Here is a 144,179-nt window from a genome sequence, read left to right as displayed (position 1 = left end):
CGCAGAAGCGCTGCGAATAGCCTCGAAGCCTGCGAATAGCCTTGAAGTGCCGAGAAGCGAAGCCAGTTTCCTTCTGGCACCCATGTTAACCGATTGTGTCATCCACACCGGCCTTGCAGCGATCATTTCGGCGTCTGGTCTATTTTCTGCGCGAGCCGCGAGCAAATGTGTCAAGCCGGGCAGGAAGTCAAACAAAGGAACAACAGCATCCAGTCAATTTTCAGAATAAAACAAATTTCAAAATAAAAAAACCCCGTTTGACAAATGCGATGTATATGTGTGTGTGTTTATATACATATACTCATTACTAAGAAGTTAAGAAGTGGACATACATGTACAGTTGTTAGGAAAACATGGCGTATAATTTTATGAGGTTACTTAACCAAATGTGACGCTGACAACAGCTGGGATCAGAAGCACTTGTCGATCGGCGTGGAGAAATGCGCATCTGATGTGAACGGAAATGCTCCAGCTCACGCGAGAATTTCGGTGCACTGCGCTTCACAGCACTTCGTTGGCAGTGTGGCCCTGGCGTAAGTGGAAACGCACACGGAATATAACGTTAATGTTTCACAGGCTACACTACAGTAGGCTAACGTTAGCCATTAGCAACTGGATGCTGTGTTGTTATATAACGTTACATGTTATATTAGAAGCAACTAACCATAACGTCCCTGGGGTGGGATACGTGTTGTGCGAGTGCGGCCAGGAGTGGGGATTTCAGCACCATGGACAGTGCGCGTAAAAAGACCTGACAAGCATCTCCTTTTAAATGTGTTTGCTGCTAGCGAAATTATACATAATAAATGAAGACAGTGACATATTTTCAATAAAAAAACAATGAGTTGAACGTTCATTTCAAGCTTTTGTAGTACAACGAATTTCAGAATTGTGCAAGTGCGGCCGGAGAGGGGGTGGCAGTGTTTGATGCAGGAAACTCAATATGGACTTGAAAATCAGTTTCGGAGTGGGGGTGGTTCAGAACGGCGGTGTTTCGGAATGGAGGGCTGTCCCCGGCTGGGCAGCGTGTCTGTGTTCATCTAGAGCATCATACCTTGATGAAGTGAAAGGAATAAAAATAAAGATAAAATGATAATCCTTTTACTTTTATTATTATTATTTTATTTTGCCAACTGACAGAAACTTGTTTATTTGGGTGTTTTGCTGTTTTCTCTAGAGCGGAAACTGACACAAATGATCTCATTAATCAATGAGGGGGGAAACAACATGATTCGACGATTAGTTGGCTAAAGGAACAATCTGTCAAATCAGATTCGACTATGAAAATTCTTAGTCGGGGACACCCCTAGTATTTACATTGAATCATTCAGCATAACGCTTGCCAACCTTTGTTATGTCTGCGATTACAGATAAGTTAATGAAACTAAGCTCTAGAAGTTAACGTTAGCTTAACTAGAGCCCTTTGGACAACAGCTAACAGTTATGTACAATCACCACAGTTACGTTAGGCTAACCTTTGCTAACGTTAGCTAGAGATGTTAAAGATAACTTTATACAGTACAGGCCAAAAGTTTGTACACACCTTCTCATTCAATGCGTTTTCTTTATTTTCATGACTATTTACATTGTAGATTCTCACTGAAGGCATCAAAACTATGAATGAACACATGTGGAGTTATGTACTTAACAAAAAAAGGTGAAATAACTGAAAACATGTTTTATATTCTAGTTTCTTCAAAATAGCCACCCTTTGCTCTGATTACTGCTTTGCACACTCTTGGCATTCTCTCCATGAGCTTCAAGAGGTAGTCACCTGAAATGGTTTCCACTTCACAGGTGTGCCTTATCAGGGTTAATTAGTGGAATTTCTTGCTTTATCAATGGGGTTGGGACCATCAGTTGTGTTGTGCAGAAGTCAGGTTTATACACAGCCGACAGCCCTATTGGACAACTGTTAAAATTCATATTATGGCAAGAACCAATCAGCTAACTAATGAAAAACCAGTGGCCATCATTACTTTAAGAAATGAAGGTCAGTCAGTCCGGAAAATTGCAAAACTTTAAATGTGTCCCCAAGTGGAGTCGCAAAAACCATCAAGCGCTAGAACGAAACTGGCACACATGAGGACCGACCCAGGAAAGGAAGACCAAGAGTCACCTCTGCTTCTGAGGATAAGTTCATCCGAGTCACCAGCCTCAGAAATCGCAAGTTAACAGCAGCTCAGATCAGAGACCAGATGAATGCCACACAGAGTTCTAGCAGCAGACCCATCTCTAGAACAACTGTTAAGAGGAGACTGCGCCAATCAGGCCTTCATGGTCAAATAGCTGCTAGGAAACCACTGCCAAGGAGAGGCAACAAGCAGAAGAGATTTGTTTGGGCCAAGAAACACAAGGAATGGACATTAGACCAGTGGAAATCTGTGCTTTGGTCTGATGAGTCCAAATTTGAGATCTTTGGTTCCAACCGCCGTGTCTTTGTGAGACGCAGAAAAGGTGAACGGATGGATTCCACATGCCTGGTTCCCACTGTGAAGCATGGAGGAGGAGGTGTGATGGTGTGGGGGTGTTTTGCTGGTGACACTGTTGGGGATTTATTCAAAACTGAAGGCACACTGAACCAGCATGGCTACCACAGCATCCTGCAGCGACATGCCATCCCATCCGGTTTGCGTTTAGTTGGACGATCATTTATTTTTCAACAGGACAATGACCCCAAACACACCTCCAGGCTGTGTAAGGGCTATTTGACCAAGAAGGAGAGTGATGGAGTGCTGCGGCAGATGACCTGGCCTCCACAGTCACCGGAGCTGAACCCAATCGAGATGGTTTGGGGTGAGCTGGACCACAGAGTGAAGGCAAAGGGGCCAACAAGTGCTAAACACCTCTGGGAACTCCTTCAAGACTGTTGGAAAACCATTTCAGGTGACTACCTCTTGAAGCTCATGGAGAGAATGCCAAGAGTGTGCAAAGCAGTAATCAGAGCAAAGGGTGGCTATTTTGAAGAAACTAGAATATAAAACATGTTTTCAGTTATTTCACCTTTTTTTGTTAAGTACATAACTCCACATGTGTTCATTCATAGTTTTGATGCCTTCAGTGAGAATCTACAATGTAAATAGTCATGAAAATAAAGAAAACGCATTGAATGAGAAGGTGTGTCCAAACTTTTGGCCTGTACTGTATTTCTTTCCAGCAAAGTGACAATATGTTGCCTCAAACACAATGTTGACTTACCTTAAAACAGATGTAGACATCATTGTTAATCTTATTCACGTTGAGTTGATGTTGTGGTCTACCGCACAACTTTATCCAAAGGAGACCCTTTTCTCGGTTGAGATGTGGTTTAGGAAAGGGTATAAAATACACCCCGTTGCCCAGCCTCTCAGGATACCTTGTGTCGGAGTTGCATGTACCCCATGCACACCGTTTGACCATTTTTAAACTTCACATCTCAGAAAAAGCTCATAAAACCAAACAAAACTGACTTTCATGTAATGCATTTCAATGGACGTCCAGGCAGAGAATGTCCGAGTATATGGGAATCAGTGTTGCCAGATCTCGCGAGACAAATAAGCAACCAGGCCTGTGAAAACAAGCCCAAAACAAGCGACTTTTTCTACAGAGCCCCCCTAGGTTCCGGTGAGAGAAAATTAAATAAACTGTGTGCACGGTTTTACAATCCGTGGGGACGGATTTTAAACTGTGGGTACAGATTGTCAATTTACATACATGTGGACAGATAAGTAAACTGTGCGCAGTTTTGCAAAACTGTACCCACAGTTTATTTATTTTTCTCCCCCCTGAGCTTCAGGACAATGACTACAAGAGGGAGTTAAACCACCTTTTAACATTATTTAACATTAGAAAACAGATGGGATATCAAATATAGACTGATGTACCAAGTACATTATATACACAGTATATAATGTATATAATTAAAATTTGCACACACAAATAAATATCATCCTGAATTCACAAAAACACATTACCCTGCTCTGCCTCTGATTGGCTAGTACTCATTGCCATCAGGGTCAGAACCAATTAGAAGCAGGATGCGGGTGGGAAAAAACTTTGCTGTCTTCTGTGTGTATGGGGAAAGGGGAGGGACAGAGGGAACAGGCAAGACAAACTATCCTACATTTAAATAACATATCGAAAATATCTGCTTGACAACTTATTATGGAGCTGGGAACAAGCCCAAATAAGCAACTACGCTTTAGAGACAAGCCCAAAAAAAACACGACCCGCGACTACCAGTATTTGTAAGCGACTTTACAGAAAAACAAGCCCAAAGTCGCTTATAATAAGCGGACTTGGCAACACTGATGGGAATGGCTATATGCACTGTGATTGGCTCACTGCGTCTGAGGGCAGGATTTAGCCATAGGTCAACTGAACAAAATCCTCATGAGCTGCTGCAGAGTTAGCAAGTTAGTGTGCTAAGTAGGCTGTGAAAATGTGTTATAGCAGGTATTTGCAACTCAAAAATAATATTATCCTTAATCTTTGTTAGTGAACAATAATCTAGCCCATTGGCAAGTTTACTCATTAGCATAGAATACCTTGTAAGCAAGCTAACTTGTTAACCCTGCAGTAGCTTATAAGGCTTTTGTTCAGTGTAACTGAAGGTTTTCTTAAATTGTACCAACTTCAATTTGGAAAACTGAGCTCAGAAGAGGCTCAAAGGAATTTTTAAAAAGCATTCATGATGTCAGATGGCTGGGACTGGTTGATCACGATGTTGGTCCAGAAACGCAACAGGGATGTTGATTTAAGAGCATGTACCACTTGGCAAAATCACGTCGTGGAAAACACTTAGTTATGGAAAGGTAATGGTTTTTGAGAATCTGCAATTACTAGACACAGCCTTTATACTTTCACCAGTGAGTTTTAGATTAATATGAACAGTTCATAAAAACAATCTGAGGGAATTTAATAGGTAGGAAAATAAGTCAGGAGACTGAGTCAGTATGAAGCACTGTATGCTTGTTTTTGTTTGGTAGTTTTTGCAAATGTAAGTGTTTGTAGGTGTAGTACCCCCCCCCCCCCCCCCCCCCATAATAACATCTCCAGGCGTCTGTGACCAAAAATCGTTTGACCTCGAAATCGTAATCGCGATCACCAGACGATTAATTGCACAGTCTGCTATTTTGCCTCTTCAGTGCGCTAGTCCAGCTGCTGCAGCGGCTTCCTGCATCAGTAGTGATGAAGATGACAACACCAGTGTGGATGAATGGCTCAGTTCGCTTTAAAAAAATCAGTTAAGAAGTCAAAAGTAATATGTGCCATGTGTCAATTAAGATATCACTGAAGTACTGTGAGTTGGAGCTACCACCTACCTGAATCAAAGAAGTTAGCTACAGCACTTGCTAAATTGGTGGCAACTGACTGCAGACTAGTGAACATTGTGGAAGACTCAGGTCTGAGGGACGTCCTCAAGTTGGCATGCTGTGACCAGTCATAAGTCTCACTTTCACATTACCTCACATTCCTTTTCAACTGAATGTAAAGTTAATGGAGCTATGGAGTATTTTTGTTTGTTATGCACCTTATTGAAATGTGCTGCACATTTTGTTGACGTAGTCCTGCATATTTCTTTTTGTGGAACAGAGTAATGTTTAAAAATAAAAACAAAAAAATGTATTTCACAGAATAAACACTTTGAAGTTGTCTCCTGCCTCTAAGTCATGGTTTCAAGACCACACTGTTGTAGCAGTGCAGCACTGATTTGAAATGAATAAATCCAAAAGATCAGTCAAGATCATAAAGTAAATTTCTTTGCATTGATATGATTCCCAATCAAGACACTCTGGTAAGAATTGCTTTCCCTTTTTAGGATGGACTTCAAATCTGTTTTGCACCATCATGGAATTTTAAACATGATTAAAAATGTGATTCATTGCAATCAACGATTGAAATCCAGCGATTAATCATGGTTAAAAAAATAATTGACAGCCCTAAGAATAACAATAAAATGTTGAATATGTATTAAAGTTAATAATAATGATACAAAAATACATGAAAATCTTTAAATAAATCCAGACAGACATAAGAAAAAAGCAATTAATTTGACTTCAAAGGGTTTTATCAACTATGTTCCTGTAATATTTTAAATCTGTGGCTTTTCTCTTGTTTGTTAGAGCAAGAGAGTTAAGAATTGAATTAAATTCAATTTAAAAAAGAGGCTTGTGAACCTCAAGATTTTTGAGAGTTTTGTTTTTGGCAGCGTGAAAGCACTAGATTAATGTTTTTCTTTAAATGTGTGTGAATAATCCCATCGGGGGTGGGCCGCGATGAAACAGCCAGACATGAAAAATAAACCATTCATTCATTCATTCATTCATTCATTCATGTTCCATCATAAATACACATACTTGGTGTTTACAGTAATGTTAAGATGTTATGGTATCAGGTATCTCCACCAGTCGGTGCTGTTCAGGCAGCTGGGAGTCCTTGTGTTTGGGTAAAAAGGAAAAACAGCAGGAGAGAGAGTAGAGCTTGCAGGGGATCAAGCAGGTGTAATGGCTGACTGACCTGTGTTCAGACTTCACTAAAGTTACGAGGAAATCCCAGAGCATGTTGGACTATTTCATTCCTTCTCGCACAACCAAGTCACTTACATTACTTTGAAATGGAAAAAAGTTTAAAAAGTTGGGTATAAGCATAAATGTCCTTAAAGAGCAAAATGTCTCAATATTTGAGTTTCTGTAACTGAAAGTATGCAGAGGCAGTAGTTGATCTAAAAAATGTACAGGAGACCTATCATCACTTTGTGGCCTGTTTAAAAATTCATCTCATGTTGCTCAGAGTCTGAATGTATCAGACAGCAAAAGCACAAACACCCAAGCTGTGGTGAGGTGAGCTTACGCAGACACGCCGACTGGACAAATGACAGCTTAGAGGCAAAACATATCACCTCAGTGCACTTTATCTTTTTTGTACAATGAGGAATATACAGGCTCTTTTGGGGGTTATTTCTAGGCTATTTTAATGCAAAAATGGTGAATGCTTAAAAAAAACATTACTTCATCATATGCTGTTGTAGCCAGTAAAGTAAATGCAAAAAAATAAAAATAAAATAAATACATAAAATAAAAATGGAAATTTCATACTGCTAACTGGGTCTGGAGAACGAGACTGCAGACAAGAAAAAAACGAGGGTATTTTCTAAGAGTGTGTAAAGGCTAACCAAAAATACTTGAGTGGAGGAGAAGTTTAAATTGTGAAACTGATCAGAGGAGAAATACATATAGTCTTAATAATATATCTTTTTTTATTCATATTGTATTTCAAAGACAAAGGCGCTAGAGGGCGGTAATAAGGCGCAGTCAGTGCCGTTTTAGTTAAACACAAAGAAAAAAAAAAGACAGAAGAAGAAGCGGAACGTCACACAGCCGGAACCTTTGAACAGAAGCTTCACTGCTAAACTCGGATTTGTTTATTGGTTACGCCTTGCGAACAGCTGCTTTGAGCGGCTAGTAGCTAGCTACAGACTAGCTAACTTAACTGTAGTCAAATTATATTACTCCTTTCCACCTTTTACATTTCACGGGTAAGTGCGCCATTAACTGAAATAAAAATGTAATTGCTGATTGGGCTGATGCTTTTAAAAAAAGTCGCCTAAACGACGACAAGCTAACACGAGCTAACCGGGCAAAAAGCTAATGTTATGCGAGTTTCTTAACTAGCTTACGTTTAACCTAGTGTTACCTTAGCTTTAATGTACAGCAAATAGCCTCCAGTCAACCGAATAAAAGATGTAAGCTGCATGTGGCCAATGTACAACAAGATAGAAGACGTCTACTGAACTGTTACGATCCGCTCCTGTATTCAAAACATATTAACTACACTCAGTACTGCTCATTTTAACTAATTGTTTAATTCACAAGTAGCAATTTATGTCAGCCCATGTTAGGGTCTGGAGGATGACTTGTATGTCGGGTTTACAAGAAACAATCTCTTGTCTTATTTGGGGTTGTTTGTATTTTCACAGATAACGTTTTAACTGTACAGTAAGTGAAAGATGTCACGTATATTCTTACCTTAAACCTCCCAGGGTGACAGTTGCCATGGAGCCTGCCTGCCGTAAAGACAAGCCAAAACTGAACTCTACCCCGACCAGAGGAGACAGAGCCAAGCAGAAGTCTGCACAGCAAGAGCTCAAACAACGACAGAGAGCTGAGGTGACTAACGGCACCATTTTTAAACATGGCACACATACTGTACACCGGAGATACTCAACTTGCTTTGCCACTTTTACGAAATGAAAGGAGTATATAGTGTAGTATATAAAATAAATGAATTGTCTTTTTCCAACTTCAAACTCAGTCATAGCAGCCCCGCACAGGTCAGATGTACATAGGGGCGTTCTTAGGATTTGAGTACATTGCCCCTAATGACTGTGATATGAGCTTGAAAGTAAAGGCAGTAAAAATACCCCAAAAAGGCCTAGGGCCCATGGGGTTAAAAAGTACCGAAATAAGGTACCATTTGGTACCGGTACCGAATTCCAGATACCGGTACCGGTACCATATCGGTTCAATTATGAACGGTACCCAACCCTACCCTGGACGTGCGTCCCAGGGGGGTTAACCAGCTCTATTTTGATACACTGTGAATCACCCTACAGTATTTAGCCCACAGGCCCTAAGTTTAGTATCACTGCTGTATATAATCCTACTCCCCAAGAGATTTTATTATGGTAGTGTGGCAAATGTTTTATATGTCACGTTACTTCTCACTTAATGTCTGTTTTCTTCTCTTCATTAACAGATTTATGCTTTGAACAAGGTGATGACAGAGTTGGAACAGCAGCAGTTTGAGGCCTTTTGCAAACAGATGCAGTCACAAGGAGAATAATGAGTTCAGCCCAGCCTCTTTCATCTGGACCAGGACCTGTCACCCTGCAGAAACACGATGTACGCACACTACTACCGACACAAAGTCACGCTTAAACCTACACTGATGTTCAATAATATGATCTTTGCTCTAATGTGTTACTGATTCAAATTTGTGACACTTTCACCTGAATATGCCAGAGAGTAGTTTTGTTAACTGAAAGCATTGAAGGTGAAAGAGTCCAAACAAGAACAACTGGAAGCAGAGTTCCATATTTCATCAGGTCTTTGCTTAAATATCATATATATATATATATATATATATATATATGTATATATAATATTTGTTACATTTCTGTAATGGTTAAACTGAGCTTGCCTTCTCATTTTTTCAATACTGTCCAAACTGAAATTTACATGTGTTGAGTTTCTGTGGTTGACCAGGTCAAACTCAGATGATCTGTAAGTTTACTCACCCAAGTGGCAGCAGTGTTAATCACTCTGGAAGGGCAATGGTGATCAATTTTCTCAGGTGGTCAGATCCCTTCCAGTTAAAAGCACTTTTGAAAACGGGCTTCGGAGCTTATCACCTCTCACTAGTAGTTTTCTCAAGTCAGAAGTGTAATGTAAGCATCTTTGAGGAACAGTTTTTCTCAGAGAACCATCCAATGTGTTTTGCACTCCCATGTACAAAACATCCATTCATGTGAAGACAATGAAGTTTTTAATTGATGAATGATGACTGAAAAGTTTTTATTCTGTTTTCTTTGTAACTCAGGCTGCAATTTGCGATTTGCTTGCTAACAGCACTACAGCTGGATATCACATTGTTTTTGGCTCTATGATCTAATGAAATGCTGCACTGTCTCACATTTGCCATGATGAAGGAAAATATTGACTGAACCGAAAAAGTACTAGTAATTTTAGCGACTGTTGAAAGACTGCAATTCATAGAAACAATGTCAGAACATCAGTGACTCATAAACATATATTAATGTAGCTTTAAAACAGGCGGTGCCCTTAAAGCTGGGGTAGGCAGTTTTATTATGGCGTCAATGGGCAAAAATGCAATAATTACTTTCCAGCATATTTTAATTCAAGTGGATAATCAAAATTAGACTTCTGCACCTTATCCTGGCTCTGTTTTTTAGGCTTTGGAAAATCTAGCCTGGAACCATATCACTGTGCAGAAGGAAGTGTGCATCTACAGCAGTAGATGCACACTTCCTTCTGCGCAGCGATACAGTTGGCAGGTGTAGTTCAGTAGAAAGAAAATAGTTCCTACATGAAACTGCTCACAACAAGGTCTGTGGATTATCTTGAGTAACCAGGTTATGGTTTCTGGAAAGAGACATTGCTGTTGAGTTTTTTTAAATGTAGTTTTTGGCGCTTTGAGCACCACACGCCGAGTGCCACCTAGTTCCATTAATTGCAGGGAAGGCAGACAGCTCTACCGCTGATGTCTCCAACACTCTGCAACTCACAACAGAACAATCTAGATTGATAAATAGTAAAGTACAGGAAAAATATGTACTTTTTGATTTTGGGGTTACTGTATGTTGTGGCTGCACATGTCTGTGCTTGTCTGATGGGAAGGGTTTAGGACAGAGAGGGGAAAGCTGCATGAGGAGGGTCTATTTCCAAATTCTGCTTTGTGTTTGTTTTGCTTTCTCCAGAAAACTGCCTGCCCCAGCTTTAATATGCCAGTGTTAATGGTGCTCACCTTGAACACTGTCTTGTGAATGACATTGTATGCAGTGCCAATAGTGTCGCATTCACAAGTTTTGCAATCTAAACAACTTCTATTTATGGCGTTGACTGCAAAATATTTTTATTGTTAAGAACAGTATGTCAACTTTCACTTGAGTTATATAAGTTTGGTTTAATGAAAATAAAAATTAGTTGTTTTTTAAAATGTGTGTGTTTATCAATAGTTCTTTGCATGTTATCCGTATACTAAAGTAAAACAGAGGACAACGGTTATGGCTACATGTCTAATCTTATCTTCCTTGTATTTCCTGGCCCTTGTTCTTTAAATGTGGCTTAAAGAGCAACCTGCAGGTTTAATTTTTTTTTTTTTACTAAATTCATACTTAGCCTTTACTGAAAATTACCATTTAAAAGTTGATACAGGATATTATAGCCCTTTTAAATAGGAATTTTGTAATCTCACAGATTCTGCCTTCTCCTTTGCCCAGCAGCCAAGAAACAAGACACAGGAACTTATTGGGTCTTTGAGGGGCTGCATTGTTTATTCATGGGCACATTGTAACCTGCACTCTACATTTACTGCCACAGGTGACAGTCGCTGCAGTGTTGCATGAATGTTGTCATCACATACTGCTGACGTGATGTTTGTGGTCTAGACCCAGTAGTATGCCCATACAGTTGACACTAGACAGTTGATACTGTTGAATTCAGCAATGGCCACATTTTTTTTAATCATCTATCTGAGTTATTAAGTGTTGATTACTTGACCCTGGATGAGTCCCCATTTGTTATGACCTGGCTCAAGTGGTCACAACAAAAGGGAGACACACCATTAACAAGTTTTAACAAGTGATTTTTATTTACACAGATTAAACCAAATTAAAAGGTTAACTTAAATAATTAAAGTATGGAGTGTGAACATCAGTAAGGTCAGTAGTGCATAATGTGCATTAGTGGAAGAAGGTGCAAAAAAGCAACAAAAAGGACTGTTGACAAAAAGGAACATAACCAAACCAGACGGGAGAGGAGCAGAGATGCAGCAGGAAAGTGGAGAACCAGCCAAAGAGAAAGACTGCAGACTACTGCCATCGACAAGTGCCATTGCCATAAGGGGGTTTACTTGGTCTGCAACAGTGTTTGGGTGGGTGGAGCACATCAGGTAGCATTTACATGAATGCCAGGACCCAAGGCTTCCCAATGGATTTTTGCACTATAACAAGATGATCAATGTTATTCACTTCACCCACCAGTGGTTTTAATGTAGCACAGACAGGTGAATTACACAGCCACAAGATAATAACATAGGGGTCATCACAATTTACTCATGCACTGTACTTCAGTACAGTTTTGAGGTACTTGAACAGTCTTTCCTCTGAAATGTAGTAAAGTGAAATATTAAGTAGCATAAAATGAGAATACTTAAAGGAGCTATATGTAAGAAATCTAAAGCAAATAGTCGTAAAATCCTCCTAATATGTCACAGAGACTAAGGAATAATGTTCATATAACATACTGATCTCACCGACAACAATAGTACAGCCAGAATATTATAACATTTTTACAGTCTGCAAATCATGTTTATGTTTTGAATTTGTGTTTTGGCCTGCTGCGCCACCCACTGCTGTCTACCAGTCACGCAGTCAGTAGAGTCTCAACATGAGTTACAGTTACGACTGAGCTACAGCAGCACGGCAAGCAGCATTAGCAGTGTCCCGGTACATAGTATTAGCAGCCGGCTCCTCCTCAGCTGTATCCCAGCAGCAGCGTTAGCAGCAGAGAAGCCGGACTTGCTCGAATGGTTCGCTGGAAAACCGAAGATCAAGGACGCGGCGACGCGGCCCTGCCACGGCAGCCGCCCGTGTGTAAACAAATCAGTCTCCAGCGCGCCGCTGTCCAGCAACCTCGAATCTGTAGGGGAGGGGGGGGCGGCAGTATTTTTGAATTTGAGTGCAGTAACCGTTTTGGCCACATTCTTACATACAGCGCCTTTAAGTAAACTACAAGTACCTTGAAATTCTACCTAAGTGCAGTACTTGACTAAATGCACTTCGTAACGTTCCAGCACTGCTCACAAGAAAAAAACATTTCCAACAACCTACAGTCTGTTTCTTGTAAATAAGGACAAACCACAGGCACACACCTTTGAATTCTACATTGACGGTAACAATTGAAGGATAAAGGATGACCACATTCAGCTGATTAGATCTTGAAAGGAAAGTTCAACTCCACAAAACAGGCAATTATGTAGTTCACCATGTAGTTCATCATTTTAATTCCAATTTCAATGTTAAACCACTTGACTGCTTACAACAACTCCATCCACCAAACACAGTCCAGAGACAGTAACACATCATATCACTGACTGTATTGAAAGCAGTAATTTTAGTATTTAAAGTTAGTAAAGCTGCTGTGGTACCATGACGGTGGTTTTTTTTGCAGATTTGTAAGTTCAGCCTTCGTAACAGCAGTGTCTTTTCACAGCATGAACAGCACTATGCGTAATATACAGAGGGGTAAGCTAGGTGCATAAGGCAAAGATGGTCCTCTTAAAACCTGGAAACCTACACTCCAAGCTGGAGTCCTTACATTACTCTAGTTCTCTGTCCTCATCTTCCTCCTTTATCTCTCAGTGTGTCCCTAACTACTTGGCTCCCTTCTCCTTTCTTTCTTTTTCCTCTTGTTCAGACCTCAACAGTAACAGAGCTCCCAGTGACCCGGACTCCAAACCAACCGTCCCAGAACTTGGTGTCTTGTCCTCCATGTTCAAAGGAGATGAAACGCATTCCAGGTCCGTAGTCAGAAAATGTATGGGTGATCTGGAGTTTAAGCAGAGAGAAAAAAAACACTGTGACTGTCGATTCAGTAAGTGTCCCAAAACAACAAGTTTATGTTAAAGTGAAGGTGCCCTGTCATGGCCATGGTAATTAGGACAAGAGCAAAGGAGCAGGTAAGGTGACGTTTTTATAGCATGACAAAGTCTAAAATAGGTATAAGGTTGACGCAACATTACAGTTAACACATAAAGTGCTGTTTGGTTCTTCTTTCCAACCAGTAGTCAACACTGCAAAAACAATGAAGGCAACAAATGTTCCCTAACCTCAATACAGTCATCATTTTAATTCCAAACCACAGTGTTTCTCTAACATTAAGCTGCATTATGACCAATTTTAGTCTTCTCTCTAAATTCAATAGAGCCAGTCCGGCAACATGCCAATGCAGGGTCGTCTGCCAAAATAATTGAACCTGGTTCAATTATTGCCGCCATGCAAAGCGACATCACCTGAAATTGACTGATTCTAAGTCCCGCCCCTTAGTTACTGTTGCTAGGTCAGAAAAGCTAAGAGACACGTGGCGATGCCAGTTTCGTTTAGCCGAATGCTGCAGTTTTTCTTAGATAGTTTCTGGGCATCAGGCAATATAGTTTAAAGAGGCAGACAGTGACAAATGATGCACTTCAAAGGAAGGATATATTTACAATGTAATCTTTTATAAACAAGGCAAACAGCGTGAATTGAGGCTTCTGGTCTCAACGATAAAGGGTGAAGTAAAGACCAAAGATGAGAAGACTATCAGTCAACATCACTCCTGCACTGCTGGGTATGTATCCCCTGTAAAGTACTCTATGTATTAACTGTATTACTGACTACAGACCATGGTGCTGCACATCTCTCTTAAAGAAAATTACCTTAGTTACTTTTGGGGGATAGAGAGAGATAATATAAACAAAGGAGCATTAGCTTTGAACTTTTCTGGCTGATGATAATTTGTGTCAGCAACCAATTTATCTGTCCTTTCCCACATCTCTGACATTACCACAGAAATAAGGAGGAAGCAAACCTGGCCAATGTTGGTGGTCTGACATTGGGCTTTGATGTAGCTATGTGCTAGCCAGCCAGTTAGCTAGCGTTCTGCTAACATTATTTTAGTTAGGATGTGACCATACAGTATCTACAGTTGTGCAGTATTTTAAGATCTAGTAAGCCTCTTAACACATGAATCTGTAGACTTCCTAGATTGCATTTTGTTGTCTCATCAGTACCTTAAAAAACACATCAACACCAACGCAGCCCCCTTCAGTCTTTATACCTGAGAGCATAGGTGTGACCACAAGTGGAGTCACAGAATTAAGACGGACATTACCACTGATAGTGTTTTCCTATCATGACTTTAGTCTGTTTGATATAGAATCACTGTGCTCTTCATGCATGTCCCTGTATTCCAGCCACTGAATGTACAGAGCGTTCCCCTCTCTGCGCACCTGCTTCCACGAACAGTCGTCACACTCTGGGACGAGAGTCACTGGCTCAGGTTTGAACTCCTGTATGACCTCTTGATTCTCATCCAGCAGACACACGTTCATTTGGTAGGTGCAGCCACAATCCGACCTCCCGCAGTACCTGCAGGATGAGCCATCCGTTAATCAGAGACAACAGCTACTGACACAAGGTGAATGCATGCATGTTTGCCCACCACTGACTTACCAGTCCTCCACTGTGACTGGTGGCTGAGCGTCCAACTGTTCACTGGAGAAATCCTCCGCTATCAAGTCGATCACCTGCCTCTTCAGACACAGCCTAGGACGCACGTTTTTTTTAGAGAGCAGGAGGATTTTTCATGGGATGGATGACAAATAATTGAATTCATATTCATATAGCAAATCATATATATATATATATATATATATATATATATATATATATATATATATATATATATATATATATATATATATATACACATATACATATACATATATGGTTACAGAAATCATGTATTTCCATGTATTTGATGGGTACTCTCTCTGGAAATTGGAGCTGTGTTGAGCGGCGTGTTGATTTCTTAGTACCTCAACATGAGGACTGCAACAAACACTCACTCAAAGGAGGTTGCAAAGTATTTTGTCACTCCATCGTTGCAGAACTCGTAGCCACAGTCTCCTGGCATGTCCTCCACCTTCCACTGACTCCCTCCATTCTCCGTCAGCTCCCAGAATTCCAGCTGCTCTGGGAGGGAAATTAGCAGTTTTAGGCTACTATAGCAGTATTGTGTATTTTCTAGCATGTCCACGATCAAGTTCAAATCCAAAAGCAGGTTTAAATAAATGACTTGATTAAACAAAATGACATTACAGCAAACACTTAAAAAAAAATCAAGTCTCTGTGAGCGTCAGATCTCAGTGACTGTTCAAAGCCATACCAACCACATCCCCATTGTATAGAAACACAAACTCTTGCTAGTGGCAAGTCATTGTCATTCCAAGAGAAATGGTTTCACAATTTCCCATGGCTATACAGTCCATCATTAAAAGGAGTCTCGTTTCAAGCCAGTCCTCTTTTGGACAGAAGGCAGATGCTGCTCTCATTAGTTCTAGCTTCAGAAACTGGAAAAAAGCCATTTAGAAATTCACAGCGCACCAAAACTCACAAGTCCGCTGTCACTATGTGACTGTGAGTGCACATCACCTGAATCCAGTCAGTGTCCAGTGCTCCAGCACATGGGGTAAACAGCAGGAGGTAGCAAGACACTGCTTACAGAAAATTGTTTGTTCTGTATGACGTGGCAAAACAGGGACAAGCCTTGAGAGGCCACACTGATGAAAGTGGTAATCTGTATCAACTTCTGACACGCAGAAGAGGATGATCCCATTTTACTAAAGTGGTTAACAGAGCACACTATAATGTGCACAAGCCCCAAAGCACAGAATGAAATTCTGAACATCATAGCCAATAAAATAATTCGAGGCATTGCAAATGAAATTAGGTCTTGTCCCATTGTTCAGTTTTCAGTCCTTGTGGATGGTACTCAGGATGATTCTGGTGCTCAACAAGAAAGTGTCTGTCTGCGTTGTGTGGACCATGACCTTGTCCCACATGAGGAGTTTGGTGGGCTTTACAGAGTGTCTGAAACAACAGGGCAAGCCATTGCAATGATGGTAGCTGATGTTTTGTTGAGGCTCAATCTGCCCATGTCTGGCTTTCGTGGGCAGACTTATGATGGTGCATCAAACATTGCAGGAAAATACACAGGTGCACAGGCAATACTGAGGAAGCAGCAGCCACTAGCCCTCTGTGTGCACTGTGGTGCACACTGTGTTAATCTTATTACACAGGCTGGCTGCTCGGCCTCCCCACTGATTTGGGACTACCTTTCTTGGGTCAAACAGTTAGGCATCCAGTTCAGCCAGTCAAGAAAATTTCAGAGCATGCTTGAAAACCTTGCTCAGTTGTTGTTGGAGAGCTTGAATGCCTTAACATTTCTCTGCAGAAGAAAACTCAGACTGTGTCTGGTATGCAGGCTGCAGCATTGGTTGACTATAGATTGCATTGACTCTATTGAAATGACACATGGAAGAGGCCTTGCTGGCAAAGCAGTGGATCAGTACAGGGCAGAGTTCTTTAAAGTACTGGACACTGTGCAGGTTCAGTTTGGTGACCATTTTAAGAGCCTAAAGATGGTGCACTCCTTACTAGGGAGTTAGACAATTCTCTAAATCAGTACCCTGAGCTGAACAGCAATTCTCTTTCTATGCAGTTACCCCTCTAGCAAAAAATACCCCTGTAGCAGCATTGAAGAGGCAGCAGAGATTTTAAGAGGACTGCCAGTTGAGGTGCATGGGCTGTTTGAGGTTCTCATCAGACTTCTGTTGGTGGTGTCAATAGTTGTGTTTCCATTACAGTTTTGCGCAAAACAAATGCGATATTTCTAAAGTTTAGTTACTTGCAGGTGTTTCCATTAAAAGGTGTTTTGCATATGAGCCGTAATTCTCGTAAAATCTTGTCCAGCGAGACTCCACTTTGTTTGCGGAAGTAAGATGGACATTCCAAATCTCTTGCGAGCTGGAACAATCATCTCGGTTGCCACTGCTGCTGTTGCAGTAGTCTACAACCGAAGACGAAGAGAGTGAGTGGTATTCCAAAGGCAAAGTCCTTATGTGTGGTAGCAACCACGGATAAAGGATTTCTGGGAGAGGATCGCGAACGAGGAATTAGAGGACTTGAATGTCCGGTGACGTATATTTGTGAAAAAAGTGTTTCCATTAAACTTTTGCGATATACTTCTATATCGACACGTCTGAAAAACCACCTCATGAGAGCGTAAAAACTTTTTCTCGATATATGAGAGTTTTTTCGAAATGTTTTATTGCGATATTTAGGTTTTGCACATTTCTAGGGTTAATGGAAACGCACTTAGTGTCTTCATGTGAGGATGAGAGGAGTTTTAGTGCACTGCGCAGATTAAAGACTTGGCTAAAGGCTAGCATGGTCCAAGTCATACTGAACAATATTACGGTCTGTAATGTACAGTACATAAAGAGATACTGGACAAGCTGGACATGAAAAACATCTGCCAGGATTTTGTCAGATCCAGCGAAAGCCAAGGAAATATTTTTGGTTCATTTGTTTAGGCCTGTTAGCTGAATAATGCAGGTCTTCTTCTATGATACAAAGAAAAGTTGTAGTGTGCTAGACGTTGTGCTTTAGTTTAAGTGGAGTACATAGCTATAACAAAAGTTATATTGCACAATACAGTATAGTTTATATTTATTTAATCTTTTGTATACACTTACAACTTACCATTTCAATGTACATAGTGCTGTGCATATTTAAGTTGTCCTACATTCAGAGGCATAATTTCTCAACTTGTTTTGCAAGAAGCCACAATAAACACGTTTTGTGTAAAGTATTTTTATTTGATTTTGTGGGGTTGTTCATTGAAGGATTTATTCTGCCTATAAACGTGCATTTATTTAGAGATTTATATTCTTGTGAAGCATTGTAGCAGAGACAAAATGAGAGACACTTATCAAATGACCACAGAAATACATGATGACAAGATGAATTCAAACTGAAACTATCTTCATCATGATTTTCAGTCTTTGTAATAGGAAAAACGACACCCATATTTGATGTACATTGCCACTTACTAGTTATTCTTGGTAATGGAGGTTGAACATATTAAAAACCTTTATATAGGGGTGACTGTATTGATAAGGGATGCTATTCTTAACATTGATATTACTTTCAATGCATTTTACCATACATGTTCCATTTATATGTGCTACAACAGTAAATTTGACTGCAACTTTGTTGGTCCCCCCCAAAAATTGCTCTTGAGAAATATTTCTGTTTATCGTCCCACCAACAATGAAATGGAATTTCCGCCCTTGGTCTGACCAGGAACAAAACAGGCTCAGGATCAGAACTAATGCAGTCCCATTTTTCTCCAAATGTAAAAGTTAGACTTGAGGACATTCAGGGCTCAACTGTTTTGATGCTTTTAAATGTACTCTGGCAACTTATTATCATTACATTTACAAAAACAGATGTACAAAAAAAAACAGAGTGAATCAATTTATTTTTATTGTGAATTTCGCAATGATCAGGAGGCAACCTGGCACCCTATTCATTTGTGTAACAGGTGCTGGTGGGCAGATATTGTTACCTTTGGACTGTTTCCCGTTTTTGCACTAAGCTAAGCTAACTGCCTCCTAGCCATAGCCTCGTATTTACCACACATATTTACCACATGGTATTAATCTGCTGTACTAAGTCTTGGCAAGAAAAAAAAAATAAGCACAGTTCACAAAATGTTGAACTATTCCCCTAAAAATGAGCACACATTTAGCTCCATATGCAGCAGTGTGGTTAATACAGTAAAGTACAATCAATCAAAACAGTAAACAGTGAGTGATATTTAGACGGTGGCTAAGCTATTTCCAGTCTGACAGTCTTGGATGCAGTTTGTTTGTTTGTAGCCGACTCATGTGCTCAGATTAGCAGATGAATGTTAGGTCACTTTTAAATATATTTATTTGCTAAGCAAATAAAAATAGTTACCCTTTTGGCACAGACGCTGCAGTTTTAAAGCTACTGACCCTCAGATCTTTTCAATCAAATTCAGGCTGTGTTCAAAATCTACTAAGACAGTATTCATACTAAGTATGACCTAAAGATGAGTATGTAGTGTGGATTTTGAGTGCACAAAAAATGCCCAGATGTATACTAGATTAGCAAGAATTTATAAGTATAAGATGTGAGCTTATCAGTTTTAATAAACGCATTGCTCTACTTCAGACAGTCCAATGGTGGACTGCATGATGGATGGTTTAGCTAATGAACTGATAAAATAATTAAGAATGATGGCTAGTGATGTTACCGTACAGTCAAGTGGGAAAACATGGGATCTCATATACACTACAGTATATACTGTAAAAAAAATATTCAACTAAAATATTTAAAAATTTAATTTGTCTCAAAATGATACTGAAAATATGAAATTGAGTGGAAAAGCTAATGTTGATTTACATTTGTAATAAACAACTTTCATTCAGTGAAAGCACAGACTAGTCTTCAATACAGTCAGGTGATGCAGAGAAGGTGATTGCTTGAGTCAACTTCAGTGTGAACAGTCTGCTGGTAATGCCATACTTAATCATCAATTTAGTACGCAGTACATTAGAATTCGATTTTGAACACAACCTGACCAATTGTCAAGTAGCCTACCAGTGGGTGTCTTCTGGCCTCATTAGGTCCATGTCATTGGTCCAACATCCCATTAGTCCGATGGTCCGCAGTGCTGAACGGCTCCCAGTGGCCGTATTTCTACCTTGATGGTGCGCCGCAACCGGCTCTGGGTCAGCTGGGAAAGGCTTGAGGCGAAGCAGGTTCACAGCTTATGTGTTTGTCACTTTCTTTTTCATTTTATCCCACATCATGATCTTTTCCTAACCCTAACCAAGTGGTTTTTGTGCCTAAACCTAACCAGACCTTAACCACAGGGCATCATGATGATTTGGAACAATGGGTTTAATATGGTCGGAACAATGGGATGTCGGACCAATGGACAGTTACCGGCCTCACTGGGCACCATGATGAGGTAAAGAAGGCAGACACCTCACTAGAAAATTTACATGGATATGGAAAACATCAGGGACTGTCTCCCATAGGACTAGGTATTGGGTAATTTTAAGGTATTGACTTTAATAATACCAGTACCAAGTAGTATCGAAATGTCTCCAGTCAGATGATACCTGCATTCCATCTGTGAATTGTCCTGGGAATTTTATCCTTTTATTGGTTTCAAAACACCTTGCCAAGGGACTGCAGTTGAAAATTAGCCAGCTGGCTAACACTGCCACATTTACAGACATGTTGATTAATGTGAATTGTCCATATAAATAAAATACATGAAATGAAATCATCCTTTTTGCATCCGGGGTCTGATCGCAGACCCGAATCCTTGCCAAACAAGCAAAATGTCTGTTGCCATTCTCCTTCCAGGTAACGGTCAGCATAACGTTTTCCAGTTAGCACAAGCTAACACAGCAGCAATGGCTAGCATCAATCACTGAGCCCTTAAACAGTCCCAAGACATTCCCACTGACACAAAATGGCTTGACACCCATTGATAACTGTAAGGTAATGTTAGCAGTGTGGTGCTAACAGTTAGCCCTGTCACTGTGTGTGCAGCCAGGCTGTCACAACTGTCCCTGGAGTGAAGCTCACACTTCCACAACAGCAGTACAAGCCATACATCCCATCTGTGGTGTGGTGAAGTTGAGTGCGATGTATTTGACAGAGTTGGCAGTTCAGCGTACCAAGATGCCACCAAAACATTCAGAAGTATGGCTTAACTACACGCAACTTTATTTACATCATGGGTATCAAATGAAGTACTCTATTGGTATCGGTATCACTTTAAGGGTACTGGTATTATAATTTTTTAAATGATACCCAGGCCTAGTCTTCCATGCAGCTGATGAGACAATCTCACCTGGGGTGGTAAGCCCCAGAGTAGATCTAGTTACATGGTTGCAGATCCTCTATGAAGAAAATGACCTCTTACCTTCCCCATTGGGATTCTTCAGCAGGTTTTTGGCCATGATTACAGCTTATACAGAGAAGGCAGGGCCTGCGCAGGAGAAACAGGAAACAGCAACATAGATCAATAATTGCCTCTGCTGCAGTTTCTATCACGCTGCCGGATCCCATCTACCCGCTCGAATCAGCTATTGGTTTGTTCCAAACTGCATCCTCTTCATGCTGCTATATCCTCATATTTATATCTCAAACACACACACACATACAAGGATCGTCTTACAATAAAGGCCACTGACAGCTTAGACTGACTGAAAAGATCTGAAGTTGAATTTAAAATAAACAGCGGTGGACACAAGCTCATGGACAGGGTTAGCCCGATTGAAAGGGTTAAAATTAAAAGCAGCCCATATGAAAGTGGACCTGGAGTCCCAAACAGGGCCGGGTCATCTCCACAGATTCCAAACCCAAACACTAATACCCTGTCTGCTGACTCACAGCACAACAGATGAAGCAAAAGCCACCCTCTTTACATGCTGAATAGGAGGTATCATAGAGGATCAACCAGTCATCAAACAGACATCAGTCAGCAGGAAAACGACCTGGGAGAGCATGTTGGTGTGGAAACCAGTGGCTAAAGGGTCTGTTTTGGGCCAGTTTCATGGGTGTCCTGAGACTTAATGTAATTTACCTGAAGTTATTCTACCTAAGAAGTATAGAAATGACTTTAGCACTTGACAAATATATTCTCTCTATATATATATATATTTCTTTTTCTAACCACTATTACCTCATGTTTAGTGGTACATACTCAGTCAGAAACACCTAACTATTCATTTTTCGGGGTTTTCATCAATTTTGTGTTCTTGTGCCTGATGCTTGTGGGCTTTAGAGTTTGTGACATTGAAATAAGTCATTACACAAACTATAACTATTTTACAAAGAAGTAGTTTTGGTTCTTTGTTTAATAAATGTCCATGGAGGTCTTCATCTGAGGTGCAGAGAATAGACAAGGCTTTGGTCTACCAGATTTGCATGCATTAAACACTACTTAGTTGCACATTTGTCCTGCATTTCACGGCTCACCGAGGCACCAAACACAAACAGCTGAGTCATCTGCTCCTGCAGACTTAAAGTCACAGGCATAAAAGATACAGTACATGTGCTAATGCTATGCTCTTCTGTAACTGTCTATATAAGAAATCAAATGTTACTCACAGCCAGGGGAAAGCAAATGCAGTCTTCTGTTTCGTTTGTCTCTTTCTCTGACTTACACTTGAGCTCCTCTGCAGGACAGCACCTTCGTGACTGTGTGGCTTTTATAGACATGGAGCACATACACGCACATGCAGTGAGAGAGATGGGGAGGGAGGGACAGGAGGAGGAGGAGAGACACAAAACACCCCGTCTGCAGGTCGGGGCAAGCATCCATCCAGCAGAACTCAGCAGAACCACACATGCACTCAGCACAAATGTCAGTGCAAACACATCAGCACCATCAGTGGCAGAATTTAGTGCTCTTCTTTAAAGATGCAGAGTGTCTGTTGCACAAGTTAACAAAAGGAACGCCAATACAGAAAAAACATGTAAAATGCACAGAGAAAATCAAGAAGGTCTCAGGAGGCAAGTTGAGGCCTGTACCTATAAAATAAATGCATAAAACAATATCAGACAGGTACATTAGTCCAACCTTCCCAGGTCATGCAGGAGGACCATAGCTCTGGCAGGGTTACCAGGCTTTTGGACAGAGACACCTTAGCTGGCAGAGGCCTCTCCAAAATCCCCAAACACATTTCATGTATGCTGAGGTTAGCCTTTCACTTACAAGTCTATGGTTATTACATAATATAATGTCCATGAAAAAGCCGTTAACACAGAGACTGTAATGGGGAAGATTGGGTCATGTGCTCTGGTTTCATATCTAAGGTTTTTGCAAAACAAGAACAAAAACTAATCCTTACAGCCAGTTTGTTTCCCCACAACTATTTGTATGAGACAATCTTTCCTTTGACTTTATTCCTGTTTCCATCATAAAGGATCCACATACGCGTGAACTTAAGAGGGGAGCTTTGTGTACATTAACAGTAATTTCATTAATTATTTTATAATCTCCCCACATAGACATGGGATCAGTCATAATCTAATGCTTTTTGACCTTAAGTGCTTTTCTGCACATCAGACATATAGGTGAAGTTGTTCCACGCAGAATCCAAGTTTATCCTGTCAGATCTTATACAGTTAAGTGGCCGTCCTCGGGATGAGTCCCATCAGAGCTCTAATAAAAATTTTATGCAACTGTTTGCATCAATCTTTTTGAGTTATGAGTTACTTCTAATGAAATAATGTTCAACCACGTAAGTAAGTTAGATTAAGTTAGATTTTCTTCCACAATCAAAGGTCTCGTTATTCAACACTTACTCAACAATTGGTAGCATAAGAATATATTTTTAAGTTGATTATGTATGCTCTGATGAAGGTCAAGTAGACTGAAAGCTTAACAAATAAAGTGAAACACTGCATAGATGTGCGGAAATCTCTTTTTACCAGTTGATTGCTCTTAAAAATTGTTACATCTAGCTTTTTCACCTCATTTAAAAGGAATTTTTAGATGTTGTGTTTTCATAATTATGAGCACAAGTGTTTAAGTCATCAGCTGTTAAAAAAAACTGAGTTGCTCCAATTATATTTTCTTCAGTTTTAGCTTTTTTCATTTTTTGCCAACTACACTGAAGGGTAAGATGGCCAAATTACACAAATATGGCTACCGTTAACTACAAGTAGTGGTACAACATATTCCGTCAACTGCATTAGCAGGTGTAGCCCAACCTCGTACACGAGTCCACTGTTTCTCATATCAAAATTAAGAATATGCCCAAATTCATTGCTTTTGAAGAATTTATTTGTTAATTAAATGATACTCAACTTGAAAATGTCCTTTATCGTATTTGTTCAGCCTACAGGTTCTCTAACACACAGTCTCAACTGTCTGACTTTGACCACAGGAGGGACTTGAAATCCTGAACTCAAACTGAAGGAAAAAAAATGAAGTCAGTTTCATTAAAGCTATAGTGCGTAACTTCTACAGGTCCGTAAATGTCCGTTTCACCCAAGCCACTACTAGAGGAGATGACACAATGCTGATTAAGCCGATTGGCTCCTCTAACATCTTGCAGTATTTTTCTATATATCATTTTTAGTTTGCATGTCGACCGGCGACATTCCCGCGCTGGCGCACAGGAACCTCATGTACGGCCATCTCCTTACCACACATCGTCTCTTTTTTCTGTGGAAGAGTGAGCAGCCAACTGGACAGGAGGACCTTCAGACAGCTGGCCAGAGGTCAACCTCTTCAAGTCGATGTGATGGAGTGCGATGAACTTTGTGAACAGGTCAAAAACTTAATGACCTGTTGGATAAACAGAGAAAAGTCTTCGTCTGTGTGCAAAACCAACTTAGCCAAAAGCTGGAGAAGACCAAAAAACACATGGCTAAGCAGAAAACCCTGAAAGAAATGTAAATTAACAGGAAAAAAGAAACCAGAAGAGAGCTAGAGAGGGTGAGGAAATGTGCAGATCCAGAAACTCAGCACTTACAACATGGCTGTTCAGGTGAGGGACACCATCAGACAGAAAAAGAAGAAAGACCTTCACAAAGATTATGAGATGCTGCAAGTGGCACATTAGATCAGCCAGGACAAGTTTACAGCTGAACTCCAGGTAGAGGCAGAGGAACAAGCTTCTCGAAAAGAACTCGAAAGGACCAAGGTTTCACAACATCACCTCACTGTAAAATATGAAACCAAACTCCTCACTCTCAGACAGCAGAATGAATGTCTTAAGCGTGAGCTTGACGATGAAATCAAGTCTCACACAGAAAGGGTTTCAACAGACCAGCACCTGTTCCAAAATCTAAAGGTTGAGCAGGATGCCCTTCAGGAAAAAATGGCGGCGGAAATTAAAATCCTTCAGCAAAATGCTTTGGCCAATGAAACATCTCTACGGAGAGAGCAGGAAAAGCTGAAGACCTGGCTCAACATTAAGCGTGAGCTGAACGAGGAGCTGAAAATTCAGCTCAATCTTCGGTTTGAGGTTAACGATAAAATCAAATCTCACGCAGAAAGGTTGTCAGCAGATCTGCGTCTTACAGAAAATTTGAGGGCTGAGCAGGATGCCCTCTGTGAAAACATGGCAGAAGAGAATAACATCCTGAAGCAACACACCTTGACAAATCAGGAATCTTTTGAGAAAGGGAGGGAGGAGCTGATAACTCAGTTAACATTCAGATCTGACCCAACCATCAGCTGTCAACGGAGCTCAAGGCTGAGAGAATAGACAATCCTCATCCCCCTAGGAGAAGCCTCAGGATGAGCCATACCAACAGGAGTCTCTTCCTTATGGACCTACTTTTGAACACCTGTAGATGGTTGAAGCCTCTATGGAGGTGCTCCCAGCTGAGGATGACTCATGCAAATAGGAGTCTCTCCCTAATGGACCACTGAAACCCCTTGAGACGGCTGAAGTCTCTGAAGAAAACCCCTCAAAGACATCAAAGAAATCTTCGGTCTGGAAAACAACCTCCCACTTTCTTGGGTTGAGAAAACCTGAGAAGTGGATATTCTCAGATTATTCACATGCCAAAAAATTGTACAACTGAATAGATTATATTTTCATATCAGGTGTCAAGACTTGTCAGAGATAAGGTCCTTTTTTCTCTGTGTTTTTGTTGCACTTCCTGTTTTATTTTGTAGTAACTCTCCTCTCGTTTCAGGTGTCTTGACTTCCTGCCCTTGTGTTCTTCTGTGTGCTGAGTCAACCAGTATGTCTTGTCAGTGTTTTGATCCTCGGTTTTTGATCTTGTTAGTGTTTTTTTGGACCCGCCTTAGCCTTTCCCTTTTGCACCTCTGCCTGATTTTGCCTATCTAGATTTTTGACCTTGATTCTGCCTGACCACAATTTTGCCCATTGTTTAATAAACTGGACTTTGACATTTTTCTGAGTTGTGCAATTGAGCCCTTAGACATTCTTAAATATCTAAAAAAAAATCATACTAAGATATTTAGAAGTACAAATATTAGAAATACAACTCCTGGTGATAGACCATCGATAGATATTATATGGGACACATTTGAGGCCTATAGGCCTATAAGAGGAATAATGATAACATTTTCAGTAAAAAAAAAAAAATGGCAACACTTTCTATGAGGCCCACATCTATAAAGCGTTATGAGGGCATTTATAGTTAATTATAATGAATTTATAATGCTGTATGACCGCACTCATAAACACACATAATGCTTCCTGATGCACTATATCAACAGTCATAAAACATTATAGATGTGACTTTTTTTATAAGTGTCTTATGGATGTTCTTGACTAGTCATAAACTGTACTACCTGTACTCACCCATACATACTTAAACAATCAACTGTACAGTAGTAAGGACTCATAGAGTAGTCCATGCAGTATCATAAAAGTATCATTGTATGTGTTAAGTGACGTACAGTACATTATGCTTCATCATAATGTTTCATTGTTGGTGCTGACTAAAGTGTGTTGAATTTTCATGTATCCTGTTTCTTAAGTGATTAATGTCTATCGTACACTTGAATACTTTGAAAATACTTTGAAAAGACTTAAGTCTGACACCCTCTCACATCTTAAGACAATGTGTCATGAGTCAGAGAGTTTTTAGTCACTAAATAAGATTTTGCAAAGGCTGGGCATCTTATCCACCTTATGTTCAAACACGGAAGTAAATAGTGATCAACTTCCGTGTTTTTGTGTGTGACTTCCAGTCAGCTGCTTTCCCTTACAGGAGTTAACGGTGAAAGCTAATTTTTTTCAATTTTCAATTGTTTATGTTAGTCAATCTGTTAGTTAGTTAGTTAGTCTGTGTATTTTATATAGATAACTGTGCCCATATTTCCGTTATCCGGTAAAAATAATTCCCTCTAAACGCGAATAAATCGCACGTCAATCAGAAACGATGTACCAGAAAAGCACAATCTATCCTGAGTGAGACAAACTGCTTGATCCCCGTCTCCAGTGTACCAGCAGAGAACCTGCAGAACCGAATCAGCGACACAGCCTGTCTACCTGAGCAGCTGAAGCTGCGGCTCGCACCCTCGACATACAGACACACAGACGGTGCTTCTGCATGCCAGCCAAACATGTGCGCAACTGTGAGAAATAAATATGTGAGGTGTATGCTGCTTTTCTATCTTTTTTTCTCCTTTTCTTTCTTTCTTTCTTTCTGTCAGTGACATACACTCCTAACACAGGATGGGTTGTTTTTATTGACTGAGTTGATCAATAAGCCATAGTGATGTGCGGATCTACTCTGATAGCACCCGAATCAGCATGTACGCATTAACCATCCAGCCGTTACAACATAATTGAGCTAGCAAAGCAGTTTTGTGTTGCTATGTGTGGTATTTATTCAGTTTTGGGAAATCACGATGTCTAGAAAGGCTGCAGCTGACAGGGACAGCTAACACTAGCAGCAAAGCTAACATCAGGACATCATCTGTTAAAAGCCTCCCGTTGTCGGATACGACATGAAACTACTCCAGTTAGCTCAATCATGTTGTAACTAAGACATCCGCTGGAAAAAATATTTTTTCACGGACCGTTTATTGAGTTATTGAGTTATTACAGACACTGCTAACGGCTAACAGCTAACGGTTAGCCCAGCTAATCTACGATAACCATGTTATTAATTACACATACAGAAATAGTAATGTTTGTTCAGTCATCGTGTTTATAGATTTTACAAACATCAGATTAGTCTAAACGGTGATATAGTGACGTGAAAAATGTGATATATATATATACAGTACAGGCCAAAAGTTTGGACACACCTTCTCATTCAATGCGTTTTCTTTATTTTCATGACTTTTTACATTGTAGATTCTCACTGAAGGCATCAAAACAATGAATGAACACATGTGGAGTTATGTACTTAACAAAAAAAGGTGAAATAACTGAAAACATGTTTTATATTCTACTTTCTTCAAAATAGCCACCCTTTGCTCTGATTACTGCTTTGCACAATCTTGGCATTCTCTCCATGAGCTTCAAGAGGTAGTCACCTGAAATGGTTTTCCAACAGTCTTGAAGGAGTTCCCAGAGGTGTTTAGCACTTGTTGGCCCCTTTGCCTTCACTCTGCGGTCCAGCTCACCCCAAACCATCTCGATTGGGTTCAGGTCCGGTGACTGTGGAGGCCAGGTCATCTGCCGTAGCACTCCATCACTCTCCTTCTTGGTCAAATAGCCCTTACACAGCCTGGAGGTGTGTTTGGGGTCATTGTCCTGTTGAAAAATAAATGATCGTCCAACTAAACGCAAACCGGATGGGATGGCATGTCGCTGCAGGATGCTGTGGTAGCCATGCTGGTTCAGTGTGCCTTCAATTTTGAATAAATCCCCAACAGTGTCACCAGCAAAACACCCCCACACCATCACACCTCCTCCTCCATGCTTCACAGTGGGAACCAGGCATGTGGAATCCATCCGTTCACCTTTTCTGCGTCTCACAAAGACACGGCGGTTGGAACCAAAGATCTCAAATTTGGACTCATCAGACCAAAGCACAGATTTCCACTGGTCTAATGTCCATTCCTTGTGTTTCTTGGCCCAAACAAATCTCTTCTGCTTGTTGCCTCTCCTTAGCAGTGGTTTCCTAGCAGCTATTTGACCATGAAGGCCTGATTGGCGCAGTCTCCTCTTAACAGTTGTTCTAGAGATGGGTCTGCTGCTAGAACTCTGTGTGGCATTCATCTGGTCTCTGATCTGAGCTGCTGTTAACTTGCGATTTCTGTGGCTGGTGACTTGGATGAACTTATCCTCAGAAGCAGAGGTGACTCTTGGTCTTCCTTTCCTGGGTCGGTCCTCATGTGTGCCAGTTTCGTTGTAGCGCTTGATGGTTTTTGCGACTCCACTTGGGGACACATTTCAAGTTTTTGCAATTTTCCGGACTGACTGACCTTCATTTCTTGAAGTAATGATGGCCACTGGTTTTTCTTTAGTTAGCTGATTGGTTCTTGCCATAATATGAATTTTAACAGTTGTCCAATAGGGCTGTTGGCTGTGTATTAACCTGACTTCTGCACAACACAACTGATGGTCCCAACCCCATTGATAAAGCAAGAAATTCCACTAATTAACCCTGATAAGGCACACCTGTGAAGTGGAAACCATTTCAGGTGACTACCTCTTGAAGCTCATGGAGAGAATGCCAAGAGTGTGCAAAGCAGTAATCAGAGCAAAGGGTGGCTATTTTGAAGAAACTAGAATATAAAACATGTTTTCAGTTATTTCACCTTTTTCTGTTAAGTACATAACTCCACATGTGTTCATTCATAGTTTTGATGCCTTCAGTGAGAATCTACAATGTAAATAGTCATGAAAATAAAGAAAACGCATTGAATGAGAAGGTGTGTCCAGACTTTTGGCCTGTACTGTATATATATATATATATATATATATACACATATATATAGCTAAACTCAACAAGGTAAACAACAAGGCGATTTCCATTTACACAGTGGTCAAGAGTGCTGGGCCGAAGCTGTCTGCGTTCTGTTTTGCCTCCGTGTTTCCGTGAAAAATAAGGCAAATAGAGTCACTATTTGATTGTTAGTTTCAAAAAGAAAAAAGGTGGACAGAAATTACTGCAGCCCCCAGTGAGTATGCTATATAACTAGCTAGCTAACCACTTTCCCCATTTCAAACAAGGTTGCTTGTAAGCTAACGGTAGATAGCAGAATGTTTACAATAGCCTGCCACAAGCTAACCTTGCATTTCAGCTGAACATTTCTTGCTTCAGTAAATGGTTACACAATGTCAGCTAGCAGGCTTCAGTTGAAACATACAGTTAGCTCACAGACTTGTAGAAAACATTCCAGTAGCTAACAGAAATTTGCAAGTAGCCACTACACTGGATAGCTTGCTAGCTTTAGCATATAGCATACTTAATGGGGATTTCATAGGCTGCAGCAATTTTTGTTCCACTTCTTTAATTCTCCACTCTATCAAATGTCATGTCATCACAAATGTGGGGACATGTCAAACTCCTGTTCACTCCACTTTCTCTGAGAAACATCCCCCTGCAGAGCTGGAGAGCCATCGTTTTAGACATGCGCTTGTGCGAGTTTCAGAGCCACTGTTTTAGACGTGCACATGCGCGAGTACCAGACTTGCAGTTGAATGCTGTATGGATGGAGATTGCAAATAGATCGTTGTTGTAAAAATAATGTTAGCCTTGCATTCACAATTGCTTGTTTAAAGCAGAAATAGATTTTTTTTTCCATTACCTAGCGCACTAGCTCGCTAGCTAATGCTGTCTGCTTATCATAGGCTGACCAAATGTCCTCTTTTGCCCGGACATGTCCACTTTTCACGTCCCGTCCGGGGCGTCCGGGGGGTTTTTATAAACTGATGATAATGTCCGGTTTTCCGTGTGTTTGTGTGTGTCCGAACCCGAACCGAGCCCGACATTATTTAATGACCAAAGCACTGAGTTTGTGTCACACAGTGGTTACCGTTACAGGCTATGTAACAGGCCGGGCGTGCTCAGCGGAGAGGGAGACCTCCGTGTTTGAGACGGGAGCGGGAGGCGCGAGGTCCGACGGTTCCAGCGAGAGGAGAAATAAAACAAAATAAGATAAAATAGGAAAAACCTGTTTCCCTCTTTTATTTTATTTTCAGCGTTTAATCAAGGCGGAGGCGGGCGGCTGGAGGTCCGAGACTTCCAGCGAGGAGAGACGTAGAAACAAACAGCCAATGTGTCTGTGTGTGTTATGTTCAGGTGTTGTCACGTAAATAACAGACTCCAAGCAATAAACAGGACAGACAATAGGATTTTATTTATTTTTACACTGCATTTTCACTGAAAGCTGACCGAATCCGACCCGAGCCCGAATACAATTTATAGCTACATTTTTGACCAAACCCGGCCCAACCTGTCAGGTACCGTCGGGCTCGGATCGCCACACTCTAGTGTGTGTATGTGTCCCCTATTGGGGCCTATCTGAATTTCTGTCTTTGAGAGATATTATTTTGTAATATAACTGAATTTTCTATCCATACATATAAATTTTAAATATATTAAAATGATAAGGCATCTTTGAGTAAGCTGCGGGTATCATTTAAGTAGGCTATCTCGTGGCTGGCCGAATGTCCTCTTTTTTGGAAATCAAAATATGGTCACCCTAGCTTATCAGCTCCTTTATCATGGATCAAAAGAGCATAGCAACTTTCACCACAGTTTGTTTTAGGAGGACCACTCCTAGGAAAGGTCTTATTTGTTTAGATTATGGATCAGAGATACTTCTGGCTGCCAATGTAAGCTAGCTGAAAAGTTGTCTATTTCCACTTTAAAATGTTGATTTAAAGGGGCATCGGTGGCTTTATGGATAGAGCTGGCACCCCGTGCACAAAGGCCTTGTCCTTGCAGGTTCGATTACAACCTGTGGCCCTTTGCTGCATGTCGTCCCCTCTCTCTCCCCCTTCATGCTTTACTGTCCTATTCATTAAAGGCAAAAATGCCATCCCATGAAAAAATATGACAAGCGGCCTGGCTGTAAGCCCCTAAGGAGCCTGCAGCAAACCCTGTTGACCCAGGTTGTCCTCTGCTCCTCGGCCAGAAGAACCAGAGGGAGAGCAGGAAGAGCATCAAGGGAAATAGGGGCCATGTATCTGTGCACCACCGTCTCTCGTTTTCTCTCAGTTCTTTACCACACCTCGCAGGTCCTGCAATGTCTGCAGACGTAGGAGAGTTGTCTATCGCAGATGCCAAGCAACATCAATAAACATGTAGCCTGAGCATCGACAGAGTGGTAACAATTTTTTTTTTTCTTGAACCTCTCTTACGTCTGCGGACAAGGTAGGACTTCCATCATGTATGGTCTCCATCATGTATGGACGGGGCGAGCGGCCTATCTGCATCTGCGTCGCATTCGCACATGAGTGGGTGATGTCTGCCACAGGCTCTCGCCACATGTGACTGAGAAAGCTAACGTTAAGCTGGACAAAACCTCATAAAAACATGTAGAAAATGTTTTTCTTCTGTGATATTGTTATCTACTTTGAATGTGGACTAGGTAAGCCTTCTGTGGAGATAGATTTGTCTCAAGATTATTTGTGTGAAGGGATTGTAAATCTGTGTGTTAATGTGTAATCTGTGAAACACATTCCACAAATACAAAAATAGATTCGTAAACTCTCCGTAGGCTTCATGATATGGACACATAGTGAATACCTGCCAGTTCTAGTCATCTGCAGCACCTTTTTTCAAGAGAATATTCAGGCGAATTAAAATTAAATAAATAAAATTAGTGTGTTGCAACTTATAAGCATTTACAGTGATTCTGACTGTTGGTAAACAACTTACTAGAAATGAAACAAGAACAGCGTCCAGTTTACTTTGGGTAGGTGTTTTGGATGAATGTAGTTGCATTTTGTGGGACCTGCTAACAGAGAACCTTAGCCACACAGTAAACTTTATCCAGTGTTTTCATGGCCCATTAATAGGGGCCACGTTACGGCATTCTAATGTTAGCATCACTGGATAGTGATAAATTAAAAAGGTGGCTAGAGCATGCACTGCTATGTCCAGCAAAACCACACCCATCCAGGGGAAACCCTGTGTTTTCAGAGTCTCTCACAGCTATACTTGACTGTTGCCGTTGTTGATTGCTGTTTAAAGAGTTTGCACTAGCTGCTAGCTGCCAGCTTTGTCAGCTAATATAAAAATGGATGCAGTAACATCTTTGTTGATGCAATCTACTTGCACTGAACTCACCATTGACTATGGAGCCTGTTGTGGACAATCACCTTAAAATACCAATATTTGTGATGGCACTTTAAGGCATCAGGAAACAGGTTCTGTGTAGTTGTAGTAACATAAACCACCAGCAGAGGGAGGTAATGAAGTAATGTAGTTTTTTGGATTACTGGTGAAGAAGGGGGGAAAAGGGTTTTTGACAGAAAGACAGCCAATGATAAATATTTCAATGTTGATTGCGCTTTGTACTTCTAACATACAGTATCTCATGTCAGCTGCAGTGGGCTCTGTTTAATTTTGCTTAGCACATCAATGACACTTTGGTTGAGTATACAAAATCAGGCTTTATTCTAGGCCACAACACCAATGGGTCATAACACAATGAATACATTACACACATTAAATCATAAACGAAATACCTCCCAATATGGGAGAGGAATGATTCAAGTTAAACATTGCAGTTTGATCAGGATTGTCCTGCAGACAGTACAGTACAACATTCAAAGACCATTGGGACAAACACTGTGCCATAAATAAAGAGTGGTGTATAAATCATACAAAGGCAGGCAATTCAAGAAATATCAAACACTGGGATTGCAAACATGGCTTAAAACACATCTTTTAGGAATAAAAAAATACTGTAGCATTAGTGCCTTTTGCTGGACGTGCATTTTTTCCTGTACTGATATGGGCTGTGAAGTTCTAACCTTTTCCTGGCCAACACATTGAGTATGAAGAGTATTTTCCAAACAAACATCTTTCCACAGAGATCAGCTTGTAATGAGTACGTCTTTGTTGCTGCTCTTTCTGCAGAGGCTTCATAAACCTTGCTCTGATTGTTCAAATATATGTCCAAAACAGCAGTGCATATTCAACTGCATGATCCTTGTAGTCCTCCCTGCTTTGGCATTTTAGTGCAGGACCAGATATTGTGTGTTCCAGTGATACAGCACCCATAACTGTCCCTTTGTAAATGGGTTGCCTGCTTATCATTTGGGAATGTGACCGTAATTCCAGTTCTTCAGAACAGCTGCAGGGAAGGCTCCTTGTTGGATCTAAGCTTCAGAAGACGCCTGGGGCTTGAGTTGGGCCTTCTCCATGGTTGTACCATATGGATCTGACCTTTTAAAGAAGCCCATCTGGAGAAAAACACAGAAGGAGGAAGATCAGAAACAAATCAATCTGACACAAAGTCTGGACTGTAAGGAGGGATGTCTGTAGAAAAAATAATATTCCCTATCTCTTTCATGGGCCTCACTTACAGTACAACTTATACAGTTTGAGGTTTGGCCAGTACTGTACTGCAGGAATAAAACACGTGATGCTGGCTTATCAAACCAGGGCTGGGTTATGTCATAAAAAGCAAATTTAGTATCCAATAAGTACCCTTTGTAACACGATAATAGACAATTTATGAAATGTCTTGATGTTATATCCAATTCTTTTTAAACTGAAAAATTTTGTATTGTGAAATTCTTAAACATCATCCCACATTGCATGGACAGAATATGAAACAATGGGCCCCTAAGCACAGACCTGTAAAAGGCCCCCAGGCAAAGCACCCTGACTGCAAGAGCCACAAAACAACTACAAATGACAAGGTTATGTCGTTTTATATATCTTTGTAGTCACCTTGCATCTCCTTGTTGTCTACTTGTGTCTCTTTGGAGTCACTTTTTGTCTTTTTGTAGTTGTTTTGAATCTCTTTCGAGTCGGTTGCATCTCTTGGGCATCAGTTTGTGTCTGTGTCTGTCTATTTTTTTTTGTCATAGTTCTAAGAACCCCCCTTTATGGTTTGACCCCACCGTAAGAACTAGAAACATTTGAGGGTTTTTTTTTTAACAATAAGGGACTTTTTATTCCGTCACTTATTTTTTCAGGATGTCTGTCCATCAGTACATCCATCCCATTCTCGTGAATGCAAATTTCCGATTTGGCACAAATGTCTATTTGGACTCAAGGATGAAATGAAAAAGAATTTGGTGGTCATACATCAAAGGTCAAGGTCACTGTGATCTCGTCTGTCTCATTATTGTGAACAAGATTACTCAAGAATGCCTTGAGGAATTCTTTTTAAAAATGACTCAAACGTCCACTTAGACTCAAGGATGTGCTGATTAGATTTTGGCTCATAAGGTCAAAGTTCAAGTTCACTGTGACCTTGCATCTGTCTTTCTGTCTCATTCTCGTGAACAGATGCAAGGTCACAGTGAACACAATATTGTGTTCTTGAGATATTGTGTTCACTGTGACCTTGCATCTGTCTTTCTGTCTCATTCTCGTGAACACAATATCTCAAGAACGCCTTGAGGGAATTTCCTCAAATTTTGCACAAACTCCCACTTGGACTCAAGAATGAGCTAAAGTAAACATTCGACCACCAAATGAGAATCAAAGTTCAATGTCACTGTGACCTCACAAAACATATTTTTGGCTATAATTCAGGAGTTTATAAGCTAATTGTGACAAATTTTCCCACAAATGTGTAATAGAATAAAATGGTGAAGTGATGACACTTTATATCCAAAACGTCAAAGTTCAACTTCACCGTAAGATCATTCTGTCATGCAAAAACACTTTTCTGGTCATAACTCATCATTACTAAGAAACAGCTCCCAGCACATGAAGAACTACGAGTAACTCAAGTGTACGTTGATTGGTCAAACAAATTATTTTTTTTTTAGGAAAACATGAACAGATGGACCAACAGTGAAAAAGTGGAAATACAACACAATTTTAAAAAGCAGTTTTTCAAAGTGAAAGTGACATTGCTAACCAACCACTGGTCAGCTTACAGTACATCACTTCAGTGTTCCTACTAGCGGTGTGAATGCAAACAGAAAAAAGCCTTTGAAGGTAGTCGAGCTCTCAGGAGAGCTCCCCAGGGGGCAGTTCCTCTCAGGGAGGCCCCAGAACTGTTTGTTGGAAAACAGTATTTGTGGTGGTTTTGTGTCTCTGTTTCCATTTTATGTCTCTGTAGTAACTTGCATCTCTATGTAGTCGCTTGGCATCTCTTTTTTAAGTCATTTTGTGTGTCTTTGTAGTGGTTTTGCGTCTCTGTGCCAGGTAGACCCATTCAGTAATTTGTCTGAGCCTAATCATTTTACTAAACACATGTATAGATATAGTTTGGAGATGATGGTTAATGACATCGCATGGCTCTAAAAAATGTAGTTACCTGGTCTCTGTAGTAACACCAACTAACCCCCATTAAGACTGCACCTGAAGTGTCCTGGTTTTAAACTGTAACATATGCCAGCCAGTCAGACCTCATTTTCTTGTGTAAGCAGGGTTATGTATCAGCTTCTTACCTTGTATAGTAGATATATGAGCAGGGCGAGTAATATCAACCCAGCTAGAATAGCCAGGATGATGATCCACACTGGCACAGCGTACGGACTGTCCGGCTTGCTCCACATCAGGGCCATCACTACCTGAACAACAGCAAACCACAGCATTTAGACGAACTTCCTAACTTTCTTATCACCTTTCACTGACATCTACACTTGGATGTGAAAAACTTGTTGAATAAAAATGTGATAAAGTTACCTTTTTGGAACCTGATGGCTTGGATTTGGGAGGAATAGCATAAGGCATGGTGTTCACCTTGTACTGAACAGAGCACTCGAGAACATACTGCTTAATGGCCCGCTGTGGACAAAAAAAAAGACAGATGAAAAAAGTAATATTTTAATAGGGGCTGGACTCACAGGCTTAAAGGCTGCCAGTACCTAAAATTTTGTGGCACTTTTCAGTATCTTAATCATGTATGCTTATCAAGCCATTGTCCTTCAAAATAACAGATATTCACTGATTCTCTTGAAGGTTTTCCCCTAAAACCTTCAGATATTAAAACAATACACTGAAACCTAGGAAACCAACAGTGCTACTATTGATAACATTTTTGTGCACTATCTGATCAAACTCTGCCATTAAAGTCAATTCAGCATGATACCTATCCCATCACTGGGGTAGAACTGATAAATTCCATATGAGATTTGAAATGATCACTTCAACAAAAGATATGTAACTCATCAAATAGCATCATAATAAATAATCCTGTCTAAGGCCCTGTACTGTTTACTACTTACTAACTTTACACTGGTTTTGAGTCTGCAGTGTGTTCATGCTGCCAAAATAAAATAAAAAAGATGTTTGTGATTTGTTGATGAGTACTGCTGCAGCCAACAGAGGGCAGTATAAGCACACAGACTGTCTGACTTCATGTTGCCGTTCTCATCCAGCCTGAGCTTGCCTCTCGAGTTTCCTGTACTACCAGATGACAGCATAGCTGCACTGTAGGGCAGTGTGTCCTGTAGTCTCACCTCGATGAAGGTTTCGGCCCAGAGTCTGGAGCGTACAGTCAGGATAACACTGGCACCTCTCTCCAGCAGCCCAACATTACACTGCAGCTGCCAGCACGTCACTGTCGAGCATGTCTGTGGAGGGACAGAAGCACACAGCTAATTTAGCATCCAGCACCATTTCTCTCAAACCAAAATGATTTGTCTGCAGGAATCATACAATATAAAAGATCTATAAAAGATTTAAAAGATTATCCCATATATTTTAAAGAGCAGTAGACAACTCGTGGCACAACATCCATGTAAAAGCACCACACCTGCCAATCCTTTTTAAATGATAAATCCATACTGCATCTTCATTATTACAATGCAAAGCCTGGTGTAGTATTCATTTTAAAAGAGTAGGTAGTAAATTGGTAAATAGTAGATAAGTGGTAGATGTTAGAGTTATAAGGATAAATACATTCATTCATTTTCCATAACCGCTTATCCTGTTAGGGGTTGTGGGTGTGCTGGAGCCTATCCCAGCTGACACTGGGCGAGGGGTGGGCTACACCCTGGACAGGTTACCAGATTTAACAGGGCTGACACATAAAGACAGTCAACCATTCACGCTCACATTCACACCTACACCATTTGAGAGTCACCAATTGAATGATTATCAAATGAGCAGGTGCCCCCTGCTCATTTGATAATCATTCACACATACTCACACACCTATGGCATAGACACTTTGACATGTGGACTGCAGGGGCCGGGGATCAAACTACCCACCATGATTAGTGGAGGACTGCTCTACCTCTGGCTTTGTCCATCTCATCATTTCCTTCTGGAGATGCTTCTCTCTCCAGCTCATAACTGTTATCGGACAGTTTTTACTTGTTGACAAGGTTTAAATTTAAACTGTTATTGTGCGTTTACTTCATATTTGTTGTCAGAGAGGTGTAGCTCAAGGGTTATGGAAGGACAGCTAGCAGGTAATTTGCTCCCCAACTTTGTCCTTAAATAGCACTTCTCTCCAGACTTGCTGCAGTTTTACAGGGGTACTTATGTTGCCTGGGTGGAGGCACCGCCTAAAGTTAGGGAATAAAAGTGTGCAGTAAATGCCACAGATTACTATACATGAAAGACAGGAACATGATTAATCTGCAGTCTGCAAGGTGCTCAGTGACCTTTTGGCACGTTCAGGTCGGTTTATTGGATAGATAGGTATTATCCTCCAATGGGAAATTGACTACCACAGTGTGTACAGTCCCCCGCAGTAATACAAAGTAGTTTCTGCAGCCATAGTGGATGTCGCTACCATGTTTGCATATTTCTTTTCACTACTTTAATTCTCCATAAATCTCTTAACAAATCAGAGGTGTGGGCACCAGTTTAAAAATCTGGATGGAACCCAGCTACGATGTCACTCCAGTGACACATTAACAATTTTAAAGAAATAAACCTGATAACATGTTTTGAATCTTTATTTCTTTTTTCGCATTAGGCTCTGGACTTAAACTTGGAGTCTGTCAAAGATCAGTCCCTTTAGTTTGATACCAATTCAAAAGACAATCCAACACTTCAACTAACATTCAGCTTTCAGACAGTGGAGCATGGATGTTTAAAAACATCTTCATCATGTGGTCAGAGTCTCCACTTTAAATATGGTTCATCTGAATACCATATGAGATTAATTGTCAAACATTACAGTCAGTGACGCAAGCTTCACCAAAGGAACCCTGTAAATCACAAACCTAATTAACGTCATCTCACAAACAATTACAGCAAGCAGCAGGAGATGGCGACCAGAGCTCATTACATCTATTCCCATTTCCTCTGTTGAAAGAGATAATTTCATTATAATTCAAATCTTTTTCAAGCTCAGAGGCCAGTGCTTCCTCCTCTTACACTCTGATTGGACAATTTTGGTTTCCGTGTACTACATTAATGTGTGGAGCCCACACAGGAGACTGAAAAAAAGTCACAGTGCACTCCAGTTAAGAGACACACACTAATGAAAACACACTCCAATAAGAACCTCTGTGGGACTGAACACCCAACATAAGAGCTATTGACTCAATTTAAGAGCCTCTGTTGTGGTGTGTTTGGAGTGAACAGCGTCACCATGATTCCCTCCACATGCTGAGTCAAGGAGGAAAGAGAAGGAGAAAAACAAACACCTCTTGGGGTCTATGTGGGACACATGGAGTCAACTCCCTTATCCTGACGAGGAAAAACTGCTCTCAGGAAGTTAGAAAAGAAAAGGTGAATCCAACCAAAATGCCTTATTTAGTCAGTTGACATGTTTAAATTGGCTTGGTCTGCCATCGAGTGAAAAAAAAAAAAGCTGTAAAAATATTACAGTTTTTGAGTTGCTGGAAAGAACATTGTTGCCTTTGACCAAACTAAGTAAACAGTTTCCCCTTGCTGCCAGTCTTTGTGCAAAGCGAGGCTACACACAACTATTTCTGGGCACACAGATATGAAACTGATATCAGTCTTCTGTCATTTTATGTCAATGTTGTACATAATTGTGAGGTATGTAATCAAGGGTCGTTAAAATCAAGGTTCATGAACATAGAGAGGCACTACGCAGACTTTATATATCAAAGTTTCCTTACAGGGGCATGGACAACGAAAAATGACTTAAGTATTAATAGATAAATAAGTAAATAAATAATAAATAAAAAAGAAATTAAAAATAAATAAATAAAAAGAAGAAGAAGAAATAAAGAAAAATGCATAAATAAATCAATAAATGTTGATAATTAAATAGGACATACCTAAATAGCCTAAATTTATTTCTACATTTTTGGTGAGCTTTATTTATTCATTTATGTATTTTTGATTTGTATGTTGATGAGGTAGTAGATCCTTACCTCTGCATTTATTTATTTGTGCAAGATTTATTTATTTTTATTTATTTATTGTGTTTATTTAAGCATTTATTTATTCTTGTATTTGTTTCTATATTTATTGTTGTATTTCCATTGATTTATTTAGTCTTGTACTTTATTTATGTAATTATTTATACATTAATTTATTTAATTATTGATACTTGTGTCATTTGATTACTGTGTCAAGTGTACTACTACATATATGACTTTGTGTCTCCAGAGGGAGCTATGTAAAGTTGCCTCAAGTGATGTCACTTGCGTTAGCATCAGCAAGTTTTAAAATGAAAAAAAAATCGAGAGGTGTGGAGTCAGAAAGAAATGAGCTTACCAGACCTCTGTAGCCTCATCAACACTACTGTGTTTCTACCTTAAAACCGTCTTTCAAAACAAAAACAATCTCCGTACATAAGTGTTTTAGCTCAGTTTCAGAAATAATCTCAGGCCATGCTAACTCACCTTAAAACTCATATCACAATACCTTTCTCATAAACATGGCATGTGCATGCAGGTGTAAACCGGAGGCATGCTGGTTGCTAAGATACAGAAAATACCATGATAGTGAAAAGTAAGAGCAGAGATTTCTTTGCTTTGACCGACAATGGGGTGGAACTTTAAATGAGAGAAACACATGAGTATAAGGCAGTCAAGGCGGCGGAGAACAGAGTGGCAAGTTATTACAAAGCAAATACAGTGACATATTAGAGCAGTACTGGGAGCATTATCCATCACTGGAGGAAGCCATGGCAACGGGAAAGGATGAAATCAAAAATAGTATGTAGGCTTAGTAATAATGTTTTGGCTTGACACGTCATGACTGGTAAGACCTAATCAGAGTGTCATCGTTCTTCATCCAGCATAAAACGCAAACCTAAAGTTTTCAAATATTCCATTTCACGGGTTCCAAAACGCCGGTGTAGTGTGGCGATAAGGCGTAAATGTGGCAAACGCTACGTGATTTAAAATGAAAACCTATTAGTGTGGATGTAGCCAGAGGGTTGCGCTACCAGGCTATATAAGTCAGTGCTAAAAACACACCCAAATCTCTGACTGAACTGAATATATTACGTATATGTGTGCACCTGTAAATGAACTGTGTCCATGGATACGTACGGAAACAACATGTCAGAAAACACAGTGTCTTTTATTTTTACAGCTGGATTTCCTATTCTTTTTATATTGTCTCACCAGGTTTCCTTGTTTAGCCAGAGGATCGCTGTACACCTCCCTCCTCCGGATGTGGTGCTCCGTGCTGGATTTCAGTGACGTGTGCTCCTCTGCTGCTGGAGGCTGGAGCTGCGTGCATAAAGACAGAGTCACTACCAAACATAATCAAATGTTCAAGGCCAAGAATAGACCAAGGGCGATGGTGTCACCAGGCCAACCAAGCTGTGTGTGTGTGTGTGTGTGTGTGTGTGGACGTGTGTGTGTCCTCACCTTGAGTTTCATTGCATTGAAGGTGTGTCTGGAGGAGCAGCTGAGCGGCCCCTCAGTGACCAACTCCACAGGGTAGAGCAGCCCGTGGCTGTGAGCCCTCAGAGGACACCTCACCTCTAACGTGGACTGGCTGATCACACTGGGACCGTTATTCACCAACTGAAAGAAAGAGGTTAAGTTTGAACTGTTGCTTTGGTCTTTAAAGGGATTTTTTTTATTATTATTATTTATTATTATTTTTGTGATTAAATAAATCCTCATGAAGGACAGCTGCATTGCATGTCTGACAGAGGTTATATTAAGATAAATACATTATCTTACATTATAATGAACTTGTGTTTGCCTTGGTGACTATACAAAAGTTACTGAGACGGGACGTGGGCTAATTCTCTTGTTTTATTTTATTAATAAAAAAAAAGCAAGACCTGCAGACTGCAACTTCTCACCAATATCTCAAAAAAATATGCTGTAGTTGCAATGGCGTCCCAAAATGTTCAATATTACATGAATAAATAAGTAATCATAAAATATATAGTCTGGAGTACATTTTGTAAAATATATAAATAGGACAGTTTTTTATTTTATTTAAGAAATTATTAAAACTCATCTTATTCTGAAATGTTATATACTGTTTTATTCTCATAATAATGGTTTTATAGGGGTTTGTTTTTATTTCATATTAGAAACTGTTGTTTCATAATGTCACATATCATAATTTTACTTTTTATGTCCTGATGTCATGTCATGACAGTGGTCCCTGCCCCTTCACCTTTCAGCTAATCACACGCCTTTTCTTTAGTATAGATTATGTTCAGTCAGCCAATCAATAATCATTAGTTAGCTCCAAATGTATTGTGTTTCTGAATATAGACAGTTTGGTCCTACCTACTTCTTGTTTGAGTGTGGAGAGGAAAGCCATGTAGCCATGCTACAGAGAAACGTGTGTTGACCTCTGCATATGGCAGACGACATGAGAGCCATATTTATAATGTAACCATTTGATCTCTTTGATATATAATACATCTCAAGAGGGGAAGCTGAAATAAAATCTAAATATGGTGTAAAAGAAACAAAAGCCTTCAGACTACCCTCCCTTCAACAAAAATAAAAATAACAATCATAACTTTAATTTTCATACGGTCCCTAAATAATTGCTCATCAGAAATTTTAGTCTACCCACCTTTTAATTATATGAACAGATATGTGAGAGCAGTAACAATTGTAAACATGCATAGAAGAAATGTCAGCATACTTCATAGACCTGCTGAAGCTCAGGGCCGATGTCCTGCTCTTCCGTCAGAGTCTGACTAACAATCCAGTTGGGAGGTGGAAAGATGATTTTATCCGGGCGAGAAACACTGCAACAGACAAAAGCAGAGGTTTTACCTTGGCAGGAACGACCATTATAGGAATGATGTTATAATGGTAATGTACTGATGTAGTAGAAGATATAATAGTAGTTGTAGTAGTAGTAGTAGTAGTAGTGGAAATTGGCAAAGAAGCCTCACCCCTGCAGAATGACTTCAGCCATAGCAGCCACCTCCAGCTCAAACAGCACCACCTCACTCTCTGAGTTATTTGCATTTTTACTACATTGGACAAATAGAAAGACGAAGAGTTAGAACAATGTAAACATACTTTCCAAAACGGGACTTTGTCAAGTTGTCATAAATTCTGTAATTGTTTTTAACAGAAAATACCTAATATTGATATCTATAAATATCAAAAATATATGGAAGCAATTAAAGAGCAGGGGGAATTTTTGTGTGTGTGTGTGTGTGTGTGTGTGTGTGTGACAATATTGAGATATTATCTCCTCATAGGAGTTAAGGGTTTTTTTTGCCTGCAAAAAAAAAAAAAAATCCCCTTGCCTCTGAAGGCTTCCATAAAAATATTTATATAAATATTTCACACTTACTAAATGTAAAGAAGAAAAAAAAGAACATGTACTAAACACTGTACTTGCATGATATTTTGGGAATACCAAGACATGTACCTTCGTATTTGGAGCTCAAATTGTACAGTATCATGAGTGTCCTTCAGTCTAGGCACAGTGAACCGAAGGCCCGCCCATAACTAGGAAGAGACCCACAGTAAATGTATACAATTAGTCCAGGGAACATGGGGAATAAATAATATAAAAATGACAAAGATTTATTGCATTTGATTTAGTTCTGTTATTTGTTGTTGTTTTACCACGGACTCATTACTTTTCCACATTCCCTCCAAAGCTTTCAGGATCTTAAATTGGCTTTGTGAACATATTTAAGTCCAGCTGATTCTCCTGTGGTTATGAAAAGTTGACCAGCAATTGTTGCATTTTTCTCATATTGAACACACACAGCCTGGACTCTTATTCTGGTCTGAGGTATTCTTCTGCTTTTGAAACCAGGGGACTTAATACAAGATAGTGTTATTTATGTTTTGTATGTTTTATCAGGTCAATTAAAAAATAATTTTGAGTTTGTGTATGCATTATGCAATGCCAGAACAATCTGACTTGACTTAATTGTACTGAGACACAAAAACTTAAAAAGGCCAAAGACAACATGTGGGCTTTGCTGGCTCTTACACTGGTACCAGACTTCATGGGGTTTCCCAGATCACACACGAGATAGCGGGTCTGGTTTTCTGCCTCATAGCTGCACGTCAGCTGAGTCAGGCTCTGGAGAGGACACAAAAACATCAAATACGGTCAGCTCTGATACTAAGATTACTAGATAACTAAACACATAACCTAAAATAGTTCTGTTTTTTAGGCACCTCAATAGGTTGTGGTGAACAGACAGCTTCTGTGACAAGGGTTATGATATTTTCTGCTTCATCATGATTCCTGTTTGGTTTGTTTTTTGCAATTTTTCGTATAAAGTGTGTTTAAATTCTGCTCAGAAACTGGTGGGTGTACAAAGTGGGTTTCCCACATCAGTGGTTGTAGCACTGCTTTCAAGTGATATTTGGTTGGAAAATCAAACACATATCAAATTATGCTATGCTGCACATTGTTGAGACCCAACCTAAGGTTTGTTATTTATACTTCAGGTGGAGGATAATAATAATAGTTCAGTACTAAAGAAGGAATACTTCTTACCACTGACTCGGGGGGGGGGGGGGGGGGAGCCTCCTCGGCTGAAAACGCCACGCTAAAGTGCCCTCTTGAGTGGCGAAAATGGGAAGATGTGCCCTATCAGCTGCCCTCTTGAATGATGAAAATGAGCAGATGTGCCCCATTGGCTGCCCTCTTGATTAACAAAAACGAGCGGATGTGCCCTTTTGGCTGCCCTCTTGAGTGGTGAAAATGAGAGGATGGCCCCTTTTGGCTGCCCCCTTGAGTGATCAAAACAAGACGATGTGCCCTATTGGATTAAAACGAGCAGATGTGCCCTTTTGGCTGCCCTCTTGTCCCCATGTCATGCAGTAGGTGCCCTTTTTTACTTTTCGCCCCTGCCCTTCAAACAACCTGAGTCTGTCACTGCTTCTTACCAGTATACTTAGAGGCTAAAGGCATAGTAACAGTAACAGTTGTCGCCTCACCACATTGTTGCGTGCTATCCCGCTGTAGTCGGCCTCTGGGGGAAGCACCACATAGAGCTCGGCCTCATACGCCCCTCCCTCTCCCTCGTTCCTGGCATTGAACGTCAGGCTCAAGGAGTTTTCATCACCCAGGTAAACCTCTGCTCTGTCACTGTGAAAGGACAACCACAATCACAGTGAGGTTGATGACAACAAAAGTTCCAGAAATATGCCCTTCTAAGCACGTCCATGCATACAGTGTTACTGTCTGCATGATGAATGTTATTAAAGTTAAAAAGATATATTGCATCGTGCCAGAAGTTACAGCCCAGTATGGTCTCCATCAACTCCTCAGGGAAATGACTCAGTCTGTAGCTGCTTAATGCTGCACTCTGTCCACCAGCTAGTTGCTAACTCTGTCTGTCTGTTGCTTGGTCGTGTATGGCAGGGTTTTCAGAGCTTTTTTTGCTGAAAACAGCTGCTTACTGCAGCTAAAAGCAGGAAGTGATGCTGATGAGAGCAATAAGACTGAGCCAAAACAGCAAAATAAATCAAAACAAAACAATTAGCTGAAAGATACTACCTGTATAGATCCATAGGGCTGAGAAAAACTACAGAGTCGGCTGATAATTCCATGTGGGTTTGTCACTACAAGTGACCCCTTTCATATAACACACAGTAATTATATATTTGCTAATATAAAAATTTAGATAGGTGCAGCTTTAAAGCACTGACAATAAAGGAGGTTCAAATGGCTCTTAAAACTCCAGTACAGATGGTTTGTTTTCAAACACAGCAAGTGAATTCTTTTTTAAGTTTTGAAACCAGAAATCTCAAAAAATAATAGTTCAAGAACTTAACTTCACTACAGCTAATGTACATAATGGTAATTTTATGCTTTTCTGTATTGCTCTTTAACTTACTTCACATCCTTTATTTGTACAGTTACTTGAAAAAAGAACTTCAAAAACATTTTAACAGTAGTTGTTATCTATATATATATGTTATATATATATCGCTGTTTGTGTTGATGTTAAGTTTTAAAAATGTCTTTTGTAAATATTACCATTAGGAGTCTCAATATGAGTAAAATCTCTCTATAAAAAAAAAAAAAAAAGCTTTAATAATGATGCAGCTTAAATCAGATTTTTAGTCATGCTAGCATGACTTGGTCTGCCTCTTTGGCCCAGACTGAATTATTTCAACATGTATTGGAGAGCTTATTATGAAATTCTTAACAGATATTACTGTCATGGGACCAGATCAAACCTATGTCTCAGTAGTGTCTCAGTAATTGTTAGATATACTGTAATGAAATTTTAACACACATTCATGTCTCCTGCAGGTTGAATTGTAATAATGTTGGTGATCCCTTAACTTTTCACCATCAGTGCCATCATCAGGTTAAAAATTCGTCCAATAAATTACAATCGAAAACCTGCAACACTGACGACATTCCCATAATCCTCAGCTTCACATTGGCTTTATTGCTAATTAGCAAATGTTAATATGCTAACATGCTAAACTGAGAAGGTGAACACGGTAAATATTAGGGGTGTAACGATACATTCATCTGGATCAGCGTATCGATTCAATGACCAGTATAATCGATGCAAAGTGAAAACAGCAATATATCATGATCTTTACAATACGCCCTTATTTTAAAGTTCCAATGGCACATCTGTGTCACCATTTCCGTCCAAGCTCCTAAACATTTAAACAGTGCTAGCAGCTTAGCACCAGGCAGACAATGACAAGCTGCCACGAAAAAGACAATTAGAATATTTATCGATTGTCTAATATCAATCTTAGGCCCTTGAATTGAATCAAATCATATTGTGACAAACTTTACGACATCAGCAAATATTGTATCATGATAAAAAATTTAATTTATACCCCTGCTAAACATCAGGGTTCGTATTCACAAAGAATCCTAAGACTAAAAGTAGCTCTTAGTGACGTCATTCTAAGAAAAATCTTAGAATTCCTCGAATTCTAAGATTTTTCTTAGAATTTTCCCTTGGTAAGATAAAAGTTATTCACAAAGCATCTTAGGCCTTAAGAGAGCTCCTAAGGTGAAAAACTGTTAAGAGGAGGGAGGAGGACTTTTAAGAAGCCTAAAAGAGTGTCTTAAACAGAGAAGATGGCGGAAAGACAGAGAGGAAGGAGAGATATTCTCTGTATATTGAACGACAGTGATTTAATAAGATGCTACCGGCTTGATCGTGCAGCGATAATGTTTGTGGTTGACCTCATCAGGGATGAGCTTACTTTCCCCACCCAGCGTAGTAACACAATAACGCCCGCTTTGGATTGCAGCATGTACCGGCGCTTATCACACTCATCGCTTGTGCGTAAAAGGAGAGAGAACGGCGCATTGATTTGTCAGGCAATGCGCTCCCAAGTCTGCCTCTTCCCTTGTGCCGTGATCCCGGGACCGAATTTCCCTCTTACAACTCCTTTGCTCTCCTCCACGAGCTGTGCCAACAGCAGGCACTGCTCTTCTGTCCAGTTCGGCTTTCTCGTTCTTTTTTTCTCCATTGCGTTCGTTGTTTTGGTCATTCTGCCAAATCAAACCGCTTTTTACAAGGAGGTCAGCAATCACAGTAATTGCTGACAGCTGAGTCTGCGTCCACCATTAATATCAAATAGATTAAGTAGTAAAATTACCAGCATGGCGAGTAAACATAGCTAATAAACAAATCAATATAATAATCGGCATGTGAATGAGGTACGTTCAAACATTTTGAAGCTGTGTAACAATTAATCTAATTTTTCATCATCATGACATAAAATTATTTTCACGATTACACATTTCTTAATACAGTCTAAGCTCTATGATCGGTTGATTTCACTGTCCATTCATTACTAGGAGCGCATTTGTTTTTCTTTTTTTTTTCTTTTTTCCTTTTTGTAACAACCAATCACAGCTTTTAGAGGACTGCATCATACCTAGCAACGGGGTCAACCACACCTCCTCACTAAGATAAAAGTTTCTGTCCCCTCCTTGCTCAGAGTTGCTCTCAGAAACTTCCTGAATCACTCTAAGATTCCTTGCTAGGAATTTTTAGGCTAAGTTAGGAGCTCTCTGAGAGGACTCTGAGAATCTTTGTGAATACGGGCCCTGGTTGATAGCATTGTCACCGGGATCATGTTAGCATTCTGGCATCAGCATTTAGCAACACCATTTACACATACAGCCTCACAGCGCCTGTACTTGTGCATAACCATTGCTTTTTTTTTTTCAGTGGTATTTCCCAGGAGTATCTATTACACAGCCATTATTTTTTGTCTGTCTTGAAAAGGCCATTTTTATCTACTGCAATCAAAATGGCTGAAAATAACAGCGTCCATTTACAGCCTTTATCTGCTGGCACAGTTCAGTTTCTCCTACCTCTGCTGCCGTGTTCATTTGAAGTGACTCGGTGCAGGGCATGACCAAAGTGCCCAAGAGAAGCAATTGTAAAACGTAATGAAAAGCAGCGACGTGAAGTCTTTCCAGACAATGCATCTCTGTTTTAGAAAGTCCCCACGGGCCATTTTCTCCTGCATATCTGTCCATGACTGACCTGGGAAATGACCCAAATCTGATCACTGTGATTTGTCTCAGGAAACCGACCCCCACCTTATTCTGCACGTTCACAGTGACGCCCCTGTGTGCACACACACTTTCAGCGCGGTGATAAATCCTCTCGACACTCTCTGACTCCGGCCCTCCCCCAGCAGCCACACTTTGTGGTAGTAAATCTATGTTTCTATTGAGCAGAAAGAGGAGAAAGGAGTCTGGTTGAGGGTCAGAATCAGGGTTCTTCTTTCATTCCCTGTTTCCTCCTCCCCTCCCCCCATCTTCAGAGGGTCTGGATGCAGTGACCCCACGCTAGGTACGACAACCACCAGATGATCTTAATTAGGCCCAGGCAAGTTTAGCAAATGCAGAGGAAGCAACATTGATATCCTAACACCAACATTCAACAGATGCTGAGACCAGACACAAATCTGCAGCGTATAGTTGAGATGTTAACAACAATGAGTTTCATGTGTTGGGAAAATTTAACAGTGGATTATGAAGCTCATAAAAGCATAACTGAAACCAGAGGTTACAAATCAAACACCAGCGACAGGGTTGTGAATGTTAAATATCCCACTGTTTTCAAATTCTTGGCTCGCAAGAGAAAAATGCTGTGTCTTATAGTATGTCAGCGAAGGGAAATTCAGTTTAGTGAAAGTGCTGAATCATTCGAGTTTGGTCCCGTGGCAACGACAAACGAGGATCTTTGAGTTTTCGTGGGAGACTTTTTGCACTGATTGTATTTCTGCAGCTAAGAGAAATCACATGGCCATCATAATGCAAAACACTCCTCATAACAGAGCTGTCTGGGGCGAGAGAGCCTGAAAGTGTGTGTGTGTGTGTTCGCTTTGTGAATGGACTCATTGCACAATATTTGGCTGACGTCCATTCACGAACATGGATACACGATTGACTAACAATAACGTGTGAATCTTTCCTCTGTATCTGTACTGCAGCAGAAGCATGTGATGAGCTGTACACAGTGTCTTATCATGTGTCTTAAATGCTCTGAGCCACATTATCACGTCTTTTCTTTTTTTATATCAATCCCATGCTTCTTCTCTTTGACTAAGTCGTACCACACTCACTGTCTCTTCCTGCAGATATGTTTATCTTATCTGGAGGGAGAAACAGTGACTTATCCTTCACTGAACATCACTTGTTAACTTAACTGTTTAAAGGTATTCTGTGGTGCTTTAGTGTAAGCATTTTTTTTTTCACCAAAATGCAGTGTGTGTTTCCTTGAGACTTAAAAATATGTTTGAATGTATTAACTTCAGGTCTGAATAAATAAATATGAAAATACAGAAAAAAACTTTCATATTGTATATACCATCAATATTATATTGTTTTTATATCATATTGTTAATTTTTTTTGCCTTTTTTTCTTTTCACTTGCTCAAGTAACACACTGATTGTTACAAACATCTTGCTGAACTAAGTAAAATCTTATAAATAAACATGGGAATAAAGAAAGAAAACCCAAAAGAAATAACTAGAGGCATAAGTAAATAATTAATGAATGCAGAGGTTAGGACCTCCAACCTTATTTACAAACAAACACAGAAATACATAAATGTTATTGTACAAAAATGTAGAAATAAATTCAAGATATTTATTTATGTCCCGTTTGATTATCAGCTTTATATATTTATTTAAATATTTATTTCATCATTTATGCTTTAACTGTTTTATTTATTTTTTATTTCTGTGTGTTTTAGCATTCATTCGTTATTCTATTTATTTCTGTGTTTATTTAATCCTGTGTTTATTCATACATTTATTTATTTATTTATTCACTTTGGACCATGGATTCATTTTGTAGTGTGAATTGTAGTAATTAACTCCACAAAAAAATATCACCCAACTGCCCCTCAGCTATGAATCATTTTAGCACCTCTCAGCTCAATGTTTTGGTTTTACAACCTGAAATTTTGTTGACTTGGTTCACTCTCACCGCTCCCATCAAGCTCATTTTCAGCTGCAGCGTGCGGCTGTTTTCAACCCACTGTAAGCTACCTGCCCAGCACCAAACAGCACATGGACAAAGTAAGCAACAAGCTAGTAAACATACTGAAGCCTTTAGCAGCTGAAAAGGTAGATTCTTCCCTTGACAGAAGGTGGAGACCAAAAACAGAGCTCAAAGGTGAGTGACTAGCCTACTTACATTCATTAGGTGGCAAGAAACAGAATTCTTAATAAGTGCTAATGATGTTCTGTATCTGCTGAATATGTGAATAAAAAGCTGTTCGCTAACACCTTAGCCATATCAACTTAATTTCCTCTTCACATCTTGTTCTGCCTTTCTCAAGCGGCCTAATAACTCAATTAAAACTGCTTTAAACAGTACGGCCTGTGCTGTTGCAATTTAGTGTGTTCCAGTAAATGCTGTTGTTTACTTTGCTTATTCAGCCAAAGCTGTAACTGCTGCTCATGCTAGTTCCTCTTGTGTTCATTCCTCACTAACCAGAAACATAAAATGCATCACTTCAAGTGCAGCAAAGTAAAGACCCAGCAGACACACTGGGAGCTGCACATGGCAAATGTGAGCTTTCCTTGGTATATGTTGAAATTGTTCAGTCACAAATGGAAAAAACTGTAGGAGATTAGCAAAGCGTGACTGGAGGGTTTGAGTTTTGTTTGTCGAATCAGGTAAAGTCATAGAGCTGTTATTTCCTCTCACCCATAAACAGCCAGCTTGAGGTCAGGGACGCAGATGTTGTCCTCCCCACAATCGAGTTGAATCTGGGCCTGAGAAAGAGAGAAGAGTAGAGATAAATGGAGGAAGAGGGAGGAGCGAGGGATGGTTATGATGGGTGAAAGAGAGAGAGGTATTCGGGGAACAGAGTCCAAAGGTATGGAGAGAGAAAAGCTTTTGAGGAAGTGGATGTTTACAGAAGCCAGCACATGAGATTCATGATTTAATGAAAGGATAAGACAGGATATAGACTACACATCTCCCCCATATATGCACAAAACTGTAACAATATTTGCAACCACAAGATGCCAAGAGGCTGTGTGAAAGCAGCATCCTTTCATGTACACAGGATAAAAGCAATTTGTGCTTTACATGTGGGAACGAAGAAAAGGGGGATAGAGAAAACATGGTGAAGGTTTAGGAGAATGAAAGGATGATGAATTCCATCTAAACAAGTATTACATTTTTGTGGAGAAGCCTCGATCACAAAGAGTGAAAACCTCAAATTTAAAAGAGAATAGGGCTTAATCGGCTCTTTAGTCTTTCGTGACAGATTACTTGCTAAAAACCACAGTAAAAAGATAAATGTGATTTGATTTGGGGGGCATTGTCTTTTCCAGTGCGTCCCTTCGGCTTTTGCTTTATTCTCTCTTTTCTCCATTTCTGTCTCCACCATTTCTCCCATATAACTCCGTGGTGTCATTGTTGCCGTACCCTCATCTCTCCAACATATGGGAAACATTAGATTCCAAAAGAATGCTACAGAGAGCAAAGAATCAGCCTGGCAATGGTTAACAGTGTTTCAGAAGAGATTCCTCATTCAAGTCGCTGCTTTTACATTCGCTCGGGACCCAAGAGGCTATCGGTCATGTAACACCAAACAGACAGGAGCACACACGCTCTGTAATAGCATACTAAGATCAAGTGATGAGTCCCAACTTATCATCCCTCCCCTTCTGACCACTTTTTATGTCTTTCACTTTCTCTTCATCCTCCCATACGTTTGATCCATGTTTCCCTCTAGCTCTTAAAGGGACAGTCCAACCCAAAATCAGAAATTCATATTTTTCCTTTTACCTGTAGTGCTATTTATCAGTCTAGATTGTTTTAATGTGAGCTGCTGAGTGTTGGAGAGATCGGCTGTAGAGATGTCTACCTTCTCTCCAATATAATAGAACTAGATGTCACTCAGCTTGTGGTGCTCAAAGTGCCAAAATAACACATCAGAAAAACTCACCAGCAATGTCTCTTTCCAGAAATCATGACCTGGTTACAAAAATAATCCACAGACTTTGTTGTGAGCAGTTTCATTTAGGGAACTATTTTCTTTCTTCCTAACTACACCTGCCAATGAAGGTCGTGTGCATCTACTGCTAACTCACCTAGCACCACTGAGCTAGCTAACATTACTGCTCAGCCGAGGAGGACGCTATTAATATTTACATCATGCATGAGCCTCTGGTCTGTAAGTAGATGTTCGCTTATTCTGAGAGGTAATAGGTTTGGTGAGCGTAGTTTGGTAGAAAGAAAATACAGTATAGTTACCACTCTTAAAAAATGACTCATGGGGTTAGTGGATAATGGTTAGAATAACCCTAACCCTAAAGTTTTTCCTGGAATAAATAAATAAATACCTTAAATAAAACAATTTGACCACCCATTATCACCACAACTTTTGGTAAATATCAATTTGTTTCAAATAAATTAACTTCAAGGTCAAAGCAAGTTATGTTGGTTGTGCTAAACTACTTGGGTTCATCAGATTATAAATGGCTCATAGGACTGACTGAGTAAAGCCAGACTTGGAACTACTTAAAAAGATGCATGTGAATTGTTAGCTTCATTTTTTTTAAACAGTGGATTATTTTTTTAGACTGCAGGGTGTTTATTTAGAAATTCTAAAGGTATGATTTTCAATACCTTCAATAATACAGTCGCTCCACTTTCTATTTAACTGATACAGAGATGCAGTATTGAGTTGATGTAATGTATGTAGTGCGCAGCACGTGTCACCAGAGGTCAGTCTCTACTGGTGGAGCAGGCAGCTGAGTTGAGAAAGATGCCGACTGCACAAGGTGGGGATAACGTTACAGGACTTATTAAAGCTTTGTGCAGACTGACACCACCACCCACACATCATCTCTGTTGAGCTGAGGGATGTGCCAGAATCAGTCACAGCAATAGTGTCACTGGAGTCTTCCAGCAAGAATCTATGGAAGAAGGGCGCTTATTTCTTATCTATTCATTATTTTAGGGGCTGTAAGTATTTAAACTCAGCAAGACTAGTAGTAAGCATGTTGGAAACACATCTTTGTCAGCTAGACAATGACATTCATGCTACAATGACTTTTTTCACAAATAGTTAAACGTCAGGAAGGACTGAAGGTATCAAAAAATAGATACTGCGCTAAAGTCAGTAGATTATGTCACACCAATTTGTGTATCCATGACATAATTTACACATCTTAAAGGTTTTTAAAAATGATGTCAAGCTAAACTTAAGTGAAACTAGCTCTATTCGTAATGAAACAAAAAACAAACAAAAAAAAAATGGACGCCTTCTTCAAACCTCATTAATGCTTCCACTGCCATAGATATAATCTTACTGCCATCATTATGGTAATAACCAGCAGCAGTTCTGTTACTCTTAATGCTAAAATGTAATTTCAGTTTATCTATGGGATGAAATATGTTTTGATATATTGAAGGAAGCAGAGGTTTTAACTATCCAGGCAGGTCAAAAAGCAGCTTACTCTAGCACACAGACCTTCATCCCAAATCAAAGCAGTAGCATGTATTGCTATAATAAAAGGGTGCAGAACTAAGTGAAGGAAAAATTAACTATTTAGTACAGTAAATGTCCTACATCTCTGTTCTTACTCCTAAAACAACTGTATTTACAGAACGAAATGGCTGTTGGCGTGGTCAGAATTGTGGCCTGTTGCACTGTGACCACACCCAGCAATGATTTCACATTGCACTACAGTGCATTCTTACATCACTGCCATAATATAAAAAAATAACAGATAGCTGATAACTGATAGCAGCAAAGCCATCAGCTGTGATTAATTTCCTATAATCCTAATTGCCAGCATGGGGCCTTGTGTCACTCTAAACAATGTAAAGTGAAGTGTTAGCAAAGCATTGGGGCCCACACTCTACTGGGAGATAAGTGATGTTGTCGTCACTTGATCTAACTGATCAATGGGAGAAAAGCCTGTTGATTTCTTTCACAGAAGGAGAAGAGAGAGCAACAACAGATGATTCATTCTGTCGCCTTTAAAGGTTCTAGGCTGAAAAAAGTTGCTGTATTCTGTTAAAAACAAGTATATGGCGTACACACTCACGCACCCACATCACACTCACTTCACCTTGTATCTCTCACATAAACATGTGCACGTTTTCAGGCTCTGGCTCTTGCTTGGTGGAGGAGACCACTGGCAACATACATGAACAAACCACAACCAGATGTCTGAGAGGCGAGCGCCGCCCCACCCAAACAGAGCTGTCAGTCCTCCCTCTGTGTTTTTGCAGAGCCATGACTTGCCAGTCCTGCATGAACCATCCAACTCTTCATATAGGAAACAAAAAGAAGCACTACCAATGGAGACCAGAGTGCAGTAATCAGCTTGTGCTCTACTACGGCTGACCCTGAACCTCTCACATATGGGCTTCAGCACTGTAAAGGGGCTTTATATTTGATGTCAATTTTAAAACGGCGGCCTGTTGCCCCCATCTTTGCCATTCAAATAAATCCCTGCACGCAAAATGTAAACAGTGGGAGATGTGCTGTGGTATGGAAGCTGAACCTGAACTCCTACAGTACAGAGAACCACTGTTGTACATGGTTCTAGATTGTTTGGTAATGTTCTGTGAAAACGTTCATCGTGCCATCTGTTCTGCTCTCTTTCCACTGGTAACCATTGTGGTCAATATCTGTTTAGTTCATCACATGCAAGGCGTGTGGCCATATAAGTGGTGTGGTCTAGATGTTTAGTGTGGTAATGTAATATATATAGATACATTTACAGCTCTACAGAGAGATACACTTCATGTCTTTGGAAGTGGATCTTCTGAGAAGAATTAATGCTGTGCTTCATGGATTTCCAGGTTGGATATCTGGCGAGGATTTCTTCACTTGGATATTTCTCACATGCATTTATTGCACATCATATTCAAGCATTTGCACTATAAATGCTAAATAACATTAATTTAAAATATCTGAAGTTCAAAAATAGTATAATTTGGTTTTAACTATGGATGCTTTTGACCTAGCCTACATTTTTAACAAAGTTTCACGCAACCCAAATGCCAGAAAACACTGCGTTTTTAGCAAACCAGCACAAAAATATTTGGATATGGTTGGGAAAAGTTCATGTTTTGGCTTAAAATACCTGTTTTTTTGTAGCACTATTCTGGCAGCAAACACAGTGATGTCTCCTTAAAAAACATCCACTTTTTGTGGCACTATCCCCAGTGGAAAACCAGAGACAAAACAACCATGCTTGCGGGCTAAGAAACAACTGGAAAAGCAACAACAGGTTGGTATACACAACTGGTTTTGCTGTTTGTTGATCTCAAACAGTGGTCCGCAGCTTGGCAGGCGTTTCGCCTAGGTAGCACAGATGTATAAAGAGAACTGAAAACAGCGTTGGAGGCCGTGCCTTGTTCACTCCTATGAAAGTTGCTTTGTGGCACAGGAAGCCAATAAAGCTCTATTTCCACAGTATGAAATTACCCAGATCCTCTACATAGTGGAGCCCATAGAGCAAGTAAACTAGAGATTTTCGGCAGATGAACAGCTAACTTCTGGTTTAGTGGTCTGCTCACTGAAATGGTGATAAAATTATTTAATCGTGCATCTCTTGTAGACTTTTGATCGGACCAAATGGCTCAAATCCTGATTTTGAAATGAGTCACTTTGCAGGGGTTTTGACACTCAAAACAAGGTCTTTTTAAGCCCCATGGAATCACGAGACGGACCCACATTTGGCCACTATGTTAAATTGGCTTCAAAGCCCCGCACTGTTCCTGGAGGTTTGGTGCCAGCACACCATCCACCAGCCAGTCAGCTCATATAGCACGTCACTTTAGAAATGTTGATACAATACATATGAAATGTACAAATGTAACGTATTCAAGGTTTGAAAACACCTATGCCAACATTTTCTGCAAGAGACTCAGCTGGTTTCACCTTATTAAAAACGAGGTGACATTCAAATTTGTTTTGTCTTTATACTTATTTTTTCAAACATGTAAGAACGGATTAAATTCGCAATATCATCATACTCACTATGGACCGAATATCAGTGGTTATTTACAATAACTTCCACGTCGAAAATCCTTGCGCCACATACATTGAAATCTAACAGCACAAAGCAGACAACAGAGTTGCTGGTCTACCGCAGCATCGATTGGTTAGAGTGTAAGGTAAAATGGAGCAAATATTCAAATATAGCATATGCTTACACTAACATTGATTTTTTTAGATGGCCAAAATACGTTTTTGCTGCGGCCTCACCCACAGCAGTACAATGTTTAGCGTCCATGCCAGTAGATTTTGTTTAAGAAACATGATAACGAAGTAACAAAGTACATAAAATAAGCACAGCTGAAATGTCAGACATAACAGATCACCGTGTTTAACTATATATCTTTAAAGGTTACAGTCACTGCTGAAAATAACAACAGAAATCAAGACGTTTGTCAGTTTTACATATCTCCACAGTTGTAATGAATTATCAGTTTTCTACCTGGAAGTGACTGTTGTTTTTAGAACGATGTCACGGTATTTCGGTCTATAGCTAAGTTACAGTTATACCACAGCTAAGATTAATGTGATATTATCTCACACTTGCTGGCTGTCACCACATCACACCATCTGCTGTTTGTCAGGTTCATGGCAAGTAAAAATTGTGTCTGTTTGAGCGAGTTATGGAATCATTTGCAACTATAAATACAGCTCAGGAAATGTCAGTAAGGGAAGGAAATTGTAATGTGGCCACTACCAATAAGAGAGAAGTTTAATAAACAAAGAATCACACAACCTGTACCTCTGATAATTACATCATGGACTTTAAAGCAAAAGTTAGAAAACATGTTGAAACTGGCAACTATGCCATGAAACACTATCACTTTGAAATGTTTTTAAAGGTCTGGAGCCTACTGAGCTACAATATATGACCTCATCATTTTGTATCATGAATTAATATACATACCTTCTGCTCTATAAGCTGTTCTGTCTCATAATTCAGGATTGGTCTGAGGCCATGCTGGTCCACTGAGGCATGAGGATCCAGACTGAAGTTCAGGCTGATGTAAATGGGGGACAGTTTATCCCGAAACTCATCTTCAGCCTTTAACAGAGAAAGATGTGTAAGTAATTGCTGTGAATGACTCTAATTTATGCGTTGCATGCTGCTCCAAAAATTTATAAAACTTTGTCTGGTGTATAAATGTCTGTTCTCAATATTCTGAAACAAGCTGAAACTTCCGATGAGGGGCAAAAGCTGGTTAGAAATCTGTCATCAGGGTAGGAATTCCCAGACTTTTAGTGCACATTATTGTGAAACCCTCTTCAAAGTAAATGTAGAAGAAAAAAGTTGCCACATTATATGAAATCAAAAGCAGATGTTACAGCAGCCATTGGTCTAGATGTAGGATTTAGTCTGTTTGAAGCTTCTCAAAGATGTGACATGAATTCTGTTTAAGCAGCCACAATGCTGCAGCCCCTGAGAGGAGGAAGTGGTGTACAAACAGATAAGTGTTGACTGACAGGTGAGTAGATGGCTGGCAGTTTGTACTCAAGCCATCTCTTACCCTGTCAAAGAGCAAAGTGCTCTGATCGTTATGTCCTTACAGTGAACATCTACACACATGTGACTTAAGTGTTTTTACCAGGCGTTCACTTTGATCAGGTCACCACTGAGTGATGAGAAGATTGGTACTGTACTAGTTTCACCTCAAAAAGCACTTCAAACAGCAACTTCAAACCCTGTATATTAGGAAATGACTTTAACCTCTCTCCTGGCAGCCAGTTAATTACATTCACCTGGTGCTGCAGGTGCAACATAATCTCTGATTAGATGGCTCAAATGAAAGCCAGCAGGGCTCTGGCTCCGAGGGCCAGGATTAGGAACCAGAAAATTTGTCAAAGATATAAAAGGAATGGTCTTGAATGATTAACCGGAGAAATAGCTTGTGTACAATACTTTTAAACATACACTATGACATGTTTTGCCGTTAGGGGTCTCTCAATCAAATAATGACAAATACTGAGCAATGCTGTCGTTGCAGTCTCTCCTAGATTTCACTTGGCTGGGATTCCTTCGGTGTTCATTGTTCAGGAGGTTTTTACCAGTAGCCAAATTAACCACAGATGCCTTTTCCTCGCCAAAACAAATGGACCAGGTTATTAAAACCAGTAAATACACTGAATAAAGCAGTTTCATGTTAAAAATCAGTATTTCTCCGATGCTGTTCAGCATGGCAAGAGCTGGATCCAAGCTGCCACAACATTCGCTCATCTTGTTTCTCTGATAACTCAAGATCCAGATGGCATGACTAAAATACTTCATCTGGTTAAAAACATATAGTTAACAACAACCAAGATCTAAAAAGTTTATCATAAAAATGTGGCTTAACTATATAAAGGCAGGCTATCACTATCATGACACATGCGCAAAGGAGATATGAAGCCACTGACAGGCAACGGTGACCAAATGACACAGACAGTGTCCTCAATTAAAATTACAGATTTCTCTGGGTTTTAACAATGTTGGAAACATTTAAGATAATGTAAGTACACAACTCCACAAAAATATATTACATTGGTCTTGTCATTTTTATACATTTTAACAGAGAAAAGTCAGATCTGTTTTTGTTTTCCTCTTTACGTGGCAGCATGGGTTTAGAGTTAGCGTTTGACAGAGATTAAACTGAAACTTGAAAAGACAGACCCGCAGATAGATCTTGGTGTCACGACACAAGCGTTCTCCGTTTGCCAGGCTGAAGGTCGTCAGCATACTGGGCTGCTGGTTATCAAGGAACAGAGTCCTCCTGATGGACTCCTTCTGGTTCTGCTTCACACTGTCCAACTGAACCTCCACCACAAAGCCTTGAAAATATACACATATGAGCACACACATGCACAAGGTAAGAAAACAGTGAACATGCACATTGTCTGTACATCTACATGGCTGTATTAAACACAAGAATGCAAGTAAATGTATGCGTAGGCACATATTTGCACAGACAAATTATATGCATGCAAATGCGCGCACACACAGTGGTAAACATTATTATGGTAAAGCAATTATTTTGATCATTGTACAGTATACAAAAAGAGGGCATTGCTGCAGCCCACATGACAACAACTATGGAGAGAACACAGACAATGCACACTGGTGCACCTAAAATAAACACACACACACTTTTCTAAACTGCCCGAGCCCACCAAGTTACCCTGTGTTTACATGATTGTTCTTTTATCTTGATCTTAACTGCCAAATTGACCACATTGAAGTCCAGCATACTTGTGGCTACACAAAGAAAGCAAGGTAATAGGGACCATCTGTGTGTGTGTGTGTGTGTGTGTGTGTGTGTGTGTGTGTGTTTGTGTGTGTGCCTCACCTAGATGAGAGGGGAGGTGCTTCCCATTAGCCAGCAGGCAGAAACCGATGCTGACACTGGAGGTTGGACACAGACAGAAATATGGAAAAAAAAAATTAGCACTGATCTGATGCAGATGTGTTTACAGTGATCTGAGATATCTCTGTATACAGTTTCTAATTTAAATGTATAGTCTTCAGGATTTTCATAAAATCAAACCCCATGTTTGATAGCCTACTATTTATGGTCAACGTTTTTCCTGCATTAGCCATTTTAATGCATTTACACTAAGTCATAATCTCTCTACATAGTAGTTTTTATTGGTACTGGCGGAGTCCGCCATTCCCAGATAGAGATGAAGTAAGGGGGGAAGTTCCTTCCCCTCTGGTGGACCACCATGGGACCTTATTTCAGAAAAAAATACGTATGGTAATTAATGGAGAGCCATGAACTACAAATATGATGTAGATCAATTTAAAAGATAACTTTGCAAGTCAAGAAAATAACTTTTTCTTTTGCTGAAGCTATAATCCCTGTGTTTTGCCTGTGAGTTTCGTACCAGAATACTCACACAGGCAACAGGTGTTGCTCATTCTTTCACTTCCCAGTTGATAGAAAGACCAGGAGTTGCTGGATAAAATACATCTGGTAAGATAAGATTACATTTGTGCATGGACTATAGCTAAGTAAGTTAGCAATCTAGCTAGCTGGCTTGCTAACGGGTGTTGCTCATTCTTATGCTAGCTAGCTTGCTAACTAGCTAGTGTTGGTGATGTATATTGTGTGGAAAAAGATATAGTTCACTGAGCGGTTTCATACAAAAATAAATGGTTATACAACAAACGGCAACTTTCTTGACTTGAAAAATTATCTTTTAACTTGACAAACATCAAATGTGTAATTTGTGGCACGATTCAAACGGACATAAAAAAAAAAAACGTCTGTCTCTCTGTGTTGACTACTGTACATATCTTTGACAAAATAGGGTCCCATGGGAGACACCAAAAGGGGAGGGACTTTCCTTCTCTTTTGCCTGCCAAAGCATGAGGGATTCACAGGAAGACAATGCAGCATGTTATTCAGCATTGTCATTTTATCTCACTGAAATCAGCCTCAGTCTTTAAATCCGAAATCTTACAGATTTTAGCCCTGGTTAATTTGTAAAGTATCAAACGTTTAAACAAATCATTAGACACATAACAATAATAAAATGTTATGTAGTCGTATAAACGCCTACATGAAAGGAGGCTCCACCACATGCTGCGTAAGAAATCTCATAAATTGCAAACAATATCTCATTTATTTCGAGAAAGTTACAAGCTTTTTCCAACCTTTTCAACGTTAATCACTCAATGCTCTCCACCAATTCATCTTTCCATAGTACTACTCCACCTTTCTCCCACTTCCCCTTCTCTACTCCCTTCATCCCCTTTTTGTTACCATGGCAACAAAAAAACCAATAAACACAAAAACAAGACTTACTTGTATTACCTACAGGGCAGATACTAAAACACCCGCCAGTTTGGCAAATGCCTCTAACAGCAGTCTAAAAAGGTTCCACATTTAATACGATGGTTAAAGTGAACATGTGGAAAGAGCTTCATTGAGATTGAAAGCGGGTTGAATTTTCCTTTTTTTTTTCACTGGATCTAAGAATACTTAGTGCGTAGTCCAGAGCTGCTTGGACAGGAAACTGGCAAACATGAAGTCATTTGACATTCTCGTGAGGTAAAGTTTGGAAAGCCAAAGCTGAACTAAGACGTGTGTTACATAACATTTGCGAGACTTTTCCATGTTCTGTTATTGTCAGAGAGCTCTTTAACTACTCTTAAACTCTTAAGCTTTCAGTTAAATCATTAAAGATATTTCTGCTACAGTGACAAACACTGTATGTTGGATCAAACTGTGTATAATCTTCCTATTAAGATTTAAGTGGAGCTGAACTTTTCAAGGAAAATAGTTGATGTCCATACCAAGACACAGCAATGGTTTCCTTCCCTGTGATCAGCTCACAAGTCTTCTCCTCCTGGTTGAACATGGTCGGCTGCACTGTAAGAGACGCACTGGCACTCACTATTGGCCGAGCCCTGTTTGAAGAGACAGACCGTGAAAAAAATAAAAACAAAAAGAAGGGCCTTTATATTTGTTACTACATACCAGCATGCTTTGACATACCTATATAGAACTGCTTTATCTGCCCCAAAAGCACCAACAATCAGATCTGCAGGAAGGGAAAGTGTGTTAAATGAAGATATCAGACGCGAGGATAAAGTGTAACTGGACGCCTGGTGGCGGTAAATTTCCTGCAGTACCTGGGTAGCCGTTTTGATCCAGATCTCTGTTGCCTCGCAGGGCAAAGCCAAAATTGGCAGGGAAAGAGTTGGAAGCCCATTGGCCAGACAGAGTCTGAGTGGGTGTGTCCATCAGTCCTCCGACATGACCATTATAAATCAAAACCAATCCATGCTGGTCGTCTCCTCCATAGGGACAGCCAATGGCCATGTCTGAGTGTAAACAGCAACAACATACTATGTGAGGAATCATTGTTATAACCCATAAATGCATGTACATCTACATTTCATGTCTGTAGATGAAGCTGACATGCAGAGCAGCTTACAGTGAGTCCAGCACAATGTACTTTACTTCTTAGATCTGTCACAGGCCAGAGTAGGACTTGTGGTTTTGTGGGCCAGTAAAAACAGTCACTGATAATTTTATGGTGTTTTGCTTCTTTAGACTTTGGCTGAATACAAACTGAATAAAACACAGACTCTGTCAGTGAATCAGTGGGTGTTGCCAGGATGTCATTCACATTTAGAATAGTACCTGAGCTAGTTTCAACAAGGGCTGAAACATAAAAATCACTTTGCTCATCAAAAAAGTCTTTTATCAGATTTTTAAAAGGCAAAATATTTGATAGTTCCCACTTCTCCAATGCAAGGATTTGCTTTTCCTTGCTTTCCATCATTGTTAATTGAATAACTTTCTGTTTTCTCTCTTAAGTTCCCCATTAAGTAGCCATAACTTTGTTATAGAATAAACTATCAATTAGGGCTGCAAGTAACAAATACTTTCATAATCCAAGCTGATTATTTTCTTGATTCTTAATTATCCATTGTATCAATGAAATGTCAGACTAGAATTACTACCCTGTAGTTGCATGCCCCCACCAACCACTCAAGTTGCAGTTTACATCCATGTCTGTCCAGACTCCTATATAGCCATGACAGTAGAGAATTCTTTAAATATGAATGTTGCTGCAAAGAAGATACATATTCTAAAACACGAATGCTTCACACTCATCTTTAACCTGAGAGTTATGGCTTTGAGTAATGTCCAGAAAAGGGGGTCACAGTGACCTTTGACCACCAAAATCCAATCAGTGTATCCTTGTGTCCAAGAGGACGTTTGTGCCAAATTTGAAGAAATTCTATCAAAGTGTTCTTGAGATAAAGCATTCATGACAACGGGATGCACAGACAGACAACCCGAAAACTTGCCTCAAGCTATGGCTGTCACCGGCAGACGCATAAAATATGAACAGTTATATGAATGGAAAAACATAATACTAATCACTGGTATCCCATCTTTGCTGTTGTTATCCTACAGTTCAACACAGACTGTATGTAGCACACTTACCATTGAATCCATCCTGGTTGAGATCACCCAGAGGAGCCAGCGAGGTGCCAAACCGACTGAAGGCCTGTTGACCCAGTAGGTGGGACTGGCTTGGCTCCAGCAGCAGAGGACCTCTCTGAAGGTATACATACACTTTACCCAGCTCCTCCAGACGCCCAGTGAACCCTCGACGCATAAACATTGGGGCTCCAACCACCAGGTCATCCAAACTGGGGATTCCAGCAAAGGCAGAAGACAAATAATAGGGATGAAGACGGAAGGAGAAGGGGAATGATTGGGATAATGATATAGACACAAGGAAAAGAGAGATATTCAAACCAGATTTTGGGTCCAAAGTGTCTTATTTAGAAGTGACTTAACAGTCCTTCTGTCCTTTACTTAACAGTCCTTTTAATATGTCCCCTTAAGCAGCTTTAAGGTTACAAAAATCATCTTATTCTACACTGTCTGACAGTATTACAGTGTAGTCTTTATTAGTTTGTTTCAGCTTGTAATTGAACCCGTATGATGTTTACAGAGTTAAAATTTCAACCACATGACTCCTCAAAAAAGAAACATTTCTATATGTATCATTTTCTACAAATTTCCCCTTTATACAATTAGACATGATTGGTATCTGTGAAATGTACATAAAATAATGTTTAGCTACCGAACCAGTAGAGGCACATGGCTGCCCACCTTGAATCTGGGTTTGCCCGAGGTTGCCTCTTAACAGGAAGGTTTTCCTCGCCACTGTCAGCAGTGTGCTTTGCACATGGTGGTAATTTTTGGGTCTCTCTCTTAATTAAAAGAATGTGGTCTAGACAACCTGCTCTAGATGAAAAGTGTCCTGAGATAACTTTTGTTATGATTTGGTGCTATATAATTAAAATTGATTTGACGCAGCATGAGTGTGTAATAACCTTATTTTTAACAGTCTGTGGTAGTAACCAGTGGCATGGCAGTGGGGTTTTAGAGGTTTAAACTGAATCACAGATCACATTTGAAACGAGGAAGGAGCTATAAAAGTTAACTAATTAAAGAAAAGGGAATGTTTCCTGAAGTTGTGGATGTCTGAATAATGAAAGTGGCTAAATATTATGTGTATCCATCTGATACTTAATTAATAGCAATATAAAAAGACTGAATAGAAGCATGTATTGTATAAATACCAGTAAGCTTTTTCAAATCATATACACTTTAAATGGCTGCAAACACTGAGTTCAAACAGATGATAAACAGTCATATTTAAAGGCCACACTAATGCCTTAAAACTTTTTGTTTTAACTATGTGCCCCTGTCAGGGTTGGGGAAGTGAAATTAACCAAGGGAGAACTTTACAGACAGAATGAGAGTACAGAGTATTTTCAGAAATGTTCATGACACATTAGAGAGTGACAACTGAAGTGAAGCGTGGGAAACACCCAAAGAGTCCCACTGCTGTCTCTGTTTCAGTGACCTCATCCTTCACTTTTAGTCTCTTTTTTTTAGCTTACGTTTCTCTCCCTTCTCTGTCATTTCACCCCTTTTTTTTGCCATCAGCTGTCTCATCGTCACTCCATCCACTCACCCGTCGTTGTTGATGTCGGTGGCTGCCACTGCGTACCCAAAGTAGGACCCCATCTGTAAAGCATTACAAACAAGATCCTGTTAGCCTGTAATCACACCAGGGTGCATAGATCCCTTTCTTTTCTTTCATTTTCTTTCTCTCCTTTTTTCTTTCGTACCCTCCACTGCCACCCCCACAAGCTTTCCTCTTCGATCTCTCAATCCCACAATCCCCTGGGGTCTCCGCTTCTCCTTTTTCATGGAGCTCAGTGTTAGAGCTTCTGTAAGCTTGAGGAGAGGTAGGGGGTCTGAGGATCAGGGACTCAAAGTCCTTTAAACTCATTCAGATAGTGCTCATGGGGCTTGGGTTTTTCCGGTTTAATTTCATACCATGCATGATAAATTAGGGTCACCTTACATCCTTGGGTGACTCTTACTTCAAAGCAATTTGAGGCTACACAGAAATGAGTTTGGAGACCCCTGTGCAAAACAAGACTGAATACTAGTGTTGTCTTCCTGTAGCCTATTGCACATGCAAAACAGCTCATATCAACATAAATCACACTGAGGCTCAGGACAAAGTTCAAATTCACTGTGATACCCTATAGGAGCCCTGCTTCATCAGATACACTCACACTCTTAGAAATATGATCAACACTTCCTGTAGAGCTGAACCACCAGAAATGTTCATCTGACATGAAATGAGATCAGCAAGCTAAGAAACGCTGCCCTCAGATCAGTTTTCAGTCATCAGCTATCATTGATCAAATTCCCTCGATTCTCATATTACGGAAGTGACTTGAATTTTTATGAAAGTAGTTATACAGACGTATAAAAAGAACTGGATAAGTAGATTTTATTCCTATGAAAGTTGCTCAATGGCACATGAAGCCAAAAAAGTTTGATTTCTGTGGTGTAAAATTACCTTGATCATTGGGCCCATAGATCAAGTGCACTAGAGACTCTCGCCAGCCGAGTGGCTTACTTACAGTTTAGCCATCCACTATCTTGAATTGGGATAAAAAGATTTAATCATGCAGCTCTTCTAGACTTTCGAAATGTTATCAAAGCAAATTGATCAAATCCCAATAATTATATGAGTCATTTTGCTATAGACACAAGACAAAGAGAGATAAATGTATCCACTGATTTACAGATGGAACCCATGGCGCCACATGATTGACCCAGAGGTTGTAGGTCCATGGTTTGGCCACTATATGTCAAATTGGCTTCAAAGCCCAGTGCTGTTCCTGAGGGCATGAGTAGTAGTAGTTAAGCGTACAATACGTAATTTTTTTGGTCACCTGGGGGCAGTAGAAACAAGCTGTGAACACAACATTGCCTTCAACCTTTAGCTGATGTGGTGAACAAGGGGAGCTGCCAATTCAGGTGATAATTCTCTGTAGGTTCATCGCTACAAGTGACATTGTTTTCACATTTTTGCTTGAGTTATTATCATAAAAATATCAGTTATAGCCACTTTTTAAGTAGTTTTATCTAAAGGATTCAAGAGATAAATCTGATGCAACTGGGAGAATGTGCATCTTTTTTTATTCTTTTATTCTTCTTATATTCTTCATTATTTTTTTAGGAACTACGCTGACAAACATCTGGCAGGGGGACTACCAATGTAAATCAGCCCTTGGCTGCAATTGCGTGCATCTACATTTTCTTTTTCTTTCTTTAAAAGGAATGTTCATTGATGTACACTGTCCCTTCTTAAACAAATAAATTATTTAAATTAAATTAAATTAAATTAAATATTTGTCATACTAACAACAGCTCACATGACGTCCCCACAAAAACTGATCAGTAGACAGCCTTAGTTAGCAACTAGCTGGTGAACATAACGGGGCATTTAGCAACTAAAGCAGACAAAGTTGCAAAACTAAAAGCTAGCCAGTGAACTATCTACCATAAAGAGCCACATATTACCCCCAGGAGGTGGTAGAGACCAAAACAGAGCTTAAAGAGAGAGAATATCTGAAACAACTTCAATTGAATGCATTTCTCAGTGTAAATAAGCAACTGTTTGGTAATGCAATCTCCATATCAGCTTTATAGAGTCAAAAAATGTCAATGCTGTGTTAGCATGCCAAAAAACATTGTTAATGCAGCTTCAAATTTACCTAATTGTGCTTGCTAATTATGCTAACAGAAACCACTAAAATGATCAAAAGACAATAGGTGACCAAAGCTGTAAAAATTCAGTTCAGAATTCAAAACTGAGACACATACAGTTCATGATGCAACACTGTCTATGTCCAATGAAATTTTGATTGTGCCAGAAATTTTTATTATATACAACCTCTGCAAAGTGTACACTATATACTAATGGAAAACAATTTTTAATTAATATACACAAACCTAATATATTGTTACATGTAATAATACGGGACTATTGACCAGCATCTAAAAGGTTTAACTAAGAAAAGATTTATAGATAAAATACCCAAAAAATACCCTAAAAATCAAGATACTACTTTCTAAAAATCCTAAAACCCAGCAGGACCAGAACAGTCTGGCTTATTTATTTGCTTTGCCCATAATAGTCTGATACCTCCAGAGATATTACAGAGAGCTACCTTGGTATAAACAAAATGTCAAATATCTGATGCTTGGCACAGAGGGATGCCGTATGCTGTAAAGCACTCTGAGGCAAATTCTGATTTGTGATATTGGGCTTTATAAATAAAATTGAATTGAATTGAATTCATATTGTCCTCTATATACCATCATATCGCTCAACCTAAGTATAAAGTCTGTGATTTGGATATATCACAGGTCAATAAGCAAATTTAACATGGTTCAACAGAGATGATACTGTTTCCTGACATAACAAATGACAAAATTTGTGGTTTTATTCTTCAAACAACAGGGCCTCTTGCACAAAGACCCTCTGGTGTGTTTTTGCAGCTGACTTTGACTTCACGGTCCAAACACCCACAGAGGGACCAGCATTCGCCCACAGAGAGCAGACAGTCAGTCAGCCAGGAGTTCACCACAGATCACTCTCACTATGACTTAACAGTTTACTCAACGCCGTCCGTCCTGAGACTGACACCTCTGAGTAGGCACTAATGACCTCCCACACTGAAGACACTCTCACACACAAACACACTTTCCCATGTGCTCTCCGTGATCTCATGCTCTTACACCTTGCAAAATCTACACAGTGAGGTCACAAAAAAAGTAACCGATTGGTCAACTTCCCCCATGATGTAGCTGGAATGTCCCAACTTAAAGGATAGGTCCACTTTTTTAAGTTTGTCTAAGTAAGGGGCATCGGTAGCGTAATGGATAGTGCCGGTGCAACTTGTACAGAGGCATTGCCTTGCTGCAGCGGCCGCAGGTTCTGTTCTGGCTTGCGGCCCTTTGGTGCGTGTCAGTCCCCACTCTCTCTCTGTCTCCCCATTTCACTCACCGTCCTGTCCATTAAAGGCAAAAAGCCCACAAAAATAATACTTAAAAAAAATTTTTTGCCTCAGTAAGGAGGTTTGTTTGAGTTTTTGGTCTGTGTCATTGCTCCTCCTGTCCATGCTGACAATAAATAAAACCTACCTACTCACTAAAGATATTTCAATGGAAGTGGTGGGGGACAAAGTCCATAGTCCTCATTTTGTGTAAAAATTTGTTTTAAAGTTCAACAAAAGCTAATATGAAGCTTCAGCAGTCTGAGTTAGACAAACCAGGGGGGACTTCCAAAGCTAGAGTCACATTAGTGCTAAATCCCCACTTTGTTTTACTGCCTGTTTTCTGCATCTCAGTAAGCACTTAAGGTTTCCATCCACCAGTTTTTTTGCGCATTTGCAATTGAAAACATAAGCGGAGACACCGTAAGTTACAAAAACACAGTAAATATTGCAAAAGACACTTGCCTGAGGTGGAAAAGATGGTATATCGATAAAAACAGGAGCAAAGTGCAATGGAAACAGACTTGGCAAATAAATCCTGATGTACAGTACATGAAGCATGAAACCAGAAATGGTGGCAGAGTGGGGCAACAAGGAGACTGTAACCTTACTCAGATAAATACCTGAACCAAACAAAAATGACATATTTCCATCATATTTTCTGCTTGACTTGTACGGTTTTAAGAATGTCACCTTACAGCATTCTCTTCTTCCGCAATGTTTTAATGGCACCAAAGTACAGAGTTGATGTCTACGTGCCCAACCACTAATATTCACATGACAGTAGTGGATAAAAAAAAATGCACATTAATTTGTCATTTGTTTGCCAACTTCCTGGAAATTTGGTTAAAATTTGCACTACATTTGGATGGAAACCTAACTTCTGTCTGTGGAAGTACAAAGAGGGAAGCTGTTTACATGCACATTAATGTTTCTCTATTATTCTGAATATAACAATATTCTAAATTTGATACGGGTTATGTAAATAGCATATTTCATTCAGATTTTCCAATTAGGCCTTTTTCGAAATGTATAATTTTCTAAATAAGACATGCAGGATTTGCCAGGATTTGGGTCTTAATAACATTCTTTGCACATATAGGCAGCCCATTCAGAATATGCGTCTCAGTTAGGGTTTATACAAACGTTTAAGACACACAACCTCTTTCTTGTTTACAGTCAGCTCTGTGTATTGGATACCTTGTACACAAACTAACCAGCCAACACTTTGTGGTAGAGATGCATGCCCAAAAGAAAAGCCCACATTTCTTGTCTGAAGAAGAAACACACTTACTTTTAAGCATTATAAAAGACTTGGGTATCAACAGATTTTTGGATATGTGGAAATATTGGAATGCCGACCTTTTCAAGAAGGTGATTAAAGGAATGAAATAGGTGGGGTGTGTTCACACGGTCAAACAAGTCCACTACCATTGAGTAAACTTTGAAAAAATCCTGGCAGAAGAAACAGCCTTTCCACTTTTCCATATTTTGATGTGATAAACGACACGTTAGGGCATGTTAACTGGAGCATGGATGACTGCATGTAAACAGAAACACTAGTGGAATATTCATTTCATTAGCCGTGTAAACAGCTTAGTAGGAATATTGCAGAATAAGGGCAATAAACTTTTTTTCTGGGCATGTAAACATAGTGTAACTTGAAAGTATACCCACTTCATTTAACAAACAGCTGGAGCCTCATATTAGTTTCAGCTGAACTTCAGAGAGCTGTGTGGGAGCAGTGTGGGAGTTAGCGACATTTAGTTTTAAAAATAATTCATCTGTGGGTTATATTTTAAGAAATATGACGGAAAGCTCAACACATGTCTGACTCACCAACACTGCCACTCTACGGTACTTCCCATTTCAAAAGCACATGCTGAATCAATACAGTAACAACATGAACTCTATCCTGGGTTGTGTTTCTGGGTTTGATTTACAGCTCTTAGAAACCATGAGCTGTGTATACTGTAAGCCGGACCTCTGACCCCTGGTATAGGCCTCCTCTCCACAGGGCAAATTCCTTCATCTTCAGCCGTCCTTTATACATGCTACTTTAATGTGTACCCACATATGAAGATAGTGGTCAGGCTCTTATAGACAACCCCCAGCCAGATGTGCACATACCTGTTCCCCTGTCAAGTTGAGCAGAGACTTCAGATCACTTCCATTTAATATGGACACCTATGTTGAAATGGACAAAAGTCATTATCTGAGTTTACTGCACGTATACTCTTTCATGTTTTTCAGACTATTTGCAATGTAAAATGAAAATGTGGGGACTCCTTACTACACCATACAGCATGAGTCCTTTTGGAACTCCTGTGATGAAATCTGCAACGAGCAAAGCAAGGGGCAAAGGATTAGGAGCTGAAACAACACTGTTTACACTCTTAACAGATTTACTTTTTGATTCTTTGGGTCTCTAAATGTTTTTACTTCCTGAAAAAAAACGTAATAATCATTTTCCATAATAACACAATCATGTATGTCGAGACTGGGCAGTTAAACATTAGACAGACCCTGTACTCAGCCATGCATTTTGGCTCTCTGCACTGTAAATATGACCCTCACCTTCCATATCATCCCCACTGAACTCGCCACCAGCCACAGAGTACCCTGTAGGAGAAATGAAGATTAAAGATCGAGTGAGGAAATAGTACATACAATTAAAGGTTAAATGTTACATCACTGAAATTAAAAGTTAGCTAATTCTATCAGCTAACTTTAAACCTCAGATCCAAATTAATGACGTACTGTCAATTTTGCTACTTAAAGCAATACCTCACCCACAAAATGGTCAAACTAACCCTGTGTTATGTGTAATGCCTGAAGTATGGAGAATCCAAATCAGAGAAAATTCTTGATGAACTGAAGTAAAGGGGGGCCACGTTCAACAACAGTAAACCTATATCAAAACATCTGTTAACAACTCTCACACAACTCATGCAGTCTGATCCATTTATCCATTTGAAGGCGTAGTATTTCCCAAAAATGCATTTCCGCTAAAACCTTGATATTTAAAAACATCTGCATAAACAGTCTCCAACATGGACGAGTAGCGCACCTTGGAAAGCGCATGCGTTTAATGTCTGCTCAATGAAAGACACAAGCAGGCTTTAAATGCATGCACTTGTCCAGGCACACTGCTTGTATACGGAAGTGTTTTAATAGTAACATTTTTGCAAAAATGCATGTGTTTGGGAAGTACTGAGCATGTGACTGGATAAATATGACTTGGATTATACTGCACCAGTTAAGTGCGAACGGATAATTTGATGTAGTTCTGCTTTATATGCTTTAAATTAACTTGTGCAATAACTCTAACGTCATATAACATTTCTTTTTATACTGATATTTAAACATATATTTGTACCAGGGGGCACATTATATACATAATCTTTAATTTTTCTTATTTCCATTGTGTATCTCAGCTTATAGTCTATTACAGTACATATGTATAATAACAAGTCTGTATAATATCAGTATATCATATATCATATCATTACTGTATATATTCTGTTTATGTCTATTATCTATTTTTGCCACTTTATCTGTGTATATTTGATAGGTTATTATATATACAGTACAGGCCAAAAGTTTGGACACACCTTCTCATTCAATGCGTTTTCTTTATTTTCATGACTATTTACATTGTAGATTCTCACTGAAGGCATCAAAACTATGAATGAACACATGTGGAGTTATGTACTTAACAGAAAAAGGTGAAATAACTGAAAACATGTTTTATATTCTAGTTTCTTCAAAATAGCCACCCTTTGCTCTGATTACTGCTTTGCACACTCTTGGCATTCTCTCCATGAGCTTCAAGAAGTAGTCACCTGAAATGGTTTCCACTTCATAGGTGTGCCTTATCAGGGTTAATTAGTGGAATTTCTTGCTTTATCAATGGGGTTGGGACCATCAGTTGTGTTGTGCAGAAGTCAGGTTAATACACAGCCGACAGCCCTATTGGACAACTGTTAAAATTCATATTATGGCAAGAACCAATCAGCTAACTAAAGAAAAACGAGTGGCCATCATTACTTTAAGAAATGAAGGTCAGTCAGTCCGGAAAATTGCAAAAACTTTAAATGTGTCCCCAAGTGGAGTCGCAAAAACCATCAAGCGCTACAACGAAACTGGCACACATGAGGACCGACCCAGGAAAGGAAGACCAAGAGTCATCTCTGCTTCTGAGGATAAGTTCATCCGAGTCACCAGCCTCAGAAATGGCAAGTTAACAGCAGCTCAGATCAGAGACCAGATGAATGCCACACAGAGTTCTAGCAGCAGACCCATCTCTAGAACAACTGTTAAGAGGAGACTGCGCGAATCAGGCCTTCATGGTCAAATAGCTGCTAGGAAACCACTGCTAAGGAGAGGCAACAAGCAGAAGAGATTTGTTTGGGCCAAGAAACACAAGGAGTGGACATTAGACCAGTGGAAATCTGTGCTTTGGTCTGATGAGTCCAAATTTGAGATCTTTGGTTCCAACCGCCATGTCTTTGTGAGACGCAGAAAAGGTGAACGGATGGATTCCACATGCCTGGTTCCCACTGTGAAGCATGGAGGAGGAGGTGTGATGGTGTGGGGGTGTTTTGTTGGTGACACTGTTGGGGATTTATTCAAAATTGAAGGCACACTGAACCAGCATGGCTACCACAGCATCCTGCAGCGACATGCCATCCCATCCGGTTTGCGTTTAGTTGGACGATCATTTATTTTTCAACAGGACAATGACCCCAAACACACCTCCAGGCTGTGTAAGGGCTATTTGACCAAGAAGGAGAGTGATGGAGTGCTGCGGCAGATGACCTGGCCTCCACAGTCACCGGACCTGAACCCAATCCAGATGGTTTGGGGTGAGCTGGACCGCAGAGTGAAGGCAAAGGGGCCAACAAGTGCTAAACACCTCTGGGAACTCCTTCAAGACTGTTGGAAAACCATTTCAGGTGACTACCTCTTGAAGCTCATGGAGAGAATGCCAAGAGTGTGCAAAGCAGTAATCAGAGCAAAGGGTGGCTATTTTGAAGAAACTAGAATATAAAACATGTTTTCAGTTATTTCACCTTTTTTTGTTAAGTACATAACTCCACATGTGTTCATTCATAGTTTTGATGCCTTCGGTGAGAATCTACAATGTAAATATTCATGAAAATAAAGAAAACGCATTGAATGAGAAGGTGTGTCCAAACTTTTGGCCTGTACTGTATATATATATATATATATATATATATATATAGTTATTTATTTTATTTATTTATTTATTTATTTTTGCACTATAATATATATCTTTCTACTCTTGTAAGGAGCACCTGTAACGCCAACAATTTTCCCCCCTGGGGATCAATGAAGTATCTCTGATTCTGATTCTGATTATGTTAAACTCAGTCAGCTTTTAGAAAAACAGATAACTGGTTGCTCTTTGTTGTAGAGTGTAAGTCCAAAAATGTATCGGGTGCTCTTGGAAAAAAGGAGGGAACTCCAAAATACTGCAAACAGGAAAAGAATCCAGGCACTCCAAACAAAAATAAGAATGAGGAAGGAAAGATTAGATTAAAAAGCCTTTAATATAATGGCCAACTCATTAAAAAGCCAACATGTTTCAACCACTGTTGATCTTCATCAGGCCTGGAGAAAAAAAAAAAAAAAAGACTTCAATTTTTTTTTTTTTTTCCTCCAGTCAGCTTTTACCACCAGGCCTCCACAGATGGCTTACACTGAGGAGTTTATGCTAAATGCATTGTTTATTGCAATGTGCTCCAAATCGCCAGGCGGTGTACAAACAAAGTAAGATAAGCAGGAAGTCAATAAATGTTACTGGAAGAACTTTACCGGAAAAGTAGGCTGCCGGGCAACAGCAGTAAACACGTACCTACTGCCAAACACTGTATTTGTGCACCGTGATTATTATAGTTGTTTACCTCCAAGTCGAATGTATTGCAATTTTGTTTCTTTTAGCTTTTACAGCACCTATCATGTTCTTCCACACCCTGTGGCAAAACGGCACTTCTTTAACCATTAGGTGGACGATTCCTCTCCAAGAATTGTGAGGCGAATTTTACTGTCTCGCCCATGAAGAAGAGTCACTATTAGAGATCATTAGAGATGTCTGTACAGGGGAATCTGCTCGGCCAGTCTTCCCTCAAAGGCATCCACAATGAGCTGAAAAGTGCAACATGCGCAGTGGGTGACGCAAAAGATGTGATGACATAATTTTGTGGCATTCAAAGCACACTGGTGACACTATGGCAAGCATACAGCACAGCATACCCAGCTTAACGGGTGAGTAACTGATATGCACATGCTGATTTTGGGGGTGAAGTATTCCTTTAAAGTGGGGCTAATAAAGCAAAAAGCAAAACGTCTACTGTATACTTAGGGTAGCACTACAGAAGGGTAATAAAGTAATAATCATAACTTTATATCCCCTTGGTCGCATGATTTTGCTCAGTATATTTAATGGCAATCTGACACATCCGTCAGACTCAGATCACATACAATATCTTGAGTCATTTCAAGAGTCATGTGTTTGCCTGATAGTGGAACAAGAAGAAAGGTCAAGAGACTAAATCTCACAAGCAAAATTATTGCAGTCAGACTGCAGTGTACAAAGTTGACAATTTGATATGAGGGTGGTGTTAGTGGAAAGCTCATGAGCTGTCCAAAATGGAAAGAATTCTTCCTCCAGGGAATATGACTAAGATGAGAGAATTTTAGGAAGATCTTCAAGTTAGATTTTTTTTTTTTTTTTTTTAGATTTTTTACGATTTGGCCTGATAGTGCCACTAGAGTTAAGTAGGGAGGTTCTAATCATCTGGAAAACATAGAAATCCTATCTTTAGTTTTCAAGGTGTTAATTTTTTCCATGACAGGGACTTTCCAAAATCTAGGCCAAAATGTGGACTTAGGTCTGAGGTCCTAGAGAAAAGGTCATTGGATCACTAACACCTCAGATATTAACCTCTGAGCACCATGAATATCGACATCACATGTCATGGTATCCTGCTACTAAGATATGTTGTTCTTGACCAAATTGTTTAGGCAGATGATAAGAAAAACCAATCAGCTTGGATCTGCTGGTTCTGCTGCTGGGAGGTTGCTGCAGCAGTTGTACTATAAGTGGCATTTGTCATATCAGTAGCAGAATTGTTGGGCTAATAATTTCAGTAATCCTGTTTGACTCAAGTGTATATCCTCACCCAGATAACTGTCATCATAGCTCCCCTGAGCCTGTCGTGTCTGAATCTGCCCGGCGACTGACAGCAGGAAGTACGAGGGGTAGTAGGCCTTAACGATCTCTTCTGTGGTGGCTGAGATCAGCTGACCTACGGGATGAATGGGTAACAAAAGGTTAAAAGTCAGAGGTTAAAATAAGACACGTGACTTTTGAACTCAGGCTCCTGAGTTGTTTCACTTAAGTTTGTTCACGGACAAAGATGATGGATTAATTTTATGACTCATTCAAGGGAAAAATCTATTGGAGGATATCTCTTAAAAAATCCATTGCTGCTCCACATTCTTGTGAGCTCACCTTGCCAGTAAAAGCTGCCTGGTCCTCCAAGCACAACCCTCCCGTCCTGTAACACACAACAGTTACCAGAGCTGAGGAGTCTGTGTGTCACCAGTTTGAGTTTCAAACAAACTCTGCAAATCTCATGTACACTGCTTACATCAGCTCAAACAGAGAAACAGTAGCTATGTGATTATGTAGAAACCAGCAAAAACTCCAACAAATATTTCTCTTACCTTGGTGAAGTCTGCACTAAATCCCCCCTGACAGTATCCCTGTCCAACAGGTCCATGTCTTTCTGCGAAGAACAGCAACAAACACGAGAAACACTAATAACCTTTCTGTTTCATGAAAACTAACAAAACAAACTTTCTGTTCTGTTCAGAGGCAGAAATCCCCAGTGTTGTCATTGTCACATTTCAAATGTTGAAAACCAGACACTTTGAAAAAAAGAAGGAGAAAAAAAAAGACAAAGTTTTAGAGGTCAATTTGTAGCTGTGGGTTTATCTGGTAACATGTTGGTGAAGATTCTCTGTCATCCAGGTCAAGACCTTTATCTACTAACAGTTTGACAATCTGGTTCTCTTGATAAGTTTACAGAGCTGACCTAAGCTGTAAACAGCATCCTTCCTAAGATATGCTGGTGGCTGTATTCTGAATATTCAATGCAAACTCACTTTATACCAACTCTAAAAATGCAAGAAAACAAATAAAAATAAAAAGACTGTATAAGACTAATCCTGAACTAGTACTTTTTATTTCTTTTCTACAGTATGTCACAGGTTTACAGCAAAGGGCAAATATTTGCACTCTCTCCTTTGTCCATCACCACAGGAGGTATGGGTGCTGTTGTTGTATGTTGGTGCTGCAGCACCCAAAAATGTATTTACCCAACAATATATAATTCAAAGAAGCACTATACAACATGGGTTGGGAAACAGTTGAGGCCCCGAGCAAAGGAGTACAAGTGTCTCAGGGTCATTGTTCATGAGAGAGGGAAAAATAGAGTGTGAGATGGATCGGTGGTTTGGCAAGGCATCACCAGTGATGCAGGCACTGCGCCGCAGAGTCATGGTGAAGAGGGAGCTGAGCTGGAAGGCAAAGGTTTCGATTTACTAGTCCATCTATGTCCTCACCCTCACTATGGTCATGAGCTTTGGGTAGTGAAAGAAAGAAACTCAGAGCTCAGACAGCCAGACTGAGCTCTGAGTAGAGCCGCTGCTCCTTTGCGTTGAAAGCGGTTAGTTGAGGTGGTTCGGGCATCTGATCATGATGCTTCCTGGGCGCTCCCAGTTAGAGGTGTTCAGGGCATGTCCTACTGGTAGGAGGCGCCAGGGCAGATCCAGAACATGCTGGAGGGATTATATAGTTTAATCTGGCCTGAGAATGGCTCGGGATCCCCCAGGATCCCCTAAAAGCAGATAATGGTGCTAACAGTGCTAAACAACGACAACGGTGTTGACAAAACTAACAGTTTTAAGCGGGAAGACCTGGAGTGCAGTTCAGAGTTGCAGAGATTAGCTGGCCAGTGGGATAAACACATGGGAACTCAGATGCATTAGCATGCATGTGCGGCAAGACTGTCCACCACAACAAAGAACAGCTGAGCTGAACAGAAGTTATGGTTCAGAGAAGCAGTCCGATTTTAGATTGGAATTGCAATAATTGGGCAATTTTAAAGTACATTGATTGCTGATTACTGAAACAACAGTGACTAAATTCTAGTTGTTTTTGGAACAACAGCATTGTTTGCCTCATGTTTATCCCTCCACATCCATCCATGGCTTCAACTCTCTCACATCCCCAGGAGGGGACATGCCTCACAGTTTGAAAACCTCTGGACGAGACAACAGTTGAGAATGACTGCTACAGAAGTGGTAGAGTGCAGCTCTTCAGAGCTTTTTTAGCCCTTTTAGCTCATTCTGGTTTTACCACATTCACTGTATGATTGAGTATGTGCTGCACTCCAGTCTACCCTTGTAGGTAGCTGTTTTCAGCAAACAAAATCCGGTAAATCCACACAGTTATCAGCTAGCTGGTAAGCATCCATCACCTGAACACAAAGATATTGTTCTCAGCTTATTAATAACCGAGCTAAAAGGAGATTTAATACATGTCTCACATTGATCTAGTGGACAGACACATGATAACATATAAACGCTAATGTTGCTCTGTGTCTGCTGGATTAATGTAAGTGTGCTGGCACGTTCGCTGTACCCCTCCTGGAGGTTGGCTAATATTACAGTAACTCACCTGTTCGGCAGGGGGCATACTCCACAAACGTTTTGAGACTGTCTACAGAGAGGTAGCAGGTTCCTGTGACATCGGCAAAGGGTGTATCATGTTCGGTCCTCCAGTAATACCTGGGAGCACAGGCCTGGCAAGCACAAAGAGACAGCTCTGTGACAAAAAACATGACTACATTTTCCAGCTGAGATGAGTTACATTGACCCTGAACTCCTTGCTCGAACATCAATTGTGCAATCATAGCTTAGCAACTGTAACTACACACAGAAGCTCTGTCAAGCCTTAGAGACTTTGAAACGAATCACTGAGAGCAATTCTTGGTATCATTAACGTTAGGAAGTTGAGGTCATTTTCTGGCCAAAGACTAAAACACAAGAGCAAGTACAAGTTATGGATGAAACAATATGTGCTGTGAAGTACCTACTGCCATGGCCAAGGGGTTACATTACATTAGTCAAATAGACTTTCTGGGAAAACAGGTTGTTAGAAATAGCATTGCTCAGGAATGTCTCAAACCTAAAATGTTTATGAAACATTAGCCAACTTTTAAGCAGCAGCTGTGTACTGCTCTGTATTTCATTTGTATTTGATGTCATTTGTCTCATTGTGTAACCCTTAATCCTTGTAAAAGTGAAATTTACTGTTTGTAGTACATACAATAAACAGAAACCCTAAAACTGTGTTATTATGTGAGGCAAGGTTATGGTACCTGCAGCAACTAGTCCAGGGCTCGACAGTGCGAGTGTTTCACTCGCATTTGCGACTAAAAATAGGTGTGTGCGAACTGTAAAAAATATTTAGGGGCACATGTGCGCATGAAAAAATCAGCCGAAGCAGCCTATATTTTTGTCAATAAAAAAATATGATAATCTAACTGCAAATGTTGGAGGAACTCCAGCCGCCTTCCCTCTTCCCCGTGTGACACGGTTATGGGCGGTTTTCCAAGCCACTGTCAGGACAATGAATATAAGTCCCACTGTCGGCAGCGTGGAAATAGCCTAAGTCAAAGTGTGGAGGAGATGGACCGGGTGGATCTCCGGGGAAGCCTGCTCCATTCTCCCCGTAGTTCAAATAATTTCAACTCCTGAATGAGCCTGTACTCCCCAAAATCCTGTCCTCTGCGCCCTACCCCGCGGTGGGCACCGCAAAAGCTCTGTGTTAAAGAGACTTAAGTCCTGCAGAGTTTCAGAGGACCTGGAGAATGTTTTAGGATAGTAATAACATTATATAAGATAATCATATTGCAAAGATAATATATATAAGATAATAACATTAAAGACAAAATTAAATTGCAATACTTTTTCAAAACTTGATGATTTTACCTTTCTTTACATTTTGTATACAAATTCATTAAATAATTTTGCTTGTAAATGTCTATTTGCATCACGTTTATTACAGAAAACACATTATTTGATCAATTTACATTGTGCCCCTAAAGTTCTTTGTGTGCTCTTTACTTTTTCAACTTAGGAGCACATGTGCTCCTTGGGAAACAGGTTAGCGTCAAGCCCTGTAGTCTACCCCGCAATACAAGAACAACATTGATCCCTTGTTTCCATGTCTTCTACGTGAATTATTAACTGCTGAGGATGCTAACTTTTTGCCTGGGACCTGTCAGTCGTTGCGTTAGCTAAGGTAGCATTATATCATGAACATAGCCATTGTTGTTCCTGTTCGCATTTAGCATTTCTGACTCTGAGAAAGAAGACTAATGAAATACAAACCATTCAACCCTATCTAGACAGTGACAATATTTTTAGTAGCAAAGCATACGTTAAGGTGAATGACCCTTTCCTGGTCTGTTCCAAGGCTGGATATTGTTTCTAAAATCATGATAGCAATAGCAATACCAATACCAGTGCCCCAATACCAGTACCATAATACCAGTACCCTTGATACCCATAATGTGAATGGAGTGTAGCCACACTTTTGAACATTTTGGTGGCATACACTGAACGCACACTGAACTGCCAACTCCATCAAATATGCCAGGCTCAACTTTACCACATCACAGTCTGTATGGGTTGTAGCTGCCGTGGTAGTGAGCGAACAGTAATATTTTTCTTGATCTGGGTACAGAAAGTTTTGATTAGGGATAGACCGATATGGATTTTTTAGGGCCGATGCCGATACCGATTTTTTTCCATCACCCTTAGCCGATGACCGATTATGGACTGCCGATTTTCTTGAGCCGATATTTGGGGCCGATACTGCTTTTGCTCCCTCAATTTACATCAGAAAAATGACACAATGATAACAAATATTACAGGTCTCAAGTTTAAAATAAGAAACATTTATTGAACAGTAAAAAATACTAAAACAAGATGGAAAGTTGAGGTAGAACAGGTAGAATATTATTATTATTATTATTATTATTATTATACATTCAAATAAAAAAAAGAGTTCAGTGCTCTTAAATCTTCCAGTAATGTCTTTATAAAATAAACAAATATTTAAGCTGAAGCATAAATAAAACAACAACTACTGTACACAGTAGGATTCACTGCATGTGCGCTGCAGGGTCTTACGGCAACACAGAGTTGCCCGTGGATGCCTGTCTGTAAATCATGCCGGGAAAAATAAATCCGCGAACCCACGCGCGTATTGGCCGATGCCGATACAAGTAAAAAACTCAAATATCGGCCCAGTATATCGGCCGGCCGATGTATCGGTCTATCCTTAGTTTTGATACATTTAAGGTACTGAGTACCGATTCTGAGCCCTTGTCTGTATAGTACATTAAGCGAACCAACATGGAGTCCCAAACGCCCATACTGACAAATCTCTGCTAGCGCACCAACAATACAAGTGGTTGAATTCAATTTAAAAAACTGCATAGCATATAATCACACAGCAGAGATAAATTATCCAAACAGACCCACCAACCCTGACCCAGCCTTACCAGGACGCTGTTACCATGGGAACGCACAGTAGCTCCAAACCACTGATGGGACTTGAACTCAACCTGAGCGTTCACATCATTTATATAAAAATATCGATCACCTAGAAGAACATAGAGAAGAAAAACACATTTAAGAGCATATTTACACAGTCGTACACAGCTCTTCTGTGACTCTAATATAAGAGAAACTTCAGTGATGTCACAAGTTGCTATTTTAACTTAGCCAAAAATCCCCCTGTCATCGGCGTTTGATATTTGTGCTGTCAGGGCTTCATTTGAGAGCGTTCCCCACATGTTCTTGGCTTTTTACATGGATATTTTATGGCCTCGTTCCCGGGGTCTGCAGTCTTAATCCATCCTCCATGCTATGGCAGACATCAAACAGCTCAAAGGGACTTGGACCTTGTTGTTACTGTAACCCAAACGGCTGTACTTCATTGTCAAGATCTGTTTTAAGAAGAGGCCCTGGCAGTACGAAGGCAAGGAACAGTGATGAGGGAGAGGGTGGTGGAGTGCTACAAGTGTGTGTGTGTGTGTGTGTGTGTGTGTGTGTGTGTGTGTGTGTGTGTGTGTGTGTGTGTGTGATTTCCCTGCCAAACGTTGTACTTTTGCAGCCTCAGCAGCATTACACCTCCATGATTTTTGCTTTCAACAACAACATGCTCTTACAATAATTAATGTGGAAAAATAAGATCTGAGCCAGGTAGGTGAGCCAGGTTGCCTTTATGTCCTATGGAACACTGTAAAAACAAGTCCCTGACTTGGAAATATCATCCCTATCCTTATCCAAGTACTGTATAAAAGTTTGTGACATTGGACTTTGCTGTCAGATCCAGCATGCAAGATTTTTGTCACAGTTTTTTGCCGTTCAGTATCCTTGAAAAGCCATTTAACTAAAACCTGGCGCCTTAAATCATACTTAAATATGCCTGTAACTGTGTAAGCTTTACTGTGGCACATTTTCTGATATATGTTCCTGCTGTCTGCAGCAGAGTGGTGACATTAAACTCTCCTGGCTACAATTCGCAGTGCCTGTTTGGTTAATAGAGTCTGGGCTGTGTCCTCAAACACACTATGAATCCTGAGGCCTGTAATGGGAAATGCAAGACTACAGAATGTAAAAGCGCAAGCAAGTGTGTGTGTGTGTGTGTACATACATATATATATATGTGTGTGTGAACATGAGTGTGGTTTAGCATGTTTCTTCTACGCTGTATCACATTTCAGAGGCTGTCTGCAGAGACCGTTTGTAAACAGTTTGTAGGTGTGTATTTATGTATGCAGAGTTTGCACAGTCACAGCTCTCGGTCTGTGTAAACCAGGACTTGGTATCAGCATGCACGGGCGTATGATAAGTTCAACCCTGTGATCCTCAAATGGTGGTCCTTATCGCTTCCTGTGTTTCTGATGGAGGTGATTATTTTTCTGGCAGAGCTGTGGGCAGCCCCAGGTCCTCTGGGGTCCTTGTCCCTCTAATGACTCTGCCCTAATTAAAGAGTGCTCACAACACTGGGCCATAGTCCAGCAGGAAATCAAAGCTCTGTGAAAACACTGCAAAATACAACCCATGTCCCAAAATGGAGACCTTAGCGAGGGAGGTGGCGTGGAGGAAACCTCAGTCACCCTTAAAACACGGGAGAGACATCAAAGGCTGGTTTCAGTCAAAACAGAGAAGCGTTGGAAAAGGAGCTGTTGGGTGGCAAGAAGTCGGGCATTTGGCCTCAAGGTCAAGTACAGCGGTGCTGAACTCGGGATGCTACCTATAGCTTCTCTCAGCCTCTTTTATGGCTGGTTAGAGACAGCTGAGAGTTTACTGCACAGTCCTGTCTCAACAGTTTAACAGCACTGTTGGGGAAAGTGACATTTTTATATCCTGGAACAATGCGAGTTACCAACTACTGCTGTGATTATGATGTAGAGAAAATTCTCTCCCTTGGATTTTGAATATTCAGCTTGGTTTTTAACATATCACATTTTTATCTTTGTGGTTACAAAGAGGCCAACCGTCAATTTAGACTTAACAAGACACCCTACCTTTCTTGTCAAAGTTGATCATGCTGCAGTTAGCTTGGCTCCAGGGGCACAAGTACACAGCTCCTCCTTCGGTGATGTTGGGCTGAGTGGTGTTGGCTTTCGGAGCGCCGATCAAAACACTGATACTGGACAGCAGAAAGGAAAACAAAATCTTACTCTGTGGTGAAGGGGTGTGTCCAGGAAAAGTTCAAGATTACACCAAGAAACATTTGTTTTGATTGACAGTAAAATCATATGCATTTAACTTTTCTTAGAAATAAAGTTTTGTTACACACACAGCTGATGAAAGAAGTATGAATCTGGACAAAGAATTTGAAGGGTAAAAAGGGTCTGAATTGGGCATTTGGCACCAAAATAACAATCTATTGCCTTGATCAGAACTAAAATCATGACAGAAGAAACCAAATTATCTTAGTCTGCAGAGAAAGCAAGCTACAAAAACAATTAAGATTTAATACTGTATACCACCATAAAGAAGAGGAACCAAGGCTGACGCCTCCCTTTACCACCCCCTGCTCCAGTTTACGGAGGCTTATAAGGTACAGCACAACACTTTGATATCAGTTATCAGCTTGAAGATCAGTTTGCAGCTATTACCTCAGTGGCTGTACTGCAGATCCCGGATCACTAACGGTTGGTCATAGGGGGGTTTAAATCTCAGATTCAAGAAAAACACTCTAGGTCCAGCATTAGTGCCTGGAAGGTTAAACATCTGTCTGTGATCAACAATGCTCACATAATGTTCACATAATGTCACATCAAGTTAAGCCAAAGCTCTGCAACCTCAGCGTGAGGTCAAAGTCAGCACCGCTGTATCCTCTGTTAATGTGTGAATTAAAAACCAGTGTAGCCAGAGGAGCCTTTTGAAGAAGCCAAAAACACTGTGAAGTTTATGCATGAAGCCAAGTGAAGAATTCCTCAGCAGCAAAACCATTTTTCAATACTAGATGTAATTTATGCAGAAAATAAGGTCTGGGATTAACATGTGCCAGTGAGGTCTTTGAAGGTGAAATCTGAACTTATTGTAGATTTAAACCTGCATTCATTTTTCTGGCGCAACAAGTTGTAAACGCAACACTGACATATTATCACCTCGTAAAGTTGATATAGCAGATGTTTACCAGCTAGTTTCAGACTATGTCTGACTGCTGATTGGTGCTGAGCAGGTAATGGGTTTATCAGGGCTTGTTTTCTGAGAACAGCTGTCTGCTGCTGCTGAAAACAATGCTGACATAAGCTGTGAGAGTGAACCAAAACAGCAAAGGTGTGGGCCATAAAAACCAAAACAATGAGCTGAAAGATGCTGGAAAACTCAGTAGAGCTGAAGGGATTGTAGAGTCTGTTGATAATTCTCTCTGGGTTTGTCACTTTAAACTTTTAACTTTTACATTATGTAGTACATTAAGTAGTTATTTCATTCATGTTACTCTAAAATATAGAGAAGCTTTAAAGTTAACTTGCTACAAAGTTGCTATCTTAGCAAACATATTTACCAAATCTATAAAATTGTTAAAACTGACTGCAACTGCCATGTTAGCTGCTGTTATATCTGCAAATTGGCTGGGAAGGTGGCATTTATCCCTATCAACAAATGCTCTATAACAAAAGATGACACATTACAAGATGCACCAATGGTATGAAATGGTATACACTTTCTGTCTCCTAAGTGGGTGTAGTCGTCTCTCACCACCGCATCCCCCCATTTAATTTTGAAGTGTTGTGAGCAATGTGTGGATGGATGAAAGCAGATTCAAAACAATACAATGAGGGCTACCCCTTGAAAGTCGGTGATTCAAATCACCAGTTGGAGGCCCATCAGTTGACTGAGACTGCTTCAAGTCGAGCAGTTGGGGGTTTTGTTGTTTTTACAAGTTAGTGAACTGTGAAGTGTACTTCCGGGGACATTTTGGTCCCCTGATATTGTTGTTGACTGAGCGCTCTTGACTTTTATGCTACTCTTTGGTACAGTTAGCTGCGGACACAACACAGCAGCTCAGAGGTGGACAGACTCTGTACCACGAGGCTCCAAGATAGCATTATCTTACCTCTTCTGCTTAGAAGGTGTAAATTTAAAAAAAAATCCAATCCCTCATTAGCGCCATTAGCAGATCTGATTCAACTGGCATAATTTGGAGTCAGGTACAGCTTTAAATACAACAGTATTTAAGGCAGCACCTGACTACAAATTTAATGTTTGTGCCTTGCTGCTCATATCTAACTGTTTAGTATCTGATATCAGCAGAGTACAACATAATATCAGCTGTTGCAAGATCTCATGAAAGATTGTTGCTGAGACAAACACAGGTCTTGAACAAAGATAATTTTCTCCTGACTTGTCTGTCAGAAAATGCCATTTTAGTGTCAGAATGTTGTGGCTTGTGAAAAATGGGTCCATTATTTACTTTAGTGACTTTGGGGTGAAAGACTCTGTCATAATTTGTGCTAACGTTCATTCCTCCCATTGGAATTAACAAACTCAGGACCACCGCTAGCGTTCTATGGGCGTGGGTCAGTGGTGAAACCCATGTGACACAGATAGAGGAAATAACTCTAAAATGTGCTGTCTCATTTCTAAACCATCTCAGTCCCTATCTCCAAAGATTTCAGCCAAGAAATGAATAGCAAGAGAAGGATACAGCGAGGTGTATGTGCAAATATCATGCGCCCTCCAACATGCAAATTTACATGTGCAAGTGTTTGTGTGTGAGGGTGCATTACAAATCAGCTATTCTTTTAAGGTTTTCAGACAGCCCTGCTAAAAAGGCCTGGCCCACAGCGCATGGCACAACTTAAGACATTGGTGACTGATGACATTAGCAGAGATCAGACAGACTCTGTACTTCCCCCCATCCCCCAAAATGTCTGGAGAGCACCAGAGGAATATTTACATGGCTGGATAAGCTTTCCTTATAAACCACTCACTCCACAGCCACTTAGCCGACCAGGGTGCACTGGTGGCAGTGGGTACTTTAACCCACTGCCACCCCCTGTGATCTCTGCACAACTGGATTTGTAAGAGTCAATTAAAAGGACTTGTAATGAAAACTTAACAGCCAACAATAGCCTCCTCTACAACATGATGTGGATCAGTGGGATGATTGATGCCTCTGTTGAGACCTGAAATGAGGATTCCTTTCCTTTCACTCACATTCAACAGGAACATCTGCAATTGGGGAAATGGCTTAAAGGCATGGCCAGGTCAAAGATGCAACATGTAATTTTTACTAAAGGATTTATGAGCTCCAGTGAATGCATTTGCATAGCGACATTATTCTGTAACTAGTCATATCTTAATGGTAGGTCTTATTGAGTTTAAGTGTTTGTATGCATCATAACCTGCTCAAAACATTTCTTCTGTGCAAAATTATGTTTATTTTTCATTCTCTAATACCTAAGTTTCTCTCTCTATAAAAAAAAGGTGACTAATTTTACCCTCTAGGTTATATTACACACAACATATTGTCATATCAAACATCTGAAAAAAGGGTCACATCACATGCAGATGAGTCATTTAAAGAGGCACAAGCCAAAAAGGTCAGGAAACGCTGAGGTGTAATGATATGATCTTCTATTACATTTAGTAATAAACACAATATTTGTTCATGAAAACCAACCGAGCCTCTGTATCCCAGCTGACCCTGTTCAGTTTTCTCAAGATTTTATCTGGGTTGTTATAATAAACAGGATATGATGCTTGTATGAGCCAGACCCCCAACTCCAATATCTGCTGTTTAGTTGGCATGTAAATACATTCATTAAACTTGTGCATATGTGGGTGGCCCAGAATAATATGGCTTAATATTAAATTAGTGTGTTTTCTTGTAGTCAAATGCAAAATGTTGTTAGCTTAATCTACATTAAAAATGTAGTGGAAAAATCTCCACTGTCCTAGACTGCACATTTGATCAGTTGACTGGTTCTAATACCAATATAAAAACCAGATCAAGATTCTCTTGATATATAAAATTAAAACCCAACACAGCACTAACTGTGACTGGCTGTGTAGTAAAACTGTGCTAGCAACATAAGCTCTTTGGTGACTTCATATGGCTTTAATGTAGAGCTCACAGACAGGTTGGGAAACATAAAGAAGTTCATCGACATCACAGGATTTCAACAGCTGTGTCCCATTTCTATACTACAGACCATTTCTATACCAGCTACCACCACAAACAGAGTCAACTTCTGTGGGAAACACTACATCAGCATGCTAACATGCCCACAATGGCAATATTAAAATGTTGAGGTTTAGCAGGTATAATATTTATTATCTTAGCTAGTGAGGATGTCATTAGTTTTGCTGGTATTTGGTCATAAACCAAAGTATTGGACAAACATAATTTTTTACCTGATGTTGGTGCAAGCTGAAAAGTGAGAGGATAATTTAAATTCAACCTCTAGGGAGCATGAGCCTAATTTTACAGATATCCATTTCATATTTCACTCTAAATCCAAATTGTCAACCTGCTGGAGGCACGACAGGAAAGTCAGAGGGTCATCCGAGTCAGTAGTATTTATCCTCTGGGAACCATGAATGTCTGTGCATATATTCAAGGCAATACATCCGATCGCAGTCACAATATTTCACTCAGTCAGTTTTGTCCCTGTGAAGCTTAAATGGCAGTGAAATTCTAAAGCCACAGTTTGACTGATTTTTGGCACATTGTATCGCATCACATTGTGTACAGTTAGTAGTATGGAACTGGGATGCAGCTTAAAGTATATCAAAGAATTATAGCTCAATATTTAAAGTAGGGTTTCAAACCTCTCTGAATGAGCCACTTGAGCACATAAATATTTGTTTAAGACATCCGTGTTGATACTTTAGAATACAGTTAATTACACCAGGTGTGGTGTAGGGCTGCCACGATTAGTCGACTAATCGATGACTAATCGACTATTAAAATAATTGGTGACTATTTTAGTAGTTGACTAATCAGTTTGAGTCATTTTTCATAGAAAAGCACTGTAAAAGTACCCCAAAATACTCTTATTGCAGCTTCTTACGTTCAGATATTGGCAGCTTTACACACTCTCCCGTGACAGTGAACTAAAACCCTTTGGCGTGAGTACGAAACAAGACATTAGATGACGTAATTTTGGGGTTTGGGCGAGACAGTCCGACATTTTTCAACATTTTAACACATTCCAGTTATTTAGCTAACTATATATCTGTTCATGCCATTGCATTAGTGTTTTTAAAAGCTTTTTTGTTATCTTATTTTACAGAAAAATGTGTGGAGGCAGTTTCCAATTTCCAAAATTTCCCAGCTTAACTTCCCATGGTTCCCAAGTGTCTGGAAATTTACCGGAATTTACTGGAAATTGTACGCCCCTTTGCAACCTTATTGAAAGTATAGGCCTACTCCCTCAGTCAACCTTTGGTGAGAGTCAAAGAAAGCAAAAAAATAAACATATAATGTCCCTTTTCTGTCTGTTATTACCAGCCCAATCAATGTGCCAAATCTCATTTTTCTGCTCAGCTTTGTTAATCTTTTTATCGGTCAAAGTAAACCAGCTCTACCAACACACTTGATATCTACCTCCTAAACTAGACTTACTGACTTTATCTGGACATGCGGGCTGAGACAGTGAAAACAGAGATGGCATGGTGAGCAACAGGAGCAACTTTTAACAAGGCGCCCTCCAGCCAAACAGTGTAGTGATTGTCTGCATTCATGACAACCAGCAGAAACCATCCCCATCGGCAGAAAGACAACACTGGTCTTATTCAGGAAAGCATCTTCTTCCTGCTGTGTTGTTTACTCATCACAAAACAAGAACAGCTAGATTCACATGAAGATGTACAACAGTTGCTGTAAGCTGTCAAAATACATGTATTTGGTCAAAAACAAAATGTTGTATTGTTCAGTGTATGCAGGCAAAGGGGGGCGTCATGTGTATACATTGGTCTAAATCAACATCTCAGTAATGGCTCAACAACATGGCCTCGAACTGCCAGAAGCTTAGTTAAGCAAACTGAGAGAATCTTAACCAATTTCCTCACAGGAAAAAACCTACAGTCATTAAACCAACACTGATTTTACTCTGTCAGCCCTCGAGGATGTGGGTGAGGAAGAAGTGCTGATACTGGAGTACAAGTTGCAATGACAAAGAAGTAAATGTCCTGCATTTACAAAAAAATAAGTAAGTTAAAGTACCAAAATATAGGCATCAAAATATACTACTACCAAATAGCACTCATGATGTCAATTTCAGAATAATGTATGTTGCTGGATAACTCTTACGATGTGGCCATGTGTTCATCACTTTAATGTTACAGCTGGTAAAGGTGAGGCTAATTTTAATTGCTTTATATACTGTATGATTGTGAATCTACCCCACGGGGACCAATAATGTCTTCACATATGTTATACTGTTCCCCATAATATTACATCAGAATTTATTTGTTGATTATTGTTATTTTGTATTAATGTCAATCTGCAGATTAATTACAACTCCTTTTACAGGAGTAAAAAGTATAATATTTCCTCTGAATTGTATTGGAGCAGAAGTATGAAGTAGTACAGGATGAAAATACTAAAGTAAAATAAAAATAAAAATACCCCTACATTCTACATTCTACAGTGCTTGAGTAGGCTAAATATGACTTTCCATTACTGGTGAGGAAATACTGAGACACTGAGAGCTGATAAGGTTAAACAGGATATTACAAGGCAAAGATCTGAGCACCTTTCACAGGAGCAGCTATCAAATATTGTACTCATACTACGAGCTTCTCTCCAGCAGGTTATCATAAAGCAGATTAACAGCTGATATACAGTAGATTTCCGTCATCATGTATGAAGGGCTTTCGCATGATGTAACACATCCTACAGAGGCCCTCAGCTCATGAGCAACAGCAGCTGTGAACAGCTGGTTGAGAGGGTGTTCTGGCTGGATGAGCCAAGATGTATTTGACTGTCTCTCTCAATAGGCTTTAATACACAGGAAGGGATGAATCAGCTTGTTCTATGTTTTTCTATGTTGTTCGCCAGTTATACTTAGGTTTAATGTAGCATCTGGTCAGCTAGCCATTAACGTCTTCGAGTGGTGGACAAAAAAGGGTTTAAATCAATACCATGGAAAATACTACTCCAAGTATGACAATTAAGAAGTCATAATGAAAAAAAATGTTTGTTCTAAGATTGTTAAGTTCTTCATGTGTAAATAACCTGTAATAGAAAGCTCAGCATCAGAGGAAAATGTTGGGACTTTATGTTTCTGCAAACCACAGATATGTTAGATTTATATCATATCGACGTTTCTAAAGTGACGTAGTATATGAGCTGAGTTTTATTTGGATGGCGTGTCAACAAGGCATGACACCTGCCAAGCTGCAGACCACTGATCGAGACCAACAAACAACAAACTGACTGTTCTTAGCGAGTCATAGCTGTGTTTCCAGCAGCCTTTTAACCACCATCACTGTGTTTCCACCATAGACTGTCCACCAGGGATAGTGTCACGAACAGCAAGTGTTTTTTACTGAGACATCGCTGCCTTTTCTTCCGGGATTGTGCCACAAAACGTAAACCTAACTACACGATGACCACATAATAATGAAACCTAAAGTTTCCTAACCTAAACCTATTCACATAATGTACAAATGTAACGTGTCTGTAGTTTGCAGAAATGTACAATGCTAACATTTAGGCTATTTAGTGATTGGGTTTAATCAGTCCAGGTGACACTGTATATTACTACTGCATTTTAGCGATGCCTACTTTAAGCAACAAAAAAACTCATATTTTATAAGCTTTTCTCCTATCTGGGGTAACATTTAAAAACACAGTAAAGTTAAAATGTAAATGTTCAAATAAAGAACCACTATTTCTAAATTCTCTGCACATTACTTGATGTGTCTACACTGGATTTATGCTAACAGATATAACTGATGGTTGTTTGCTAAGTTAGCTAGCTGTTAGCTAAATAACAGCTTTTTCAGGTTAAAGTGAGACTGTTGTAATTGATCAACAATGGCCGCTGTGACAATTATGGGACGATGATAAATAGGAAATACAGCATAGCTAACAGTAGTACGCAGGACAAGGGTTGTGAAATCAGCTAACAGTGTCTCACTGCAATATCTATCTAGCTAAAGTTTGCTAACATTGGCTAACATTAGCCACCAAAAGCTTCTTACCTGACAAAGCCTGTAGTGGTGAAACCCCTGAGTACACAGAAATGAGCAAGGGTGCTTTAGCTTGCTTATGAATTCAGTATTTTTAATAGGAAGAATTTATCTTATTTGCAAACGTCACATCAACTAAGACGTTCCCTGAAAGCCTCATTTCAAAGTAGAGACATTAACTACAGTGAAAACAAAGCAAAATGTAGGCTAACCTGTAGGTTGTGAATCTGCTTCTAGGTAGCCACAATATGTACAACAACCAAAATATTAGCGTGTTATTTTGTACAGTAATATAAAATACTCGAGTCTGATATACCATAGGCGTATAAAAAGACATTTTTGTAAAGCATAGCTCTGTAATTCAATGTACACAGAAGCACAAAGTGTCTATGTGCAGCCAATTAATGGAGGACCAAAAACACATTGACCTCGGTTGATATACTTAACACTGGATTCATATCCAGGTTACTCAGTGTGTGTTTTTCCACACAAGTGCCGTGGGGAGAGTTTTCTCAATGAGCAAAAACGGGTGATGGTACGTGCTGTGTGTAAAGGAAGAAGAACATGTTTATCTCACTCAGCAGTTCTTCATCTGTCAAAAAAAAAACACAGCAGGAAACGCCTACTGTCCCTTTAGTGCATACTCAGAAAATTAGCATATTTCTTACTTTGCTGTAGGTTAACCCCCTCCTCTCTGAATCAAACACAGACTTATATGTCTGTTTCCAATCACACTTGGGCTGGAATCCAGTGTGTGTGTGTGTGTGTGTGTGTGTGTGTGTGTACGAGAGCAAGAGAGACAGAGAGAAAGAGATGTATGCTCTGCCTATATGAGTGAAACTTTGTACCCTAACATATCCATCATTATGTCACTATGAAATATATTCAACAGACTACAATTAAACTTTAAAATGTCCTTTGTCTTGTATGTTTTGTAGTGAGTTTTAAAGTAGTAATCTTATACAACAATGTAGGCTGCTCTGCAAACACATGTAAAAGTCCCTTAAATGTATAAGATCATATAAATGACTATGACAAAATCACTTAAACTGAATGCTAACTACACAAAACAATATAGGGATATTGCTGGGATCGTCTCCTACACTGTAAATATTGCACTATATAAACTATTATCTAAAAATAAAGCATGTCTGCAGACCAGTCTCTTTAGATGCACTGACTGTACAATGGTGATTTCATAAAGGATAAGTTTTGAAGGTACGAAAGGCAACTACATTGAAGGGGTCAGTCACTCTTTCATTCATACTCTACCTAAAGGCCAATAAAGTATGATGAAGTAACTTCTGTAAACTTTCTCCCACTGACTTGCGCAAGTGAAGGACAGCATGAAGCTTTGAGATGCTGCACAAAGACTGTATACCTGGATGCCTGACTGAAGAACTCCACTGAATAGCCGAAATAACTTCCCGGTGGTCCGGTGAAAACGACGCGTTTCTCCGTGTCCAAGTTAAAAGCAGTGCAAAGCTGGAGCCAAAGCACCACTACAGGTACAGCCAACACGGTGTAGTGACAACATTTTCCCCATGACCGGGGAGGTGAAAGTCCAAGAACGGTGCCCATCTCTTCTTTTGCGCGTCTCTTCTTTCATTGAACAGCTGAAGCGCAAAACGCATCATCCGTGCTGTTCCTTATGTAGGCTAGTAATCATAAACTGGTGTCCTGAATAATAATCCCTTCAGCTCCAACAGGTCCGATGTACTGATCCAGAGTGCATAGTGAAATGTAAAGAAAGGCAGGACAGAGTCAGAGAGAGAGGGAAAGAGAGGGAGGGAGAGGGGAATGATTGCAACCTCATTTGGGGTGGAGCTTTAAATATTACCAGACAGTCTGGTCCCCTCAGAAACAGCACTGAGGTAATGTTGTAAAACATGACACAACACAGAAATGCAAATATCTGCAAAACTTCAATCTTTTATTAGATTTAGGTCAAAGGAGAAATTACATAGGAATATAATACAAATTCTTTATTAAAGCTACAGTAGGTAACTTTTTTAAACAAAAGAAACTGTTTGTGATGTTTGATATCCTGACAGTAGTACATGAGGCAGATAATCTGTGAAAAAAATCCGGATCCTCTGTTCCCTCCTAGTGCTCCTAATGCCATTTGCAAAAATCCACCAGGCCTGAACAAAAACAACCAATCAGAGCCAGAGAGAGTCTCTTAAACCCTGTTTCCACAGTATACTATGGTACGGTTCGGAATGCATTTTTTTTTTTTTCATACAGGAAAAGTTGTGGAACCAGTGGAACTGTTCGTACCATTACCATTTTTGGTACCCCTTCTGTTGGGGTACCTATCACACAGATCCGGTGTAAGTACCGAATGTGTCCGGGCTGCCAGATTTGTCCGGGGTCCCGCGCTAACTGATGACGTCGCGCATTATGATTGGCTTTATAGCAGTCACAAATCCTGATTGGTTGTAGCCATGGTTGTGGCTGGAAGTTTGACGAAATGGTTGTAACGTTAGAGAGTTTGAGGAGAGAAATAAAAATAATAAATCGAAAGTTTTCTCCTCAGTTGTATGCTGAATGAAGTATTAAAACATTAACCTGACAAGCGGCAAACATTAACGAGATTGGCTCAGTTCAGATTAGCCTTCTTATGAGATCGGCTCGGTTCAGATTAGCCTTTTTTTAAGTTAGCATTAAGCTAACAGCTAGCGGCTAATAATAAAACGGCTAAAAAGAAGAGAAATATATAAGAAACATAGGAAATTACTGTTAGATCGGCTCGGGGTCGGAGGGCATCTCACAAATCAATGTAATGTTTCACAAATATGTCAACATATTTGACAGCATAACAGCATTGCTCCAAGGGTCAGTGCAGCCAGTGTTCAGGGTCCCAAAACAAAGAAAGACAGAACATAAAGTTAGTTACAATGACATGCTGTTATGTTTATTTATTTTTCATACTGTATACAGATAGCCTACACATATAGTGTATGATACACTAACCCTGGATTTGTGAAACATTGTACATTGATTTGTGAAACGCCCTCCGACCCCGAAACAGGCTTTAATAATGTCAGTTGTTGCTCATGCATACACTGCACTAGCCCCCTTTTTCCACAATATCCTCAGTGCATAACAATACCAACAACAGTGTACATGGCAGAGACAAGTAAACAGAAGAAGACCCGCAACAAAAAAGCAAGCTAAAAAGAAAGAGCAGTCCCAAGCCAGCACTGGGACACTGGATGAGCTGAGAACAGCTACCTGCTGTTGCCTAAAATGACTCTATGAGAGCAGTGAAACTGAACCCAAACAATAAAGCTGCAGCCGGATAAATCAACAACATGCTGAAACTCAAATTTTGGAAATAATTTTATTATAATTGTTTGAACATTCAAATTGGCATTAATGAGTGACATTTTTAGGACCTTAAAACAAAATGTTAAGGACTTGGACTTGACTTTGGACTTGTTGGTCTTGACATGAGCCTTCACTCAGTACTTCACAGGCAAGACTCAAGGCTCTGTACTTGTGACTTTGTCTCTCTTGCACCAATAATTGTGTATATTTTGCTACTTTCTATAATAGATTCACATTAGACAATTGTGAAGTGTGTGCAGCAATGAAAGCCTTTACTTTTTAACAGAAGACATTAATGTTGTGTAGGTAAGTATTTTACATGTTCAGTATGTTTGATGTAAATGGAATAAGAATGAGTTAGCTGGGAAAACAGGACAGCGATGAATGTAATGAGTCGGCCAAATGCTCAAAACACAAGAAATCTTCAAAGTGAGCTTAAAGTCAGAAAGTTGAGGTTTTGTTGTAACATACTCTACATGTCAGGACAGCATTCAGTGTGACGAAACCTGGAAAACCCACAGACATCCATCTCCAGCTCTGTCTCTCATCACTGTGTTGGAAGTGAACTTGCAATCATGGCAGACTGACAGACAGGCAAGTATACAGTACGTGATTATTTGTAAGTCCACTCATGGTTATGTGTGTGTGTGCACGTGTGTGTACCTCATAGGAAAAGAGGGTCCCATTTTAAGAGCGGTGAGTCAAGATGTGTTACCTGCCAAAGGCAACAGGAACTTGGACAAAGAGCGTTTTCTCTCTGTAAAAACTGATTTTCACATGGCACAGAGGCAGTACGCTGTGCCTTGTAGCAACTGATAATACAACAGTTAGCTCCCTTCATAAATTAACAAATGCCAGCTGGTGTACTAATGTGCTGAGAGTGACTTTATCCAGCAGTTTATTTCATGTAGAGGTGAAAAAGGCAACATTAATAATGATTTAAATGGACTGGTTATTATACACAGCACAGACGTCATGTTATTATTTGTTATCTGCCCATAATGCACTGTAAAATCTAACAGTCAATTTAAGTTCAATGAATTTCTGGATTACAAGAACTGTGTTCCCTCATTTGAGTTGGCTGTGTCTGCTGCCTCCATCAGCCTCCACCAATCAAAAGCTCCAGGTTATACATAGTCAAAGTAAAGTTAGTACCATGGCTCAGAGACAAAGACTCAGGAATATGAATTACCGTATGTAGTATACATAGCCCAGGTTTGACTTGTGATTAAAAAGAAATCAAGCAATCTATAACCTTTATTGACCTCTATTGGCATGAAGTATGAACTGCAACATGCTGTGCCTCCACATTAAACAACAGATCTGTACAAGTTGTTAGTACTGCTGTAGTTTTTTAAGGATGGTATACAGCTGCATTCACAGACATAACTGACACAGCTTTATTATTTGGTTCTTAAATGTGAGCCACCTGATGAAGTGACTGCGTTGATTAAAATCATTGGAATGAGTAGTACTGTGATAAAAGCCAGTAAACAACGTCGTTTTCCCCTTCAACTACAAACCACAAACACCTGGAATCACTGGCACAGTACATTAAAATGTACTGGCATAAAAGACATAAAAAAAAAGTTTTAATTTGTTTGTTTGTCATAGTTGTGTAATTTGCTGCATGGGAAAACAGCTTTTGTGTTGGTGTATTCAAGCGCTTGTGGGAAACTCCAGTGAGTCAGGTGGCCTTAAACAAGACATTGCTCTGTCTGCTGGGTGTGTAAATATGTGGTTAACACATTTACCAGGAAAATTACTTTTAATATGTCAATGTCTACTGTCTCCAGTGGCCAAGAAAATAATACTTTAAAGAGAATATACTACAACATGCAAAGATCATGTTTTGGCATAAAATACCCAGTTTGGCACAATCCTGCTAGGAAAGCAGTGATGTCTCCATTCTATTACTCAAAATCTAATATGCACTTTACAAAGATTCTTTTTTCACAAACTTTAAACACCAAACATTTTTTAACATTTATATGATCATATGTAGAGCTGGATGTCATTTATATTGTTCTAAACTTGATAATTGATAATTTCTTCTCTAAAGGCAAAGGTTCTTGTGATATATCACATTTCCTCTAGGGGGACAATAAAGTGTGAATAAATAAAAAAAAAAGTGTAATATTCTTCTGGCAGCTTGGATAACATCTTTAGTGTTAACTTTATCACCAAATTCGCCTAGGTCTCACATTGACTTCTGGGCAACCTTTTGTTCTTTGTGGTTAATTTTTAATATTGCAACATAACCTGCACACAGGATTCCAAACAATCTGACACACATCCTTTATAATGAATATGAACTTTTAACCTTGAGCAGACGTTACAGATCCAGCAGATGCAAAAGTAACCATTTTAAGTTTTCCTTCCTCTTTTGCATCACTGAACAAACAACTAGTAAATCCCCCATAGTGGTAATGTCTTGCTGAGCTGAGGAGCTGGTTCATATAAAGATAATTCAGTGCTTGGCTTGGTTGCTTAAGTTTGCACCACTCACGGTGTCATGGTCACGTGTTTATAGGCTTTTTATAGGATTATTGTCTTGTAGTTTGGTTAATTTATTTTGGGCTATGTGCAATATTTCAGCTTAATTTTTGTTCTATGTCATGTGATACCATGTTGTTCACTGCACATGGTTGTTCCTGTGGTAATGTATTATGTTTTGAATGTCATGCAGCTCTGTCTAGCACTTTCTTTTTGTCTTAGACAAATTTCCTTTGGGATAATAAAGTTTATCTTATCTTATCTTATCTTATCTTATCTTATCTTATCACCTTCCCCGCCCCACCCTTCCCTATCCTATCCTATCCTATCCTATCCTAATCCACCCTACCCTAAACTACCCTACCCTATCCTATCCTATCCTAGCCTAGCCTAGCCTAGCCTATCCTACCTTACCCTATCCTATCTAACTTTAGATCAATGAAAGTAGCCACGAGCTACAACAATATATATTTTTGTCGCCTCACTTCTGAAAATTATGTTTCACCATTTACTGAACTTCTCAGACATCTCGTCCTGCCTCATGTCTAAACATCCTAAAATATTTTAAATTACAGTAATGATATACTAACCAAGAGCTGTTTCCTCATGATTTCAAACCCTAACTGTGCATTTAAACTTACTTAGCAGATACACCTTGTGACAACCTCTCCTGTGTCTCTGTCTCAACCTCACAGAGAGTCAAACAGTGGAGTTAAACATTACGTTTGTGCAGAGTTGGCTCAATGAATTAACTTCACAGTGAACACTGGCCCACAAACCAAAGGCAGTTATTACATTAAAGACAGATCAATCAGATTTAAGATGAACTGATTACTGTCTGATGCATCTTTACCTCAGTGTGCACTGAGTTGTTTTACTTTATTTTCAAAGACAGAATAGAGGAAAAAGTGAACATGGGTGACTTTTACTGATTTGGCTCAAGACTGTGGAAAAAAATTATGTTCCAAGCTACATGGAGCACGCTGAAACTGCAAAAGCTCAAAGACCTGCTGAGCTAGTTTACATCTGCAGGCTAATTGAAAAAGCCTGAGAAAAGAAACATGCTGGAACACCTATTTCAATGTTTCGGCAATTATTTTGCTATGTGGAGGCTTGTTAAGTTTAAAGGGTTGTATTTTCCACTGCCCAACTCGCCAGCCATGTGGGGGATTTTATTTATGTCTTTTCACAGCCAAAATTACCTCCCAACTCCCACACACTCACACTCACACACACACACACACACACACACACACACAGGACTGTCTGCATTATGTCAGAGTAAAGGTGATAAGAGACATAACACACGCCTACTAGGAGTGTCTGCAAGCTGTCTCAAGCACTGATGTTGGAGGAAAGAGCACTCTTCCCTCCACACACATTCATGCACGAGCCCACCTACACTCACAGGAAGCCATGGGATTACCACAATTAAAACAACATGGCTGCTAATGTGTGCCTCCAGAGGCTCAGATGACTCTATGTAATTATGGCTGCTATGGCAGGTAAGGGATCAGTGTCAGTAGATTACAGAACTACATTCAGTGTTTCTCACCAAAATGCATTGTGTGCAGCCTTGAGGTCTAAAAATGTGCTGAGTACATTTCCTTGAAAAGTATTTTAAATCAAACATAAGGGACTTTTCTCATTTGTCTAGGTCTTGCCTCCTTGTCTCCTCTTTCCTCTGTCCTCCTGCCTGTGACTCAGAAATGTCTCAGCACACCATTTTGAAGGACGTCTGGATTCCTAAAATGCATCGCGAGGAAAAAGGAAATGGGAGGCCTGCTGGAGGAACTATTAGCGAGGATGCACAGATGTATCCTTTGCAGAAGTCCTGTCAGCACCCATTATGTATGAAAGAGGTGTGACACACAGCCAATGATGCAGCTGTGCCACATGTTGTATTTAATTTACATCACTTTAAAATGACAGCTCTGAAGTAGGATGTCTCATTTAGTTAAATGCCTGTTGCCTCGACTCCTCTCTCATCGTGTCAGCGCCTTTTCCACTGGCGTCACAGGTGGGAGGGAGTAAGACGCAAGGAGAGGAGGTGAGGAAAGGAATCGAGAAATTACAAGAGCCCATAGTTTACATCCATGTTTGTTAGCTTGCAGTCTTTTTCGTTCATGTATTTTTGACTATTTGCTGCATATCTTGGCACGTTATTGCCACTTGTGAATCAGAGGTATACTGTGAAACCACTGTTAGGAACTTGTATTGTGTGAATGCACAATATTAACAAAATGGGGACCTCTTCCCAGAAAAAGAGGTCAAAAACTCCACAGGGAAATTTAAACAGGGAAGCTGCAATAATTAATAAGTTTACATTAATCATAGCTTGATGTGAAAGATGCCACTCATACGGACTAACTCAAGGAATTATCAACCATCTCTGCAGTTGCAATAAAAGAAGAGTTCATACTGGTGGACACATACACAACTCCATATCAGTGCTGATGTTGTCTGTTGTAAATAGTCAACTGTTAGCAAGCAGCTGGCCATAACAACTTTATGGTGATAACACAATAAGTCAGTGTTGTGTTTACATCATAGTTGCTCAAAGTGTGGCTTTTGGACCAATGGCAGCCCTCAGAAACATTTTGTGCAGGCATTATATTTGAATCATTCAGGATCCATTTCAGTGCTTACACTCTCAATTTCAATTGCTTGCATTTAATACACGACGCGGCTACTGTGTCAAACCTTAGACTGTATAAATAATGGACGTAGCTACCATGAGGTCAGCCATGGAACTTTGGCATTTTGGTAATCACCATGGTTTTTTTAGAGCCAGAACTAATCATATTTGGATGAGAGGATGGAGCTGTGGAGGAGTGAGTGGTGGATCTGACTTCTGCAGACTGTGGTGATGCCTCCCAGACAGCCTGTCATTCAAAGCAGCCCGACCTTGAATATGTGTAACTTTAAGCCATAATAAAATGTGAACAGGTGAGATATGAAAAAAGTCACCCCCTGTAGAGTTGTCATGAATGTTGAAATGAACTGTTGAGACCAGAAACATGTTTATTTTCTGCCGTAAAGTTGGGCATATTGACATGGGGGTCTGTGGGATTCATTCTGTTTTGGAGCCAGCCTCAAGTATCCATGAACTACAGTTTCTGGCACTTCCAAATTTGATTCATTTTTCAGCCTCGGTGGCTGCCGCTTGTGTAAAACAATTGTCTGTCAGGTTGAATACAACATCTTGTGGAAAACTACTGGTTGCATGGCAATTGGTGACACCCCACAAGTGTTGTGGGAATTGCGTTCTTAATGCGATTAGCTAAAGTTAGCAATCTTGGTGGACAGCTCCACAGTTTAATGTGGAAGACAGATGTGTGCAATTTTCCTGTGCAGCCCTCAATCATGCCCTGGCTCCCTAAGTTGGCACTTAGTCACCATAACTTTGAGCACCTCTGGTTTACAGCTTGTTGCACTGCCCCCAAGTGGTAAAAAACAAACAAACAATCAATGAATGCAAGTTTGAAGTTCATCAACTAATCTTTATATTAAATGTCCAATGTGTAGGATTCAGTGGCATCTATAGGGGTGAGGCTGCAGATTGCAACCTACTGAAACTTCTCCCATGGGCAGAAGGCTAGAGCAGTGACACTCAGCTCGTGACCGGCTCACCATTTTATAATTCACAATGACAATAAATGTATCCAAAACTTTTTTGTACTTTTTAAACGTAAATCCAGTGCTTGACTGCATTAAAAACAGCAAAAGAGAGTTTATTTTTTGAAAGACAATGCCAGGAGAGGATCCCTGGGTCCCCCTGGCAGAGGTCTGAGCTAATCATTTATATAAATTATTAATGTTTATTTATTAGCTGACCCCTGGCCTCCTGTCATGGCCTCCTGTCCTGGAATATTGTTATTAAACTCCGGAACCTGTGATCAAACGCTAGTGTCAGCAAGCATCCACCCTGCTGAGGTGTTGTTACACAAGGCCACCTCCTTGTGTTGTTAAGCATGACCTCTGACCTTCCCCTGACCTCTACTCTTCCTGAGTGCTGGGGAAGAGGAAAAAGTATATCATTACAGGAAGAAATTAAGATTAAAGATTTCCCCTCTTCTTTTCCACAGAGAGTAATATATTAGTTCATGGTTTTTCACATAATTCATGCCCCTGTCTCTGCAATCTTTTTGCTATCAAAGTGTGTTTGATCTATGGAGACTGTAGATGTAGACTTTGCATTCAGCTAAAAAATATTCAGACATACAAAGCAGCATGAAGTTGAACTGTAGAACTAGAAACCTTTGCATTTACATACATACAGCAGTGAATGCTCTGCTGGCGAAGAATGTGACCGAGCAGCGGTTGAAACTCCATAGCTCTCCAGGGGACCTTATCCAAGTTGATCTATCATCTCCCACGTCAACACAACGCTGTTTCCTAATAGACCTGAGCTAAGTTAGCCCTGTGTAACCTACGCACCCAATCCCCAGAGGAGCCATGAGGAAAACTCACACTGCAAACAAGCAGAGCAGCACGAGGCCAGCGGAGAAGAAACAGGCCTCTGACATGTTCTCGCCCAGATAAAGGCCCCTCATTGAGAAAAAGACAAGTAACAATGCATTATAATTATACTGGAGCACAGCCCAGAGTCTTCCACTGTGAATATCACTTTTCTATATTAACCTCTCAGTAACAGTGCAGCTCTATAAATAACACAGTCTCAGTTACTGTTGGATTTTTATTAGAAGGGGAGAGTTGTGTGTGGTTGCCCTCGTCCTGATCTTTCAGTGTGTGTTCCCACAGCTTGCTTGAAAAATAATTCACTGAGAAGTATCAACATCTCTCTCTCTCTATTGATCCTTTGGTCACTTTTCACTGTGACAGAAAGAATAAAAACCAAGGGTAAAATGTTTTTGTTCAGGAAACTGAGGATGGAGTATGCTTAGGAAATGTAACATAAATGCATCATTATTCCATTTTTGATAAGAGGCATTGAGGAAATGTAAAAGCCTAACTGCTGTTATCAACCAGTAACATTCACCTGACAAAGCTTCCTGTAGGTTAAAAGAGCTATTCATTGTGGTAAATATCTTAGTATTGTGTTGAGAAAAAGGTCCCAAATAAGGAAAATGTTTTCTTCACTTCAGTGGCAAAAACAGCAGCTGTAAATCAGGGTTCATGTAAGTTGTAAACCACTTCATATCCAGATGTTTTTTCATAAGAGAATCACAAAAAAACCCTTACTACTTTTACTGATCTCATGCTCCTCTTCCAGGAATCAGGGGCGAAGTGGGATTTTAATCCAAGTCAGGCGAGTATTACACTAAGTCCCTGTGTCACTGTGGTGACTTCATACAGCAGGAATGGTGCGAAATGAGGTTTACGCCAATAAAAGTGACTTTGACAGAGTCATGCAGCAGCAGTACATTCTCATCTGGAACAGAACAGACCCCAAGGAAAGCTTTCACTCCAACTTTTATTCAGCCATCAACCCCAGTTGCATTAGTTACTGACCAACCTGAAACGAACCTTTTCAAGAACTGTTTCCCCAGTGGGGCGTCTCATTGATCACTTGAGATCATGAAGGACAAGACCATTGGTACAATATTACCTGCACCTTGCTTCCTCAACGTTTTCGTTGCAGTTCTATCCATCAGTGAATAAGAATGTTTTAATCTATGTTGAAAATTTGAGGTTTGGAGTTCATTCTTAACCTTAGAAATGGCAGTTTGTAGTAGCAGGAATATCACCTCAAGGTTCATTTAGGCCCAATAATTTTGATTAAATTCTTCATCAAGAGATGAAGTTCACCTGTTCTCATGGAGATGTTTTTCTAGACAGATTAACTTTGACGCTCAACATAGTGTATATAGTCGTAAAAGATGCCAAATCCTCAACAAACAATTCCTTGACAACTGCAAAGATCATCTGCTGATGAAGGTCATGGGATATGATCAAAAGCTGATATCAACTGTCCTGAAAAGGTCTGTTTAATCAACCAACAGTTGTTTATTCAATACTCATAGATGTCAACAACTCCCAGTCTGCCACAAAATGGGAATAACTCTTCTCAATGCTTCTTTCACAGTGGATACAACTGTGTGATGTCTGCAAAGTGTCAGTCTAATCCCTTTATTGAATGGTCCAGGGAAGAATGCTTTAATATCTCCAATGACCAAGCCACATGACTCTAAAAATGGCAATGTTGGTTTATCTGTCTGTCTAGCAATTTGATCCAGACTGAAAAATCTCAACAATGATTGGATGCCATGAAATTTGGTGCAGATATTCATGGTTCCTAGAGGATGAATCCTAATGACTTTGACGATCCCCTCGATTTTACTCAAGTGAAATGTCACCAGGCTAAAATTGTAATTAGTACTTTGGTTTACAGCTAAATACTTGCTAAACTAATGACATTCCCAACACCTTTAGCTGTACTCTGCAAACAAAAAGCATTCTAACCTGCTAAAATAGGACAGTGAAGATGGCACATGTTAGGGCAGCTTCACAGCAGCATGTTCACTTTGTCACTGTGAGCATATTAGAATGCTGGCACTAGTTTATAGCACAAAGACCCGCTTTGCCTTTACTGCTTCAGAGCTGCTAGGACGGCTTTAAATGCTTTGTCTTTCAGAAAAATGATTAGTTACCAGCACAGCAATGAACTGCTAATTTTTAACACCCACAGGAATGGTAGTCAACTCTTGTTTTTTTACTAAATGTGTGATACTGCCATATATCAGTTCTTTGGTATATATGGGAAATTGCAGTGGTTCCCAACTGGTCCAGTCATGAGCTCCAGATTTCTCCTTAGTCATTAGCTAAAGGTCTGTACAGCTCAATACGTTCAGCATCGTACCTGCGTTTGGCCATGTCGTCAAGCAAGTTTGCTGTCTCTGTCAAGTAGCTGTCTGTTAGTCATTCTCTCTACAGCAGGAAATGGCACCTCAAAATAAAAGCTCTTTCGGAAATTCACCATACTTAAAAAAAAGTGTTTTTGTTTTTTTTTGTTTTTTACAAAGTTCACATGTTTGCGAGTCCCTTGCGGCTCATTCAGAATGGACCCATGACCCACTTTTGGACCGCAACCAACCAGTTGGGAGCCAATGCTCTAAATGACGTTGCTGGGTTTGGGGGCATGTTAACAGTCCCAGTGGTATGACCTAACTGTAATCACACCAAAAAAAAGCATAAATCCAACCAGCTAATCACAATCACTCTAAAAACATGTGAAACAGCCAGCAGCTAGCAGCTAATGGTGCAAATTCTGCAAACAGCTAACAATGGCAACAGTGCTGACAGAGCTTATAGTGTTTACCTGGGGGAAACTGGAGGGTGGGTGCTACACATATGTGACACCGCCGTAGCATCACCCACTGTATGAGCAAAATGCAGAGCAGCAGCAAGTAGCTAGCCAGTGGGACACACACACAGGGACTCATATGCACTAAAATGCATGTGCAGCTGGACTGGCTGCAAGAACAACACATAAAGGTTGATTGATTCTCTGCTCAGGATGTCATCACTCAATAATATCTTTACATAGCAAATAGTGGTTTGCTGCTATATGAATGCTCTGAATGTTGTAGCCACTCCTTTAACTCCTTCTTTTGGTGTTACCTCATCATCCGGCTGGCTTTGTCTGTGCTTAGTCCGGTGATACGTAGACACTCCAACACACTTCAGGTTCTTCCTCCCACACAGTAGACCTGCCAAGCTCGGTATGTTTTTATACAAGACAGATCTTTCTTCCATAAACTCCTCACAGTCAATCAGTCAGTGTGTCTCAGTTTGCAGGTCTTGACAATATTTTCACATTCCATTGTGGTGAATCATTGTAGTCCTCTCTCAAACTCAGGCTGTTTATCTCCAGTCTTGCAGCAACAATTTCCTTTATTTACAAAATGCAAATCCCATTTACTGTATATCCGCTTCCCTTAGACTGGAAACTCCCACATCAGCTAAATAAATGGCCCAAAATGAAACCTTATTGTATTCAAATATGCAGAACTTCATACCAGAACAACCTCCTATTCTCTTTTACTTAGAAACTTTATTAGGGAATTTTACAAGATCACAGCATCAATATAAAAACTTTTTTCGTTTCACAGTGTTTCACGGAAAGACTTTGAAAATGCAAAAAGAAGAAAATACTGTAACATTTAACGATCCAAACACTCTTTCACAAAATGTTCTAAAGCTCAGTTGCTTTTGTTCCACAGGTTGCAACATCATTGCATGTGAAGCCCCACGTGGGACTTGTGCTCATCTGTTTGTACAGCTTCTGCACCCACAACATATGGGTTCACTCCCTCTGTGTGTGGGTGTGTGTGAATGTTTGTGTGTGTGTGTGTGTGTGTGTGTGTGTGTGTGTGTGTGTGAGTGTGTGAGTCACCAACTGCTCGATGGAAGAATAACGTATTACAGACTGAGGACTGACTATTGCCTCACTCTGCTTCAACAGGCCGGAGGAGTTTTTCCGGGAAGATCCCACAGTGATTTTGTAGATCCCTGTGCTGGTTCCAACTCTCCTCCCTGATCCCCTTCACCAGGCCTTCCTGCTGCGAGACACACACATTAAACACATGTAGCACAAGATTTTAAGTGAACAATCCACACTCAGATCAGATACTTTGTGAATGAGTGTTAGGATTTACTTTTGGTGTGATTTCTTGCACTCTAAGGGACCAACAATAAAATCTGGGGTTGTGTTCACTACCTGTCTTTTCTTACCATTAGGCATCTCAAATGTCTCCTCCTAAAGAGTTTCCTCTTAAGAGCAATTGACAAAGCTGTGGAGAGACACTTAGAGACTAAGAGAACTCCTAAGCTAAGAGAAGGTGACATAGCTGACCCTGTTGAAGTGGGTTAACATGGGATTGGTCTGTGTCGGTGAATGTGAAATAAAATAAGGGGTGTGCAAAGGAACTACATTAGGTCAGATTAAAAGTTCTGACATTAAATTATTAAAAAAGAGAATTAAATCTAACAAAAGAGTTTGCACACTAGACTATATTCCCATGAACATATATTTAGTAAAATAACCACCAAGGTGACATTCTCTTCATCAGGTCGGATAAAGAGCGTGAAGCATGAAATGTCACCAAGGTGGTAATTCAATTAAATGTGTATTCATGGTAGCATAGTCTTGGGTGGTGACTCTAATTTTTCATATCTTACAATTAGCATATGCATGCATAATCTGTCGATGGCCATAAAAAAACAGCTATATATTTCTACATTTCATTTGGTAACTATTTAGTCAACACTTAACAAATAATAAAAATATATTATTATAAATAATGAATGTGAAATGTTCATTTTTGGTTTGATACTAATTCTCACAGACAGTTCATCATCACTGCCAACAGCATTTTGCCAGTATCAACAAGACTGTTTGATTTGTTGGTGAGCAGATTGGATCCTTAGTAACTGGATCTAAAACGCAGCTTATTATTTTTAAGAGTTTCTCCTAAGCCTCAGGATGTTTTGTGAGTGTGGCCCCTTGTTAAGTAGATATTTTATTTCAGACGTTTGAAACATTTCCTTCTGTCAGACTGTATTTTATCAGCAGTGGAAATGCCTAAATGTGACATTACCACTGAAAGTTACCCACAGGGAAAGATTACATTAATCACTCAACAAAGACCCCAGACATGATGAAAATTACATCACCAGCAGGATGCATACATGGCTTAAACAGAAAGAACAACTTCCCACAATACACTGGTCTAAACAACATATCCAGGCTCAGAACACAGTCCAATGTCCACAAAAATGAGCAGTCTTAACAGGAAATGTGTAATCCTCTATGTCTGAGGTGCCACAAAGAGTGAGCTATGCTTTGCAAGAATGCACACAAACCTCTTGAGTGTCAGCAAGCACCAGGATGATGTCTCCCTCTTCAAACTGGAGCAGGCCATCTTCAGAGGCTTCGTGGCTCTCTAATGCCACCCCCTGGTGTAAAACAGTTAGTCAACTTTAAAAGGGCAATTCACCTAAATTATTAAAACAGTTTCCAGGTTTAAAGATATCTGAGATTTGTTCCAACCCAATACAGTGGAGGTAAATGTTCACAGATTTGAAAATTTACATTTAAAGTTTTCAACAACAACTAGTCGATCCAGACACAGTGTCTCTGATCATCTGAACATATACAATTACACAGAGAACACACTGGAATGAGTTTTCATAGGAACTGCTTTTTTAGTTTTCAGATTTCAAAGGAAATGTTATTCACCTTCTCTGTATTGAAGTGGAAACTGAAATCTCTTAGGCAGATATTTTAGAAGCTCATCATAATAGTCATGTAGAAAAAAAAAACTGATTTCATTTTTACAAAGTATGATTTTTACTAGATTAAGCCACTGAATAGTTTCCATCTGCCATCTCTGGGCAGGTAGACTAACACTTCAAAATACAACTAATACTCCTTTTATAACACTGGTACGTACGACTGTTCTCTGGGCTACTTGTGTTACTGTTACACAACATTTTAACATTTAGCATTATACTGTAATTGTCACGCGTGGTCACGATTCACCCAATTTACATAGTTACATAGTCTCACTTTGAAAGAACAGGTAAAACAGTTTAGGAAAATATGTTTGTTTCCTTTCGTCAAAGGAGTGGTATGCAACATTCAGAGTAATCTATGATTCAGAGTCTCAGTGGGGACTGTCTGCACACAGCTCTCAACATGGAGGTGGCCGTGCCAGCAGCTAGCAGCTAATGGTGCTAACAATGTGAACAGTGCCAACAATGGCAACAGTGCTGACAGAGCTGATGGTGTTAACCACCGGGAACCAGAGGGTGGGCGCTACACCCCAGCGGTAGCTATTAGCGAGCTAGTGGGATACACACACAGGACTCCCATTGCACTGACATGCACATGTGGCCGGACCGTCTACCACAACAAACCACAAAGAAGCTCAGATTACAACACACCCTGAGGAGCGTGACTTAATTCTCTGCTCCGGACGCTATTACTCCATTATGTCCTTATAGCAAAGAGCAGTTTGATGCTATATTAATGCTCCGATTGTTGTATACAGAATCTTTAAAGACTGAGATAAGAAAGTCAACATTAATCTCATGTTGGTGAAGTTCGGAACTGGAGTTAGAGCACCTAGCTCAGTATAGGAACTGGAGGCAGGGGGAAACAAGCCAAGTGTGGCTATGTCCAATGCAAGAAAGCAAATTAACAGTTTCATCCAAATGTTAAAGTCTTCCTTAAATTCAAGTTGTGTACCTTGTATAGGAAGCCTGGTGGATTGTCTGAGCTGGAGTCATCTCCTGAGTCAGCTGTCTCCTGGTGGACTGATGCTTCCTCTGTCTCCTCCTGCTCCTCAGCAGGTAAGATACGGGGTTTTTCCGTGGAGCGGAAGGAGATGCGAGGGGCCGGGACTGGTGGAGGTTTGGGCTTGGCCTCCTCTGCTGGTGGATTGCTCACAGTCTCCTGCTCTGGACTCTGTGGGGCACTATCTGCAGAATCAGAGGGATTGGACGCCTCCTGACTTGTGGCCTCCGACATTGGTACTACCACCCCAGAGTCATCCGACTGGCTTGTAGCAAGTTCAGCTTCTGCCTCCGCCACTGCCTCTGCCTCCGCCACTGCCTCTGCCTCTGCCTCTGCCTCTGCCACTGCCACTGCCTCTGCCTCTACTGGACTCTGACTCCCTGTGCTCCTGTCACTGTTCTCATTGTCGCACACTGACTGTCTCTTAGGTGTGTTGGCACCGCTGGAGCTGAGATCGGAGTCTGACGAGTTGACATCTTTGGATGAAACAGAACTTTCTTCTGGTGGGACAGGTTCTTCAGAGATGCTTTGAGGTCGTTGGACAGGGGAAGAGGGTGCAGCGTCTTTTCCATTTTCAGTGGATGCATGGATGGAGACGTGGTCAGCTGGGAAAGCTGTATTGCAAGGGATGGGATTGGAGATAACCAGAGACTTTCTCTTCTTTGACTTGCTTGTTGTGCTATTTGAAGAAAAAGTACCTTAGTTGTTTTTGAACATTTAAAAATCTACCTAAATAGAATAATTCGTACTCCAGCATACTGAACAGAAATGGTGGACAGGCAGCATTATGTATGCGTGCTATTTACCTCCTAGACAAGACATTGTTGTTGGGAACACTTGCAACACAGTGCCTTACCTGTTCAGACCCTTGATGATGAAAGCTTTTCCCGAGTGTTGAGTCTCCAGTTTCTTCATCACATTGTACAGCTCATGGTTCAGCTGCAACACAAAGTGCAACATAAACACACAAACCAACTTGCTACACAAATACCATATCTATCATGGTTAAATATCACTTAAAGATGCAGTTGGAGGTCTTTTTTTAATCCGATTTTTCATACATCAAGTAGAGCACATTACTTGTATGCGATTGTGGAAATGAAAGGATGTGTGTCATATCTTACCACGCTCATTTCCTTATAGAAGACATCTCTCAGGTTGGATATGTTTTGGAACACGGTCACGTAGCAACCTATCCGGCTACAGAGACAAAGACAGTTTATCTTTCAGTTCATTCATATGACCTTCAATAAATCATGTTCAGTTTATGTTGTTGTATGCACATTCTGGAAAATGTCTGCATGGACTGATTCCATCAGAACATTTACAGGCCATTTACACATCTGGCCCAAAGTTTTGGTTTGTCGTTCCAGTCAAGAGAGGTTTTGCACATCTTGTTCAGAACAATCATGCAAAGGTTGAGTTAGTTTTTCCAGTCAGACTTATGTCTTTCAAGTGGTGCGGGTGGCCTCGGGATTAAAGCTACAGTGTGCACACACAACTTTTTGTCGTATCTGTTGAAACTGTCATAACATCCGAACAGTAGTATCTGAGACAGTCTGTAAACAAACAAAAAATCGTGTTCTTCCCCTTTTTCCTTGTAGTGCTTCTAATGGCATTTGCTAGAATCCATCGGCCAGGTGCTTGGTTTTCACTCGCATGTCTCCAACATGGAGGGTGGGTTGCACACTCTCATTTTACAACTAAACAGTACACTACAATATGTTTCTAAAAAATTTAAGGCGATAAATAGGCAATGCAGCAATACAATCTTGATTCATACTTGATTAGTGCTGCCCACTTTTGGAGTATGGCAGCAGTTCATGAGCAGTGATTGACATGAATGACAGCTGCGTTAGAGACTCCTCGGCTCTGATTGGTTGTTTTTGTTAGTGAGGTGGATTTGTGTGAATGCCATTAGAAGCACTATGAGGAGGCCTAAGAACATGATTTTTTCTCACAGATTATATGTCTCATGTACTACTGTGTGGATGTAGTGACATTTTCAGCAAATATGACAAAAGTTATTTTTACCAACTGTAGTTTTAGGGTGCAAAACATGAACCACAATGTCTCCAGTTTATGTCTGGCCTTGGTTGCACATCATTCCCATCTTTCCCTTGCTCTCTGTCTCATTTCCTGTCAGCTCTCCACTGTTTGCTATCTTATACAGGTATAATCCCCCCCAAAAAACAATAAAATAAAAACAGAAATGGAGTGAAATCCTACTTTTCTGCACAGAAGTGTTTTGTGCTTTCTAATGTATTCTCATTCAATATCTGAGCACCTTCCCAGAAAGGTTTTGAAAAGGTGAAACCTGGACACATTTCTGAATATCTCTATTGGGATTCTTTTATAATAAAACATCTTAAATAGCTTATTGGCACATCTGCACACACACTGTATGTTCTGATTTGCCTGGGTTGCTGTTGTTAGTCTGGAATACCAAACAAGACACTGTCATGACATCGTTTAACTAGTTTATTTATTCTACACAGATATTCTAACTTTACTTATCTTATCATGATCCAAAACTCCACTATGAGATTCCACTCAGTGTTACCTTGGACTGTGTTGATTTGTACCGTACCTCTGATAGAGAACAGGCAGCTCCTCCCTCAGCTCATTATTTATTTCTTCAAAGACATTCTGGGCTTTGTTGAACTCTTCCTCTGCCTGATAAAGAGGATTAGGAATTTGATAAAAAAAAATAAATAAATACTGACAGTAAACTCTTATCAGACAACACTCTGCATTTCTGTGGTATGTGCACTGTAGTACTAATGCTACCTTTGCTATTTTGGCTTCATCCTTTTTCTTTGCATTCTGTAGCGCTTCCAGGTGGTGACGTGCTGAATCGTAGTCCACCAGCTTGCGACCACGTTTAGCTACTCGCTCCTGAAACACAGACAAGTGTTTCGAGTTAAGAGATATTTCAGTGAATATGTCATCCACCAGTGAGAGGGTGGATTATCTCTATGTGTGTCATCGAAATCAGACTGGTGGTATCTAAGAGGTGCAGAAGCCATTCTAGTGTTTGCATGCAGTTTTGGCAGGAACTGATTCAACTTAAAAAGCATCAGGTTACCTTGACCTCAGGGAACTGGCTTGTGTAGTTCTCCATGGTGCGGACAATCTGGTCACATAGTTTCTCTTCAAAGTCGTTCCACAGCAAGTCTTCACTCTAAGAGACAGTTGTTATCACATTACTGCAACTGTAACACATGTCTCTAAATACCAGATAACTTTAAGCAAGCCACAAACATAACTTCAGCAAATATGGATTTAATTATGTTGCACAATATAAAAAACCTTGACTCACTTAAACTAACAAAATGCAGCAACTGACCAATGAAGGGAAAAGCTTATATCAAGACCTTCAATGCTACATTTATCAACACTAATCTAATGAAAGAAATTCTGTTTTCCTTTTATTATTTAAAAAAAGGAAGAAAAAAGGTTTATGGACAAATGTTATTGATATGTTGCAGCTGAGCAGCTAATTAGCTATCTAGCATGCACACTGACGTTAGCAGTACATTTTTTTCCCAGTAAATGTTTATTTGGTTACTTGTTCAACAAGCTTACACGAAGAACCAGACATGTGCTCATGTTTGTGACTTAGATAAGACTCAAGAGCTTATGTGGGTAGTTGCTCAGAGTCTGTGGCTTTTGGTGTGTCTTCTGTCTGGCTTTGTGAACGTCTGCTCTGCCTAGGATAGAAGTATTATCAATTGGAGATGGGAAAAGCTGGGTTTAAAAGTACTGATATTAAAAAACTGAATTTCTGACAAAGTTTTCAAACTTAAAATATGTGACTCCACTGTAGCATTTCATTTTGGACATCAGGATTTATGCTCGTCACCTTTAAACTGTTGCAACGTTCCCCTGAGAATGTCTCCATCTTGTGTGTTTATTTTAATAGTTAGCTGGTGAACATATGTGTAGCACTTTGCAGCTAAAAAACTAAAAACTACCCTCAGGTGTCTGTCGAGACCAAAACAGAGCTAAAAGGAGAGAGAATATTGGACTTATATTTGCCAGGTGGCCAGAAACATGATCCCGAATGAACACTCATGTTGCTACTGGATCTGTACATAAATATATTTGCTAACATGTCAGCCATCAAATGTATGAAGCCATAATATGTCAAACATGTGTGATGTTCAGCTTGTTGTTGAGTTCTGCCCCCAAAGTAGCTTTGAAATACAAAACAACAACAAACGAAACAGATTAACGCTGCTTGAGACTTGTACAATACATATGCCTGCTTGCAAAATGGGGACCAAGTTAGTCTGGATACTTATATTTCCATGGTAGCTTAGATCAAGCTTCTATAAAGCTACAGTTGGAACATTTTTAAAAAAAATAACTTGGTCGTATTTACTGAAACTGTCACTATATCCTGACAGTTGTACGCGAGACAGTTAATGTGGGGAAAAATCATGTTCCTCTGACTCCTCCTAGTGCTCCTAATGGCATTCTAGAATAATTCACTGTGCCTGAAAAAAAGCAGCCAATCAGAGCCAGATGGAGTCTTGAACGCAATGTCAATCAGTGCTTGCACACACACTGCACAGCCCCCTCCTGTGTGCATGCTCTCACTCTGTCAAGCTCAATATCTTTAATGTGCAGCTTCAGGAGGACCACTGCAAACACAATGGCTATGAAACAACCACATGCAAAGCAATCTGGCCATTCCACCTTTGACGACAACAGCGTACATAGCAAAGACAAGTAAACAGAAGAAGACATATGACGAAAAGTGAACTAAAAAGAGTTAAACAGAAACTGAGCTGGCATTAGTTTCAAATCCACGTCAGTAAAGCCACTCTGATATTTACTTTTGTTTTATCTCTGGCTCAGTTTAACTCTTTCATTTTAGGTAGCTTTTTGTTGATGGTCTTCTTATGTTTGCTTTCTTTATCTTAGTTTGCGCACTGTTACTGGCAGTGCAGTGTGTGCACGAACAGTGATTGACAGCTGCATAAGAGACTCCTCCTGGCTCTGACTTGTTTTTATTCAGGCATGATGGGTTCTTGCAAATGCCATTAGGAGCACTAGGAGGAGCCAGAGGAACCTGAGTTTTTTAGACTGTCTCATGTACTACTGTCAGGATATAGTCACAGTTTTAGAGTAATGACAACAAGTTATTTTTTATAAAAGTTACCTGTAGCTTTGCACCTGCTTGGTAAAACCAAATTTGTTGGAAATAAGCCCAACCTGCTGAAATAAAATTTGATTTATCAAATGACCTGGCTTTGAGGACCTTTGTGGCTCTCAGATTACTGTTCAAGCAAACATCCACTAAACCACGTTATGAACATACCTCTGTAATGACAGCGAGGTCCCCCACTCCGTTCCAGTCTGGTTCGTAGATGTCTCGCAACGTCTGGGACAGCCTCTTAGATGTCTCATGCACAGCTGTGGAAAGAATCAGGAAAATGCAACAAAAAAAGTATTTATAACTCTATAAGGATCAACTTATCATCTAGCATCAGCAGCACAGCTCATTGTGGCAGTATTGTTTTTAGGGTTTGTGGTACTGTTGCTACACCCACTCCAAGAAGGTCAGAACAACACTGGTTTCCTGAGTGGAGCTCACAATGCAGCAGCGATAGCTGACAACACTACAACAACACAGCAGTTTCTTGCATATGAATCACATATGCAGTGCTGCGTCTGCAATTTTTACTGCAGGATTTTATTTGTTCTTGTTCAACATGGCAACGCAGACAGAATTGCAAAAGTCGACACAGGGTCCAAGAATAGAAGACATCCACTTCCCTATTATTCACCAACTGTCCTCGGCAAAGAGCAGTGTTCTGTTCACACTGTGCTGTGGGTCTGTATGTGCTGTGTGTGCTTTCATAACGTACCTTTCACAGCTGTGTGGTAGGCTTTGACATCTTTAAACAACCTGGTTCCATCGATCTGTGTGGAAATACAGAGCAGAAAATGTGAAGTCAAATCGAGTGACACCCAGCGACATTATCGCTGGGGGTGACCGGTGCCATTTATGCTTTATCATTTCCTCAGCAGCCTCGAATGTTGAAATCAGTGTGCTTCTGTTGGACTGCGGCCTGCTTTTCCTCTTGCATAACTTTTTCTGCATCAAGCTGCATGTAATCCACAACACTTGATAGTCAGACCAAAACATTGTGTTTTAAAATAAACAACAGTCACAACATTTGATGTGGTGATGGTACTGGTGAAGTGAAAGCAGTGTGTCTCGTCAGCGTGTAGACTTCCTTCCTGTTGCTTCTCATCAGTTTCCCTCCAATATGTACTGCAGTTGTTGCAATAAACCCTGAATGAGCTTTGAGCAACTTAAAAGTGAACCTGTGTGACTTTTGCCTAACAGCAGCAATTGTGGCCACAAGTGGATAATGATGAACACTAAAACACAGCGTTACAGCAGCACAGTTAGAAATGAGACATGCAGTAAGTGTACTAATTTAGTAGTTTTCATTATATAGCAATACAGTTTGCAAACATTAGCACATAAGCTAAAAGTAAGGCTGTAGCAACACAACCTCAGAGTGTATTGTACTGTATGAGGAGGAATTTTATTGCTTTTAAATTGAACCTTTCATTTGTAAAAAGAGGGTTGTGCTATTTCCTCTTTCCACTGTTACAGTCTCACTTTTCAATCCTTTTAAAGACCAAAACTGGGCCAACTTATTAATCCACGAGGAGGTGGGTAAACCTTAAAATGGATCGTTTCTTGAATCTGAGCATTCTCATTTCTTTTAGTATCCAGGGTAATGCTTGTGTACAGATATCTAAGAGACAGAACAAGCTGAATTTATGCAGAATAGATAAGCCTTATTTCCTGTTGTCAAGGCTGAGCTGATTGTGTGAACTTGTTGCGATGAGATGCCAACCCACAACACCCAAAACAGAGCAGTCCCTTTTTTTTTTTTTAGTTTCACCAGTGCTCCATTTAACTAGAGATGTTAGGTAAGAAGGATAAAAGAAGCCACCTTAAAAACTCACTGAAGCAAAGCACTTTCTGTGACCTTTATTTGCATCTTGCGATGAGTAGCTAAGGACTACCTGGCAGAGAGAGCTTCTCGTGTTAAAAAGGTTACATGTTGGTGTACCTGTTGTTTGTTGAGGCTCTGGAAACATAGTTCAAACTGTTCGTCCTTGGTCTCCATGGTTTTGCCCAGTTTTTGCAGGACCTGAGGGAGGATGGCAGATTCAGAGTAAGTTTCAACATCAGAAAGGTAAAATTAGTAAGTAATAGAGCTAGACTGATAGAAGGGGAACTCCAATTTTACTCATAAATATCTGTTTTCCAGGTGTTGGGAAGTTCTACTGCTTCTATGGAAAAAGTTGTATTCAAGGGGGCTAAACACTTTTTAAAATTAAATGTAAGACTTTTTTAAGACTTTTAAAAAGGTACGCAGCCACTCTGTGTACACTGTGTATAAAACCTTTTGTGGCTCCAGAGGTAGATTCACACAATCTGGTCAACTGCCTCAAGTGATGTTACTTGAGTCTGCATTGGTTGGGGCTGAAGACGGGCTGAAGTGAAATAATCTGGGGGTGAGGAGTCAGAAATGATCTTAAAGACCTTAGTAGACATTCCTGATCTCTACAGCAAGCTAGAGGAGGCTACATTAGCCCCAACTAGCATAACACATCCGAATTTCTGACCAAACCGAGTAAATATTGCTGCAGTTGGAACAGCTATGTGAGCCACCCAACAGCTACATGACTTGTCCACCATGCTTACACGCCAGTCCACAGTCAGCGCCCTTAGAACCTTGGTACAGAATTGGAAGCCCCGAAGAAAATGCTAAGTTAGCATTTCACTAGCTATGAAGTGTAGCAAGGTTAAAAGAGAGGCAATTAAGGTTAGGTTTTGGTTAAAACGTAGCACTCCAATGGTTAACGTTAGGAGTTGGGGTGAGGGTTACATCTCATTATGCATAGGGTGAATCACGTCTTCACATAATGAGTTAAGTGGATTATTCCTGCGTTTAGCCACATATTTAGCATGATGTACCTGTACAAATAACCATAGCATTGGTGGGTTTGTCTTGTACAGGTGGGAGACGAAGTTTGAAGGGGCGTGTTGTGTACGTACCAAACGTAATGTGGCTGCAGCTATAATAGAATTTTTTCATTGGATTTTGAATGATTTCAGAAAATGAACTGTGGCAAACAAAAGCTTATGATACTTATATGTATTGTTCAGCATGACAATCTTCACAAATGAACACCAATTTTGTGATTTTTGAAGGGTAAATGCAATCACAAGATGTAAAAAGCTAATGTTAGGCTGTACACCAGGCATGTCCAAAGTCTGGCCCGGGGGCCAATTGTGGCCCACAGACCAATTTTAATCAGCCCTTGGCTTGACTTTCAAAATACACCATATGTGGTCCTTTACACAATAATGGTTAATCGAGCAAGATCACTTCGCATTTTTACCCTTCACCTCACAATGACAGGACTATCATACATTACGTTGTAGACAGGCATCAAGTAGTAATAGTTTATTAAAAGATAAAAATGGTTGCATTTATCTCACATTAAAAAAAAAAAACAAAAAAACTTTTGATGCGAGAATCAGTCAGCCCCCAGGTGTTTTCACGTTGTTTTATCTGGCCCCCATTCAAAAAAGTTTGGACACCCCTGCTGTACACAAACTACACTTCAGTCGCATGATCTCAATGCTGCCACCACAACAAGACTTTAAAAACATTTTTTGGCATGATGATATTCTTTAGTCTCATTTAGCCACTTGTTAGCAAGCGCCTTTGAAAAGACACAGAAAAGCTTCAAAATTTACAAATACACAAGTATTTACTGACCTTTTTAAAACTTGTAGAGCAAAACATTAAAACTGTTATTCCAGGCATCTAACTAAAGAAACAATTTAAAAAATCCCCTGGCTTCGAGATGAGGGAACTGGAAATGAAAAATTTCGCAATTTCACATTTTAGGGCTCATTTCTGCAGCACATATACATGTCTTGACCAATATGTCTGCAGTCCAATTGCACTGTGGGTAAGTTAGACAGTAGACAACAGTTTTTGACAAGGTGGAAGAACATATGAACTAAAAAAGACAATATCTCTGGTTCTGCTGTATGAATTTTGATATTTTTTTTACTGTCCATCATGAGTCTGACATTGTCCTCGGGAGTGCAATGCTAAATTGGTGGTCTACTCTTTAAATAGCCAGGCCGATATACTGGCCCAAATCAGCTCATTGCAGATATATTGGTATTGGTGTACATATTGGCCAATAAGAAGGTGCACTACAGAAATGTCAAAGTAGATTTCAGGTGACTTAAAAACAGTGTCACCACTGTCAGGACATTGGAATACACAGGCCAAGCTGATTTAACAGTGTAGCAGTAATAATCATAACGGATTAGTGCTGCACACACAGTAACACATACTCCTATGCCTCCAACAAACTAGACACACATGGCCAAGTATTACATTGTCCTTCACAGTCCACTGCATGCAGCTGGTTGAGAGCCTGAACGCCACATCACATGACCTTTAACTTTAAATCTGCAACAAAGGCTCTCATTTTCATGTCTATACTCTCATTTTCCAGATGAAAACTCCAACTCCCTAAAATAGGCTCCGGTCTCGCAGCTCAGAGTACATGCAAACTGTAGCTGCTCTTCTGAGGTGGAGCAGCAGCGAAATCAAACAAGTCAACCACAAACAAAAGTGCGAGAAAGGCTCAGCAAGCTAGAGGAAGTGCACAGTCAGGAAGTGGCAGCTTGTGTGTCCACACACAGCTGTACAGCCCTGAAAAACACTATGATGCTTAGACCAGGGGAAGTCCAAGCTACTGTTTTATTAATGCACCAGACTAATAGCCAAGGTGATTATTCAAATGTAGACAGTTTCAAACACACAGTAGACACGGCTTATGGCACATGTTTTACAGCCTTGTGCATTGAATTGCCTGCACAAACAGCGTTTCCTTTTCTCTTCTGGTCAGTATCACAGGTTGTTACAATTTGTTATGATGAGGCTTTACACGATTGTATCCTCACACCTGGGAGCATTTTATTATGAGTTACAACTTGGTACAGAGCTTGATAACGGGACCATAGATAGGGAAAGTAACAGTAGCCACAGAGCAACACAATTCTTAAGCAACAGGCTACAGCTATTGTCATTTTCTCATTTGCCAATTTCTTCTATGTGGGCCTCTAAACTATAGCTATACTGGACTAATCCTCTGAAGGAGCTGCTTGTCCCAGTTTGGAAGCCTTCTTGTAAATCCTATGCTAGAAGCTAAATCCCCTTCAGACATGCCTCATATTCTGTTTAAAAACGTTATTTGAGCTACTCTGAAGGAAAATCTGTTCACAGTAGGGCATTTAATTAGTTTATATAACCACAGCGTAAACCTGGATGACAGAACAAGCTTGATCAAGTCTGTCTCACAGCTCACCAAACTAACGTCAGTGCCTCTAGCGTACAGTTCTGAAGTTAAACGGACCCAAAGAAACTTTACTAAGTTGTTTTCCCTGACTTACCTTCTCTTGAGCTCGATTCAAAGACTTCTGGACCCGTTTGGCGAGGAATCCAGCTCCAGCCTGGAGGTTCGGGCCCATCTTGTTCTCTGCCATCGTCAACTTTTCTGTGCGTCTCCTCACTGAAAGCAATCCGCCTCCCGCTTGTCTGCTTCCTCTTGAGAAACTGCCTCACCGCTGCTCAAGTGCGACTTCAATTCAAGGCGATGGAGGTGGAGCAACAATGTGAAGTGTCAAGACACAAGGATTACACACATACACACACTCACACACAGGCGGTGTTAAAGCCAGCTGGACGCCAAGTTCTTTACATCATCATCATCATCATCATCAGTCTTCTCTAGTTTCAACTTGTCCGAGGAATTATTGACATGAGTCTGTGCGTGTCCTGATCCGCAGAATAAACATCGTGTTCACTGTTGCAAAACCTCGCTCCACTCCCATCTGCTATCAAAGGTGGAAGTCATCCAACACTCACCTGAAAACGATGTGAGCAGATTGCGTCTGGCTGATGATGCGTACCTGATTCAGCAGTGTGACGTCAGCAGGGTAGCCGCGGATTACAGGTAGTGCTGAGTTGCTTCTTCTTCTTCTTTTTTTTTTTTTTTCCAAATATTAATGTACAAACAACATGGTTTTGAAATCTCTGCCTTAGATCGCACAAACACTCCATTTCTTTTTCATGAATTTAAAGGGCAACACCACCTAAACTAATAATTCCAGTATGTTATTTCCTGGCCCACATAAGTTCAACCAGTATTTGTGAACATGAACTACTCTTTCTCAAAGCTAACAACCAGGGCAGAAAGTCTCAAATTTGTGATGTCATAGGGTATAAAGTCTGGAGCTGCTCCATAGACAGTGAATGGGAGACTGGTTTTGAGGATCCACAGAATTTGGTTTCATTTTTGTTTGTTTAGATTTTATTTCTGAGTTGAGCGATATAGGTAGAGTGTAATATAACGTTAGCATACGTTACGTGTGCTGACGGTAGCAAGCTAGCAGCGTGATATTTAATCATTATGGACATGCTATGTGACCATCACATCATCATCGTCTTCAATATGATGTGATGGTCGTCTAAAAGGCGGTGTAAAATTTGCCCGACCCATCCGGAGCTCAGGTAATTTTGACCCTCAATCAGAGACCTGTAATTGCTGTTTTTCTGGTCATCGGAGGCCAGGCGATCAATAAAATATTCTTGAATACCTAAAACAAAACACAAACACGTGTTGTTGTTGTTTTTAGTCACGTAGCATGTCCATAATGATTAAATGTCACGCTGCTAGCTTGCTAACGTCAGCACACATAACATATGCTAACATTATATTACAGTGTTTAATGATACAGTCTATTATCTCCCTATTACTCTAATCTTTCCTGCCTATCGCTCAAACAAATGATTAATTTCTAAATTAATATCGGTACTCATTTAAGATACCTTCATCAGTTACCGGAGGCCACTGTCTAACATCATCAATCCCGCTATTCATGATGCTGTCATTGTAGAGAGTCAGTTCACAATGACAGCATAATGAATTAATGACTGACACATGTCACTGCAGCAATGGCGCCGCCGCAAGATGGTGGCATACACAAATCGCTCGCCAAATTCGTCTATAACTCGCAGCATTCACAGACAAACACTTGTCTTTAACCGGACACATTTTCCCACAAATACAACATGCTAATGTTATTAGCATAAGGCTATGGTATTTTACATTGTATAAATTAGCCTAGTGGCTAGCGATCTTTTCCTCTTCTCATATAAAACAGCAACATTTAACAAAGGTAACGGCACATAATTTGGCTCCATTACAACTCACAACATTCACCGACAAACCAACTGTCATACTAAACATGTTTTCCAAACAAATACAATATGCTAACGTTATTAGCACCAGCCTATGGCATTTTACATTTTATAAATTAGCCTAGCAACAAGCGGAGATTTCCTCTGCAAATATGAAGCCAGGATAAATCACAATCAGGACTTAAAATGCTATTTTTATGGAGGCTTTATTATCTTCACAATTTATTTTTTCTTATCTGTTAAATAAAAGTAAATAGAAGCTTTGTTTCCACTGAGGGAAATGGTTTTAGCTTACAAGAACAGCACAGAGGTCTGCATCACGGCGACATGTAGTTACATCTCTGGGGAGGTGCATGTCAGGCTATGGCGTAGGTGCCGTAGCTATGGCCGTCGATTCAACGCAAAAGTATAAATTCCACATTACTCGTTTGATATGTTTGGTAAAAGGTCCCCAGATTTTAGAAAACTTGATGAGGGAGTTAGACAGAGTGTATAAGATTTCTTCATGATGTAGACAAGAAACCATGTCATTTGTAAAGCAAGGAGGGGGAGCTAATTTCCATTCTCACAAAATAACCCTTTTTGCTATGACTATATCAAACATAAGTTTTGTTTTCTTTTTTATAGCCAAACAGGCGTTATCCTATAGTAGGCTAAGTTCTGACGCAGAAAATGTACCCATATAGGCCTACTCAGAACATTACCATGGGTGCTCTCAGTGTCATCTTTCACCATTTATTGTCTGTGGAGCAGACTTTATACCCTATGACATCACAAATTGGAAATTTAGCACTCTAATTTTTGGATTTGAGAGAGATTTGTTACTGTTTACTAATATTTTGGACTGTCTTAGACCATAAGAATAACATAGGCTATGGATTTTGAAAATGGGCATAGTTCCCCTGTAAGGGCTTTCTAATAAGACAGAAAGTCGTTATGAAACACACTAAACCTATGTTTCACTTACAAATTCCTGGATTTGTGTAAGTAAAACTTTCCAAGTAGAAGAATGTTATATACCATGAAGTCATCCTTGCTGTTATCCATGATGAAGCCATAAACAATGTTCATTTGAGAAAAGTTTTTAAGTTGAAAAACTTTTGGGGAAAGCTAGTCATGTACATGTACATGAAGTCATAAAGCTACTGAATACATACACTGGAAAAATAAATGATGGGTAGTGGCTGAGGTGCATTATCACTTAATTCAAATAAGCCTTTGAGTTACATGACAAATCTTATACTTGCAATGGGTGAATTTCACATGCATAAGGCAAGATTCTCTAAGTCCTTTCCAAACTTCTGGTTGAATTCAATTTGTACATGGATACATTTACATATTGGTATATTCTGAAGAATTATTTCCTGTAGCTACTAAGTTACATTGATTTTATTGATATTGTTTATTTATCATGGTGAGATACTTTTTTTATATTTAATTTAATCTATTTACTTTTCATGTTTCATTTGGTTGATAAATAATTTTTCAACACACTGGGATCTCAGTGTACAAGGATGTTCATGTGTCCATGACCAGCTGAATGTCTGATCACTATTTTCAGTAGGGTTACAAATCTGAAATAAAGTATGTTAGACTTAGCCTTAACCATGGCTTTGCAGCTTTGGTCAGTTTGTTTTAAAATATCAAGTTTCTGATGTACACCCTGTGTTACATGCCGTAGAGTTTGTGGTGTGTGTGTGTGTGTGTGTGTGTGTGTGTGTGTGTGTGTGTGTGTGTGTCTTTGTGTTTGTTTGTTACAGGTGCGTGTTGCAGGTGTGTTCCCTGAATGGTGCCTCGCAGCTGGTGCCAATCAGGTGGAGGATAAAGGAGAGTGGACCAAGGCCACCAGCTGTCAGTGGACTGCTAGTGCTCCTGGGAACCGTCTCACCACCACGTGTTTTAGTGTAATACCAGTGTGTAGTGATATACCGTTTAGTGTCTAAGATCTGGTGTTTTCTGAGTTGTATTGATTGTGCATTGTCGTCCCTCCTTTTGAGTGGACTGTTTTCAGTTCATAGTTAGTACTTATCATCCTCAGTTTTTGGAGGATTGTTTTGTGTTCGAGTTTACATTTTTGTTCAGTTAATAAAACATTTGGCTTACGTAAATCCTACCAGCGCTTCATTTTTTCCTCTCCGGTATGTATTGTTTATTTAATTATTACGGTTACTCCTGAAACTTCCTAGACAAGTTGGAACGTAACACCTTGTCATATGAGTCTCTCCTGTTTCTGATTCACCAATTCTACAACTCTGATATCAAATTTCCTCATCATGTTGGTGAACTGAGTTGCACTGTTTTCCAAGTCAGCCACTGTTGACATTTATGCTTCTCATAATAACAAGCCTAATATGACAAACAAATGTGCTCCAACCCAATGTGGCCTTGTAAGGTTGGTCGAGTGGTGAAGGCAAAAGGAAGAGGACTTTAAACTGTTCAACAGTCCAATATTTTTATTTCCCTTTTTCTTTTCCAGCAGTGGGTTAGGTGCAGCAATATGTACAGTGCAGTTCAGCTGGCCAAAACTGAAGAAAAACAAAAATCAACTCTGCACTGGGCTATGCCCCCTTTAAGTTTGGGCCCCTGGCAGTAACAGCCGCTGTGGCCGGCTTGCTAGACAGATCTCAGAAACTCGAGACAGTAGCTCCTCCTACACATGGGAAATACAATTAATAAATCAATCAACAATCAGTGATCAATTCATACTCTTCAGACTACTTTTTATAAGCCAACAGTGAAAAAAATTGCTACACACTCCAAAAGAGTAAAAATGTTCTTAAACTGCTCAAAATCAACACTTGCACAAATATCTCCCCAAAACTCCCCCTCATCCATACTACACTTGGCACATTCCCCCAGGAACTTGACTATAAAAGGAATCCAAATGGACAGGGTCTGGTTTGGCAGTTCTTGAGTCCAAACCAGAGGTTGGCCAAGTGCAGTCTAGAGGAGAGGTGAGACACACAAAAGAATTAGTCAAATAAAGAGATTTAAAACCACAATATTATCAGACTTTTCTTCCTGACTTCATGTAAATGTGCCTGTGACACTGAGAGGCCGTTTACACGTACACGGTGATTTTGATAAACGGAGACATCTTCCTTCGTTTGTGCCCTTCGTTTACACGCAAACGGAGATTTCTCCTCTGAAAACGAGTCTTTCTAAAAACTCCGGCCAGAGTGGAGATTTTGGAAAACTCCGGTTGCGCGTTTGCATGTAAACTGAGATAAACGGAGATAAACGGAGTTATAGGCAGCCGACGTCACAGTATGCGCCGGAACTTGCGCCTGTGTCAAAAGTGCGACCTATGTTGCTATGGTGACAATGGATACATGGAAGGCTTGAGCTTCTCGTTACACTGCCACCTACAGGTTTGGCATGCTCTTGTGTATATATACACGGGTAAGTGTAAACGAAGATCTTTTTGAAAACGGAGATGGTGAAATGTCCGTTTATGAAAATAGCCGGCGACGTGTAAACGGCCTCTGAAGCACCAAAACAACTACACACCTACAACTACCGGGTTTCAACCTTAATTGTGCTAATTACCAACCCCAGACACCTGCTGGCTAGATGGTGTGTGAAAGTGCCTGGAGGTGGACAAGCATTGTGTGTGTTTGTCTTTTACCATTAGAGGTCACGGGGCATCCCCGTGACAGGCCTACTTCACATTAAGGAAATAAGACACTCTACATGCCATTTAACTGAATATTTCATTATTGTGTCCTCAGATATTACAGGAAAGCCTACACCTGTTTTCTGAAATTCCCAGCCTCCTAATACAATTAATTTATTCTAATGACAAAAAAAAATGTAAATGTGAATAGAAAAGCCACTCATGATTTTGGTGTAGAGGACTGTATTTATAAATAAGGCTTTGGCCCACAGAGAACCACGAGAATGTAGGCTGATGGATTACTCAACAGGCCTACTGAGCACAAGCCGATGAGCCCAGGAGGTCAGGGGCCCAAGAGACAAAAAGACATAAAACAATCAGAAATAGACACCAAATGATTACAAAAAGACATAAAACAATCAGAAAGAGACACCAAATGATTACAAAAAGACATAAAACAAACATAAAGAGACACAAAATGACTACAAAAAGTCATGTCCAATGACTGTAGTCTGCGTGTCTTGTTTCTGTCAGAAGGGGAGGAGGACCTTTTTACTTGTCTGTGCCCAGAGGGCCATTGTCTCATTGTGTTCATGTCCATGAATGCCTGTCTCTATTGATGCCTATCTCTACTGATGTCAGTATCATTAACCATCTGATTGAGGACACTGGTGTAATGCCCCCCCAACTTTTTCTGAGTCGCTAAAGAGGAGATGCTTATGGAGATGACATTTACAGAAAATATAACTGAAAAAAACAATTAATGTTAATTGTGAAATATTTACATTAAAAAAGTCTTATCTAACGAACAAATAGAATCGAGAGGTTATACTGTGTAATATGTCACAGAGATTGTTTGATTTTCTAAAGGTGCACTCAACTGATTTTACACACAATGGTCAGTTTGTTTGTCACAAGGAGTGCTTTTCAGCCAGTCTTAAAATGTTTTCTCCCAAAGGAGTTAATTTAAGTTAAAAAAAAATGCTTTGGGCCTGAGATTTAAAGGAGCTATATGTAAGAAATCTTAAGTCATAAAATCCTCCTAATATGTCACAGAGACTAAGGAATAATGTTCATATAACATACTGATCTCACCGACAACAATAGTACAGCCAGAATATTTGCATCTAAAAAAAATTTTTTGCAGTCTGCAAATCATGTTTATGTTTTGAATTTGTGTTTTGGCCTGTTGCACCACCCACCGCCGTCTACCAGTCGCGCAGTCAGTAGAGTCTCAGAATCAGTTACAGTTACGACTGAGCTACAGCAGCACGGCAAGCAGCATTAGCAGTGTCCCCAGTACATTTGGCCACATTCTTACATACAGCACCTTTGAATCCTGTGTTACAGAGTGGACAAAAAGTCAGGATATCTCTGCCTCGGCTGCTTTGATTTTGATCATTCCTTTTTATTGACCTGTCTCTTGTGAGTCCCCAGACATCATGAAGCTGCAATACTAAATCACCAGAGAGCCCCTTTTCTTAAATCATTAGCCTACTGAAACAACTATTTTGAATTGAGTTGTTAACAGTGAAAAGAGAATGTCATGCTGCAGTACACTGACTTTTTGATTTGAAGGGGAAGTTTTGGTAATTCTTTACAATATATTTTGTTTCCCATCACTATTACATAGGGTGCATTTGGCCGATAAGTGGTCCATATCCTCAGGTAGGCTAGTTATATATTCAGTGTCTCTGGATCACATTAGACCTACAGTCTTTTGGCTCCATCTGAAAACTTGGTTTATGTTAATTAATAATAAAATATTGAAATGATCATAGGAAAAGCCTTTAATGAAAAATAAATACCTTGTTGGGGATAAGAGGAGGAGACAGAGTAGTACACTGTAAAACCCCAATCCATCCATGACGCAAACTTTTAATGTTTACAGTCTACCTAAATGCCCCAGACTGTCAAAATGACATAAAAACTTTATGTTTACTTACAACAATAAACCTGTCCCTTGTATGCTTCACAGTTTTGTGTTAACTCAACATTTTGTTAGTTTTGAGTTAATTTTGGGTTGACAGAGCTGATCTTGCCTAATCAGTTTAAGGCCAATAAACAACATTATCATTGTGCACTTAACATATTGTGGCAGATGGAGTTTCCCAGCATGCTGCGAGACAATGTGTTTAAGGCCATTAGGAGAAGAAAACTGTCTAAATGTGTTCTAATTTACTCATGTTACCCATTACACAATGGTTCTAATGGGTTATAGTTAATGTTGTGGTGACAGACATTTTGCACCATGAGTTTGTATACATTTTTAGTGTATATTAGAGTGTTGAACATAAAGTTGGGTTGAGGTGAAATAAGGGAAACTTCCTGATTTAAAAGTCATCTCTTTGCCTTATTTTAGCAATTGGAAAACCTAAGCTTGCCACAATATATTTTTATAGTTCCATAAAATTAAAAAAAATGTTGTGAAATGTGAACTCAATGTTTTTATGTTTATATGACACAGAATTAAATGCTTAAACAACAACAATAAAAAGCTATGTTAACCTGATGTAAACTTCATGTCAGACAAGGGTCATGTGACACATTTATTTTGTCTCACGTGTACTTATTTTTTTTTTATTACTGTACTGTATTAAACTAAAACTTTTGAGTGCAAGCATATACATATATACCCACATGGGTATACACAGTACACCTGTTAATCGTCGTACCTTATTTTCACCGGCAGATGGCGCTAGATAACCGAGTATTATATACACTCGTAACGTAATGTAGGAACAGAACTCTGACCTGCTCAGTGCAACCACGTTATCAAGTATCGACTTAATTCAGTTTAGATGCTATCTATAATACAGGCCATGCTCTTCTTCACTTGACTTTTTCCTCTTAATTAAGTATTAGCTGTCTTCCAGTGGCGCCTGTAGGCCCCCTGTTTTGATATCGTCGTCCCAACTAGTATGAAGTCTTTATTTTTATAAGCAAACACGTGTCTGATTAAATACTTTGATTAAAATGAGAATAATTCGGTGGTATAATAGTTTTTGTGCTTTTACGGCATGTAAATAGGCAACCCTGTGACGTCTGTGTAGGTAGGTACGTTTTGAAGTACGGCATTGACCGCTTGGGCGGAGTTGTTATGTTGACAATGACAAGCAACGGGATATGCGGTGAACAAGGTGTCTTAGATCGAGCGCACCCAAAGTAGTAGGACAAGAAATGGTAAAAGACGTTTGGCGCGGCTGGTCGACAGACTGCAGACAGCAGAGGGAGAGGAGAGCAGGTCAAACCGGCGGTTCAGCTGCTTTCTAGTATTTTCTCTTGGAGAAAAGGCCGAGAGACATTCGTACGCTTACTAAGAGAGAGTTGGTGCGGTTTTATTTGGGGTCTTTCCTCATTCTCTCGTCGGCCGTCTATCGAAGCTTGCCCTGCGCAGGCGGACGGAAATACCTTGAAAATGCCTCCCATCGAAAATGACACCGGGAAGAATGAACTCAAATCTCGGATACAGCAGCTTATTGACACAAACCAAGTGATGGTTTTCAGTAAAAGCTACTGTCCGTATTGTGTCAAGGTAAGGTATTTATTTTATGGAGGGGGCAGAGCTTGCTTACGCCGGCCGGAAACTTCCATATTCTCCCGCGAAGTACACGGGCTTGGTCTAATTGCTGGTTTTTCCTTTTTACGATAATGCAGCCACCGACCTCGCTTCGCTGGAGGCTTAATGCCGTTTTTAACATGAGCCAAACTACACAAAACAACTAGCGTCAAACATTTTTAGCATACTTACTGTTTACACACTGTTTGCTGGAGATAATATCACCCCAGAGCCTCTTATCTGAATGTGGTTACTTCTTAGTAAAGTTAGCGCGTGATGCATAATTTATAGTTCATAGCTAACTTAACACCTAATTAGACCTCGCGCTTAAGGCTCATTGTCAGTTCGGCATACTTCCGGTTTACTAATGAACACTTGTTCCCTTGAAGTTCACACTTTTTAATGTGGTTTCTTGTAGCTAAATTCTGTTTTTCGCCAACATAGATTAAAGGCAGAGGGTGTTAGCTAACAATTAACAGGATTATATAATCTTATTAAAACAAATCTATAGCGTATTTGGTGACTAATAATTGTAATGACAGGCGTGGAGTGTTTCAGTATTCAGTTTAAAGGGAATCTGCTAATAGAAAAGGGCGTTTCGGGTTTCAGTGGTGTGTTGTGTATTTGAAAAATGATGTACCATGTGACTGAGGAAACTGATATATCATTTTGTTTGTTTGTAGGTGAAAGACTTGTTCAAAGAGCTTAAAGTCGAGTGTAATGTAGTGGAGCTGGATCTCATAGGTAAGATGGAGATGATTTCTTTAGTATGCATTGTAAATATAATGCTACAAGTCACGTTTCATTTTGTTACAGTCTGGTACATTAGTAACACTAACTTTACCCCATCTATTTATAGCATTTATATAGCAGTGAATGAGCACTGCATACATGTTTGACAACAGATCATAATGTAGATAACAAATATAAGTGTTTGACTCTATTTGTGAACAATCATAACCCATAAGTGGAGGCTGGTGTGTAAACAGATGATGTATGATAGTAAAACACAGCTGTAACAATATAAAATACGTGTTTATAGAAGCAGTTATGTTGATATTGTACCCTAATAAACAGTTAAACATGTCCTCATATTTGCTTACAACCACAGTATATGTCATTATATGTTATAACCATTTTATATTATCCTTATATTGTGCTTATTGATGCTAAGCAGCGGGGTGGAGGGGTTAAAGTGAAGCGTTATCACCTTGCTTAAATTTAAAATGCTTTGTCATGGTTGCGTTTGAATCCACACAGCTGCAAAGTGTCCCCCATTATATAGCGTGGATGTTGTCTTCCTGTGCAGCAGCACAAAACATGCTGAGTCACTCACTGAAGATACCTTGGCCCCGAGCCATATCTCTGTAACTCTAACCTGCTCTGTCTTGCAATTACAGTCTTGCTTATATGCTGAAGGAAGTAAGGATGCTGATGCTTTACGAACTTAATCACCATAAAGAATATGATCAAATAGAATATATATATAAACCAAGAGAACTCCATTTAAGGAAATTACTTAGTGTGTAAGCACTTAGGCCCACAAATTTCAGCTAGATGGACAATACTAAAATTTTGGGGAATAACTGCTGTGGCAAAATTTGCCCGCAAGAGGATATTTGACTTAACCACAGTCAGATTCTGTAAGACAAAGCCATAAATTGCTGCTGAGGCACAAACGAGTATTTCCACTGGTAGGGGAGTGCAGGATTTTAACCAGCCTCTTAGCAAGCAAAGATCCAGTTGACTTCCAGGTCTAATAAGTGGAAATACTGATATATTGTACATGTAGTAAGTGGCCATCATGTAAGCACAGAGAGATTTGGAGGTTTGCTGATACACAAAATGATGAACTCAGTGGAAGAAACATTTCATGCCATGTCATGCTCCCCCTTTTATTTGCACGTTATTTGTGTATCAATCAGTATGGTGGTGCTTTAGGCAGAGAATCTAAATGGATGCTTAATGGGGAAGAAGTACAACTGATACCCACTGAAAAGAAGATGAATTGAAGTAATTGTTAGAATTCAACCACCCTATTAACTTGCACTTAAACAACATTAACCCATCTGTCCAGAGGATGGAACCAACTACCAGGAGATGCTGCTCGAGATGACCGGACAGAGAAGTGTTCCGAATGTCTTCATCAACAAGACGCATGTCGGCGGCTGTGACAAAACAATGCAGGTGAGGAGCAAATGTTTGAATCTATCTGACTGTCTTAAAGAGATTTTCTTCTTTGATGCACAAAATCCTTGTGTTCTACATCGCTGCAAATCTTGCATATCTTCTTAATACATAATTGCCATGAAATTGTACTCAATTGAGTGGCTCATTCAGATGCCTTTTTACTGTGTATAAACGAGCCTGTTTGGACCAAGTTGAAGTTTAACCCAGTAGGATTTATTTGCATAAAAATATCCCATATTCCCTCCCCACTCAACACAGAAGAGTTCTGAGTAGATCTTTGTCACAGCAGATAAAACAGGAATGAAACGCGTTTAACCTAAACACTCAACAAGGAGTCATGCCAGTCAGCCATGGCGTGCATGCTATAGGCTCTTTCCACGTAACAACCCATAACCTGGAGCTTCTCGCACACTGAACTTGTAAGAACCCTTATAGTCAGGGGTATTGAAATAAAATTCAGATAGGTCCAGTTACTAAAATTCATCCCAGAAAAAGTCTGAACATCATGTCTTAATTGCGTCCCATAGCCCAGCCCACCCCTATATCTATGAAACAAAATCAGACGCATATATTTCTATATCCAGATAAAACCCTCACTCTGTCAGGTCCGCTAGGTAAGCAAGAGTGCCGAGTGCAGTGTAGTTGTGGGGCAGACAACAATGGGAAAGTGATGCTAATATTGGTTAATACAACAGTATTGTTAAATTACAGGAGAGCGACAGAGCAGAGGGTACATGAGATGAGATGGCATTGAGCCATTGATTCAAGTTAGCATTTGTGGCATGTACTGTTTTATGTGCGTAATTGAAATAAAGCGTAAGTCTGGTTAGGTTACAGGGTACATAGTATCATCAAGTTTTCTGTAGACATTCTTGACTCATTTCAAAGTGTCTGCTGGCTAATGCAGTGTTGCATATGATGTCACAATGGCTGGATAGTACGTCAGCTAAATCGAGGCCCACGTTAACAGGACATGGCTAAGAAAAAGCCTTGCCACAGCAAATAATGGCTTCGTATTTAGATAGCAATGCTCGTGCTGGGGCACGTGTGAATAATAACAGCTGTTGTGAGGAAGCTCTGATGAATATTTGATTGTTTTTAGTCATTCTAGCTATATTTGAAATGAGTTGTGCGTATTGTCACTACAGGATTGACCTACAGGTGCTGTATTGATGCAAAATTGTGTTAATGCTTCTGTCAGGCTCATAAAGACGGCAGCCTGCAGCAGCTACTGAGCGGAGAAAATGAATCTTACGACTATGACCTGATTGTCATCGGAGGAGGATCTGGAGGCCTGGCCTGTTCAAAGGTGACACAATTACACACACATTCACAGTGTTACCTAAGCTTGCATACAGACTGCAGAAACTTATTAGTAAATTACAGATTTAAGTAATGTTGCAGTAACATTGGCTCTGTTGGCAACAGGAAGCTGCTATATTGGGGAAGAAGGTCATGGTACTGGACTATGTTGTGCCTACACCAAAGGGAACAACCTGGGGTAAGATACTTCCACTTCCACATTACCTTGTTAGCTACAAGTGATGCTTAATACATTCAAATCTAATATGGTCTGTAACTGGCTATTTCCACGTGTTATTGTGTTGTTCTGTGGTGATCAGGTCTCGGTGGAACTTGTGTGAACGTGGGCTGTATTCCCAAGAAGCTGATGCACCAGACGGCCATGCTAGGCACCGCCATGCAGGATGCACGCAAGTTCGGCTGGGAGTTCGATGAGACAGGTGAGGGCTCAGAGCAGCGACCCAGGAGGTCACGAAGGGGGGACATCACACCAGTTTGGCGCGGTAAATCAGAAGCAAGCTTAGTCAACAGTGTCTTGTTGGCATTCCATTGATTCTACTGATGGGCGTCCGTCTGTCTGTCTGTACTCAGTCAAGCACAACTGGGAGACGATGAAGACGGGGGTGAACGACTACATTGGCTCACTGAACTGGGGCTACAGGGTTGCACTGAGAGACAAGAATGTCAACTACGTCAATGCGTATGCAGAGTTCCTTGAACCACACAAAATCAAGGTAACTGAGTACTTGTGACATAAAGGAACCTTGACTGTACTAGTGCAGACGCTTAACTGGGATTTCTAGTTGATTCTAGTTTAATGAGACTTGACAAACAGCAATTTCTATAACTACTATAAGCAGATTTTTCCCTACTGCCCAAGTTGCTATCCCAAAACTCTACACTAATCTTGATAAGCTGTCTGCTTTGAAATGTTGTCCAGCCTGTGGAGGCACCCTATTTTTTAGTTTTCTTTCTCTGGAACAGGCTTTGCTGAACATTTAACATTCATTTTTGGCTGTCCTTGTTGTTGCTTGCTTTTCTAATCTTTTTTTAATTTTTAAATCTTTTAGATTATCGCTCTGTATTCCTTGCTCCAACACTGTCTCAGAGCTTCTGTTTGTATTTTCTGACAGGCAACAAACAAACGAGGAAAGGAGACATTTTACACAGGGGCTACATTTGTCTTAGCCACAGGCGAGAGGCCACGCTACCTGGGCATCCCCGGAGACAAGGAGTACTGTATCACCAGGTAAGAACACAATGCCAGTCACATGGTGGCTCTAACACCACCAGCCCTATCTAATGACAGGCTGTGTTACTGGAAAACCCCACCCAAAGCTCATTTTAAGACCAGTAGGTGGGTGCAGCATGTGTCTGCGCAAGTGTCTCTTGCCCCAGTGTGTGATGTCTGAAAGCACAAACACACCCTTTAATGATCTGGACGCTTGTATCCTCTGCAGGTGGCTTTGCCTCAGGGCACCCATTAATCTCCCAGCTGTCGGAATTGTTTTGTAAGATTATCCTCAAGTGTGTTTGGTGATTATGCTGTTGTTTTTGGAAACTTACAAATGGCTGCCCACCTAGGCCCACAAAGCTTCAAACCAGAGGTTGTTTGACATAAGATATAACCTTATCCTGGATGCTTCTGTATTGACAGTATTTTGTAAGGTGTCCTATGGTGTTGCGTATAGTTAGGCATGGTCATTGTTGGCAGAGTTGGTCTTTAAGTGTGGAGAGAGGAGTGTCACTGTGGAGATGCTATGGCAGGAAGGTGTGGACAAAATTAGTTTTCAGACAACAGCAGCATGTGTTGTACTTTGAAAATGCATTGAGACATTTGAAAGGTTATGGTTAGCTGTATAGCACTGCAGCTTTATGTTTTACACCCATTCTGTTTGATATCCTCTGTGTCCGTCTGTGGTTTTTTTTCCACCAGTGATGACCTCTTCTCGTTGCCTTACTGCCCGGGAAAGACCCTGGTGATCGGAGCATCATACGTGGCTCTGGAGTGCGGTGGTTTCCTGGCCGGCCTGGGTCTTGATGTGACCATCATGGTCCGGTCCATCCTGCTGAGGGGCTTTGACCAGGACATGGCCAACCGTGCCGGAGAGCACATGGAGGAGCATGGTGTCAAGTTCCTCCGCAAATATGTCCCTACTAAGGTGAGTATTAACTAGAGTGATGGATAGTGTTTTAATTGATTCAGCACTTTCATTCACACACACAGAAGCATGGCGCATGATTGTGTAAATATGGCCAGCTGCAGGTGAAATGTGTATAACCCATAAAAGATTATAGCTTGTGCATCAAGTCCATTTTTTAATTTTCCAATTTAAAGAAAGATTTATTTAATAATTTAATCTTAATTAAGGAAGCCTCGGTTTGTAGCAAAGGCAACTGGCAGTCAGCAGACTTTGAACCTTGAATTGTACAGTATCAGATTTATTGTCGAACCCTCTTGCATCATAAGTTTATCTCCCATCTTGGCATTTGACATAAGCATAAAGACCCTTTCCCCTCTGACCTTCCTGCATCTGTGTGTGTCAGATAGAGGAGCTGGAAGCGGGCACTCCAGGCAGGCTGAAGGTGACGGCCAAGTCCACTGAAACCGATGAGATCATCGAGGGCGAGTACAACACTGTATGTACTGATCTATCCGTTCCTATCTGTTATTGATTTTATTGTTGTAGAATACTTTGGAAGTTATTCGTGATGTTTTTTGGGTAAATTGGGTGTTCAATATGAAATAAATAAAAAAGACATTTTTAAATAATTAATTATTCAAATGAATTTTGTAAAACATATAAATGGACCAACAAATTGTAAAATAATTGAAGAATTTATTATGAAAATGTTGTAACACTCATTTTTATAATAGCTGGATTTTATTGGACATATTTTTTTATTTCATTGTGAACATTTAAATTCAAAATATCAATTTTCAAAAGTCAGTTTTTGTTTCATATTTTTTTGTTTTACTTCATGTCACATTTAATTTCATAATAACACTTTTTATTTCATGTCATTTTTATGACCATGGTGTTGTCATCACTCCCCCCCTCTTTTAAACACGTTATTTTTATCCCCAAGAGTTTTATACAGTCAGGCCCTACTGAGCTGTGGTTGACTCTTACTTAACCTCACCCTGACCTCTTTGCCCTAACCCTAACCACCTCTGACCTTGACGTGTCAATGTAACGAGTACTAGCCAATCACTGCACAGTAGGGCGGGATAAGGAGAAACATTCTTGAGGGAGAAAAAGTTGTGCCTCTTAAAATAGTAAGCTACTAAAATTAGCCAGCTGGCTCCTGTCAGGTAGAGCAACAATAATGGTAAAGTTATTTTGACTCAACATCTGGGCTGTTGTTGTAAATAAGCACAGATAAAGTTAACCTCTTTAGCTTTTAGCGTTAGAAGCCTACGAATGCTACCAACCTAGCTGACTATCTAGCCAGGCTGGTTTGTGATCTTGAATTATCACTCCGTATCAGAGTGAAGAGTTAATGTTAGCTACCTGTAGTTTTAATCTGCAGAGTTGTGTGTGTCTTTCTCTGAGGAACATCTTGAGAAAAAAGCTAGCTGCTGCCTTTAACAGTTTCTTTACTGTGACATTGAGTAATAATAAACGTTCACAACCCTGCCTAACTAGTCAGGTAGGTAGAACAGACAGCCTTGTTAAACCAAACACAACAAAAGGAGTCATTAGTTTCTGTGTCTCTGTGTTTATTTACAGTAGCAGTTAGATAGTTGATTCAGAAATACTTTGACATTGTTGCTCCAGCTAACATGCTAACTGACTAAATGTGGCAGCAGGTGGAGCTTGCTTTCTCAAGAGGCAGGGGATATGTGACTGGCTGAAAGATGAGAAGGCTTTTTCTACATGATCAGTGAATTTCTGATTTTGATGTAATTTGTTCTTTGCCATTTTTATGTTAAAAACCAAAGCTAACAATCAGGTTTTAGTGCCAGTCTCAAGAAGCAAGAGAGCTACCATGTTGTTCTGATGTTAAGCTGTGACACAGTGTTGATATCAGACAGTGGAAAATGATCCAAGAGTGGAAATATTCCAAGTAAGACATTAATATGTTGCAATACCTTTTTCTTTTCTTTAGTTTTTACCTCTTGTGTTTTGTCTCAAGCCTCCTGTTCAGCCATTCTTGTGTAAATAAAATACCAGCAACTTCCTTGCAGGAATGACTCGAGGACTTCCTTTAAACTACAAGCCGTTTCTTTGTTCTGCAGGTGTTGATAGCAGTGGGCCGAGACGCATGCACAGACAAGCTTGGCCTAGACAAAACTGGGGTCAAAGTCAACCCCAAGTAAGTTTATTATCTCATTGTATATATTTTTTTCACTACATACTGGTATGACCATCCCTTTACAGGGGGTGGCCTGTGCCTTTAAGACTCGTGGTACAGTCATGGTGATTCAGCAGTTATTGTCATCCCACGGCTCTCTGCAGGGGTAGTGTGTGAGCGCGTTGAGGGATTTGGTACGGAAAGAGGAGGGGTGTCCTGTACAGAGTATCAGCTGCTTTGTAATGCCATAAAATGAATTATCTAAATCTAAGAGCGTTTCATGCTGGTGTCATTTGATACATTGTCTGCTTTTATAATTAGGCTCAGTTTGGGTTGATGGTTTGCATCATGCATTTTCTATTGTTCTTTTTAGTATGCCTTAATTAGAAAAGCAGCGTTAAAGTTGTCTTATAAAGTTGTATGTTTGCAGTTGATGATTTATTCCAACATTAGAAACATTGAAAAAGTGGCCTTTTCTTTGAGGATGCTGTCTCGCCTCTGTTTTGTGAATGACTGAACGGTTCAGCCTAGGAGGTCAGCAGGGATTAAGACAGCATGAGGCCAGCTTAAAAGAGCACTCAGTGGGTCACATGTACCCAGTCTTATGACCTTTATAGTATTCTGATGCAGCTGACACACAGCCAGAGGACTCACTGGGTTCAGGGGCCATCAGCAGGTTTGCTTGTTCTGCTGCTGTACAGTGTAAATATATGGCTTATATAATACTACAGTTATGTTTCTCCATCCTGCCCCACATGACCGGAGGGGCACTTGAATTGATTTCTGCCTTGTGATGGATACACAGCTGTTATGTTGATCCTTTGCCCAAATATCCAGTTTACCTACAACATGTCAAATAAGTAGGAATAAATACTAACTAGGGATGTCCCGATCACATTTTTTTGCCCCCGAGTCCGAGTCTGAGTCATTTGATTTTGAGTATCTGCCGATACCGAGTCCCGATCCGATACTTTGGCAATGCAGTAAAATTTTTTACTGTAGATTAACTGTATCATCCCACTATTTTTCTGTTCTTTGTGCTCTACTAGGGATGTAACAATATCACAATCTCACAATATTACAATACTGTACCCCAATAACAAGCCCATGACATTTATTGCAGTATTGTAAGACATGTCATGATATCAAAACCTCACTTTATGATAATAGTACAGTAGCTCCACGGTATAATATTAATTCCATTATCCATTAGTCAACAACAAGCACATTTGGTCAAAAATAAAATAGCTTATCATGCCTTTCTCAATCACCAGCCTCTTTCCCTTTATCCCTCCCTCACCTGCCAAGCGCGTTGCACCGAAGGCGCGCCGCTGGCGTCGCTTTGGGTTATGAGCGCACATGACGCACGTCTACAGTAAAAGTAATGGGTTTGAGAGTGCAAAAGAGCTACATCTGAACGCCCCCCATGCGGCCCGTCTTGCTTTAGACAAATAGGGAAAACCCTGACATGTATCTGATATGTCATAGGCCTATATCCGATCCCTGATCGGGATGTAACTTCCGATTCCGATCGAGTCTGAAACCACGTGATCGGCCCCGATTTCCGATCACGTGATCGGATCGGGACATGCCTAATACTAACACTGAGTAAAGATTGTTAATCACAATCTGCTCTCTAGGACTGTTTTGTCAGCCAAAATAAATGTAATTCTTTGGTACAAAAAAGGCATAAAATATAAATAAAGTATGGTTTGTTCTTCCTCACTGACATCTCTCTACGTCCTCCAGGAACGGAAAAATTCCAGTGAACGATGAGGAGCAGACCAGCGTGCCCCACATCTACGCCGTCGGAGACATCCTAGAAGGCAAGTGGGAGCTGACACCTGTAGCCATCCAGGCTGGCAAGCTGCTGGCACGACGCCTCTATGGGGGCTCAACAGTCAAGGTACATTGGCACTAGGAGACACTTAGACCTACCACCACAATAATAACTCATATAAACACCAAAACACACAGTCTATAACAATAACAAAGGGGAAGTCAGGTGTTGCAGCAGCACAAAGATAGAAAAAAAAGTCCAGATAAAGGGGAAGTAAAAATAAGTGATAAGAGGTATATGCAAATAGAATAAAAATAGAATTGTGTGATTGATTTGTCGTATCCTGAAGAGAAATTTAACAGTGAAGTACATAGAAAACCCCAGCCCCACTTGTCACACAGATGATCCCCAATGAACTGTTTTTGTCACATTCAGAAACATAAGTGATGATTTAGGTGTGCTGCAGTAAAAGAGGTGAATCTTTTACAGTTTTTTTGCCTTTTTTTATTAGTATTTAATTTGGATTATAGAATTAGAAGAATTAGTTTTTAGTTTGACATTGATACCTTTTTTGATCTCAGGTGTATCTCTCTGAATCTTCCGTGAAAACCTGATCTGCTGTATTTACTGTAGGTTATTAAAATGCTCTGGAACCTTCCGTAAAATGCACCACCCTTCAGTTATCACTGGAATATTATGCGACATGTGCCAACACAAGACTTAATTTCCCCCGACAAACAGTAATTAATTGTGCATGTTTGTGCAGTGTGACTACATCAACGTTCCCACCACTGTCTTTACCCCACTGGAGTATGGCTCCTGCGGTCTGTCAGAGGAGAAAGCCACTGAGCTCTACGGGGACGAAAACCTCGAGGTAACACACACACAGTCATCTGAATAATTTATCTATCTGGGTCACCTGAGTGTGAACCTTCTGAGAGGCTGGTGTTAAGTGCATCTCTAAGACCAGAGCTCTACTTTATAATATAGCCTCTCAAAATCAGTGCAGTTTACATGAATAGATTCAGCTGCAAACATTTTTTCAATCTTTCCCCTTAATTGGAAACCCCTCACTTGTCTCTAAAGTCTATACATATCTGACTCAATCAGGCATGTTGGTAAATGTTTATGCTCTCACATAGGCTGAGGTGTGTGTGGCTGCATTTGACCAGTTAAAGAACTCATCCAGTTAGATTAGTTTTTCTATGGTTTCCTGCAAGATGATGCTTGCAGCCTTAATGTGCCTGTTACATGGACGTGTTTGTGCATGTAGATTGGTCAGAATACCAGCTAGAAAGAATGTAGTGTATAATTACATATTTTACAGCAACATGCAGCCCTCAGTCTCTGTGCAGCCAGAGGACTGACTGCAGATTTAGTTCAACAACAGAACATCCTTATTTTTAATGTTTAAGGTTCGAACACACAAAAAAAATGCCTATCTAAGTATAATTAATGTGACTGAATGTTGAGCTGATGTTATTAATTGCTTATATTAATGTGGTTTAACTGTTGACACTGTAAGTGGCCATCACTGTGTTTCTGTATTCAGGTGTTCCACAGTCTGTTCTGGCCTCTGGAGTTCACTGTGCCCGGCAGAGACAACAACAGATGCTACGCTAAGATCATCTGCAATAAACTGGATAACGTACGATCGTTACTACTTTTACATGCAGTATCATGTCAAGTCTGAGCCTGTAGCAACCAGGAACTTGTCCCTCTTGTTGTGTCACGTGAATGATCATATTGCTGTAACTCTGTCACGCTGTAGGATCGAGTCATTGGATTCCACTATCTGGGTCCAAATGCTGGAGAGGTGACGCAGGGCTTCGGCGCAGCCATGAAATGTGGTGTTACTAAGGAGCAGCTTGACGGCACCATCGGCATCCACCCCACCTGCGCTGAGGTAAGAAGTCAACTCTGCAATTATTTGCCAAACTTTAATTTTATTTATTTGTTGTTGTTGGTGGGTTTTTTTTTTTTGTTTGTTTGTTTGTTTTTTTGTACCTTCATTACCTCAGTGGTGTGTGTTCTGATTTGGACTGACTTTTGAACAGATCAATTTGAAAGAGCTCTTAAGTGGAGAAGTAGTCGTTATCTTAAATACCAAAAAATTTCTGAAAACTGTGACGTTTTTTGTTACTCTATCAGACTATGTTTGCCCTCTTGAAAAAAACTAACAGTTACAAGGACATGTTACTGTGAAAATCCAGCAAACTTTCTAAAGAATACAAAAAAAATTGCAGTAGTGCAGACAGTGCAGTAGCAGAGCTGAGATGATGTGGCTTGGTAATGTAGCAGGGCTCAGTACCTCCTCTTGCTCCTCATTCAGATTCAGGATAGTTTTTAGCAAATGAATAATGGCTGTTTATTCTGTTCATGTCCAACAGATTACTGCGCGCTCTAGAAACTCTATCCCCTCTCATTACTCGCCCAAAAACATTGTTAGAAAACCACTATGAGCTATATTTTCCTCTGATTCCTCATGTTTCATATAAACATCACATCCCAAATACAGTTGAAGTCAGGGTGAGGCTCAAAACCAGAGAACTAATGCGTGCGTAACACACTCACTGACCGTTGCCATGTAAACGTGTCTTAGTTTAGAGTTGGACTGTGGGTAGTGTGGCTAAGTTTAGGCTTAAGTCAGTCTTTATTTCTGTGAAACTATCTGTGCCTTTTTTATGAACTTCATTGGAGTCTGGATTTAGTTTTCAGTTTGACATTAGTCTTTTTTCTGTTTTGTAGTATCAAGCTAAAATCTAAAAAAGTGTCAGAACTGTTTAACCTGTATGAAACCAATTGAAGAGCAAAAGGAAGCCTGGCCTTGAGATCCATGTGAAATATTTTTGTGAAACTGGCTCCAGTACTTTACAAAACATTTCACAGCATAACAAAACACTGCTGTTTTTCACAGCATATTGCAATAACATTGTGTTGACTAACCAGTGAGAATGAGCAGGAAATGACAAAATGTCACAGTGCAAAAGGCTTTTTGCTCGACAAACATGCTGAAATTAAACAAGAGGCGGTGTATGTACTGTATGTAGATGTCCTGCCTGTACATGGCAGGTTGATTTGAAAGATCTGAATTTGCATATATGTGGTGAAAACAAAACAAAAAAATCACTTTGCACTTTGATTAGCTTTGTCAAGGTCATGAACATTTGCTTCCTGCTGAAATTTTTCCTGCTCCCTCACTCAGCTAGCTTTTCACTCTAAATCTGTGTGAATGATCTTGTTGTGCCTGACACAGATTTAATCAGGATACATAAAACAGGGCAGCCACAGGCAGAGGCTTAAAGTATTAACATGTCTGTTTTTAGAGGCCTCACATTCTTTTTATCATGTAGTAGAAGAGCCTTTTTAATCATAGTTAGTTTTCTGCAGATTGTAGGTTAAACGAGTATTTAAATTTCTATTCTGTGTGTCCACTGTGCTGCACGCTGTGCATGAATTAGCTTAATTAAAGATCTCAGCATTTCACATTCATTATGTTAATGTAGCAGGGTGATAATTGCAGCAAATTAAGCTGCTCAATTGCCTTGTTTCATGTTTTACATTACTGGCACTTCCATTTTTAGTACCAAGTTCGGCACACGTATCTTTATTTTGGACACTGTTAATTTAACCATGTTGTGCCTGTGTCCATGTTGAAAGTCCTTTTTGTGGAGCAAAACATCAAACCACAATGTTCACTTAGAAACCTCTTTCTTGGAATAGTGAGTTTTGTACTTTACAGTTGTTTAAGTCCAGTTAGTTCAAAAGATGTCCATTGGGTGTTCTGAAACTTGTGGTTAAAGCTGTGCCCCCTGACATGTGTGTTTCTCCTTATCCTTTTAGGTCTTCACCACTTTGGAGGTGACCAAGAGCTCTGGTGGAGACATCAGCCAGGCCGGCTGCTGAGGTTAAACCCTGCTAGTTTAGCGGGCTGCTCTCATATTAGACTCTCTTACCAACCCCTCTCATCTCAGTTCAACCTCTAAGCTCAGCTTCACCTCCAACTGCTCAGTTTACAGGGCAGTAGTTTCTCAGGACAAACCTAACACCACGGCCAGCGTCTGGATGAGTGAAAGCACTCATTTAGGCTCGCTGAGAGCTCAGAGGTGACTGAAAGAAGTCAGAGCTGAGGATGTGTAAATCTCCAGCTCTGGCTGAGGTCGTTTGATATGAGGGCAGCCTGCTGAACAGCGGGGTTACTCTGCTGATGTTTCTACTGGACTCCAACAGTGTGTCTTTCTCAGAGGAGCACCATCACACACACTGCCGCTGAGTATGTGTGTGTGTTTGGGCTGTTTGTGACGTCCTGGCCCGTAACCTGAATTACTAGGTGGGTGAGGATCGATGTATCTCTGCAGAAGCACCTGATGGTGGCCCAAACCCTTCGTCCAACCCCCAACTTCAAACACTTCTCATTCAGCCTCAGTACACAGATGGCATACAGACGGAAATTGACTTTAGTGAGACAGATTTAAATTGGCACACAACCAGGGTTTGAACGGATGCACGGCTCTGAATTTGGTCCAGCTTGTGATGGAAACTTAATATTTAATCAGGTCTGTCTGAGTGTGTATAGAAAATATGTTGTCAACGTCTCTTCTGTTGAGCTTTCATCATTCCACACATATTCCTCTTAACATGTCTTTAGGCTGAATCTGAGGGTGATACATGTAGCTATCAATACCTGTCTTTGCTGTGTGGAGGGGTTTCTGCCTTAAAGAGAACTCCCTTTATCTCTACCAAAGTGTTTATCGAAACAAGTCTTCACAGAGATCAAGAGCCGGCAAACCTACACCTTTCAAACCTCAATGTGCTGCAACAAAACACTGTCAGACAAATTCAATGGAAAATACATTATGGATTGTACTGAAAATTGTGTTTAAGGAAAAAAAAAACATTTTCACAAGTTTATACTAAATTAATTTAATGCTTGTTTGTTGCATCTTGCTGTTTGACTCTGCTTTATGTGTATGTACAAGATATATTCAATCTTCTAGAGGACAGTGTTCTGACTGCTGTCAGTGAGTGACATTGGTCATCTGTATAAATGACTTGTTCATTGGTGTCAAACCACTGTAGATTTCTTCTCTCAAGATTTAATAAAGGATGAATTCACCTCCAGTTTTGTCTGAATTTTTTACTTGTGGAAAAATAACCTCCCCAAAAATGTTTTTCCTTAGCGACCTGCTTGTCACATTCTTGAACAAAAGCTGATGACGTTACTCTGGTATTTTCTTATTGGCAGTCCTAAACTGGAAAACAGGGAGGACCAGAATAATATGTGATCTGGCTCTGGTGCTGCAGGGCAACAGGAGGGTCCTTGTTATTTAAGAAGTCATACAAACAGTCATACATATTACATTTTGCTATTAAGGTTATCTAGTGTGTATATAATGAAACCTGTTGCTAAGTGAGTGTGATTACACTAACTGGACCACTGTAATTTAGCACATTTACAACAACCAATAAAGACTTTACATGCATCCCCTTAACAGCACAAAAATAATACTTTTATAGGTGATTGCTGTAAATTTTTACATTGGTTAAGACTCTTTAAGCTACTTCTTATTTGTGGTAATCGAGTTTATAATATGTGTTAATATTACAAAGATTTAGACTATGTTGTGCCATGTAGAGCCCAGGATGAAAGTGATCAATGCTAAATAAGTAGGGTGTTACAAAGTGTATGAAATTTTAATGACTGCACTGAGGGAAATATATAAATTAGTTATATAGATAAATTACTTAAGAGATTAGTTAAACTGAATTTACTATTGTCATATTTTTTTTTTAATTACACCTTATTGAAAACTGAAAAATAAAAAGGTGGTCATCAGAGAGCAAAAATTGTCAAAAAAAAAAAAAACAACAATAGAAAAACAAGTGACAAACTGAAATTGACCGAAAGGGAAAAAAAGATGGCATTTATATTTATGGCATATTATCAAATAACTGGTCATAATGAGACTTATTATTAAAAAAAATCTATCAAAAAAAGTTTAAACAGGGATGATTTAGCAATTTTGGATCTTTGTTTATTAATTTTACAGTCACATTTTACCTTTTTTAATCTTTAATGTTTCATGTCAGTGATGTCACTGCCTCTCACCTTTTATTCAATCACTTGCACATTAGCATCTGCTTATTATAAAATAACGTAACAGAATGAAGGTGCCCTTGGGAAATGTTCCATCATGAAATTAAAGCAGACCACTTTAACATTTGTAACATTTCAATAATGAAATAAATATTACTATGATAAAATAACGTCAAAATAATCTGTTGAATCTTAATAATTTCTCCCATTATTTCATAAACGATTGGTCCATTATTACATTATTTTATATTAGTTCATGTGAAACATTTTGGAGTTCATGGGTCCAGGGGCTCTTGTGTCACTCACGTCTCACTCTGCAACACAGCTTAAATAACAAAGACATGAGGTGGTTGGATGTTTTGAGTGCTGCTCATAC

At 40.0% G+C, this 144,179-nt stretch overlaps 5 protein-coding genes across 8 annotated transcripts; 2 read left to right on the top strand and 3 right to left on the bottom strand.

Moving 5' to 3' along the window:
* Positions 1 to 7,358: 7,358 nt before the first annotated feature.
* On the top strand, positions 7,359 to 10,716 carry svbp (small vasohibin binding protein). The gene is made up of 3 exons (XM_033625789.2): positions 7,359 to 7,516; positions 8,021 to 8,147; positions 8,737 to 10,716. Exons 2-3 carry the CDS (start codon positions 8,034 to 8,036, stop codon positions 8,821 to 8,823), a joined length of 201 nt encoding a protein of 66 aa, XP_033481680.1. The 5' UTR covers positions 7,359 to 7,516; positions 8,021 to 8,033; the 3' UTR covers positions 8,824 to 10,716.
* Positions 10,717 to 12,751: 2,035 nt separating this feature from the next.
* On the bottom strand, positions 12,752 to 22,701 carry fbxo2 (F-box protein 2). Of its 2 annotated transcripts, none has more exons than XM_033626231.2 (6): positions 22,547 to 22,701; positions 21,357 to 21,422; positions 15,388 to 15,514; positions 14,993 to 15,085; positions 14,770 to 14,908; positions 12,752 to 13,327 (listed from the first exon to the last, which is right to left on the bottom strand). In XM_033626231.2, exons 2-6 carry the CDS (start codon positions 21,391 to 21,393, stop codon positions 13,193 to 13,195), a joined length of 531 nt encoding a protein of 176 aa, XP_033482122.1. In that variant the 5' UTR covers positions 21,394 to 21,422; positions 22,547 to 22,701; the 3' UTR covers positions 12,752 to 13,192. The 2 variants fall into 2 exon arrangements, with proteins under 2 accessions (XP_033482122.1, XP_033482121.1); XM_033626230.2 differs by having other exon boundaries at positions 21,357 to 21,415; positions 22,546 to 22,694.
* A 10,735-nt stretch (positions 22,702 to 33,436) lies between these two features.
* LOC117257472 (integrin alpha-5-like) lies at positions 33,437 to 93,303 on the bottom strand. The gene is made up of 30 exons (XM_033627696.2): positions 92,915 to 93,303; positions 83,400 to 83,524; positions 81,366 to 81,466; positions 78,470 to 78,593; positions 76,453 to 76,514; positions 76,238 to 76,283; positions 75,906 to 76,031; positions 71,275 to 71,319; positions 70,991 to 71,034; positions 70,828 to 70,884; positions 65,307 to 65,359; positions 63,758 to 63,966; positions 62,431 to 62,622; positions 62,294 to 62,339; positions 62,092 to 62,205; positions 60,140 to 60,195; positions 59,467 to 59,624; positions 57,727 to 57,864; positions 51,494 to 51,561; positions 45,264 to 45,414; positions 44,305 to 44,397; positions 43,729 to 43,808; positions 43,241 to 43,321; positions 42,985 to 43,090; positions 41,733 to 41,891; positions 41,484 to 41,591; positions 37,438 to 37,551; positions 36,662 to 36,763; positions 36,424 to 36,546; positions 33,437 to 34,251 (listed from the first exon to the last, which is right to left on the bottom strand). Exons 1-30 carry the CDS (start codon positions 93,112 to 93,114, stop codon positions 34,168 to 34,170), a joined length of 3,165 nt encoding a protein of 1,054 aa, XP_033483587.1. The 5' UTR covers positions 93,115 to 93,303; the 3' UTR covers positions 33,437 to 34,167.
* Positions 93,304 to 105,359: 12,056 nt separating this feature from the next.
* bin2b (bridging integrator 2b) lies at positions 105,360 to 119,379 on the bottom strand. Of its 2 annotated transcripts, none has more exons than XM_033625874.2 (12): positions 119,151 to 119,379; positions 115,732 to 115,812; positions 114,505 to 114,559; positions 113,955 to 114,049; positions 111,714 to 111,809; positions 111,416 to 111,523; positions 111,216 to 111,301; positions 109,750 to 109,825; positions 109,482 to 109,564; positions 108,578 to 109,304; positions 107,191 to 107,283; positions 105,360 to 105,887 (listed from the first exon to the last, which is right to left on the bottom strand). In XM_033625874.2, exons 1-12 carry the CDS (start codon positions 119,241 to 119,243, stop codon positions 105,774 to 105,776), a joined length of 1,707 nt encoding a protein of 568 aa, XP_033481765.2. In that variant the 5' UTR covers positions 119,244 to 119,379; the 3' UTR covers positions 105,360 to 105,773. The 2 variants fall into 2 exon arrangements, with proteins under 2 accessions (XP_033481765.2, XP_033481766.2); XM_033625875.2 differs by having other exon boundaries at positions 105,360 to 105,884; positions 119,151 to 119,378.
* An 8,339-nt stretch (positions 119,380 to 127,718) lies between these two features.
* Positions 127,719 to 142,827, top strand: txnrd3 (thioredoxin reductase 3). Of its 2 annotated transcripts, none has more exons than XM_033626908.2 (16): positions 127,719 to 128,111; positions 128,819 to 128,879; positions 130,213 to 130,322; positions 131,527 to 131,634; positions 131,754 to 131,826; positions 131,948 to 132,067; positions 132,219 to 132,361; positions 132,761 to 132,876; positions 133,564 to 133,789; positions 134,175 to 134,267; positions 135,871 to 135,947; positions 137,676 to 137,832; positions 138,473 to 138,580; positions 139,259 to 139,354; positions 139,478 to 139,612; positions 141,550 to 142,827. In XM_033626908.2, the coding sequence occupies exons 1-16, from the start codon at positions 127,995 to 127,997 to the stop codon at positions 141,610 to 141,612; spliced, it is 1,803 nt and encodes a 600-aa protein (XP_033482799.1). In that variant the 5' UTR covers positions 127,719 to 127,994; the 3' UTR covers positions 141,613 to 142,827. The 2 variants fall into 2 exon arrangements, with proteins under 2 accessions (XP_033482799.1, XP_033482798.2); XM_033626907.2 differs by having other exon boundaries at positions 127,768 to 128,111; positions 131,948 to 132,130.
* Positions 142,828 to 144,179: the final 1,352 nt, after the last annotated feature.

Source organism: Epinephelus lanceolatus, chromosome 1 (assembly GCF_041903045.1).
Source record: "Epinephelus lanceolatus isolate andai-2023 chromosome 1, ASM4190304v1, whole genome shotgun sequence".
Taxonomy (NCBI): Eukaryota; Metazoa; Chordata; class Actinopteri; order Perciformes; family Serranidae; genus Epinephelus; species Epinephelus lanceolatus.
Note: the sequence above shows the minus strand (reverse complement) of the source record. Positions and strands in the feature narration are given on the sequence as shown.

What these genes read in the sequence shown, in the direction of transcription:
- svbp (XM_033625789.2), top strand. Translation starts at nt 8,034, where the DNA reads ATGGAGCCTGCCTGCCGTAAAGACAAGCCAAAACTGAACTCTACCCCG. An exon ending in AACAACGACAGAGAGCTGAG is followed by an intron (nt 8,148 to 8,736) that starts GTGACTAACGGC and finishes CTTCATTAACAG; the next exon opens with ATTTATGCTTTGAACAAGGT.
- fbxo2 (XM_033626231.2), bottom strand. Translation starts at nt 21,393, where the DNA reads ATGGCCAAAAACCTGCTGAAGAATCCCAATGGGGAAG. An exon ending in TACTTTGCAACCTCCTTTGA is followed by an intron (nt 15,086 to 15,387) that starts GTGAGTGTTTGT and finishes CGTGCGTCCTAG; the next exon opens with GCTGTGTCTGAAGAGGCAGG. An exon ending in ACGACTGTTCGTGGAAGCAG is followed by an intron (nt 13,328 to 14,769) that starts GTGCGCAGAGAG and finishes CTTAAACTCCAG; the next exon opens with ATCACCCATACATTTTCTGA.
- LOC117257472 (XM_033627696.2), bottom strand. Translation starts at nt 93,114, where the DNA reads ATGGGCACCGTTCTTGGACTTTCACCTCCCCGGTCATGGGGAAAATGT. An exon ending in GAAACCATTGCTGTGTCTTG is followed by an intron (nt 60,196 to 62,091) that starts GTATGGACATCA and finishes TCCAACCTCCAG; the next exon opens with TGTCAGCATCGGTTTCTGCC. An exon ending in TCATATATCTACTATACAAG is followed by an intron (nt 34,252 to 36,423) that starts GTAAGAAGCTGA and finishes GTTTTTCTCCAG; the next exon opens with ATGGGCTTCTTTAAAAGGTC.
- bin2b (XM_033625874.2), bottom strand. Translation starts at nt 119,243, where the DNA reads ATGGCAGAGAACAAGATGGGCCCGAACCTCCAGGCTGGAGCTGGATTC. An exon ending in GCCAGTTCCCTGAGGTCAAG is followed by an intron (nt 111,524 to 111,713) that starts GTAACCTGATGC and finishes TCTGTGTTTCAG; the next exon opens with GAGCGAGTAGCTAAACGTGG. An exon ending in ATCATCAAGGGTCTGAACAG is followed by an intron (nt 109,305 to 109,481) that starts GTAAGGCACTGT and finishes TTCTTCAAATAG; the next exon opens with CACAACAAGCAAGTCAAAGA.
- txnrd3 (XM_033626907.2), top strand. Translation starts at nt 127,995, where the DNA reads ATGCCTCCCATCGAAAATGACACCGGGAAGAATGAACTCAAATCTCGG. An exon ending in ACTGTCCGTATTGTGTCAAG is followed by an intron (nt 128,112 to 128,818) that starts GTAAGGTATTTA and finishes GTTTGTTTGTAG; the next exon opens with GTGAAAGACTTGTTCAAAGA. An exon ending in AGTGGAGCTGGATCTCATAG is followed by an intron (nt 128,880 to 130,212) that starts GTAAGATGGAGA and finishes CCATCTGTCCAG; the next exon opens with AGGATGGAACCAACTACCAG.